A 138,476-nucleotide genomic window follows, 5' to 3' on the forward strand; every position below is an offset into this window, starting at 1 on the left:
GCGCCCCCTGCTGGTCACAGCGAACGCTGCCCCGGGACCCCCGGCTCAGGCCAGGCCCCACCGCCCTAGGAACCCTCTGGGTTTATAGAGGCCCTTTCTTCCAGCAAGCTCAAAGCACTTTCCCATCTGTGATCTCCCTGGCCAGGGCCCAGCCTCAGGAGTGTGGGAGGGCTCAGCATTTCTCTGCCCACTTTACAGAGACAGACCAAGGCCTGGAGACATATGGGGCGAGCCCCAGCGTGCTGCTGCAGATCCAGAGAAGAGCTCTTTTCTCCAACCTTCTCAGCTACAGATGAACAAACTGAGGCCCAGAGGGGAACAGGCTTACCCAAGTGATACCTGGGGCTAGAGCCCTGGGGTCCTAAATACTGTCCAGGGCTTTCCCACGACATCAAGATCTCTGCCTGCACCTCAGCTAGACTCGGCCAAGTCATTAAACGTAACGAGCCTCTGTTGTCCTGGGTGTAAAACCAACCCCGCTTCTCGCTCTGCCTGCCTCCCAGGGGACAGGGAGATGGGGGACAGTCATGACCGGCTGAGGTCTGGTGAGGTGAGAGAGAAGGCAGTGACCCCTCAGCGCACATTTCAGTAGGACCCCACGCCTGCCATAGACACAGCACAGGCCAGTGCGTGGATGTGCTGCCCATGTCCTGCCCCCACCGACTGCTCAGAGAATCAAGGGCGGGAGGGAGGAAGTGGTGACTGTCTCACCCTGCGTCTCAACTTCTGACCCTTGCGGTGCCCCTCCTCGCACGTCTCACCATTTGTCAATTTATTTATTCCAGTGACTTGTTCTTATCTGCCTTCTCTGCCAGACTCTAAACCAAGTGTCAGCAAACTTTTTCTGCAAAGGGCCAGGTAGCAAATATTTTTAGCTTTGAGAGCCATGGCATTTCTGCTGCAAGAACACAATCGTGCTGCTGTCAGGCAGGACGGCCATACACAAACAAATGAGCACAGATGTGTTTCCACAAAACTTTATTTTAAAACGATGGCCAAGGGCCAGATTTGGCCCATGGATCATAGTTTGCTGACACCTACTCTAAACTCCAAGACAGCTGGGACCTGTCTGATTACTCTCAACTGTATACCATTATCTGAGCAGACAGCACATTGCTGATGCTGATTTGATCAATATTTGACGAAGACATGAATAAGGAGGGACACAGGGAAGGCCTCTGCGGCTGAGACTCGAGGGATGGATACAGGGGACCTGAACTAATCGAGGGAAAAGCACAGTCTGTGCAAATGTCCAGAGGCGGGAATAGGGGCAGACTTCGGGACGGGCATGCCTGGAGTCTCCTGCCTGCCCCAGCACGGCCACAGCTCAGGCCCATCTTGTAAGGTTACTGGAAGGATTAGTTAAACAGGACAGGACTGGGAGGGTCTCAGTACAGCAGCTGGCATACGGGAAGGCCTCAGCTGCCATGAGTATCATTGTTGCTGTTATTAACCCAAACATACCCACCTGCCCCCCAAGCCCACACCAACGGCCCCCTGAAATCAGGAGGCTCTCCCACACTGGGGGTGTGCCTCTGATGCTCATGAGAACGGCCCCTGAAACAGCTGGGGGACGGCTGTCCTGATGCAGGAGACACCTCACCCCGCTGGTGCCTCCTCAGTGCCCCGAGCTGTAACTGATCCTCCTCCATCAGACTGGGGCCATATTCCCTGTCCCTCCCCCGTCTAGTCCCCCTGGTCGCCTGGAGGGACTCCGACCTGTCATCTCAGTCCAGCTGGAAGCCCCCCCAATCTCGAGCCTGGAGCTGAGAGTGCAAAACTCTGAGGTCAGCTTGCGGCCTTTCCTCTCACTTCCCTGAAAGGCTGGTCTCCAGGACCCCTAGGCAGGGCCTGACCTCCAGAGGAAGTCCCTGGCACCTGAAGCCTCCAGGTGGAGCAGGCAGTCCCTCCAGCTGCAGGGTTCCAGGCCCAGCTGTGCTCCTAAATGGCCTTGGTTGGCTTCCCAGGCCTCGGTGTCCACATCTGTACAGTGGGAATCAGGACCAGGTAACGTGAGCTCAGGAGTGTTGCTGGCCTAAATGAAGACTGTGTGCAAATCTGGTCAATGCAGCCTTGTATTCTGAGGCATGGAAGGGAGGTAACTTTGTGCTAATAAAAAGGCACCCTGGGACTTCCCTGGTGGTCCAGTGGCTGAGACTCTGTGCTCCCAATGCAGGGGGCCTGGGTTCGATCCCTGGTCAGGGAACTAGATTCCAAATGCCACAACTAAGACGTCACATGCTACAACTAAGACCCAGCAGAGCCAAAAAAAAAAAAAAAAGGGCAGCCCTTACTAGGGCAGACCCAGCCCGTGCCAGAGCCCAGGGCTTGCTGACCAGAGCACAGGCAGGGTTTCCGTGTCCTTCTGCTTGGCTGGGCCCCCTCGTGCAGAACACACCACGCACAACCTCACGCAGTGGGTGAGTCCGAGTCGCTAAGCTCCCGTACTTTCCAGGTAAATTGGCCTTGGAAGGTTAATGACAGCCGTGAAGAATGAGGCTGTCTCAGGCTGCCCCCTGGTGGTCAGATAGCGCATGACACACACGGCCCGGAGGCGCATCTCAGGGGGGCCTTAACCCGCCTTTGTCCCTGCAGGGGCCTCCTCCCGCCGGCAGAGTCAGGGTACCAGCCTCGGAGCCCTGAGAAACGGGTCCTGTCATGGAGCAGCTACTGTAGGCCAGGCCTGGGCCGGGCACTTTAGAGATGAGCTCAGTGAACCGCGCTCACTCACTGGGCCAGGGCCGGCCTCACCCGAGTATCACGGGCGCCCATCGCAGCAGCTCCTCTGCCACCTGGGAGCCCGGTGCGGACTTACCCTTTTCCGTCTTCCGGTCCCACCCAGTCATGAGGGAGGAGGCGGAGCTCTCACTAGGCACCCCACTCTGGCTGGAAGCCGCCTGCCCGACGCTGGATTGCAGAGCAGGCACCGTCTGAGGTCAGCTGTGGGCTTTTTGCCCAGGCGTCTCAGAAAGGCCCCCAGCCCTGGTCCTCAGGACGCCTGGGTCAGGCTGGGCCTCCAGAGAGACAAGGAGCTGTACTGGGGGCCTCATCCGGGCCTCGACAGCCCCCAGCCCGCGCCCAAGGGGTGACTGGAAGGGAGGCTGGCTTGCAGACGGAGAAGGAGGATGGGGCTTCCCAAGGCCCTCTGGATGAAGACGAGATCCCAGCACCTGGGGATCCGGGCCCACGGCCTGGCCAGCTCTGCCACCCCACCAGCTCACCCTCTGCGCGCCAGCCACACAGGCCTGGCAGGGAGGGAACGGTGCAGGGCAAGGGGAGCCACACGCAGAAATAGCTAGGTCAGGGAGGCCAGTGGCGCACAGCCGTTCCAGCTGAGCGTGGCGGGAGAAGAGCTGGAAGGCCAGCTCGCAGAAGAAGAAACAGACTCGTCCTGCTGAGAGTCGGACCCTTCCTCCCTTCTCCACACCATTGCCCACGCCGGTCTCTGCCAGGCCGGGTCCCACACACCTTCCATCTGTGCACTTATCACTGTCACCTCCGCTGGACGCTCCATCCACCTGAGAGACCAGATCAAGTCCTCTTCTTCCACCCTCTCAAGAGCTCTTGTCTAGAACCTTCCAGGGCGGTGGGTCTCAATTTGCCTGGGCCGTTATCAGGTTAATGCCAACCTCCCCCACCAATCTGTTCTCCCTCCCCAGGGAATGTGTCTCTATCACCACCCCACAGCTCCGGGTACATAGTAGGTCTCTGGGAGTATCTGTAGGATGAAGGAGAGTGAAATCAGACAGCCCTGGCTGCAACCGCTTTCTGGATGTGTGGCCTCGGAGAAGTCTCAGGTTCTGTCCTCTTTCCGCTTATCCAGCTCTGTCTTTCCTGAGAAAACCGGTGTTGAGGAGATGTCTGAGGCTGGGAGGTGGGCACCTCCAGTCTGAAGTCTCATCCTCCCCCACTGGACCCTGAGTGTCATAGATGCCAGTCCCTGTGGGCCCGTCAGCACCCTGCCTCCGAGTCTTTGTGGACATGGAGCCCTCCTTCATCTCTGCATGCCAACATCCCTCTTAACCTTCAAACTTCCACTGCGGGCTCACCCTTGCCTTGACACCGTCCTCCTGACCCTTGGCAGAAGCAGCTCTCCCCCAACCACCCCTCGCTGGCGTGGGGTGCCCCTTACTTATGCACATGGCTCCCCCGCACTGCGCCGTTCCCCCTCCTGGGACTGGGCGGGGACTGAGTCCGACTCATTCCTAACCTCCCGTTGGTTGACCTCTCTCCCACCAACGCCGCAGTGTCTCCTCTCCATGCTCCAGCGCCCGCCCAGGGCCAGGCACTGAGCATGGTGGATGTTCACTGTCCACCAGGAGCAGCGGGGCAGGCCACGCAGAGGGGTGCTGGCTGGACCCCCCAAACCATGTCGGGAGAGCACAGCTGGCATGCTCCTCTGGCCCCTCTCCCACCAGGAGCCCCCCTCCCCCATGCATGGCTGGGGGTGGGGGGTGGAAAGTCACCAGGCAGATAGGCTCTGGGCTGAGCCGGAAAAGGACAGCCTGCCCCGGGGGAAGGACAGCAACACATCTTGGCACTGTTGGGGAATCGTCCGCTTCAGCAGAATTCCAAGGACTGGGAAGGTGAATGTGGGTGTGCTGGGGGCAGCCCACCCCCTGAGGCCCAGTTTCAGCCGAGGGCCAGGGCTGGGCTGACAGGCAGCAGGCCTGCGTTCCAGTCCTCACTCGGCCACCAGCTGGCTGTGTGACCTTGGGCAGGCCCCTGCCCCTCTCTGAGCGTCCATCTGGACAAGGAGAGCAGCAGTCAGTGGAGAGCTGACCAGCGTAATGCTGAGGCTGGGCTGGCCAGAGCCCCACCCTGGACATGTCTCTGGCTGGGAGCAAGCGACCTGGGGTGGCACACTGCCCAGCCTCCCCGCGGGCCTCTGTCTCAGGCTGAAGGGGTGCCGTGGGCTCCCCAGGCACCCTCCCCCATGAGTCTGGCACCCCCGCTGCCCCCAGATCGGTGGGCCACCAGCAGGGAGCCTCCGAGGCTGTGACCCAGCGTCCTGCGTCAGGGTGAGTCACAGCCCTCCCTCCAGCCGGAGCCAGGTGCCCCATGCCGGGAGGAAGAGAAAGGACCCCCCCCCTCCCAGCCTGGGCCGCAGAGCACAGAAGGGGCCTGGCTGCAGGCGGAAGGGCGAGGGCACATGGCGCACGGCGGGTCACAGCTCCCCTCCAGAGCAGGCTCGGCGGCAGGCTGGGGGTCTGAGGCAGGCAAGGCATGGTGGCCCGGAGCAGCCCAGTCCAAGGGCCGTGCTGGGCTCCAGGACCAGCGTGTCTGTTGTGGTCACGCTGGCACCTTGTAGGTGCTTCGCACGCGTCCGCTGAATGGAGTTTCCTCAGCATTCCCACTGCGTGAGGAAATGCCGCACACCTGTGTTCACCATCACTGCTATTTTTAGCTCTAGGTACCTACTACGGCTTAGTCATTTTGCACACATTACCTCACGGATCCTTACAGCAATCCCGTGAGGTAAGACTTCTACCCCAGTTAACAAGCAAAAGCCCTGAGGCTCAGAGAAGGGAAGCAACGCAGTGGGTGTGAGCTGAGCCCACGTTCTCACCAGCGGTGGACACCCCTGGCTGGGGTCGCTCCCCACCAGGACTTTTCTCCGGAGAAGGCGCCAGGCCTGAGGAAAGAGGAGGCGGCAGTGCCCACCCCAGGCCCGGATCCTGCCTGGCTGCAGGCCCCGAGCCCCACCACACAGCCACCCCAGCTGCCTTCATCCCTCAGAGCCCTGCTGGGCGGGCACCAGGGCACCTGGCCTGCTCACTCATAAAAGGGGCACCGTGCCATCTGCCCTGCCCGGCGCACACGGAGGTGTCAGGATGGATGGAGATGGAAGGAGGCGACAGTGAGCGCTCGGTGCCTGAGGGCTGTGTGGGACCGCGGGCTGGGGAGCTGGGGTGTCTGAGCACGACTGCGTGTGGATGGAGTGTGTGGATGTGGGCGTGCGCGGTAGTGAGCGTGTGGGTGAAGCATATGTTCACACGTGCAACTGTACCCACGTGTATTCACGGGTGGGCATGTGAGAGGGTGAGTGTGAGTGACTAGAGGGGCCCCGGTCACCCGCCCTCACGCGGAGGGGAACGCAGGCCCTGACCCTGACCTACGGCTCACCATCCCCACGGTCTACAACCCCGGCCCCCACTGAGGGGCTGACGGGCAAAAGTCGCGGTCCCTCCCCGCGCAGGAGCCCTGGGCAAGGCGTGTGACCGCCTGTTTCTTCCCTGCAAAGCGGTTCACCGCCGGTCCTGCGCTCCGCCCGGCTGGCCGGACGCTGGAGCCTCCCCGCCCCCGCCGCCCGTCCCTGCCTTTCACCCCGCGCCGGCGGCGGCCGGAGGGCCCGGGTCCCCAGCGCAGCTCGGCCTCCGCGCTCAGCACCGCCCCGCCGCGCGGCCACAGGTGCGCGGCCGCCGGGGCTCGGCCCCGCCCGCGCTGACCGCGCCGGGGCGGTGCCAGGCTAGCGGGCGGCGCGATCCGGACGCCCGGGCGGCGGCGGGAGCCGCGGGCCCGACCCCTCCCCGCTCGTCCGCGCCGGCGCCGCGCGTGGGCCCCGCGCCCGCGGAGACATGAGCGCCCGGCGGCCCGGCCCCGCGGCCCCGTGATGGGCTCCTGCGTGTCGCGAGGTGAGGGGGCCGGGGCCGTGCCGGGGGAAGGGGCCCCGCGCCGGGGTCGCGCGCAGTCCCTCAGCCGCTCCGAGGGGCCTGGGCGGGGGTGGGGGAACCACCTGCCCTTCCCGGCGGCCGCACCCCACCGGCGCCCCGGGGACGCGGTGCCCCGCATGCATCCACACCCCAGCAGGCGGCGGGAGCCGGGTCTCTCTCTTCCCGGCGGCGCACACCCCTACCTGGGGCGGGGGACACGGAGCGTCTGAGCGCCCCTGGCCTCTCCGGAGGGACTCGGGGCACTCGCGGCGCAAGCCGACCCCCGTTCCCACGCCCCCCGAGACGCAGGGCCCACCGCTGTCCGTGAACCCCACTCCCTGTCTTCAGACTGCCTGAACACCCACGGCAGGGGTTAGTGGGATGAACAAGGTCTAAAGAAGGCCCCCTTCCCTCCTGCCGGCGCCTCACCCCACCCCCAGCCTGGTCCGGGGACAGGTGGGGACAGGCGGCCGGGCCCCCAGGAAGCTGCGGCCTGTGTCTCCACCCGGATCTCTGCTGCCCGCCGGTGCCTGACCCCTGGCTGTCCCCGGGGTGGAGCAGGGAGCCCCCGGAGCTGCCCTGGGGGGCGGTGGGGTGGGCAGGGAAGGGGTGGGCAGGTGTGGGAGGCTGCGCCTGGTCCCTTCACCCCGCAGCCCGAGCAGCTGGGCTGAGGGGAGGGGGCACAGACCCTGGCTCCCACTCTGCGGTATGAAGCCAAACCCAGTGACCCCAGGCACGGCCTTGGGGGACTGCCGCCTCATCACGCACCCCAGCCCTCCTCAGGTGTGGAGGGGTAACCAGGCATTGGGAAGGGGCTGGGCCGGCTCCAGGGGACCCGCCGTGGGAGGCGGTGGGGAAAGGGTGCCGCCTGGGCGCTCTGCTCACCAGGCCCCTGAGCTTCGGGTAAGCCGCTCAGGATGTCTCAGGAGGGTGGGATCGTGCGTGGGGGCCGGGCTGGGTGAGGTTCTTTGGTTCATTCATTAAACTGACGTCAGCCTGACACCTACTGTGTGCCAGCCACTGTGTACACGCTGGGTGCCGAGAGGCGGTGAGCCCAGCACAGCGTCTGCTCTGAGACCTCCAGCCTGGCCAGAGGGGAAGGTACTGTTTAGAGTGGAGAGTACTTAAGTTTCTTTAGAACCGGCAGGCTCTTGGTGTGTCTGCAGAAGCCCGGAAGGCTGGGCAGGCTCCTGGTGTTGGGGTCCTGGGGTTCCCTTTCCTGTGGCCCTCCCGCACACTCGGCCGTCCTGAGCCAGGTGCCGGAGGCCCGGCCCCAGGGGACTTGCCCATTAGCCGCAGACCAGGGTGGTGCTGTCAGGACTGGGGAGGGGGCTCGAGTCCTCTGACGCCCCTGTAGCTGGTGCTGGGACCCTCTGCAGTGCCCTCTGTGTGAGGTCACCCTGAGGTCTCCACCCTTCCTGCAGTGGCTTGGGCTCCTCGTTGTGTATCCTGACCTTGTACCCTCCTGAGGGGGTCTGCCCACTCCCAGTGCCAACATGCCTGCAGGCAAGTTGGATGCAGGTACAGAAAGTGTGAGCCCCCTTGAGCAGAGGACAACCATCGTCCCATTACTCTGGTTCTGGGGGTCTGAACCCCTGAGTGGAGGCCACCTGCCCCTCTAGCTCTCACTGCTCCTCCCAGAGTGCGCTTGGCTCACCAGGGAATGTTCCAGGCTCAACTCGCCAGTCCGGGGTCTGTACTAGCACAGCCCTCATTTTACAGACAGGGAAACAGAGTCTGGGGCTGCATGGTTAAGAAAGAGCAGAAGCGAGGCTTGAACGTGGTCATGCTGGCTTCGGAACCTGCGCCCTTGTTCTCTGTAATACACAGCCAGCCGTTGACCCAGGGCTGGCCTGGCCCGCTCCTCTCCAGCCCCCGGCCTCTGGCTTCCAAGAGCCTCTGAGTCTCCACGTGCTAAGTCACTCAGTCGTGTCTGACTCTGTGCAACCCTACTGGCTGTAGCCCTCCAGGCTCCTCTGTCCACGGGATTCTCCAGGCAGGAACACTGGAGTGGGTAGCCATGCCCTCCTCCAAGGGATCTTCCTGACCCAGGAATTGAACCCACATCTCTTAATGTCTCCTGCATTGGCAGGCGGGTTCTTTACCACTGGCGCCACCTGGGAAGCCCTGGGAGTCACCACACCCGCCCCCATTGCTAACAACAGCCCCCCGTACTCCACGTGCCAAACTCGCAGCCCGAAGCCAGGCCAGAGACTGCATCCTGCTGCTGCCCATAGACACCCAGAGCCCGCAGGCGACTGCCGCTGCCCAGCCAAAGCCCAGGCTTCGGGCCACAGCTGAGAGAGCCATGCCGCCCAGCCCTGGGCAGCAGTTAGCCCCCTCGAGCCAGGCCCGAGTGTGAACTTTGGAGCCGGCCAGCCTGCTCTGCCACCTCAGCAAGTTACTTAACCTGTGTATGTATCTCAGTGTTCTCATCTGTAAAATGGGAATAATACTGCTATGGATGTCTTAGGGGGACTGAAAGTGAAAGTGAGAGCCGCTCAGTCGTGTCCGACTCTTTGCGACCTCATGGACTGTAGCCCGCCAGGCTCTTCAGTCTGTGGAGTTCTCCAGGCAAGAATACTGGAGTGGGTTGCCATTCCCTTCTCCAGTGATCTTCCCAACCTAGGGATTGAACCCAGGTCTCCTGCATTACAGGAGATTCTTTATCAGCTGAACCACCAGGGATACTAGGAGGGGATTAAATGACTTAATTCATGTAAAGCACTCAGACCGCTATCTGGCATGTAGCCAGCCCTCTAAGTGTTAGCTGTCACTTTAGTTTTTAATTTTTATTATTACCCTTCTGTGCAGACAGCTAATCCAGATCCTCTTGGCTGGGACAGGGGAAGCTACAGGGGCTTTGAGCAGCATCCCGCTTTGTAGGAAAAGACACGCGTGAGAGGCTGAGGACGTGGGGAAAGTGATTGGGCCCAGATGGAGGCACCAAACGCCTTTCCTCAGAGCTGTTTTGTGTTGTCTTGAGTGCTTATCCTGAGCTGGCTGGGGCTTCACTCTCCTGACCTTGTTAGACCCCATTCAACCCCGAAAGGGGGGTGTCGGGCTCAGAGATGGGAAGGGTCTTGGCTGAGGTCACACAGGCAGGACCCAGAGAGGCAGGATTTGAATCCAGGACTGCCTGATCTTGGAGCCTGAGCAAAGCAGCCCTGCCTTTTGCTTTCTCGGGTCCCCACTTGAGAGGGTGCCGGGCAGGTGGCCCGTGCTTGAGGCAGTCAGCTCTGGAAAACGCCCATGTCGGCGTCTGCTTTGGCTTTGCTGCCACCCGCGGCGACGGTCTGTACCAAGCAATCTGTGTCTGCCTGCCTCGCTCCAGCTCCAGGTCTCTCCGGGCCCATCTCCTGCCCCTGGGGCTGAAACTCTCTGCCTGCCCCTGCCCACTGCTCCAGACCACCCGTCACCCTCCTGGCCCCACCCTGGGTCCAGTGCCCTGGGAGCTGTGAGTTGTGAGACCGGGGAGTTCCTTCTGGAAGGTCAAGCATCTGATGATGCCTGGGAGGGGCTGCAAGCTCTAAGGGGCGACCGGAGAACCCCCAGCACCCCCAGCGCTCTGACCCCTGACTGTGACCCCCCATCCCCCTACCCCCAGTGCTCTGACTCCTTCCTGACTGTGACCCCCATCCCCAGCACCCCAGGCCCATGAGCAGTCCCTCTGGGCACCGTGGGCACTGAGGAAGGGGTGGATGGCCCTGCCCTTAGAGGCTCACAGTCTGACGCGGAGACGCAGCCTTGTCCGTGCAGCTTTGTCTCGGGGGAGGCAGGACACACACACTGGGACAAACAGCCCGAGGAGCCGCTCAGGAGCTCAGCACTGGCCAGCAGGCACGGCACACGCTCTGGGGTCTGACTGGCCCAGGCTTCAGCCTCGTTTCTGCCACTTACGAGTAGGTGCCCTGAACCTCTCTGAGCCTCAGTTTCCCCATATGTAAAATGGGTGTGAGTGAGTGAGTGAGTGAAGCTGTGCAGTTGTGTTTGACTCTTTGTGACCCCATGGACTGTAGCCTGCCAGGCTCCTCTGTCCATGGAGATTCTCCAGGCAAGAATGCTGGAGTGGGGTGCCATTTCCTTCTCCAAGAGATATTCCTGACCCAGGAATCGAACCCGGGTCTCCTGCATTGTAGGCAGACGGTTTACTGTCTGAGCCACCAGGGAAGTAAATGGGTGTTCAGTTCAGTCGCTTAGTCGTGTCCAACTCTTTGCGACCCCATGAACCACAGCACGCCAGGCCTCTCTGTCCATCACCAACTCCTGGAATTCACTCAGACTCACGTCCATCGAGTCAGTGATGCCATCCAGCCATCTCATCCTCTGTCGTCCCCTTCTCCTCCTGCCCCCAATCCCTCCCAGCATCAGAGTCTTTTCCAATGAGTCAACTCTTCACATGAGGTGGCCAAAGTACTGGAGCTTCAGCTTTAGCATCATTCCTTCTAAAGAAATCCCAGGGCTGATCTCCTTCAGAATGCACTGGTTGGATCTCCTTGCAGTCCAAGGGACTCTCAAAAGTCTTCTCCAACACCACAGTTCAAAAGCATCAATTCTTCGGCGCTCAGCTTTCTTCACAGTCCAACTCTCACATCCATATATGACCACTGGAAAAATCATAGCCTTGACTAGATGGACCTTTGTTGGCAAAGTAATGTCTCTGCTTTTGAATATGCTATCTAGGTTGGTCATAACTTTCCTTCCAAGGGGTAAGTGTCTTTTAATTTCATGGCTGCAGTCACCATCTGCAGTGATTTTGGAGCCCAGAAAAATAAAGTCTGACACTGTTTCCACTGTTTCCACATCTATTTGCCATGAAGTGATGGGACCAGATGCCATGATCTTAGTTTTCTGAATGTTGAGCTTAAAGCCAACTTTTTCACTCTCCTTTTTCACTTTCATCAAGAGGCTTTTGAGTTCCTCTTCACTTTCTGCCATAAGGGTGGTGTCATCTGCATATCTGAGGTTATTGATATTTCTCCCAGCAATCTTGATTCCAGCTTGTGCTTCTTCCAGCCCAGCATTTCTCATGATGTACTCTGCATATAAGTTAAATAAGCAGGGTGACAATATATAGCCTTGACGTACTCCTTTTCCTATTTGGAACCAGTCTGTTGTTCCATGTCCAGTTCTAACTGTTGCTTCCTGACCTGCATACAGGTTTCTCAAGAGGCAGGTCAGGTGGTCTGGTATTCCCATCTCTTTCAGAATTTTCCACAGTTTATTGTGATCCACACAGTCAAAGGCTTTGGCATAGTCAATAAAGCAGAAATAGATGTTTTTCTGGAACTCTCTTGCTTTTTCGATGATCCAGCGGTTGTTGGCAATTTGATCTCTGGTTCCTCTGCCTTTTCTAAAACCAGCTTGAATCAGCTTGAAAATGGGCGTAATAGTGCCTAATTTGTAGAGCTGTTGTTTCCCTCTCTGACTCTCTTTTGGCCACCTGGCTTGCAGGATCTTAGTTCTCTGACCAGGGATTGAACCTGGGCCCCCAGCAGTGGAAGCACTGAGTCCTAACCTCTGGACTGTCAGGGAATTCCCTGACGGGTTGTTGTTAAGATAAAATGGGAGATAACGGATGGCAAGGCCTAGCAGAGGAAGTGTTCAGTCACCAGTGTAAGGAAATCACTGTACACCAGACTGCGTTGAGTAGGGCTGCTGGTTAGGTAACGGCCTGATGCAGCTGAGGCTGATCTAGGCAGGCTGCGTGGAGGAGGTGAGGCTAGAGCAGGGTGTTCAGAGAAGTTGGGCTCTTGTCGCGCAGGCACACCAGCCCAGGGAGTGAGGGGCCGGGATTCGTGCTCGGGGCAGGCCCCTGGGGGGAAGGCTGTGCCTGCCATGCTATCTCCAGGGCGGGGCTGGAGCCTGGCATGTCATGGCCGGCCGTGGCCGCGGTCCGCCCCGTGCGCTCAGCCCTGGGGCCCCGAGACGCATGGGGGAGGCCCGAGACGGCCCAGGGAAAGCGTCACAAGGGCCTTCGGGTTTGGTTGTGTCTCAGATCCTGTGTGTTTTCGAGAGGAGCCTCACCCTCTCTGGGCTGCTGAGCTGGAGCAGGGTGAAGCCTGGGACCAGTGTGCCCCCCAGGGCGTGGGACCCGGGCAGACGGCAGGCACTGACTGATGGGCAGGGGCGCCAAGGCCCAGCTCAGGGCCTGGAAGGCAGAGAGAGGAGTCTGGAGGGTTACGTGGCGGCCTCACCCCGGGCACGAGCGGAGAGGACCAGTGTGGGAACTTTGCCGCAAGAGGGTGAAGCATCGGGAGCAGCTGCCTGCGTGGCTGGACGTGGGCGGACTCAGGAGCCGGCGTGGGAAGGCAGGGGGCATCCTTGGCGTGCTGAGCAGCTCTGGTGGAGGCAGGGGGTGGGGGGGACGGAAGGAGAGGATGGCTCCACCCTGCAGGGCCAGAAGGCCCTGCTGCCACAGTGACCGGGGCCTGTTCTGCGCCTGGCCCGTGGTGGAAGGGCAGTCAGAGAAGGGACCTCAGACTCTGGGTTCAGGGGAGTGGGCTGTGCACTGGGAAAGAGCGGGTGCCCCACGGCTCCCGGGTGAGAGGAAGACACCCCAGGAGCGCAGGCTGGGGGTCTCCGCAGGCTGTCCCCCAGCCCCCGCCTGCATGAAACGCTGTGTTTTTCCAGTTGCCTGTGGTGACGTGGCCTCTGGTCCCAGCTGGGCGAAGAGCAGCCTGTGATTTCCCTCGGGGCTGGTTCATTACCTGACGTCTCCATGGCAACCAGCCTGTGCCATCACGGGGCCAGAGTCCTTGAGGGGAGAAGGCGGCTTTGGCAGAGGCGCCTGCACCCCTCCTGAGCTGGGGGTAGGAAAGCTAGGGAGGGGCTGGGAGCAGGGGTCCAGGACTGCACCACGTCGACAGATAGTCTTGTCCGAGTCCCATCTCCTCCAGGCTTCAGCATTACTTGCCATCTCCCCTCGTTTCCACTCTGTGGTCCCAGTTTCCAAGCAGCTTCTGGCAACGGGCAGGGGCCTGGAGGGAGCCCTGCACCCTCGGGAGTTCCCGGGGCGGCTGGTAGTCAGTGTCACCCGGCCTGAACATTGGAGGCCCCGGCTGGTGGGTGCAGGACCCTCAAAGGTCCTTTCAAACTTTTTTGACTGGACCCGTAAGAATAAATGTGCTTTGTATCATAACCCAGGACACACACACAGAAAATCCTCACTGTATACACACAGGTGTCTTTGCAATTCAAAAGAGGCTTCACGAAATAAGGCTTAGCCTGATTGTGCAGTGGGTTCTGATGTTTTTCTGTTCTACACCATTCTGTTTCATTCTTTTAAAATATGACCTAGGAAATTGCTTGCTTGACCCACTGAAGGTTTCCCCCTGCCCTCCGCCTGGTTTGAACACCAACTCTGAAGGGCCTGGAATGTGGCGTCTGTACACTGGAAAGTCTGAGGCCCAGTGAGGCACAAGATCTGCCCAGGGTCACACGGCCAGAGCTGAGGGTAAGGAGCACAGTGCGTTGCACGCCCCGGGGGCACACGGCCCCATGCTCATGGCCCCGCACTGCCCCACTGCTCCTAGTGCCCGGGTCACTGAGCTCTGGATCCAGGGCTGGAGCCTCACCTGACTCCACTCCCCTTTTCTCCGGCCCCTGCCCCAGACAGTCTCACTGAACCGCCCCGACCTACCAGCCCGTAACACCCTTTGGGCAGATCACAGAGCCCTCTCGCCCCTTCTGGACACAAGTCAGTCCATCCAGTTCGGATGACAGCTTTCCTCTCCCGTCCCATCTGACCCTCCCCTCATCCCCTGTGGCTGAGGCTTGTTGTTGTTCTGTTGCTAAGTTGTATCTGACTCTTTGCGACCCCATGGACTGCAGCACGCCAGGCTTCCCTGTCCTTCACCAACTCCCAGAGCTTGCTCAAACTCACGTCCATCAAGTCAGTGATGCCATCCAACCATCTCATCCTCTGTCATTCCCTTCTCCTCCCACCTTCAATCTTTCCCAACATCAGAGTGTTTTCCAGTGAGTCAGCTCTTTGCATCAGGTGGCCAAAGATTTGGAGTTTCAGCTTCAGCATCAGTCCTTCCAGTGAATATTCAAGACTGATTTCCTTTAGGATTGACTGGTTTGATCTTGTATTCCAAGGGACTCTCAAGCGTCTTCTCCAGCACCACAGTTTGAAAGCATCAATTCTTTGGCGCTTGGCTGGCTGTACCCAAGGGTCATGGTCTGCTCTTTGCTCTGCTGGCCCCTCTCTCCTTTGGGTCCCATTCTCCTGCGGCATGCTGGAGTCGGGCACAAAAAACTTGAGAAAAAATGGGGCAGAGACCATTTTGTATTTGTATCTATCTGGAGCTCGAACAGTCTCCCTCGGCTACCCCTGGCTCACTGGTGACTCCTCTGTGTGGTTGGCACCCAAATGTTCATTCCTTCCTTCTTTTTTTTTTTTAATTTAATTTTATTTTTAAACTTCACATAATTGTATTAGTTTTGCCAAATATCATAATGAATCTGCCACAGGTATACATGTGTTCCCCATCCTGAACCCTCCTCCCTCCTCCCTCCCCATACCATCCCTCTGGGTCGTCCCAGTGCACTAGCCCCAAGCATCCAGTATCGTGCATCGAACCTGGACTGGCATCTCGTTTCATACATGATATTTTACATGTTTCAATGCCATTCTCCCAAATCATCCCACCCTCTCCCTCTCCCACAGAGTCCATAAGACTGTTCTATTCATCAGTGTCTCTTTTGCTGTCTCGTACACAGGGTTATTGTTACCATCTTTCTAAATTCCACATATATGCGTTAGTATACTGTATTGGTGTTTTTCCTTCTGGCTTACTTCACTCTGTATAATAGGCTCCAGTTTCATCCACCTCATTAGGACTGATTCAAATGTATTCTTTTTAATGGCTGAGTAATACTCCATTGTGTATATGTACCATAGCTTTCTTATTCATTCATCTGCTGATGGACATCTAGGTTGCTTCCATGTCCTGGCTATTATAAACAGTGCTGCGATGAACATTGGGGTACACGTGTCTCTTTCCCTTCTGGTTTCCTCAGTGTGTATGCCCAGCAGTGGGATTGCTGGATCATAAGGCAGTTCTATTTCCAGTTTTTTAAGGAATCTCCACACTGTTCTCCATAGTGGCTGTACTAGTTTGCATTCCCACCAACAGTGTAAGAGGGTTCCCTTTTCTCCACACCCTCTCCAGCATTTATTACTTGTAGACTTTTGGATCGCAGCCATTCTGACTGGTGTGAAATGGTACCTCATAGGGGTTTTGATTTGCATTTCTCTGATAATGAGTGATGTTGAGCATCTTTTCATGTGTTTGTTAGCCATCTGTATGTCTTCTTTGGAGAAATGTCTATTTAGTTCTTTGGCCCATTTTTTGATTGGGTCATTTATTTTTCTGGAGTTGAGCTGTAGGAGTTGCTTGTATATTTTTGAGATTAGTTGTTTGTCAGTTGCTTCATTTGCTATTATTTTCTCCCATTCTGAAGGCTGTCTTAAAAATATGGAATGCTTCACGAATTTGCGTGTCATCCTTGCGCAGGGGCCATGCTAATCTTCTCTGTATCATTCCAATTTTAGTATATGTGCTGCCGAAGCGAGCACCATTCCTTCCTTCTTACATCGAATATTTAACGAGCACCTACAGTGTGCCAGGCCCTGGGCAGGTGCTAGGGCCATTGTGGCAAATAAAACAGACAGAGTCCCAGCCCTCCCAGAGTGCGTGTTTTAGGGGAATCCATGAACAAGGAAACAGACACACGCTTTGTGGAGTGATGGGTGTCAAACAGGATAAGGGGCTGGAGAGGCGTGGGTGTCCTGTTAAATGAGACAGTTGGGGAGGCCTCACTGAGGTTATAGCATCTGAGCAGAGACCTGGGCGGAGTGAGGCGTGAACCGTGTGCATGGGGAGAGAGTCCCAGGTGGAGGAAAGAGCGGCCGGCTCACAGGATCCGAGGCAGGAACACCTGGAGTGAGGGGGCAGAGGAGGGCTGGGGGTGGGTGGCGGCCAGGGTCTCCCAGGTTAGCACGGGAGATTCTCCAAGCCCATGGCAGTGGGAGAGGGTGGGCCCATCATGGGAGATCTGATCTGCTCTGACCTCTTCATCCCCCGTTCAACTCGCTTTTCTCCCTACAGTGGTCCACCTTCCATCCTCTTGGGGCTAGGGTCCCATTGCCTGCAAGCGGCCCTCTTAGGGGCACCAGCAAGACTCACACCTGGCCCCTCTCTCTGTGTCTGCCTGACCCGTGACAACACAAACCTTGCCTTACTGGAGGTGGGAGGGCAGGCTGCCCTGCCCCAGTCGTGGACATCCAAGCAGGAAGGGGTGAAGTGGGCAGGTGTGGTGGGCTCTCCTCTGCAGGCTTCCCAGATCTCTGCAAGTGAGTCCCTGACATCCCCTCATTCAGCCTGTGGGGAGAAATGGGTAGAGTCAGAAGACGCTTGCTCCTTGTGGTGGGGGGGGGGGCAGGAACTGTGACCAACCTACACAGCATATTCAAAAGCAGAGATAATCACTTTGCCGACAAAGGTCCATACAGTCAAAGCTATGGTTTTGCCAGTAGTCATGTATGGGTGTGATTTTCATTCTTTATGTGATTCTCCATAAAGAATGTGCAGTGCCAAAGAATTGATGCTTTCAAACTGTGGTGTTGAAGACTCCTGAGAGTCCCTTGGCAGCAAGGAGATCAAACCAGTCCATCCTAAAGGAAATCAGTCCTCAATATTCATTGGAAAGACTGATGCTGAAGCTGAAGCTCCAATGCTTTGGCCACCTGATGTGACGAGCTGACTCCTTGGAAAAGACTCTGATGCTGGGAAAGATTGAAGGCAGGAGGAGAAGGGGATGACAGAGGATGAGACAGTTGGGTGGCATCACCGACTCAATGGACATGAGTTTGAGCAAATTCTGGGAGACAGTGAAGGACAGGAAGCCTGGTGTGTTGCAGTCCATGGGGTCCGAAGGAGTTGGACACGACTGAGTGACTGAACAATAAGAGTCAGAAGGGGGTTGACGGCTGGGGCGGCAGAGCTGGTTTCAGCCGCTTTGAAGAGGGTGTTCGCTCCCCCCACTCCACGTCCACCCTCTTGAGTGGTTTTCTTCAAAAGCGGGGCCCTGAAAGCCTCCTGGGTCTCAGCTTTGGATCCTAGTAGACAATTCCTGAGGAACGAGAACCACCTCCCTCAGTTGCCCGTTTTACAGATACGGAAGTGGAGCCTAGGACAGGTGAAGTCACTTGTTCAGGGCTCACGGGAATAAAGGGATTTGAACTGGACAGTCTGGCACCAGAGCCTCAGCCAGCTGTCTTCAGGGCAGTTCCTCGGGAGCCGACCCTGAAACTGGGATTTGGGTGCGACTGGAATGTGAAGGGAACCTTCCAGAGGAAACCAGTGCAGAAGTGGAGAGAGCGGGGCGGAGGAGACGCAGCCAGGAGAGATGTCCGCCGTCTTGCAGGGGTGGTTTCAGCCTGATCCCACCGGGGACTCGGATGAGAGTGAAGCTCAGAGTTTTCCCACCCGAAATAAAGTACCTGGGGCCCCGCCCCTCCATTCACGGGCGAGGGCTGCTCCGCTGGGAGCAGCATCGCCTCTTGGCTGGTTTCAGCCCAGTTGCCCTTGGGCAACCGTCTAGGAAGAGCCTCAGGAGCTGCCTGGTGGAAGCGCAGCCCGCGGGGCGGGGACTGTGGGCGACAGAAGCAGACGGGGGTCCACGGGGCCTGGGGGGCTGGGTGGGGCGCCCGCAGCCTCCGCTGCCTGCTTTCCCTCCTCGTTAACCCCGAGCTCTGAGCCTCCAGTTCTGCCCACTCTCCTCCGCCCAGCCCTGCCTTTGGGGTTGCCTGGCGCCTCCCATCTCCAGCCTCAGACCCTCTCTGGCCTCCGCCTCCTCCGGGAAGCCGCATCTGTGTCCACGCCATCCTTTCGTCTGCTTCTGTCCAGGCGGCTCCCAGCCAGAAAGGGTGATGGGAGCAGTGCCCCGGGCAGGACGGTGGAGGCCGGGACGAGCGTCCTACAGGGGCTCCCCTCCCGGCATCGCCCCAGACGCTCCTTTCAGACTCAGTGGCTTGGCGCAAGCCCCGCCCGCCTCACCCCCCTCCCCTCCCCCTCCCCCCCCCCTCCCCACCTCACCCCTCCCCTCCCCCAATCCCTCCCTGCCCACCTCCCCCTCCCCGCCTCCCCTCCCTCCTCCCCCCCCCCCCTCCCCTCCTCACCCCCCTCCCCTCCCTCCTCACCCCCCTCCCCTCCCCACCATCCCTCCCCTCCCCACCATCCATCCCCGCCCGCCTCACCCCTCCCCTCCCCACCATCCATCCCCGCCCGCCTCACCCCTCCCCTCCCCACCATACCCCTCCCCATCATACCCCTCCCCTCCCCACCATCTCTGTGCCCACCCAAACCGTCCACCTCCAGACACCCCCTCCTGGCCAGCTGCCCCATCAGCGCTCCCATGCAGCCCCTAGTCCCCACCGAAAATCATCACAACTCCTGTGCTTTGTGAGAGGAGGAGCCTTGGCATTAGACCTGCAGGGTTCAGGTCCTGACTGCCCGTGCCGGGCTGTGTGCCTGGGGCTGTGACCACCCCCCCCCCCACCTGCCCTGGGTTTCCTCACTTGCCAGGCTGACCACGGAGCCCCTTCTCTAGGTCACAGTGAGGACTCTGCCGTCATGCCGGGACAGGAGGATGAAGAGAACAGCAGTCGGCGGGTGCTGGCGTTCCTGCCGCTCAGCCTTGGGTTTGAGTGAGGGGCTTTGCAGGGCTTCCTGCATGTAACTGTGAGCTCCCTGAGGGCAGGCACAGAGCTGGTCCCACCTCGGTCCCCAGGTGCCTGCACAGTGTAGACATCCAGGAGATGGGTGCTCAGTGGCTGAAGGAATAAATGGCTACATGGGCGAATGAATGAATAAGCAGTCTACAGCTCTTCATATAACTGGACTTTTCTGGATACCCAGACCTCAGCTCTGAGCAGCTCTCAGAGCTTGTGAGTTCTGGGTTAACTGTCTGTCTCATTTACTAGAATGTCAGCTCCACGAGGGCAGAGAAATCATCTCTGTCTTTTTTTTTTTTTTTGGATCATGCTGCACAACATACGGGATCTTAGTTTCCCAGCCAGGGATCAAACCCACGCCCCTTGCAGTGGAAGTGCAGTTTTAACCACCGGACACCAGTGAAAGAAAGTAAAAGTGAAGTCGCTCAGCCGTGTCCAACTCTTTGTGACCCCATGCACTGTAGCCCACCAGGCTCCTCAGTTCATGGAATTCTCCAGGCAAGAATACTGGAGTGGGTAGCCATTCCCTTTTCCAGGGGATCTTCCTGACCTCAGGACCGAGCCCAGGTCTCCCACACTGTGGGCAGATTCTTGGCCATCTGAGTCGCCGGGGAGGACTCAGAGCAGTGGTGCCGCATAGCAGTTGCTCAGCTAATACCGTTCAGTGAATAGAAGAGCAAGTAGCACATTAATCGGACAGAGTGTTCCCTGTCATCCTGGGGGACTGGAGGATTCCTCTTAGTTAGACCAAGGATTCAGTCCAGCAATTCTAGTTGCTTGGTTCAAGGTGTTCACTCCCTCAACAGCGACTGTGAACCTAGTATGTGGTAGGCCCTGATGATTCGTCAGTGGCGGGCTGATCCGGCCCTCCCACATGTAAGTACTTTTACCAGATGGTAGACGTCATCCCCCGGGTGTTTACAGAGCACCTACTAAATGCAGGTGCTGTGGACGCAGAGCCCCAAGCAGAGCCGCCATGGGCTCCACTCTCGCGGCGCTTACATTTGTTGTGGGGGGAGAGGCTGGACACTTAAATAAACACAAATATCGGGGTGATGACTGTGGGGGGTGACTGGTGGCTGACACGGGGACAGGGAGGTGGCCAGGGACGGCCTCTCTTGAGCTGAGCGCTGGATGATGAGGTTCCGGAGGATCTGGGGAACGAGTGTTCCAGGCACGGGGCGGACAGCAAGGATGAAGAGCAGGCCTGGCCATTTGAGGAGCAGCACGGAGCAGAGTGCCGAGGACAGTGAGCGGGGCGCGGGCCGGGGACTGCGGTCAGAGTGGGCCGGCTGGGGGCCCCCAGGCCGCGAGGCTGGGGCTGGCTCTGTCCCTAAAGGTGATGGAAGGGAGGGAGCCGGGCAGATGGAGACAGCCTGACCAGGGGTGTGACGTCCCGTGCTGCTGGTGGAGAATGGATGGCCCAGCAGGGGAGGGAGGAGGAAGGTGACAGCTCTTGCGGGGCAAAGCGAGAGCAGCTGTGCTGATGGAGAGGGCTAAATCTGGGGCGGAGGTCAGAGAGAGGGCCCGGGGACGTGCTGGTTGATGGCTGGGCTTGGTGGAAAGAGTTGGGGAAGCAGGACTCCAAGAAAGTGCCTGGGTTTTTCACTGGGACAGCTGGGTGGACCATTGCATCATTTTCTAAAGCTGGGGAAGGAAAGGAAGATGGACTGTGGTTCACAAATTCCGTTTTGCCTGTGTTTGCTTGAGATGCTTAGTCGGCAACCATGTAGGGAGCTGGAAATTCAGTCAGGAGCTCCAGCAAAGTCGGGGCTGGAGGCATAAATGTGGGTGTCAGCCGCAGGGGTGAGACCTCCTGGCAGAGGGGAGAAGGGAGGTGAGAAGGGGCCCGGGATGAGCGGTGGGTCGGCTCCTGGGTTGAGCAGAGGAGGAGGAAGAGGGGCAGCCGTGGGGGTGGGGGGTCAGGAGAGGGTGCGGCTGCAGGGGGGGCACCCTCGTGCCTGCTGGGGGGCCGCTGAGGACCGGCCGGAGGTTCCCTCTGAGCTTTCTGGCCACTTGCCAAGGGCTGTCTCAAGGAAGGCTGGTTGGAACCGGTGCAGGAGAACAGGAGAAGACGGGGAGTAGAGGCTGGAGACAGCTCTAAGTTGGGGTCAGAGGCGTAAGCAAGGAGCGGAGGGACAGGGGTTGGGAGAATGTCTTCCAAGGGTGGAGAGGCTTGGGTTGCCAGGACGGGAGAGGCTGGGGGCCAGCCCAGTGGTGGGGGGACCCCACGCAGTAGGAGACAGGAGAGGCGATGCCGGCAAGAGCCCTTGAGCCCAGAGGCAGCGCAGCCACACCGGTGGGCCAACTCTGGGGAGAGAGACTCGGACAACATGGGAAGAGAGAGCACGGGGCCCCAGAGGAGGGCAGGCACAAGACCCCAGTGGACGGGCTGGGCTTGGACTGGGCGGACGGTTCTTCCTTTGTCACAAGAGGGAAAGTGGACGGTGTGGCATGCGGGCGGGGCAGTGATTTGAGGCGGAGAGAATGGGTGATACCTGCCAAAGGCTCCTGGATTGCACTGAGAGCCGGAGAGGAGCCGGCAGTAGGGTGCAGGAACCCACAGGGGTGTCAGTGTGAAAGTTCGAGAAGGGAAGAGGAGCAAGTGGTCAGCCTCACAGGATGCAAACTCTCAGGAATCAGAGACATGTAGAGGGATCCCTGGGTAGACCGGTGGGCACCGATTTAACTTGACACCCGTGACTTTCCCTGGCAGCCAGCAGCTCTGAGGGTCCCCACAAAGCGGGCGGAGGGTTAGGCCAAAACAGGGTTAAGAGAGGCGAGTCAAGGACATCTGCAAAGGAGACCTTTAAGGATATGCCAAGGAGTCTAGGCTGGGCCTGGAGGGAAGCGGGGACATGAGTGTCTTACAAAAGACAGGCGAACAAACGGATTGGAGGTCTCCGTGAGGTCAAGGAGTCGCGGGAGTGTGAGGACTACAGGTAGTAAAAATGGAGTAACGAGGAGAGGTCGGGAAAATCCCACTGGTGGGATCTGGCTGGACTCCTCACCTGCTGTGGGCCTGAGTCTGTTTTCTTTTTCTTTTTTTAAAATTTTATTTATTTGGCTGTGTCGGGTCTTACTTGCGGCACGCAGGATCTTTCGCTGCACTGCGCCAGCTTAGTTACTCCAGGGTGTGTGGGATCTTAGTTCTGTTATCAGGGATTGAACCTACATCCCCTGCATGGCGAGGCAGATTCTTAACCACTGGACCACCAGGGAAGCCCCTGAGTCTGTTTTCGATGAAATGATGTAGTAATAAAGTAACGCCATCTCTCTGAACTGGCTTGAATGGGCTTCGTAATCAACAGAGCTGTGGGCTCGTGTCTTCCTTTTTTCCAGATTTGCTTACAAGTGCCCACAAGGACTGCCCCATGCCCCAGGGCATGGCCCCCCTGAACCCAGACTTGCCCTCCATCGTGGCTCCAGACCATGTCACTGGCAAGGTAACTGGTCATGCCTCATCCCCCTGGTTCCTGGGCTGTGCCCTGGAAGCAGAAACTGTTTCAGCCTCATTCTCTCCCCACTGGGCCTGGCTCCTTCCTGCAGGGTCAGGCCACCCAGGGTTGTATTCAGCTGATGAAGCTCTGAATGGAGCGGGGCATCCAGGCACTGAACCTGGTCTATATAGATAAGAGTCCCATCATGAAGGGCCTCCCACCCAGATTCACTCAGTCCTGCAGAAAAGATATTGTTACGAGCCCACGACTCCTTGGCCGCCTGCACTGCAGGCTGGGGAGTAAAGGAATGAGTCCTCAGTTCAGACAGATCAAGCCGAACTTGCTAGGGGCCTCAAATCTGGTGCACAATTTTGACCTTTGCCCCAGAAGCTGTGGCCTGAACGGACAAGTTGATATATATATCACAAATATATATATATGATACGTATATCATAAACAAGTGTGTATACACACACACACACACACACACACACGATTGCCAAGTGGCGCTAGTGGTAAAGAACCTGCTTGCCAATACAAGTAGACGTAAGAGACGCGGGTTTGATTCCTGGGTCTGGAAGATCCCCTGGAGAAGGGCCTGGCGACCCACTCCAGTACTCTTGCCTGAAGAATCCCACGGACAGTGGAGCCTGGTGGGCTACAGTCCATAGGGTCGCAAAGAGTCAGACGTGACTGAAGCTACTTAGCACGTACTTGTGTTGTTTAATCTGTAAGTCATATCTGACTCTCTTTGACACCATGGACCATAGCACTGGAGTGGGTTGCCATGCCCTCCTTCAAGGGACCTTCCTGACCCAGTGATCGAACCCGCATCTCCTGCACTGGCAGGCGGATTCTTTACCACTGAGCCACCTGGGAAGCTCAGTGGTAAAGAACTGGTGTGTGTGTGTACATATGTATACAGAGAGAGCCCACACACCACGTGCTCAGTGTTGTGCCGGCACTTTGCCTACATTATGGCGTTTATGCTTCCCCACAGCCTGGGGGATGAACGGCACTGTCCCAGCTTACAGAGGCGCAGAGTAAGGCTCTGGGATGTGAGGTGACTAGCCCAGGGATGTCCAGGAGAAGCGGCAGAGTCACAGTCTGAGCCCAGGCCTGCTCGGTCCCCCACGCCGCTGTCTCTCCTGCATAGTCATGGTCGCCCCGTACCCACCCGCTTCTCTCTGCGTGCCAGGGGACAGGAGGGCATGCCCCAGGAGCAGGCAGACCCCTGCTCAGTCAGGGAGCACTGCCCCCTGGGGCTGCAGGAGCTGTGCCCTCTGCCGGCACAGCGTGCCCGGCCCAGCCTGTTCCTTTTTCCCCCTCTTGTTGCAGGACAAACGGATGGATTTCTGTTGGGATCCTTGGCAGGTGAGTGCGCTCGCCCCTCCTGCAGTCTGGCTAGCCCCAGCTTGGGCACACAGCGCTGCCAGCCCTGGGGGGTCTGATGGACACAGGGCTGGGGAAGGTCCTGTGGGGGTCGGCAGGACTGCCCAGGGCCTGGGCAGGGTGGGTAGAGGGGTGGGAGGGGTGGGGAGCCATCCCGCCCGTCTACCCCCTCTCACCCCTCTCCCCTTCCAGACCACCAATGGCCACCTGCCCGACTCCAGGTCCTGCTCCAGCAACTACAGCGTGGCAGCCCTGGCCACCTCGTCCCTCGTGGGTGAGCTCCGGCTGCCCCCTCCTGCCCTGGGGATCTAACCCTAGCCACTGGCGGTGGGAAGGTCAGGGCAGAATGGCAGCTGGAGGGACTGCAGCCCTGTCGGACGCAAGAGTTTTCTAAGCGCCCGGCTCCGTGCGGGGCTCTGCAGGACTTGGGGGTTCCTGCCCCTCGGGGGGTTCAGTTGCTGGGTTCTCCTGAAGTTCTGGGTGTCTCCCCGGTGGTCTCCCTGCCTCTCTGCAGCACATGAAAGCAGCCAACTTGTGATGGGTTCCCTAGAAGCAGAGCCGAGAGGGGCACTGTGCCGGGGATTCACCGAGGGGTTGTTCTCGATGGAACCCTTCAGGGAGCGAGGGGGGCAGGGCAGGGGGGGGCTCGGGGCGGGGCTCTGCGGAGGGCTGCTTGTAGGTCTCTCCTCTCCCAGCCTGACCCACAGAACCCGCGGCTCTGAGGCCGTGGCTGATTTCACACTGCTCCTCCTTCCGTCAGTGTTGGCTGCCGCTCGGGAGGACTCCCAGCTTCCGGGCCTCTCTGGGTGAGGCCGTTCCCGTCAGCCAAAGGCAAGGCTCCCGAGGGTGCAGGTGTGAGCACAGGTGTGAGCACAGGTGTGCTCCCGTGGTGCCCGCAGCAGCAGGGGGTGGTCGCCCCGGCGCGGGGCCTTCGGGGCTCTGCTCAGCCGGCTCTGCTCACAGGCTGCTACATCCTCAGCCCCTCGCAGCCCCCCCGAAGTGCCCCCCATTTCCTCCACCCGAAATCCCTTCCCTCTGCCTCACCTGCCCCTCGGGGGCCACTGAACCACCCCCTCCAGAAACGTCCTCCGGTTGCCAGAGCTCCCCAACCTGGGGGCCTCCACCTTCTTTCCTACCTTCATCTTTCCAGTTCTCCCTGGGGGCCCCCACCTTCTTTCCTGCCTTCATCTCTCCCAGATGTTGTCACTTGGAGGAGCCTGAGAAACTCTCCCAGAGTTTTGTCTCAGCTTCCTTCATGGATGCCTGCCTTCCTTCCTTCCTTCCTTCCTTTTTCTAAAGCAAGTTAACATTAGCTTTTTTTGAATTATTATTTTTAATTATGTACCTATCTGTTTGGCTGTGCCAGTTCTTAGTTGGGTCGTGAGGAAGCTCAGCTGTTGCATGTGAGATCTAGTTCCCTTACTGGGGATTGAACCTGGACCCCCTGCATTGGGAACGTGGAGTCTTAGCCACTGGACCACCGGGGAAGTCGCCTTTCTTTCCTAAATACTGCTTTTCCTCATGTCCTGCTTTCTGGGACCAGTGATCCGCAGATCTGTGTTCTCAGCCTGGGTTCGAGGAGATACTGGGGATCGTCCTTGACAACATGTTGTCCATCAGCCTGCTCCCGAGAGCCCCCCAAGCCCTGCTCCCCATCTCCCCACTCTGTCCGGTCCCTCACTGACCCCCTTCGGTGGCCCCTAAGGCCCACCCTTGGCCCTAAGTCCTCCAGTGAGGACATTCTCCCTCAACAGTGGGTCCGCCCTGTGCTGCTCTCCTGCTGTCACCAAGCCGTTGCCGTAAGGACAGGGCTGGTCCGCCCCAGGCTGGACCGTGTTGAGCTTCCCAGGCTCTTGTGCCACCTGTTCCCATGTTGCCCTGTGGCTTGTCCCCCTGGTGGTCCCGGAACCACCCAGACTCCTCTATGCCTTTATCCTCTTCTCAGCTCTGAAATAGCCTCTAGCCTTGCCTCTTTTTATCCAACCCAAACTGCCTTCAAAGCCTGCCTCCAGCCCACCTCTTCCAGGAAGCCGGCCCTGCCTGCTGCAGGCCTCACCCTGGGACGAGCAGGCAGTGTCTAGGCACAGAAGATGCTGTCCCCTAGCTTGTTAACTGCTGGAGGAAGGGACAGCTGGTGGGTCTTGAAGGATCCACAAGTGAATCTCCTTGAGCAAACGGGTGTGAACTTGGTCAGAAGAGAGCAAGGGGTGTGGCAGGTCTGGAGAGGAAGGGCCAGGCGGGCGGGAACACTGCCTGGGAGCAGACCGCTGGGAGGACGTGGGGCCTGCAGGTGGGTGGGGAACGTCTGTGCAAGGGGACCTCGGGGTGTGGGAGGGTGTGGGCAGGCGGGGCGTGAGGAACGGGGAGGGTATGGGCCCTGCGGGTGGGACTCTGAGGACACGGCTCTGGAGGGACATGGGGTACAGGGCGCTGGACCGGCTGGAGGTTCTGGGAGGGCTGGGGCTGGCTCAGCCGCTCTCAATCTCCACAGGAGTGGTGCAGAGCATCAAGGACCACATCACAAAGCCCACGGCCATGGCCCGCGGCCGCGTGGCCCACCTCATCGAGTGGAAGCGCTGGAGCGCGCAGCGGGCGGGCTGGGAGCTGCCCCCGGCCGCCGCCGAGGAGCATTACTGCCGCCTCCCGGATGAGCTTCGGGAGGCCCGCTTTGCCGCAGGTCAGCAGGGGCGGGAGCTGGGGGACGGACTGGCCGGGTCTGGTCTTGAGAGGCCCCGGGGTACCCCCTGTGTGTTGTCGGGGCGTGCTCAGTTGCTTCAGTCATGTCCAGTTCTCTGGGACCCCATGGACTGTAGCCGGTCAGGCTCCTCTGTCCATGGGATTTTCCAGGCAAGAATACTGAGTGGGTTGCCATTTCCTTCTCCAGGGGATCTTTCGGACCCAGGGTTTGAACCTGCATCTCTTATGTCTCCTGCATTGGCAGGCGGGGTCTTTACCACTGGTCTGAGCAGGGAATTACAGTGCTGAGCGTGGGGGCATTGATGGGAACTCCGATCCCCCGGGCCATGGATGGGCAGCCTCGAGAGCCAGCATGTGGTGCCCACCCACCCGTACCCTCTGCGCCCCTGCTGAGCTGGGTCCATCCCCACAGGGGTTGCCGAGCAGTTTGCCATCACGGAGGCCACACTGAGCGTCTGGTCCTCGTTGGACGATGGAGAGCTGGGCCCGGAGAGCGGCCCCGCGGACATCCTGCAGCTCCAGGGTACGGCCTGGGGGCCGGGGTGGGATGCCGCGGAGCCGGCGTGCAGGCCTGCTCTGCTACCTGTGCCCTGGGGCCTCAGAGAAGCCCCCCGACCCTCAGCCTTAGGTTTTCTTCATCTGAAAAAGGGGGCTGGTGACCCTTGCCCTGCCCATTGCCCTGGAGCGCCATGAGCATAAAGGGGATGACAGATCGAGAGGCAGGCGATAGGTCAGATGAGGGACGGAGAGATGACAGTAAGTAGGCGGCAGACAACGTGCATCAGGTGCTCGCTGTGCCAGGCGCTTTACACGTGTTATTTCAATTTATCCTGTGATACTCTGAGAAGCAGGGCGGCTATTATCTCCATTTCACAAATAGGGGAAACTGAGGCATCAGGAGACTTGCCTCAGACACTTCCCTGGTGGTTAAAACTCTGCGTTTTCACTACAGGGGACACGGCTTTGACCCCTGGTCGGGAACTAAGGCCCTGCATGCTGCATGGCGTGGCCAAAAGGAGACTGGCCTCAGACTGTGCTGTGTGCTAATCGCTCAGTCGTGTCCGACTCTATGCGGCCCCATGGACTGTAGCCCTCCAGGCTCCTCTGTCCATGGGATTCTCTAGGCAAGATTACTGGAGTGGGTTGTCATGCCCTCCTCCAGGGCATCTTCCCAACCCAGGGATGGAACCCGGGTCTCCCACACTGCAGGCAGTTCTTTCCAGCTGAGACTCCAGGGAAGCCTCAGATTACACAAGCTGAAGGCATCAGGATCTGAACCTCAACCTCAGGCACCATCAGTCACCTTTGTAGATACCCCGTTACCCCTGAGGGCTTCAGGGAGCCTGGGTCCTGGGTGGAGCTGGCAGACCCACTGTGTGCTCCTCCTCCTGACATGAGTAAGGGGAGGGGCGGAGGCCTGGGGAGAGCACTGGTCAGCCCAGTTCTCAGAGCACAGAAGGATTTGAGGCCAGCAGGCAGGCTGCAGAGTCTGTTGTTAACCATGCTGCTCACTGCCACCACCACGCCATCACCCAGGGAGAAACAGGCTCAGAGGGTCAGTGACATGACCGAGGCCACACAGCTTGGTGCTGATAAAGCAGGATTCCGAGGCAGGTCCTCTGCCGCTGGCCCCCACCTCCTACCCCGGGGAGGGTGAGGGGCAGGGCCTTCCCAGCTCCATCCTCACCCCCACCCCCCGTTGCTTTTGCAGATCTGGGGAGCGTCTACCTCCAGGACAGCCTTCTGAGTGTCCGCTCGCAGGATGACAGTCTTCTGGCCTTCTCCTCCCCCGACGGCTGGCCCTCCCCTGACGAGCCCCCCAGCCCTGGATGGCAGCTCTGGCCGCGGCTCCCGGGGTCCCTGGGGCCTGAGGCGGGGGCCAGACCGCAGGGCCCCCTCCGCTCCGGGGACGGCGGCCTGCCCTCTGAGGAGGAGGACGAGGTGTTCTACAACTGAGGAGGGCCAGGCCGCTCCCGCTGTGGCCCGGCAGGCAGCCCGGAGCCATCAGGACCCCGGGCGCTGGGTGGGCGTTTTGTGACCCCTCGGGGCAGGCATGGGGTTGGGGTGGCACTCCTGTGGACACTCTGTGCCTCCCGGACCTCCCCCACCTCCCCCGTGGGAGCCGTGATCCCCTTCCCCCTCTCTACCTGGCTCAGGAGGGCGCCTTCCCTGAAGGGTGTCTGCCATGGGCAGGCTCGAGGACTCTCAGCAGACACCCGGGCAGACTGCCCAGAGGAGCCGACAGCCATGCAAGGGCGTGGGGACCCCGCTCAGCCCCAGGCTCAGCCCTCCACCCTCTGCCTGCGCTCCGGCCCCATCAGAGGCAGCGGCTCCTCGGGGTGCTGACCCCTGCTTCTCGGGGCGCTGACCCCTGCTGCTCAGCGCTCTTCACAGGACTCTGTCTCGGGGTGTTTGTCGGCCCCTCACTCTCCAGATCCACTCCCTGGGGCCCTGCTTCCCCTCCTCACACCCGCCTCCACCTCCAGGAAGGTTCTCAGCAGACATTAAAGTGGTGGATTCTCCATGGATGACCTTGGCCTGGTCTCTGCAGGGGATGGCACGTCCTTCGGCTCCCAGCTCACGGGAGAGGGCCCTGACCCCTCAACACAAAGACTGCTGGTCACCCTGCTGCTGGTGGCCAGGATGGTCCCCATGGAGGAGACTTAAGGCTCTGTGGACTCTGAGGAACCCCACCTGGGGACCCTGCTTTGTCAGCCCCGGCTCAGCCAAGGAGGAGGCTGAGGCTGGAGTGGAGGTAGCTGGGTCACAGGGTCACGTGTACCCATGAGGACAGGCATTGTAAGACCCAGTGGGAGCCCGCTCTCCCCCATAGCTCCCTGCCAGGAAGGGGGCACAAGGAGTGGGGGTCCAGGGTCCAGGCCTGGAATGCCCATGCAGCCACCTCGGGACCCCCGAGAGCTCACTCGGGGTTGGCGCAGGCGAGCCGCTAAGGCGGCGAGACACCTGGATGCTGAGATGAGCACGGAGCGCAGCTCTGGGAACCGGCTTTATTTGCCTTGGAAGCCTCCTGTTGGGAGTCACACAACTCCCAGAAGGCACCTGTGCCTGCCCTTGCTGACAGAGGACACCGGGCTCTTCATCTGTGAATCGGATGCTTTCCTGCAGTACCCGCCACAGGGCAGCTTTCTGCTGTCTCACATCCTGAGCTCCCAGGGTGGGGTTTGTCCTTCAGGACATGTGGCACTTGTCCCACGAGGATGGGACATGGGGACCGTGGTAGGTCAGTGATAGGTCAGCTGCCTGTTTCGCTGAGGAGTTGAGCTGGGCTGGAGGGGAGGGGTGTGCTGTCGTGGGGACACAGGCAGGGTCTTTGTGCTGCTTCCTTCACGGGGTAGCCGAGTGGCTCTGTTTCATCCTGCCAGGCTGGCTCACTTTGGGGCCGGAGGGTTTGTCAGCTTGGAAATCGCTTTCTCCAACTAGAACAGAGACCAGAGAGGGGGAGAGTGAAGAAGAGACTGAAGATGGAGGCTGCAGTATAGTCTGCCTCCCCTGAGGGCTGATTTTGGAGTGAGGTTTAGAGCCAGTGCCTCTCTACTGCATAGATGGGATCACTGAGGCCCGGAGGTAATGGCGGGGCTGGCCGGTGGCCACAAGGTAAGTAGGCGTAGCTGGGCCGAGTGGCCGGCTCAGCAGTCCCACGGGCCCCTCCCCATGTGGTGGCGGTTACTGGCCCCCCGCCCCCACCCCGGCTGCTCAAGCTTGGCTGCTGCCCTTTGTTTCACCCTCGGGGCCACGGTACCTCCACCCAAGACACGAAGCCCACAGCTCTGCCCTGAGATGTCACGAAGAGGGACTGAAGATTCAACAGCTCGAAGAGGTTGTGTGCCTGCAGGAGAGGGGTTAGGAAGCGCTGGAGGACCGGCTCCCACCTCAGTTTCTTCCCAGCCTGTGAGTCCTGCGCAGATGAAGGCCCTGGCCAGCCTCTGTCCGGGGTGCTGCCCCTGCTCCCCCTGCCCGCCCCGCTGCTTCTGAGCCGCTTCTGAGCTGTTTCTCAGCCTGGAGGGCTGGGCCTGCAATGTCCACTATGACCACCAGGGGTCCCCAGAGTCCACACAAGGGACCAGTGGGCCTCGCCACTCAGGATCATCCAGCATCAGCCGTGGACACAGGGGTTGGGCCTCCTTTAGGCCCCCAACCCACTCCGTCCCTCCATGGCCCCATGTGCTAGGCTCTGTGCTTGCAGCGGGGAGGGACCAGCAGTCAGAGTGATTAAGTAATTTGCCCAAGATCACACGGGCAGAATGTGGGAGACCTGGAATTGAAACCCACGTGTGCCTTGATGAAAGACAAACGTCTAACCACCATTTCTGTCCGTCCAGAGTCTTCAGCTTCCTAAGCTCTCCCTCTCCCCGCGTCTGTGTCCCAACAACCCTGGGACTGAGGGGTAGAGAGGCGGGGACTGCATGTGCCTTCCACGGCGGGGAGGTAGACGCAGGACGAGCAGAGCACACTGTGTGTCGAGGACCCGAAGCCGAGTCTCCCTCTCAGTTCCTCCCCTCCGTCCCAGGACCAGGTCTGCCCACAGCCGGAATTTTGCCCATTACCTGGTGCAGGGACGTCTCTGGGGACAGCTTCAGGGTCACTGGCTCCACGGGGCACCCCTCAGCCAAGATGTCCTGGAGGCACCGCTGAGGATGCGGGAAGGGTTATGGGGACCTGGGATAGGCCCCTCTCAAACCACAGGTGATCAGCTGGCCACTCTGAGAAAACCCTCCCGACTCCCCATCCCCTCCTGACACCTCACGAGAGCACTCACCTGCTGTCCTGGAGCCCAGGAGGGTGGCTCAGCTTGGAGGGCCTGCACCAGCTGTGCCCTTCGCACGGTGCCCACCAGGGTCTGGGACTCTGGACAGGCAGAGAGGGAGACGGAAAGAGTCATGTTATGAAAAGGAACTTCTGTTTCCTGGGCTTCCGTGATGTGCCAAGAACCGTGCTGGGTGTTCTCATGACTCTCAGGAACCTGCAGCAACCTGTGAGCCAGGAACTACCATCGCCCACTTTACAGAAGAGGAAACAGGCTCAGGGGCACAGAGAGGTTAGTTGTCTTGCCCAAGGTCACTCAGCTTCTGAGGGCAGCTGGGCAAGGATGCCAGGGGGCCAGGAGGTCACTTGCCCACCCTGAAATGCCCCATGTGGCGGGGCCTCAAGCAGGAGCAGGCCTGGGACACCTCCTGAGGACAGCTGTGCCCTGGGGCTGGGCTTTGCCTCTCATTTCCCAGTGAGGGCATGAGTCCAAAGGCCACCTTGTCTGTCCTCCCTACTTTCCAGCTGAGGCAACTACAGTTCATAGAGCGTAAGGGGTCTGTCTACGGTTCTGCTGCTCATAATCGCTTCACGCTTCTTGGGTTCGGGACGTGGATGGCACGTATGGCTGTGCAGGTTGCTCAGTGCCCGAGAAACCGGCTCACAGGACAAGCGGGGACCAACGTCCAGCCACGCTACGCTCACCAAGTGCGCACCTTTCCTCATTTACACAAAGGGGACGTACGAGCTGACAGAGGCCCTGAGTGGACACGGCTGTCCCCTCCCTAAGCCCTGCTTATCTTTCCCACTCACACTGTCCTTGTCCAAGAGGGAAACGATGTTCCAGCTAGGCCCTCCCTCAAGATTCAGCTTACGAGGCTTTTAACAAGGGCCCCCATCCATGTTTCCGTGAAAAGATCTTTCTGATGGTGCCAGAACTGAGGGAGGTAGTTCGGCTGGGGAACGCTGGGCGGGGAGGCTGAGGGAGGAGCCTCCTGGGAGGAAGGTGTGCTCCCATCACGCTACCCTCCTCCCCAAGCACAGCAGGCCTGTTCTAGGACTCGCACTGTGCCTTACCAGCCCCCTCTCACTCTCATTCAAATGTGTCGGGACGTCCCTGGTGGTCCAGTGGTTAAGATTTTGCCCCAATGCAGGGGGGTATGGGTTCAATCCCTGGTCAGGGAGCGAAGGTTACACATGGCCAAAACAAACAAACAAAACCCCGAAAAACAGAAGCAACTCTGGGACTTCCCTGGGGGCACAGTATACAAGAATCCACCTGCCAATGCAGGAGACAGGGGTCAGATCTCTGGTCCGGGAAGATCCCACATGCCGTGGTGCAACTAACCCCGAGAGCTACAGCCACTGAGCCCGAGTGCCCAAGACTGGGAGCCACAGCCACTGAGCCTGAGTGCCAGGGACCAGGAACCACAGCCACTGAGCCTGAGTGCCCGAGACCGGGAGCCACAGCCCCTGAGCCCGAGTGCCAGGGACCGGGAACCACAGCCACTGAGCCCGAGTGCCCAAGACCGGGAGCCACAGCCCCTGAGCTCGAGTGCCCGAGACCGGGAGCCACAGCCCCTGAGCCTGAGTGCCCGAGACCAGGAACCACAGCCCCTGAGCCTGAGTGCCCGAGACCAGGAACCACAGCCAATGAGCCTGAGCGCCCGAGACCAGGAGCCACAGCCCCTGAGCCTGAGTGCTGCAACTGCTGAAGCCCTTGAGCCCTAGGGCCCTTGCCAAAAATAAATAGATAATTTTTAAAAACCCAGAAGCAATATTGTAACAAATTCAATAAAGACTTTACATGAAAAAAAGAAAAAAAAGAACCTTTAAAAGAAAAGGACTGCAAGGTCAAAAAAAGATCAATAAATAAACATGTCGAGGACCGCAAGGTGGGATGGTTATTATCTCCATTTTACCAACGAGGAAGAAGGCTCAGAGAGCTGAAGTGACTTGCCCCAGGTCACACAGTTGCAGAGCCTGGGTCTGGATTCAGGTTCCTGACAGGTGCAAGGCTCTGCTCACCCTTTGCTGAGTCTGACTCTCCCAGGTGCGAGAGGGAGCAGATGGAAGCCCCTTCCCCATTCACACCCCGCTCCTGTTGGGCACCTGTGCTCGCCACCAGCGGATACTCGGCCATGTCTGTGGAGGTCACGACCTTGACCACCTCCTCCTGCGGTGTGTCCTTGGCCAGCGTAGTGATGGCTCGGTTCATGAAGTGCTCCACAGTCACCCTGTGAGAGCTGCAGGCAGAGGAGTGCTCCCATCAGGCCCTGGAGCAGTGTGTCCTCCAGATCCGGGGCAAGGCGGGGGCCCGGGTGAGTTCCGCTGGTTCTCCAGTGCAGGCCAGGACTAAGGGATTCCTAGGAGGAACAGTTCCTCACATCCCAGGTTGGGGAGGAGCCTGGGGAACGACTCACCTGTGGCCTGGCTCTGGATTCCCAGCCCCCCAACCTCTATCTCCCCAAGACCAGCTCCAGTTTCATCAGAAGCCATCCCTGGAGAATTTCATTTGAAGAAAAGCTTTATAGCATAAAGGGGGGAAAAAACTTCCAAGTTTGAAAATGACTGGAGTAACCACCCGCATTTAACAGATGGGGAAACTGAGTCTGGAGAAGGCGGCAGCTTGCTCATCTTTGAGTTGGGCCTTGGACCCAGGAGTTTCAGAGGCTCTTGGCCCTGCTTTGCTGGGGACAGAGGCTGCTCGACCCTGTGTGGTCGAGGGAGGACCTCAAAGCCTGTTTCCCATTCTAGTATTCCAGCCCCACCTCTAGCTCCCAAGGCCCCAGTGAGGACCGCAGAGCAGGAGCAGGGGGAGGGGTGGGACCTCCCCGAGCTGGTGCTGACTCGCTGTGTGACCTGGGTCAAGACACGGCACCTTTCTGAGCCCCAGCATCTGTCCTCCTGTTGTGAAGACAGACTGATGACCAGGAAGACACTGAGGCTCGGGAGGCCGAGCACTCATGTGAGGTCACACGGGGAGCTGGAGGGCATGCAGACTAGACAGCCGCGTGTGTCAGCCCCTCCCACACTCACCCGGGACCAGGTTCAGCCCACCCGGACTCCGTCGCCTCGGTCCAACCTGAGCGGGCGCCGCTCACCTGATTTTTCGGCCCCGGATCCACGGAAGGTATGGCAGCTTCTTGACGATGATCGTGCCGTCGTAGAAGGAGGGCTGGCAGCTCTGGGCGATGGCGTTGGCAGCCAGCACTGCCATCAGCACGGGCAGCGCGTGCACGATCTGACCAGTCAGCTCGAAGGCCAGCAGCGCAGTGGAGATGCTGTGCGTCACGGCCCCTGAGAACGCAGCAGCCCCTGCAAGCCGGGGAGGGCGTCACAGCCAGGGAGCGGGTTCAGGCTAGAGACAGCAGGCTGCTGTGAGGATGGCCGTGGGCTCGGCTGGGGACTGTCCAGAGGCTACGGCTGGCTACCGTTGGAAATGCCTCGGGCCTGGGCTTGGTGACAGAGAGAGCAGTAAGGGAGAGGGGGCATCAGGGCCCAGAGAGAAGCTAGAAAGAGTAGGGGGAGCTTAGAGGAGGGGTCCAGGGAGGGGTGGGGCTCAGGGGAGGCTACTGACCTCCCCATGCCCTGCAGAGCTGCTAGCTGGTTCTCCAGGTCCAGCCCAGACCCAAGATGTATGCCCACCCAGTAAGAACCTGGTCCACTCACCTGCCAGCGCGTACCCCCCAGGCATGATGGGGTTGGTGACCCCTCCGGCCACGATGCCCTCGGGGAAGGCCACAGAAAGGGCCTCTCCTAGGAGGCGCCCAATGGCAGCTCCTGGCCACAGACTTAGTGTGAGGATGGGGGCTAGGCTGACCTGCTTCCCAGAAGCCTTCCCACCTGGGGACCAGTCTCAGCACCATACTGGGGAGGCAGGTGGATGAGCAGCCATGGCCCTGTCCCGGCACCCTGAGCCTCAGACCCTTGACACCCAGACTCACCGAAGATAAATATGGGCATGAAGTACCCGGCAGGCATGGGGATCGTGGTGGCCAGAATCAGCATCCAGAACTGCGGGGAGAACAGGGTGGGGTCGTGGGGGCGGAGGTTAGAGGCGGCAGAGGAGGGACCAGCTGGGGCGGGGAGTCTCCCTGGAGGAGGAGGAGGCCCAGGCGCACACCGGTCAGCAGCCTCTGGTGTGAGTGGAGGTGTGAGCCCGGGAAGGACCTCCATGCTGGCAGCGTGCCTACTGTGTGCCTGGCACTGCACCAGAGCCTCTCGTTTCTTGCCTTCCAACCTTCTATGATGTAGGCCTGGTGATGACCCCACTTTAAAGATGAGGAAAGCAAGGCTCAGAGAGTTGAAGCAACTTGCCAGGGACCACACAGCGGGCAGAGGTCAGGGCAGGGGGTCTGGGGGAAGGTGCAGGCCCTGTGCTGCATGCATATCGTGGGGAGGCACCCCGGCCCACCCAGGCTCTGTGCACACCCCTGGGGGCCCACCTTCATAACGAGGAAGAAAGCGAGGGTCCCAAAGATGGTGAACTGTGGGTGGTACCATTCGAACCACAGGTTCTGGGGGTCGGGCTCCACGGGCCAGGGCGGGGACGCGTTCCGGGTCAGCAGCGCCCATGAGTTATGGTCGAGCAGGGAGTCCAGATACTCCCTCATGGACAGCTGGAGGGGAGGGGGGTCAGAGTTCTACCCAAGGGCCGGGCAGCAGTGCCCCCACCCTTCACGGCCTCAGACCCTCCTCTGTCACTTCCTGCTGGGGGGACTCCTTGGGAACGGCTCTGTCGCTGCAGGAGCTGCTATGTGCTCAGTCGCTCAGTCGTGTCCGACTCTTTGCGACCCCGTGGACTGCAGCCTGCCAGGCTCCTCTGTCCATGGGATACTCCAGGCATGAATACCCGAGTGGGTTGCCATGCCCTCCTCCAGGGGGTCTTCCTGACCCAGGGATCGAACCCAGGTGTCCCATACTGCAGGTGGAGTCTTTGCCATCTGAGCCCCCAGGGAACTGCCATGGCCTCCCATGAAAAGCGCCACACAGCCCTCCTCTTCTGGGTGTTGAGGGGACTCAGGGAGATGGTGGACACCCCCCAGCTCAGGCCCTTACCCGAGACGCCATGAAGCGGCCCGCGCCAGGCGGGTAGGTGACGGAGGCAAGGACCAAAGCCGCCAGTGCTGAGTACAGAGGCTTGCTGTGGGCGTGGGTGGGGGTCAGCGCCGGGCCGGCCATCGACTCCCCGCACCCCACCCGGGTGGGTGGGGGTCAGCGCCGGGCCGGCCATCGACTCCCCGCACCCCACCCGGGTGGGTGGGGGTCAGCGCCGGGCCGGCCATCGACTCCCCGCACCCCACCCCACGGGCAGGCCTGTCAGTCTGGGGGCGATGCTAAGGCAGGAATGGGGGGAGGGGGCAGGGCTCTGATTCGGGGGGCTGCCCCACACCACTGGGTGACCGGAGGCGGGAATATAGGAGGGTTCAGGACAGAGGCCACTGTCCGCCAGGCAGGAGGGACGGGAGTGGGACCGGCCTGGCGGAGGAGGGCTGAGTCTGAAACAGCAACGCCAGGGCTCAGACTAGGTTGGGGGAGCAGGGCTCAGTGAGGTCTTGGGCTTCGTAGGCAGTGGGGTGGCCGTTAGCAAGGGAGGGCTGGAATGTTGACGCTGGTGGCCGAGTAAGGGGGAGGCAGACCCTGCGGGGGCCTGCAGAGGGTGCTGGTGACCAGGGACAGAGGGTCTGGGGCATCACCCTGACGGGTCCCGGCCCCCACCCAGGGCACACCTGGTGGCCATCAGTTTGGAGAGGACTGGATTTGTTTTGACAAAGCCGAGAAACTTTCGCTGGCAGAAGAGGTAAGCGCAGCTCGCCACGCCGCAGATGGCCCTGCAGGGGCGGGTGTGAGTCCAGAGCCCGTCCTGGTCCCAGGGCAGCTGTGCAGGCCGGCGGCGCCCCCACTCACCCCAGCGCCACGAAAAAGAAGATCTCTGGCAGGTCGAAGGGAACTTCCACCCGGAAACTGGTCTTGTAGAGGGAGGTGATGGTCTCTGGGGAGACGGGGAGTGGGGTCAGGGCCCGGCCCAGCCGAAGGCTCAGAATCAGCGGGCAGGAGAGGAGGCCAGCAGGTGTGCCCCAGACGCCTTCTCCCGGCCGGCCTCCCTGACTGGCTTCACCCGCTTCTACCCTGGGGGCTCCCATCCTTCAGGCCCAACACAGGTCAGTTCCTTCCAAGCGCCTAGGAGCGGGGCAGCGGACGGGAGGAAGCGGAGAGGGAGGGGAAGAGATGGGAGGGGGGAGGGGCAGGGGGCAGGGGGCAGGGGGCAGGGGGCAGGGGGCAGGAGGGAGGGGGCGGTGTTGGGGGCAGGGCCAGGGGGCAGGGCCAGGGGGCAGGGGCAGAGTTAGGAGGCGCTCACCCTGCTCGCTGTTGAAGACTGCCAGCAGGCGGAACATGAAGGCCCCGCAGGTGGCCGCGAAGAAGCCCCTCCAGTAATCCCAGACCGAGAAGTGAGAAGCCACGACCTCGATGCAGAACAGGACGCCTGGGGGCGACGCGGGGCTGAGAGCCCGCCGTGCTGGGCCTCCCGCCGCCGCCGGGGCAGGGCCACCCGCTCCCGGTTCTGAGCTGAAGCTGAGGGCGGGCACGCGCGGCGGGACCCGGCGCCCCTATCCTGACCCCTGCGGTGGGGAGGGTGCCCGCCCCCATTTCACAGACGAGGAGTGAGGCTGAGAGCCGGGCTCAGCCGCTCCGGGACGCGCAGGGGGGCCGAGTTTAAAGCCCAAGTCTGTCCAGGGGACCGCCGCGCGTCTCGGCGCCCACCCGCGCCGCCCCGCCACCCTGGGGACGGTCAGCGCTCCCGGGAAGACGGCGGGAAGGACCGCGACCGCCCCATCTGCCCCCCAGGTCCCTGCGCCGGGCGGAGTGGCCGGGCTGCACCAGGGGCCGTGGGGGCCGGGCGTGGGAGCCCGGGAGCTGTGGGGGCCCGAAAGCTGTGGGGGCCCCGGGGGGTGTGGGGGGGGTCCTCGGGGGTGTGGGGCGCCCGGGGGTGTGGGGGTCCCCAGGGGTGTGGGGGCGCCCGGGGGGTGTGGGGGAGCCCGGGGGCGGGTGTGGGACTGGGGCCGGGCGGGGCCTCACCGCTGAAGGGCGCTGCGAACACCGTGGCCACGCCCACCGCCGCCCCGGCCACTAGCATTTCATTCCGCTTGCTCTTGTTCTGGAGGGATCCAGAGTCCCGGGCTGAGAGCCAGCCCGCGCCCACCCCTCCCTCTCATTCCTCCAGCGGAGGGGGTCTCCACGAGCCTCTTACCTCGGACTCCCCAGTGGCCTTGGCGCGCACGCGGCCCAGGTAGGCAGCGATCATCACAGACAGGTGCACGAAGGGGCCCTGCCAGGGAGGTGTGGGCACAGGGCGCGGGTCGGGCCTTGAGCCCCCACCCTGCTCCTCCCCTTCTACTCCCTCGGTCCCAGGGCCCCTGCTCATCCAGGGATGGCGTGCCCCCCACCCCTCCACCCCACCTCCCAGGTTCCAGAGTCACACTCTGGGGACCTGACCTTCCTCCACCTTCAGGTGGGCACTGGCCTCAGTGGGTGATGCAGAAAAGGCAGCGGGGGCTGGAGGGCAGCGGGGGGGAGGGGGGAGGCAGTGGTGCGCTCACGCCAGCCATACCACTTTGCCCAGGAAGATGGTGCTGCCGCTGGCCAGGGTACAGGTGAGGCCCACCGCCTTGGCCCCGAAGTTCTTGATGTCCAGGTAGTCCTCCAGGACCACGCCTGACAGGATGGTCTTCAGCTCCGGAATCCCAGAACCTTGGTGGGGTGGGTGGATGGGGGCAAGGGGAGGACCACCTTTAGATTAGCCCTCATCCCTTTACCCTGCACAGAGTTCCACGTTCGGGTCTTGTCGGGTCCCCTAAGCCCTGTCAGTGAGGAGCTGTAAATGCATTCTGCGGATGAGGGCTTCCCTGGTGGCTCAGACAGTAAAGAATCCACCTGCAACCAGGAGACCTGGGTTCAATCCCTGGGTCGGGAAGATCCCCTGGAGAAGAGACAGGCTACCCACTCCAGTATTCTTGCCTGGAAAATTCCATGGACAGAGGAGCCTGGCGGGCTACAGTCCATGGGGTCATAAACAGTCAAACGTGACTGAGTGACTAACACTTTTCACTTTCTGCGGATGAGAAAGCTGAGGGTCAGAGAGGGGATGCGAACATCCACCTTCCTCCAGCTGGGCCTGCTAGATGCTACTGCAGGATGGGGGGAACTAGGAGGGGCTCTCAGACCTCGCCCCCGGGACGCACCCCTGCACTCCCCTCTGCTGGCCGGGACCGGAGGCAGAGCTGCTAGGCCTGGCAGAGACATGCGTCTCCATGAGCCCCTCAAAGCAGAGTCAGCAGTGACCCGAGGCAGGCTCTGTCCTTTTCACTGTGTGACTTTGGGCAAGTGCCACGACTCTTCCAAGCCTGGCTTCTCTGCTGATAAGTGAGGTTACCGCTTCCTGCTGTCCCCCAGCAGGAGCCCGGCAGGACAGGAGTCTTTGGCCAGCAGTCACTGCCGGGCAAGGCACACAGGCAGATGGAGTGGCGACTGGGCTTACCTCCCGAGAAGGGCGTGATGCTCTGAGAGAAGCCTGAGGAGAAGGAGACCAGGGCCACGGGGTACACAGTCCAGGAGAGATACCGGAGGAGGTGGCTGTCCCCGATCTCCCGGTACAGCCACTTGTGTGCTGGGGACAGCGGGGCATCAGGGAGTCGTCCGCAGACTGCACAGCCCTCAGACACCTGCTTGCTGGCCGGAAAGTGCACGCCCAGAGGCCGCCCACAGAGAGGTGGCCAGGGCCGTCCCGTGACCGGCAGACCCCCAGGAGGAGGAGGAGCAGGACCCTGGATCCCTATCTCAGCGTTGCCACTCCTTAGCTGAGTGACATTTTGCAAGCTGTTCAACATCGCTGAGCCTCTGTTTTTCCCATCTGTCAAATGGGCTCTGATGGTAACTCCCTTACAGGGTGATTGTAAGAAAGCCAGACGTGGTCTAGTGCCCGGCAGGTCCTTGTAATGCCACCAGAGTAACTTCCTGTCCCTCGCTCCCCTTGCAGGGGGACCTCAGGTGGAGGGAGCCTGCAGAAGCATGGGGAGGGACTGTCCTGTGCCTGTGGTCTAGACGAGGGCCCTACCCAGGGTTACTGGGCTGAGACCAGGGCAGGGGGAGCAGGGGCAGTAGGCAGGGGTGGGCATAAAGCCCAGAGAAATGACGGTTTGGTCTCTCGTCACTGTGCAGACATGGAGTCTGAGGCCCAGGGAGGTGCCCAGGGTCACCCAGCATGCCAGGACCAGACCCAGCGCCCTCCCTGCCCCCTGCACCTGGCGGCCCCCTCCATCCCTGGCATCCCGAGAGCGTGCTCGGAGGCCTGGCTCCTGAGCGGGCGGGCGTGTCGGGGGTGGGGGGGTTACCTCGGACCACACGCCCAACAGTGAAGCTCATGGTGAAGCTGATCAAGGCCATGAGCACCCCGAGGACCGTCAGGAAGTACCAGTCCTCACCCACGCAGAACAGCTTCCGCTTCAGCCAGTCCAGGCCACCTGGGGCAGGGGCAGCGGGTCAGAGCCCGGTGCCGAGGAAGGCAGGGAGGGAAGGTGCTGTGTAGGGCTGGGGTCAGGTGGGCCAGTCCCGGGAGGCTGGGAGGGGGCTCTGCCTTACTTGAGGGAGGGCAGGATTTGTGGCAAGTGGAGGCGGTGGCACAGTGGGTACCAGGCTCCACCAGGAGGGTGCCTCTGATCATCTGCCCCCCGCACCCCTGCCCCTTCCTGAGGCTCTGATGGAGGAAGAGAGAGGCAGGGTGTGGGGGCCCCGGAGTGGTGCTCTCTCCAGCATCTCCGCAGGGTCCACAGCAGAGAGAACGCCGGTGTCTAAAGAGACTGCTCTGTCGTCCCAAGACCTGGGGACCGTGTTCCCAAAGAGCAGAGAGCCAGCCGCGAGCACGTCTGACCCACAGACAGGCGGACAGACCCCCTCCCTCCATCCTGTCACCCAGGAAACACTGGACCTGGGGAAGGAGGGGCTGCTCCCAGGCTCCAAGGAGAGTGGGGAGGCGGGCTGGGCAGGGTGCTGTCATGAGGGGACTCCCACCTTGTGATGGGGTCAGGGGTATGGAGCCCAGCTCTCACCTCGGATGCCTCGGCGGACGCGGGGACATGGGCCCCAGAGCTCCTGGAGAGTCACAGGGTTCCCCGAGGAGCCCTCACGAAGCCCCACCAGCTCCTCCATCGGGCCCCTGAGGGAGTAGACGGGCCCTGGTGGGCGGCTGCAAAGCCCTTCCCCTCCCTGGCACTGGGCCCTTCCCATCTCTGCTTCCCCAATAGGAAGGAAAGGAGACGTTTTCAGGAGCAGACACAGCTCTGATGTGCCTTCCTTCCTGAGGGGGTACCCCGAGGCTGCACGCGTTAACATTCGGGGTGGGGCTGGGGGTTTAGAGCGGCCCCTTCCATGTCTAGCAGCTGGTTGACCGAGGCCTGGCCCCCGGCTTTCTGGGAGCCGTTACTCCACCTTCCCAGGACGCTTGACTGTTAACGCTGCTCGGGGCAGCCTCCTCGCCCAGTGGAGTCACCGTCTCACTGTGGGGTCCATCAGTGAGCCCCCTGAGCCCCCTAAGCCCCCATCCCTGAGCCCCGCCGCCCCCGCAGCTGAGGCTTGAGTCAAGAAAACCCCAGGTCCAGAGGGAGAGCCCCTGAGGGTCAAAAGGCGGTGCTGGCTCCCTGTCCCCAGCCTCCCATTCCCGCCCTGCGCTGGCCCGGGCAGGTTTCGTCCGAGTCCATCCTGGCGCTGTACCCCGCGGCCTCTCACCTCGGTCAGTCTGCTCCGCTGTGGCCCCAGCCAGCACGCCTCTGACAGAGACTCCTTTGCTTGCAACTCAGGTGCACCTGGACAGGTGTGCATTCCACCAATCAACACCTGGCCCCCGTCCTCCCCGCCCCTCCCCGCCGGGGTTTACCGTGGCCATTAAGAATGTCCTTGACAAACCGACTGGAACTGCCCCGGCCCGCCGAGCAGTACAGGCCAGAGCCGCCAGGAGGGGCCAGGGCGGGGGCTCCCCAACCTGCCAGAGCCACGCAGAGGCAAGGGGCACCCACCTGAGCTACGGGCTGGTCAGAGGGCCTGCGAGGGGGATGCTCGTGATGCAACAGGACAGGTAGGGGTCATCTGCAGGGGCCGAAGGTCAGGGCTGCACACTCTCAGAGTTGGGCACGGGAGGGATTTGGAAGATCAGAGGAGAGAGTGGAAGGGTCCACTCAAATGGTGATGCTGGCCCTGCCCGACAGGGCTGCTGGGAGGAGGAGCTTGACGCACCCGCTCCCACGCTCGGTTGGGGCAGGTTAAAGTCTGTGGCCTTTGCCCGGAAGCCTCAAGCACAGCCACTGCCCCTGGGGTGCTATGGTGGGAGAGGCAGTTTCGCAGACTGGGGGGTCTGGACATGAAGATCTAGTCCAAGTTCCTCCTCCCGCCCCAACTCCCTGTTCCTGCTCCAGCCTGTCGGCCCCCTGCCCCAGCTCTGAGTGAAGGCAGGTCATCAAGGCAGGATCTTGGAGAGGTGTCCAGGCTTGGGAGCCAGGCAAACCAGGGTGGAACTTTGGGCTTTGTCCCTCGGCCTCTGTGACCCTGGGCAAGCACCCTCGCCTCTCCGAGGCTCCGTTTCTTTAAAATGGGCTGACACCTCTCACCTGCTTGGGTTTCCCTGAGCACTCACTGACTTGGAGGAGGGTTGAGCACAGTGCCTGGACACGGCAAAGATACAGTAACAATAAATGGAGCATTGGAGAGGGGCACTCACTCGTCTAAGATCACAAAGCAGATGCTGAACCCAGACTCAGATGCTATGGCTCTTCCTCTGCCCAGAGTCCTGCAGTTTCTGTGGCTTAGGCATTCAGGACGAGGGTTTAGGCATAGAGAGCAGAGGATCTCTGCCCGATACCACTTTTTGAAGACTTGGGCCAGAGATCTGGGACAACTCTTGCCCTCTTCCAGACAGCGCCCCTTTCTGAAAATCATGATGGACCTTCAGTGACTTAAACTCCTGAGACCCTGAGCCACCCTCTGCCCCTAGACGTCAGGCCAAGTCAATCCAAGCTAGGAGCGCGTGTGTGCTGTGAGGGGTGGGGTGGGGGCTCACTGCTCTGCACAGACTGGGGCCCACCGTTGCTCGGCTGCTCCAACCCGTGTATAGTGACAGTGTCACCGGCCGCCCTGTTGATACCCCAAACCTGCATCTCCGGTCTCAGGCAGCCTCAGCTGGCCAGCCAGCAGCAGACGGCCACACCTCATCCCCTAGCCCTGCGAGCATCGGGAACCTGGGGTGAGGGTGGCAGGTGGACACCGTGCCTGCGGCGAGTCCCCCCAGAGCCAATCCCTGCATTGCAGCTCCCCTCGTCTCCTGCTTCTGCATCAGGCCATGGGGGCGGAGGGCAGGCTTGATGCCAGGATAGCTCTCTCACCCCTAACTGGTCCTTCACCACTCGGGGCCTCGGTTTCCTCTTCTGTCCAGTGAGGGCTTCCCTGGGGGCTCAGACTATAAAGAATCCACCTGCAACGCAGGAAGCCCAGGTTCCATGCCTGGGTTGGGAAGATCCCCTGAGGAAATGGCAATCCACACACCAGTATTCTCGCCTGGAGAATCCCAGGGACAGAGGAGCCATGGAGCTACAATCCATGGGCTCACAAAGAGTGGGACACGACTGAGCGACTGACACTTCACTTCTTGCAATGAGGGGAGCGCGAGAGCCATGGGGCAGGGCCCTGTCTTTGCCTTGCTCATCACTGTCATGGGTACCCCAGAACCCAGACAATGCCTGGCACAGAGCAGCTGTTCAGCAGTTACCTGCTGAGCCGTGAGTTGTTTCCAAACATTGGCCTGTTGGCTGGTTGAGCAGGGAGCTGACGGGAGCAGTTGCCCATCAGAATCTCTGGGCATGTGGGAAGAGTCTGTGTTTGTTAAAAGTTCCTCCAGGAGGCTGAGGTGCCCTGGCAGGTCTGGGATTGAAGACGCTGCATCATCTCTGAAGCCCCTTCTGTCCCTAGGGTCTGAAGGGAGAGACAGGCGCAGAGACAGAGGAATGCCCTTAATGACCTTTCAGGGTCCCTCCTGGCCTCTGAAGCCAGTAGATCCAGTGCCTGTGTGGGTGATGCCTCGGGGACGGGGGAGGGGGAGGCACGGGGGGCGGGGGTGGGTAATGAGAGCTGACGTCCAGGAGCAGTGACTCAGGCCTCCACACCATGACTGTGTGTCTGCATTTAGCCACGGGCTCCTGTTTCCTGGCGGGCGGGCGGCAGGCCTCTGGGCCCCCCAGCCCCACCCCCACCGTCCCTCCGTCTCACCTCAGTGCTCGGGACTTCCTGGCAGCCCTGCTGGAAGCCCCTCTTTGGGGTGGGGTGACCCAGCCAGGCAGGAATCTCCACTGGAGAGACAGACCCCTCTGTTCCAGCCGCCACCCTGACCCCACTGCATGGACCACCAGCCCCAGTCATCACCCTGTAGCTGGACCCCCACCACACACACACCAAGGAGGAGGGTGTGCAGGAGCCAGACAAGAGAGGAATGGTATCCATGTTCAGGAGCCCCTGTTCTGATGGGGCAGACAGGCGAAGACCTGTCCCAGGGAGCTGCCAGTCTGAGAGGGGATGGGACACTGGAAGCCCGAGTCACACCCAGCGCCGGGGTGGGCAAGGCCAGCTGGTACAGCGGGCACCTGGGCAGGACCTCCTGTGTGGGCTGCAGCAGTCAGAGAGGCCGCCACAGGCGGGAGGAACCAGAGCTGGTCTGGGCAGGAGGGGAGCCAGCCTGGGGCCCCAGGCTCCCAGGTCAGCCTTCCCTGGCTTCACTCCCTGATGCCGCGTGACGTCAAGCCGGGCTCCGTGGACCTGTGGGTGGGCAGGGGCCTCTCGAGGGGTTCTGGGCCAGCCTATCTCCTTACACGGATGTTCAGGGTGCCCTGGCTTCCTGGGGGGTTTGGGTCAGATACCTCGTTTCAGATCCCGGCCCCGCCACTTCCCAGGTGCAAGCCCCAGGCTCTCTGTGAGGCTCCATTTCTCCATCTATATAATGGGAATACCCTCTCCTTGCAGGGATTGAATGAGGCCACGCTGGAAAGCTCGCAGCCAGGAGCCCTGGCCCAGCAGGCCCCTCAGAACTCAGAGCTAGAACGACCGTCTCGCCGAGCCTCCTTTACTCTGAATAAAACCTCGCCTGCTGCCTCCTTGGCCTCTCCTCTAAGCTGGAGGTCAGGCAAACACCTCCTGGGAACAGAACCTTCTATATCGTTAAGGACCATTCCTGAATCATCTGCTCTCCTCCCCTGAGTCCAGACCCAACCTACCCTGCCTCAGCTTTCTCCTCTGGGTCTTGAAATATTCCAGAGTCGGGGTGGTGGGAGGGGCAGGGGGCAGGGAGACAAGCCTGACATCTGGGTTCCCTGGGGGGCTGGGAGGGGAACAGCTGCAGGTTCTATATCCTCCTCCAGGGCCGTCTCAGGCCTCCCAAGAGATGGCCCTGAACGTTATCTGTTCTGGCTGGGGAAGCCCTTGCCTCACACAGGGATCCCGTGGGTGGGGGTCCCCCATGCACCCCTGACCTTGCATCTCCTGACCTCCCCAGATCCAGGGCCTTGGGCTTCTGCCCTGATACCTGGCACCAACGGCTGAGAGAGAAAACCCTCTGCAAGAGGTCTGCAGTCTGATGGGGGAGGCACAGTTCTTCGACTGCTGGGGGAAGACAGGCCCAGAGACAGGAACGCACAGGGTCCTGAGGTGGGCCAGGGTCTGAGCGGTGGGGGGGACAGTACAGGACCCCACGCGGTTGCCACGGCGGCTCTGGGGCTGGAGTTATCAGCCTGGAATGCTGGGCAGTGAGCTCAGCCTCGCGGCCTCCCGCACTGGACTGTCAGCAGGGCGGTCTCACTGGAGAAGCTCCCCAGCCCCTCTGGGCCACGGAGAGGACTAAATTTAGCCAGTAGACAAGGGGCTGGCCCTGTGCCCAGGGCGGCCGGGCCTTATAAAGCGGCGGTGGCCGGTCCCCGGCAGCTCCCCGAGCCTGCTGCCCCCGCGCTGCCTGTCTGCCCAGCCCGCCGGCCGGGGCCCGCTGCCGCCCCGTGGATGAGCCACAGGACATCCTCCACCTTCAGAGCGGAGCGGAGCTTCCATTCCTCCTCCTCCTCCTCCTCCTCGGCCTCCCACAGCCTCCCGGCCCAGGACCCACCCATGGAGAAGGCCTTGAGCATGTTCTCCGAGGATTTTGGCGGCTTCATGCGGCCCCACTCGGAGCCCCTGGCCTTTCCAGGCAAGCGCTCGGGGCCCCGTGGGGAGGGGGGCCACGTAGGGCGGGACCACCCGCTGCCACTGCGCCTCCAGCGACAGGTGCTACCGCTGCAGCCCCGTGCAGCCGCCGGGGCAGATGTGGCTGGACAGACAGATGTGGCCAGGACGGGCAGGCCTTCAGGAGACAGTGCTGGCCTGGGGTCAGCTCTGGTGCCGGGGTCCGCGGGGCCTGGGGCCAGGTCCTCTCTGGAGTTCTGAGAGCTGCGGGGCTCTGGGGAGGCACGCAGACCCCCTGCCGGCCTGGGGTGGGTCCCTGCAGAGTGTCCTACACGCACACCCCTCCCCCACAGCCTCTGCTGGGCAAGGCCCCGCCCCCTTGGTGCAGAAGGTGGGCTGCAAGAGATGAGGGGGACGGGCTGGTTAGACAGTCAGGCCTCGGGGTCTGCCCCTTCACCCCGCACCCGAGAGGGAGCCAGAAACCTGGCCCTGGGGACAAGCCTGCCCTGTGCTCTGCCCACCCAGCACTCCCCACGGCCCGTGCTGGGGGGCCGGGCAACATCAAGACCCTGGGAGACGCCTATGAGTTTGCTGTGGACGTGAGCGACTTCTCACCTGAGGACATCATCGTCACCACCTCCAACAACCACATCGAGGTGCGGGCTGAGAAGGTGAGCCCGTCCCCCCGCCCCAGTCCTGGGCTTCACACCCGTACCCTCTGCACAGGGGCCCTCTCCCAGGTCCCATCCTGGGACCCTGCACCCTGACCGCAGCCCTCAATGCCCAGGACAAACAGGAGGCCTTGCTCCTGCAGCTGGTGGGCCACAGGACCCCTGTCACTAACCCAGGCTCCCAGGTTCTTTCTTCAGGAGCCAAGGGAGCCACGGGGAGGGGCGAGGGGCAGAGGGGTGCAGGAGGGGGCCCCCGGGAGGTGAGAGAAAGGGAGCTGAGAGGAGGAGGATGGCCCTCTCTCTAAGCCTGTGGGTGGTGGGCACCCCATGCCCGGAGGCAGCCGGGGCAGGAGCTCTTGCCCCTGATGCCCCTCAAGGCCTCGTTTCTCCCAGACCCAGAGGCCCGGCTAGCATCTCATCTCGGGACCCCTGAACTGGGCTCAAGGCTGGGCAGAGCCCTGCAGGTCAGGGCCTCACACCCTCCAAACCCCACGCTGCCTCCACCCACAGGTCCTCAGGGTCAGGAGGCTTGCACCCTGGAGGAGGGGGTGGCTGTGGCTGAACGGGCAGGTGCCCCTTAGAGGAGAGGGGCTGCCCAGGGCCGCCTCTGATTCCCGCGGCCTGGCTTCCTCCTTTGAGCCTGGAGGGCCCCCATCAGGGAGCCAGGCCCTGCGGATGCCAGGACCAGTGGGCAGCACGTGCCCGCCCTGCCCCCACCAGTGACTCAGCGACCCCGGCTCTGCTGGACACTGTGCTGGCGGTGTCAGGGGGCGTGCTGCCAGCGGCTGATGGACACCCACGAGTGGGCATTCGAGCGCAGGGACCCGGAAACGCCCCCTCCTCCTTTGAGCTCCTCCACCAAGCTCCGCCCTCCCCCGGGCCTGCTGGGGTCCTTTGAGCTCCTCTGCACGCATCCACGCTCGGCGCTCAGCCTGTGGGCACCACTGCCCCAGGGCAGCTCCGATGCCAGGCTCTCGCGCCTGAGAGCAGGAGCTCAGGGCGCGTGGGGCCCAGCTGGGGTGGGAGCAGGGAGCAGGGGCTGGGGCTTGACGTGAGCAGGCGGGGCTGGGGGGGGTGCAGCTCGCCCTGACCCTTCGCCCCTTCCCCAGCTTGCAGCCGATGGCACCGTCATGAACACCTTCGCTCACAAGTGCCAGCTGCCTGAGGACGTGGACCCCACGTCGGTGACCTCGGCCCTGCGGGAGGACGGCAGCCTCACCATCCGGGCCCGGCGCCAGCCCCCCACGGAGCACGTGCAGCAGACCTTCCGGACGGAGATCAAGATCTGAGGCCGCCCCTGCCCCACCCCCAACTACCCCGTGTCCTGTTCTCCCCGCTGGCCAGCCGGAGTGGCTCTCCTGATCCCCTCGTGACAGCGCTGGGGACATCTCAGCCCAGGTTCTGGGCCCTGACACCCCACCCCACCCCAGACCCCAGGTGGGTCATCCCCACCCCCAAATGAGGGCTTCTGCTCTACCCAGGGCAGGTCGGGGACCCCCCGCCTCACTCGTGACCCCCAGATTGCAGATGCAGCCTTAATCCAGAAGAAAAGGTTTGGGATGGGAACAGGAGATCCAGAGAACCCGGTTTGGAGAAGGGGCTTGGGACAGGCAATCTGGGCAAATAATCTGCAGGACAGACAGACAGACATATTCTTTCATCTTTGGAGTCTCTGCAGGGCAGGGGAACTGGGCACCCGGGACCCCCTTGGCCAAGGGAAGCAGGAGAGCAGAGGGAGATCGCTGGCAGAGGTGCCCACAAAACCGAACTGCCCAGGCACAGAGAGGCCAGGAGACAGCCCTGATGGTCCGCTTCCCCGCGGCCGCTCTCCAAGCCCCGAGCCGGCTGCCAGGCTGCCCGCCCACAAGGTGCCCCATCCAGCCCGCTGCCCCCGGGCAGGGCCATGTTGTGTCTGTATATAGACGGGGTTTTTCCAATACAGCTGGTTCGTGATAAACTGTGTGAACCGTCTGTTACCTGCTCATGCCTCCAGGGAAGGCTGGGCCGAGGGGTGGGGCTGACCCTTCCTCCTCCCACCCGGACACCTGGGCTCCCAGGACTGTCTCTGCCGCAGACAAGTCACCCCACAAGAGGAAGTATGGATGGGGCTTGAGTCCTCAAGGTAGGACCCCAGCTTCCCGCCAACCTTCCCTTGTGGCCGTCCGCCTCCCCCATCCTCCCTATCTATGATCTGTGAAGTGATAGGCGTGGCATGTGTGTGTAGTACACACACACACACAGGTGCACACACACACATGCCCAGTTACGCTTGTCCTTCAAATACAAAGCGTTACCATTGATTGCAGCCAAATTCAGAACATTCTATTTTTATTTCTCAGTTTTTGGTCACACCCTGCAGCCTGTGGGGCCTTAATTCTCTAAGCAGAGATTGAACCCGCACCCACTGCGTGGGGAGGTGGAGCCTTAACCACCGCCACCAAGAAAGTCTCAGAGCACTCTAAAAGCAGGTTTACAATCTCCACTTTTATCAGTGGGGACAGAGTCTGAGCAGCTGAGCGGCCAGCTTGCCCACTGAAGGCTGGGTTTGAACCCAGGATGTCAGAAGCTGCTCTCCAACCAGCCGTGCTCCTCTGTGCAGAGGGGAAGAGCTCCCTGTTCTGCCTTTCAGCCCTGCACCCACCCCACAGCTTCCTGTTAGAGAGAGAATGCCCCACCCCTGTCCCTCCTCATCTCCAGGCCAGGACAAGGACCTCCTGCCAGCCTCCATTTTGGGGACCCCCAGCTGCCCCCCATGACCTGGTGCAGTCTCCCACATTCAGAGGCAGGGCTGAGGGGTTGCAGTAGGGGGCCCCAGCTCTGTGAGGTCGCCTCAGGGGACGACGGGGGTGGTGGGGTCCTGGCGTTGTATCCTGCACACACAATAAACAGCAGAATCACCAGCTTCTGGAGGTCACCCGCCTGAGGTTTTCAAGCTTGGGGTAGGGCAGGAATGGAAAGCTGGATAAACGGTGTCTTTCTTGAGACTGGGGAGTGGGGTGGTAGCTCAAGTAAAGGTCAAGACCACACAGAAAGGTGGGTTCCTTTGGCCTCCTGCCTTGGCTCCCAGGCCCACGTGGGGAGTCTTCTGGGAATGGTTTCCCTGAAACCCTGCGTCGCCTTCTCTTCCAACTGCCAGCCCCTGCTCCTACCTGCCAGGCGCTGTCCCAGGCATGGGGACGCCTACAGTTGGTCAGCTGCGCTGGGCGGCTTTTGAAGCCTGTCTTGTACCAGCCGGGTGCTGACGACCAGTGAGGCTAAGGGACTAACCTAGGGGCACACAGCCCCGGGCAGAGGCCGGCTGGGACCTGGCTGGGGAGCAGACCGGTTCAGAGTCTGAGCGCCCTTTGGAAGGACGCCCCACACGCACCACCAGGCGCTACTGAAATCGGAGTTCCAGGCAGCTCGGCGCAGTCTGGAGGAGGGGAGGGAAGGGAGGCAAGGGGCGCGGTATTTCCAGTCTTCGTGACTCACTGATTCCACCGGGCTATTTGCAGCCCCGACACTCATCGCTGAGGAGCTGGGGGGAGGAGGGACCAGCTCTCCCCCTTCTCCGACCCCACTTGGGGCCAGGCTCACCTTGGCGTCCCCAGCCCAGCGGCGTCCCTCCCTGGGCCAGGAAAGGGGGCAGCTCCCCGGTGGCCAATGGGGCCGAATGTTCCCACCCCGCGGGCCCCAGCGGCCCCTCCCCAGACTGCGCTTTTAGAGGCTGAGGGAGCTCTGGAGACTGAAGGCGCCCCACTGCCAAGGTGACCCGCGGAAGAGGAGGGCGGGGCTGGAGACAGCGGGCTCCGCGCGTTGGCTCCGCCCCCTGACATCCGGGCTGGCGGCCGCGCTTTGTCTCCGCTGGTCCCCCACGCTTTCCCGGCTAAAAATAGACTTGGCTGCGGGTCCTGGGCCCCGCCCCTACCACGTGAAAAATAATTATAGCAGCCCCATTCATTGAGCGCCTAGTGTGTGCCAGACACCTGCTCATGCCCACCATCCTGCGAGGTGGGCACCAAGGAAGACAGGAGGCTCAGAGAAGTCAAGTAACTGGCCCAAGGTCACACAGCTGGGAAGTGGCATGGCCAGAATGTGAATCACTGTGGCTCTAGAATGCCCTCTGCTGGGTCAGCTCAGATCATTCCCCCACTCCCTGCCCTCCTGTATAGAGAAGGGGAACCCTTACATCTTATAGCTTTAGCAGACGGTGTGGGCAGGAGGCAGGGGAGGTTGAAAGCATGCAACCTTCCAGGGCTGGAGATCTGTGAGCAAGTCCAGGTCCAGTACCTGATGGGTGTGGAGGACCTAGGAGGTGCCTTCACTTTCAAAGACCTACCCCAGACCAAAAGCCTTCTCTTCCTGGAAGTCCTCCAGAGTCACCAGCTCAGAGTCACAGAGCTCAAGGAACCCTAGGCCCAAAACCTGTGTTTCAAAGAAGCTCAGATTCAGATGAGATGAGCACATGCCTGGGGCTGAGGGCAGACCTGAGGCTTGGTTGGCTAGCCCCATATCCTCTGGGAGTCACTCCCAACTCCTCATGGTTTGATGGGGGGACCCAGGCCCCCGGAGGGGTAGGGCCTTGCCCTCAGTAACACAGCAAGTCAGTGGCAGAGATGGGGTGAAGACCAGGCCTCTGGAACTGCAGGCCAGAGCTTCTTTACCAGACCATCCCCTAGCCCCAGCCCACCCTTCCCTGACCCACCTCCCCGTTGCACGCCTCCATTGGCCCTCACCCCTTCTGTTTCCCATCTGCTTTGGATCCCAGGTCTGCGATGGCAGAAGATGCCTTATTCTGCCTTCTTGCTTCCAAGCCCAGCATGGGAAAGGAGCTAAGTAAATGCTTGTGGAATTTTTAAAAAAGCTCAGAAGGCTTAGTAAAGAGTGGAGGGTCCCTGGTGGCCCAGTGGAGAAGAATCCACCTGCCAATGCAGGGGATGTGGGCTCATCCCTGGTTCTGGGAGATTCCACATGCCGCGAAGCAAGCAAGCCCCTTTGCCTCAGCTACTGAGCCCGCGCGCTGCGCTGAAGCCTGCATGCCTAGAGCCTGTGCTCCACGGAGAAGCCCGTGCGCTGCAGCGAAGAGCAGCCTCCGCCGCCGCAACTAGAGAAAGCCAGGGCGCAGCGGCGAAGACCCAGCGCAGCCAAAAATACACAAAATCTAAAAACTTCCTTTTTAAAAAAAAAAGAGTGGGGGCTCAGGACCTCCCTGGTGGTCCAGTGATTTGGGTTTGACCCCTGGTCAGGGAACTAAGATCCCACATGCCGGGGCGGGGAGGAGGGCAGCTAAGCCGGAACGCCGCTCATATGCCGAGGGAGCTGGCGCGCCACAACCAGAGAGTCCGCGAAGCCTCAACTAGGCTCCTGTGCGCGGCAGCTGAGACGCGATGCGGACAAATAAGTCAAAAAGCGTAGTTCAAGCGGGGCCCTAGACATGGGCAGGTGACTAACGATCGAAATGATGTATGAAGCGAAGTGAACTGAAGTCGCTCAATCGTGTCCGACTCTTTGGGACCCCATGGACTGTAGCCTACCAGGCTCCTTAGTCCCCGGAATTTTCCAGGCAAGAGTACTGGAGTGGGTTGCCATTTCCTTCTCCAGGGGATCTTCCCAACCCAGGGATCGAACCTGGGTCTCCCACACTGCGGGCAGACGCTTTACTGTCTGAGCTACCAGGGAAGCACGTATAATGTATGCTGCTGCTACTGCTGCTGCTAAGTCGCTTCAGTCGTGGCCGACTCTGTGCGACCCCATAGACGGCAGCCCACCAGGCTCCCCCGTCCCTGGGATTCTCCAGGCAAGAACAGTGGAGTGGGTTGCCATTTCCTTCTCCAGTGAATGAAAGTGGAAAGTGAAAGGGAAGTCGCTCAGTTGTGTCCGACTCTAGTGACCCCATGGACTGCAGCCTAGCAGGCTCCCCTGTCCCTGGGATTCTCCAGGCAAGAGTACTGGAGTGGGTTGCCATTTCCTTATCCAATGCATGAAAGTGAAAAGTGAAAGAGAAGTCCCTCAGTCGTGTCCAACTCTTCACGACCCCATGGACTGCAGCCCACCAGGCTCCTCCGTCCATGGGATTCTCCAGGCAAGAGCATTGGAGTGGGGTGCCATTGTTTTCTCCCGTATGATGTATAGATTTCATTAAAAGAAAAGGAGTGGAGGATCAGTTGTAGACTCTGGAGCCACACCACCTGGGTTCAAATCTCGTCTCTGCTGCTTGTGAGCTCTGTGATCTTGAATAAGTAACTTATTTCTGTTGCACCATGGCAAGAACACACAGAAGAGCTGGACAAAAAAGATCTTCATGACCCAGATAACCACGATGGTGTGATCATTCCCCTAGAACCAGACATCCTGGAATGCGAGGTCAAGTGGGCCTTAGGAAGCATCACTATGAACAAACCTAGTGGAGGTGATGGAATTCCAGTGGAGCTACTTCAAATCCTAAAAGATGATGCTGTGAAAGTGCTGCACTCAATATGTCAGCAAATTTGGAAAACTCAGCAGTGGCCAGCAGGACTGGAAAAGGTCAGTTTTCATTCCAATCCCAAAGAAAGGCAATGCCAAAGAATACTCAAACTACCACACAATTGCACTCATCTCACACGGTAGTAAAGTAAGGCTCAAAATTCTCCAAGCCAGGCTTCAACAGTATGTGAACCGTGAACTTCCAGATGTTCAAGCTGGTTTTAGAAAAGGCAGAGGAACCAGAGATCAAATTGCCAACAACCGCTGGATCATCGAAAAAGCAAGAGAGTTCCAGATAAACATCTATTTCTGTTTTATTGACTATGCCAAAGCCCTTGACTGGGTGGATCACAATAAACTGTGGAAAATTCTTCAAGAGATGGGAATACCAGACCACCTGACCTGCCTCCTGAGAAATCTGTATGCAGATCAGGAAGCACTAGTTAGAACTGGACATGGAACAACAGACTGGTTCCAAATAGGAAAAGGAGTACATCAGGGCTGTATACTGTCACTCTGCTTATTTAACTTGTATGCAGAGTACATCACGAGAAACGCTGGGCTGGATGAAGCACAAGCTGGAATCAAGATTGCCGGGAGAAATCTCAATAACCTCAGGTATGCAGACAACATCACCCTTATGGCAGAGAGCAAAGAAGAATTAAAGAGCCTCTTTATGAAAGTGAAAGAGGAGAGTGAAAAAGTTGGCTTAAAACTCAACATTCAGAAAACGAAGATCGAGGCATCTGGTCCCATCACTTCATGGCAAATAGATGGGGAAACAGTGGAAACAGTGGCAGACTTTATTTTTTTGGGCTCCAAAATCACTGAAGATGATGATTACAGCCATGAAATTAAAAGACGCTTGTTCCTTGGAAGGAAAGTTATAAGCAACCTAGATAGCATATTAAAAAGCAGAGATGTTACTTTGCCAACAAAGGTCTGTCTACTCAAGGCTATGGTTTTTCCAGTGGTCATGTATGAATGTAAGAGTTGGACTGTGAAGAAAGCTGAGCACCAAATAATTGATGCTTTTGAACTGTGGTGTTGGAGAAGATTCTTGAGAGTCCCTCGGACTGCAAGGAGATCCAACCAGTCCATCCTAAAGGAGATCAGTCCTGAGTGTTCATTGGAAGGACTGATGCTGAAGCTGAAACTCCAATACTTTGTCCACCTGATGCGAAGAACTGACTCATTTGAAAAGCCCCTGATGCTGGGAAAGATTGAAGGTGGGAGGAGAAGGGGACTTCAGAGGATGAGATGGTTGGATGGCATCACCACCTCAATGTCATGGGTTTGAGTAAACTCTGGGAGTTTGTGATGGACAGGGAGGCCCGGTGTGCTGCAGTCCATGGGGTCGAAAAGAGTTGGACACGACTGAGCGACTGAACTGAACTGGACTGTTGCACCATGAAGCGGTGGCAGCAGGCTGCACCTGCCGTGGCTGCTCTGTGACGCACTCAGAGGGCTTGGTGCCTGACGGTTGGCTGTGGCTCACATATGCCATGTGCTGAAGACACCAGAGGGCTCAGTTAAATCCCCTAATCTCGTTTCTGTTTGGATCCTGACACTGTCTCTGGCTCCATTAAGATGAAGACTTGGACTGGAAGGGCAGAGGAGCTGCCTTGTACCTGGGGTCCCCTTTCTAGGAAAAGCAGGTGAAGCAGACGGGAAAGGTAGGTTCCTGGGACTTCCTGGTGGTATGGTGGATGAGAATCCACCTGCCAGTGCCGGGGACACGGGTCCAATCCCTGGTTCCAGAGGACTCCGCATGCCATGGAGCAACTACAGCCCTTGCACCGCAACCACTGAGTCTGAGCTCTAGAGGCACCTACTGAGCCTGGAACCCGTGCTCTGTGACAAGAGGAGCCGCCAAAACGAGAAGCCCCAGCGCCGCAAGGAGCAGCCCCCGCTCACCGGCCTAGAAAGCCCGAGCGCAGCAGCACAGACCCGGCGCCACCAAAAATAATTAATAATGATAAAGTGGTCAGTTCTGCAAGGCCCTCCTGGAAGACCTGTCTGGGCACTGGGGGTGGGGGAGGTGGGCCAGAGAAGCACTTGGAAGCCTTGGTTTCCTCTTCCACAAACAAAGATCAGGTCGCACCCTCCCAGGCCCGCTGTGACAGCCAGAGCCAGATGGTGTTTAGTGTAAGCTCGGGAAATGCTAAGGTCCTGTAAAATCTCTGTGCTTGTTTTCTGAATGAGGAAACCCAAGCTTCCACCCTCTGACTCTGCCCTCACCCGGGAGAGGGTCTTGAGGAGCAGGGAGGCTGGGGTCTGCCAGGCTGGGGCCCCAGGCAGGAGCCTCTGGGCGGCAGGATGGTGCTGTTTACAGTCAGCACAGCGCGCCTGGGCTCACCCCGAGTAGCCCCAGGCCTGTCCTGAGCTCTGGAGCCCTCCAGCGCCTGGACCCAGGGGCAGCTCTCCCTGGGGGTCTGAGGAATGCTGGCGGGGTGGGGGCCCTGGGGGGACTCCCTGAGGGGCATCAAGCCGGGCCGCTGGCCCCAGGGAGCCGGAGGGGAGAGAGCGGACCGAAAACCTGCCTCTCCCTCCCTGCTTCCCTCCCTCCTTTCTGCTTCTTCCTCCCTTTCTTCACTCACAATTCTTGAGCACGCACCACGCCCCAGTCCTGATAGGCATGGCTGCCAACTGTTGGTGGTTCAGGAAAGTCTTTCTTCTTTGTTGGTTCATTGTCTCAACAGCTTTTCGGTAAGTTTCTGTTATATGGTGGGTAGATAAAGCTCTGAGGATGCGCCGTCGCCACTTCAGCCCTGGCTCTGCCACTCGCTGTCTGCATGACCTTGGGCCAGTCACTCCTCCCAGCCGGGCCTCAGTTTCATCTGTACAATGGGATGGTCCCCACAGGACTGTGGGGAAGAGATGAGGTTTCCTCCTCCACCCGTGTGCCCAGCTCAGTGAGGGCCTCAGTCACTCGGTCAACCCTCAGATGCCCCTGCCCACTGCCAGGCCCTGGGGACTGCTCCTTGGGGACTGTTCCTTGGAGACTGCTCCTTGGGGAATGATCCCTGGGGACTGCTCCTTGGGGAATGGTCCCTGGGGACTGCTCATTCACTCCTTCCGCAAACTCGAGCAGAGCACCTGCAGCTCAGTACAGGCTTATGACGCTATAACTGCGCAGTCACTCTGCCTGGGGTTTGGACTTGGTGACCTGGCGTAAATCATTTCATCTCTCTGTGCCTCAGTGTCTTCACGGGTCCAGTGTGAGAGGAACTGGAGTGGCATGTGGTGTGTATAAAACCATCAATAGCGGCTATTCCAGAGGAAAGGGACACTGATTAGAGTGAAAGCGGGGCTTCTGAAAGCTCGGCCCTCCCCCAGCCCGGAAGGCGGGGCCGCCCAGTCTGATGCTGGGGCGACACCTGCTGGCAGGAAGCTAGGCCTGCAGCCCCACCCTCTTCTGAGGGCTCTCAGACTCCCTTCCAGCCCTGTCTCTGGGCTCTGCTAGTCCAGTGATTCTCAGCAAGGGGAGGACAGAGGAGGGGATGTAATCGGTCCAGACTCCTCTCTCACCACCTCTCTAGGACGGATAATTACTCCCTTTGCCTGGAGTAAGATGCAGCTTCCTCCCCTGCCTTCCTCTCCCAGCACAAGAGCTAAGGAATCTTTTTTTATAAGGCAGGTTGTGATTTCCAGCAGTCCCCACCTCAGAGTAAAATAGAGACCTCCTCGTGGCCTGCGAGGCCTCCTGTGAGAGGCCCCTGTCGCTTCCCTGGCCTCTCTGTTTTCAGTGTGTATGTGCATCCTCTCCCCCAGCTGGAGGACAAGCTCCTTGATGGCAAAGCCTTGTCTGTCTGTCACTGCTGCATCCCAGGGTCTAGCCCAGAGCCTAGCACACAGTAGGCACCCAACAAATACTTGGTGAATGAATGAATGGCTCCTCCAGCCAGACTGAACGACGGGCCCTTCTCCCTGGCGCACCCCCACCCTGCCCCTTGCCTTGGTATGACTCACTCACTGGTCAGCTTTTAGTTTAGATGCCACTTCCTGCACGAAGCCCTCCTTGATCTCCTCCCCTGAGTGGCCTGGGCGCCCTCCTCCAGCCCCAGTCTCATTCTGTGTGCCTTACCGCTGCACGTATCAGAAGTCACGACAACCAACGGTCGTCTTTCTCGCCTCCCCTACCAGGCTACGAGCTCCTTGAGGACAGGGTCTGCTTTCTCTAGGTCCCCTCTGTTTAGAAGAGACCCTGCCAGGAGGAGAGGCCATCTGCTGTAGGGCTGGTTTGGCTTCTAAGCCCAACTGCACCTGTCTATGGGCCTCGAGTACATTCCTCAACTTCTCTTTGCCATGGTTCTCTAAACTGTGAAATGGGTAAAAAAAAAAAAAAAAAAACAACAACAAAAAAATGGCGCTTCTCTGTACTGGCATTTGGAGGCTGTCATTTCCCTGGCACAGAGCAAATGGCCAATACACGTCAGCCACCAGCGTTGTGTGTGCATGCTGAGGCACTTCCGTCGTGTCCGACTCTTTGCATCTCTATGGACTGTAGCCCACTGGGATCCTCTGTCTGTGAGATTCTCTAGGCAAGAATACTGGAGTGGGTTGCCATGCCCTCCTCCAGGGAATCTTCTGGACCCAGGGATTGAAACTGTGTCTCATTTGTCTCCCACATTGGCAGGCAGGTTCTGTACCATGAGTGCCACCTGGGAAACTCACCCCTCCTCCAGGGAATCTTCAGGACCCAGGGATTGAAACTGTGTCTCATTTGTCTCCCACACTGGCAGGCAGGTTCTGTACCACGAGTGCCACCTGGGAAACTCACCCCTCCTCCAGGGAATCTTCAGGACCCAGGGATTGAAACTGTGTCTCATGTGTCTCCCACATTGGCAGGCAGGTTCTGTACCATGAGTGCCACCTGGGAAACTCACCAGTTTACTAGGTTTGTAGAAACCTAGTAAAGCATTAGTGAATAAATGAACATTCAGCAATTTTAATCCAAGAGGCTTGAGACCCTCTTTGTCAGCATCTCTTAGACCTCCCTCTCTCCTCACAGCAGCTCCTACTTCCTGCTGAGGACCAGGACTGCCCTGCAGGAGAAGCATAGAGCTCCCCCACCTACTTTTCTGTCCCTAGGAGCAGTGGAAGCCTGGCATGCAGTGGGTGCTCAGTAAATAATATCTCATTTTCATCTGTTCAAGCATGCTACTCCCTTCCCTTTCTGAGTACTTCCACCCCCTCCTGAGAAGCCAGTTCCCCTTATTTCCCACCCCACCTGGGTCCTTAAATCGCCATCCTGAGTCCCGTGCCCTCCCGGTGATTCCTGGTGACCTACAGCCTCGCACGTGGGCGAAGATGGCTGCAGTCACTTACCGCCCCTGCCCATTGTGCTGGGAGGTTCTGACTCCTGCTCTGGATGAGAAACCAACCAGGTGACCCTAGGGAGGGTAGTTCCCAGTGCTGTTCCACCATTTTCCATCCCACCACCTTGCTCAGTGTCTACACAGCATTCATTACACTGCTCGAATAGTCTTTATTCGGTTGTTTAACTTTTCTCCCCCACCCTCAAGCTTACAAACTCCAAGAAAGCTGCAGTGTCTTTTCCAGCGCCTTGCAGAGCTGGCAGTTTGGAGATGCTGTGTTAGAGTGTGCTGTGTGACTGAGTCAGCCTCATTCTACGTGGCGGCGCCTTATCCTGCTGCCGCTGAAAGGCTAGCAAAGATGCAGAGGAAGGAAGGAGGATACTTGGTGCTGTTTCAGATGTCCTTTAGGATCCAACTCTCCTTCCCTGGCTCAGGCACAAAAGCCTTCTGCTCAGCTGGGGAAGCGGGAGTGGACGCTGGGAATCGTGCATGGACCCCTGACCCTCTCCGCCACGGCCAGGCTCCTGCAGTCAATCCGCCTGTGCGCAGACGCAGGAGGAGAGGGCCTTGAGGGAGCCGATGACCGTTCCCCACGCGGAGGACCTCGAGGACACGGCCTTCACGGGGCTCCCCTTGGCTTCAGGAGCCTCCGCAAGGCCTTCGGGGCTGGCTGGGGGGGAAGCTGGGGCCGTAGTCCCTCTGCAAGGCCCCCCGGCCTGGGCAAGGCCCCCCGTACTTAGCGGAGCCTCCAGAGTCAGGTTGGAGGACCGCTTTTCTCCGCATAACAAGATGTAGGTCTTCATCGGAGGGACGGCAGGTCCCGGGTTGGGACCAGGGGTGCGGGGTGGCCCTGGGGGTGCTGCCAGGGAGATCTGCTTCCCTCGCGCACAGTCGATGACGAAGGTCAGGTGGGCTCCGGGGACGGCCTTCTGCCGGCGCGCCGGCCTTCCACTTGGAAGGGAGCAGAGGGCTGGAGGTTCGTGCTGGCGCAGCGCGGGGCCGGCTCCAGTGGTTCGTGTGTTCGTCCACTCAGCGGGGAGTTTTTCTGTTAATAAAATAAAAATAAATAATTTTTATTTTATATTGGGGTATAGTTGATTTGCGCTTCCCTGGTGGCTCAGGGTAAAGAATTCGCTTACCATGCAGGAGAAGGGGGTTGGATCCCTGGGTCGGGAAGATCCCCTGGAGAAGGAAATGGCTACCCACTCCAGTATTCTCGCCTGGAAGAATCCCATGGACAGAGGAGCCTGGGGGACTGCAGTCCGTGGGGTTGTAAAAGTCTTAGCAACCAAAGAACAGCAGTAGGTGATTTACCATGCTGAGTTAGTTCTAGGTGAACAGCACAGTGATCCAGTTATTTATATATCAAACATACATCCATTCTTTTTTAGATTCTTTTCCCATATCTGTAATTACAGAATTTTGTAAACAATATGTATTTACTTATTTATTTGGCTGCACAGGGTCTTAGCTGCAGAATGCCGGATTCTTTACCTTTGTGTCACGTGGGATCTTTTAGTTGAGACATATGGGATGTAGTTCCCCAACCAGAGATCAAACCCAAGCCCCCTGCATGGAGAGCACGAGGTCTTAGCCAGTGGACCAGGGAAATCCTGTTATCACAGAATACTAAATAGACTTCCCTCAGCAGGGGTTTAACTGTATGTTGTACGTGCTAAATTGCTTCAGTCGTGTCTGACTCTTTGAGACCCTATGGACTGTTACCCACCAGGCTTCTCTGTCCATGGGCATTCTCCAGGCAAGAATACTGGAGTGGGTAGTCTTTCCCTTCTCCAGGGGATCCTCCCAACCCAGGGATCCAACCCACATCTCTTACATCTCCTACACTGGCAGGTGGGCTCTTTACCACTGGTGCTACCTGGGAAGTTCTAACTGTAGGTTAGTTGACACACAAAAATGGGAAGCCGGTGGGGCTTAACAGCATGCATTTCAGCACTGGGGAGGCCTGAGTATGAATCTGTCTCCTCCCCACCCCCCCTCAGCCCTCTGCCTTCCGGGAGCGCAGAGCCCACCACATCAGAGCCTCTCAACCCCACCACGCCTCCAAGCTGCTTGGGCATCTTGTTATCATGCAGATTCTCAGGTGGCTCCATGGAAAAGAATCTGCCTGCAATGCGGGACACCTGGGTTCGATCCTTGGGTCGGGAAGATCCCCTGGAGAAGGGAATGGCTACCCATTCTAGTATTCCTGCCTGGAGAATTCCATGGACAGAGGGGCCTGGCAGGCTACAGTATATGGCTCTCAAAGAGTCAGACGTGACGGAGCGACTAACACTTTCACTTCATTTCTGGTACAGCAGGTCTGGGCCGGGGCCTGACGGTCTGCATTTCTGAGAGGCGCCCAGGGAATGCCGATGCTGCTGGCCCACGGACCACACTGTGCTGAGTAGCAGGAGGAAAGCCCGACCTCCTTTTACAGGTGAGGGAACTGAGGCTCAGCTGGTGCAGACGTCAGTGGCCCCAGGAAGCACCGCTGCTCCCCATCCCCCACCATACTCTTATCCACCTGTCCCCTCGGGCCCCGGGGATCCTTGCTCCGTCTTTCCCCACCAAACAGGGGGCAGCCGTGAGCCAACCCAGGGGCTTATCAATGAGCCAACCTGGGGATTTATCAATGAAGCAAGTGCCAGAGCAGGTCTCTCTGAATCCAAAGCCTTTGCTCTTTGAAAAAAACGTTTCAAGTTGCCCAAATGATAAACAAAGCCATCCTCTTGACTACGTGCTCGTCGCCACGACCCAGCTCAGAAGGAAGCTTCTCTTCTGCTAAGTTAGTTAATGCAGGAAATGTGGCTGATCCTTGAACAATGCCAGTTTGAACTGTGGGTCCACTTACATGTGGATTTGTTTTCAATAAATACCCATTCCTACACAATCCGTAGTAGGTTGAGTCTGTGGATGTGGACTCTCAAATACAAAGGGATGATTGTAGTTATAGCCTGATTGTCCACTGCTCGGAGGATCAGCGCCCCAGCCCCCAAGCTGTTCAAGGGTCAACTGTAAATGAAGCTCACCCGTGGCTTGAGAATCTTGGCAGCCCTGGAGGGAGGCTGTCTGTCCTTTCCTGCCACCCCCACTCCACGGCCTCCCCAGTCCCTCTCAGCTGCAGGGCTGAGGCCCCCTCTGCACCTCTTACCTGAGCTGGTCTCCAGGTTCGCCTCAAGGCCCCCAGGGCGGGCACTCGGGTCTCTGGTGTCTTCTGAGGGGGCCGTGACTGCTGCCATGGCACCTGGCTCAGCACTGGCAGAGGAAGCTGTTTTCAGCAGCCTTGTTCAGAATGCGGGTCCGCACCCAAGGACCAGACCTTTTATATTTACCAGATCCGGATCTGCTGAGTGAATTCCACCAGGAGCCACAGGAACTGGCCTGGAGCAGTTGGGGGATTGCTTTGATCAACGGGTTTATGTCAACAGGATTGCAGTCCAGTGGCTGGGAGGCAGGCCTTCTACCAAACACACAGTTTCTTCCAAGCTCAGCAGCTTCCTCCCCTGGGACGAGGCTGGGAACCATCTCTTCCAGGTCTCAGTTTCCCGAACCTTAGTCATTGCCTGGCTGCATTCCCAGTTGTTAGCTGTTTTATTTATTTATTTTTGGTCCCACCTAAGAGAAGGGACTGGCAGAGGATGAGATGGTTAGAGAGCATCACTGACTCAATGGACATAAATTTCAGCAAACTCCAGGAGACGGTGGTGGACGGAGTTCTGGATGGTGGAAAGTCCAAGATCAAGATGCTTATCGATTCTGGTGCTTTGTGAGCACCTGCCTACTAGTTCATAAATAGCTATCTTTTTGCTGTGTCTTCACCTCACAGAAAGTGCAAGAAAGGTCTCTGGGATCTCTTTTTATAAAGGCACTAACCCCATCATAAGGGGTTACCCTTATGACCTAATTACCCCTCCCCGAAGACCCCACCTCTTCAGTTCAGTTCAGTCACTCAGTCGTGTCCGACTCTTTGCGACCCCAAGGACTGCAGCACACCAGGCTTCCCTGTCCATCACAAACTCCCAGAGCTTGCTCAAACTCATGTGCATCGAGTCCGTCAGCCCATCCAACCATCTCATCCTCTGTTGTCCCCTTCTCCTCCCACCTTCAATCTTTCCCAACATCAGGGTCTTTTCCAATGAGTCAGTTTTTTGCATCAGGTGGCCAAACTATTGGAACTTCAGCTTCAGCATCAGTCCTTCTAATGAATATTCAGGAGTGATTTCCTTTAGGGTAGACTGGTTGGATCTTCTTGCTGTCCAAGGGACTTTCAAGAGTCTTCTCCAACACCACAGTTCAAAAGCAGCAATTCTTCGGCACTCAGCTTTCTTTATAAGTCCAACTCTCACATCCATACATGAATACTGGAAAAACCATAGCCTTAATTAGACAGACCTTTGTTGGCAAAGTAATGTCTCTGCTTTTTAATATGCTGTCTAGGTTGGTCATAACTTTTCTTCCAAGAAGCAAGCGTCTTTTAATTTCATGGCTGCAGTCACCATCTGCAGTGATTTTGGAGCCCCCAAAATAAAGTCTCTCACTGTTTCCATTGTTTCTCGATCTATTTGCCATGAAGTCATGGGACCAGATGCCATGATCTTAGTTTTCTGAATGTTGAGTTTTAAGCCACCTTTTTCACTCTCCCCTTTCAGTTTCATCAAGATGCTTTTGAGTTCCTCTTCACTTTCTGCCATAAGGGTGGTGTCATCTGCATATCTGAGGGTATTGAGATTTCTCCCGGCAATCTTGATTCCAGCTTGTGCTTCATCCAGCCCAGCATTTCTCATGATGTCCTCTGCATATAAGTTAAATAAGCAGGTGGCAACATACAGCCTTGACGTACTCCTTTCCTGATTTGGAACCAATCTGTTGTTCCATGTCCAGTTCTAACTGTTGCTTCTTGTCCTGCATACAGATTTCTCAGGAGACAGGTCAGATGGTCTGGTATTCCTGTCTCTTTCAGAATTTTCCAGTTTTTTTGTGATCCACACAATCAGAGGCTTTGACATACATAGTCAGTAAAGCAGAAGCAGATGTTGTTCCGGAACTCTTTTGCTTTTCGATGATCCAGCGGATGTTGGTGATTTGATGTCTGGTTCCTCTGCCTTTACTAGGTTTCAGAATATGAATTTTGGGAAGATGTGTTCTATCTACAGCATCTTTTAGGTCAATCAAATTTTAAGTCAATTTTTTTTCTTTTACTGAAAAAGAGAAATACTTGTCTACTGAAAAAAAATGTACAGCCTAAAGTTCAGAGTCACGTTTTTTCAGTGAATTTACTGAGGGCTTAAGTCCAAGAGAAAACCTGATCAAAAGAGTTAAGTGTAGAGCCAGGATATATAGGAGTTCAAAACAAAACAAAACAAACCAGGTCGTGGACACATGAAAAGATCGCTGTCAGGGACGTGTCTGGTGGTCTAGAGGTTAAGACTCCCATGAACAGATCGCTGTCAGGGACGTCTCTGGTGGTCTAGAGGTTAAGACTCCCAGCCTCCAACACAGGGGGCTCAGGTTCGATCCCGGGTCAGGGACTGAAGATCCCACGTGCTATGCAGCGTGGCCAAAAAATAAAAAAAGAAAAGAAAAAGATTACTGTTAATTAAAGAAAATCAGACATCTCACGTTAGTGAATTTAGTGCTTTTACACGTACGGGAAGCTGCATGAGTTTGGGCTTATTGGAATTATTCCTTTAATGTGCACCTTGACTATCCTGTTTTTCTCCCTCCTGAGCCCCGTCAGGTGCACCGTTGGGGTGGCTGCAGTGGCGGCTGGCCTGTCGGTTGCAATATTGTTTGCTTACTGACAAGGCAGGTGACATTCTTTGTAGTAGTACTTCTATAAATGAATATTTATGGTAGAAGATGCTGCCCCAAAGAAGAGCATGCCCTAATCCCCAGAACCTGTGAAAATGTTACCTTACACAGCAAAAGAAACGTTTGCAGGTGTTATTCAGGGTATTCCAGTCTGATGCCAATTCTGATGTGTGCTTTTTTCCACATTACCAAGCAGTTAATGTTTTTCTGACACTGCCTACCTGGAGGTTGCTTCAGATTTCACAGATTAAGAGGTCAGTCCTACAAGACTGCCCCTGGCACAGATATCAATCACACGTCCTGGTGGTCAGATGGGTTTCTGACCTACAAATGGGAGGGTCCCAAAACACACTCCTTGGATTCAATTAGTTTGCTAGAGCAGTTCACAGAACTCAGAGAAGTGTTTTGCTTATTAGATTGCCAGTTTCTTATAAAAGGATATAACCCAGGGGACTTCCCTGTGGTCCAGTGGCTAAGACTCCACACTCCCAATGCAGGGGGCCTAGGTTCAATCCCTGGTCAGGGAACATAGATCCCACATGCCACAACTAAGCATCTGAATGCCACAACTTAAGTTCCTGTGTGCTGCAGGGAAGATGAAAGATCCCACATGCCCCAACTGAAAATCCTGTAAGTCTCAGTGAAAATCAAAGAGCCCACGAACTGCACCTAAGACCTGGGCAGCCTGAATAAATAAATAAATGTGTATATATTTAAAAGAATGTAACTCAGGAAGAGCCAGATGGCAGAGATGCACAGGCAAGCTGTGTGGGAAGGGCCAGGAGCGTCCACCGCCTCTGAGAACGCCGCTCTTCCCCAGTCTCCACGAGTTCACCAACCCAGAAGCTCTCAAAACCCTATTCCTTAGAGTTTTAATGGAGACTTCAGTGCATAATCATGATTGAGTAAACCATTGGCCATTTTGGCCACGGATCTCCAGTCCCTCACTTTCTGAAGGTTGGGCGGTGGGCGGGACGTCCGGCCCTCTAACCAAGGGCTTGGTCCTGCTTCCATCCTCGGGTGATGTTGTCGTTTAGTGTCTGACTCTCTGCGACCCCACGGACCGCAGCACACCAGGCTCCTCTGTCCTCCGCTATCTATCTCCCAGAGTTTGCTCAGATTCATGTTCCTGGAGTTGGTGAGGCTATCTAACCATCTCATCCTCTGCTGCCCCCTTCTCCTTTTGCCTTCAATCTTTCCCAGCATCAGGGACTTCTCCAGTGTGTGAGTTATTCACATCAGGTGGATGTAGGGCCGTTCTAAGAGTCAGCTCATTACGATAACAAAAGCCACCGTTTTCCCTCTTCTCAACTGGGAAATTCCAAGGCTGGTAGGAGCTCTGCGCCAGGAACCAGTAGGAAGACCAAATATATATTTACTTAACAGATCTGGGTTCAATCCATGCTTCAGGAAGACCCCCTGGAGGAGGGCATGGCAGTTCACTCCAGGATTCTTGCCTGGAGAATCCCCTGGACAGAGGAGCCTGGTGGGCCACGGTCTATAGGGTTGAAAAGAGTCAGACACGACTGAAGCTACTTGGCATGCATGCATCTATCAGAGGCATGGACTTTGATGCAGGGATGTTGGGTGGATTTTCTAAGTGAATACACCGTAATGACACCAGTCCTTAAAATGGGACTGTTTTCCAAGCTCGGTTAGAGAGATATGACAATGGGACAAGGCCAGAGTGAAGCGAAGCGAGAGACTCGGTCTGCCACTGCTGGTGTTAAAAAAACAAACCAGGATGCGGTAAACATTGTAAGAGTTTCTTTGAATAAAAATCGACTTCAATCAGGTAGCATCTAATCTAGAAGACAGAAAGGACCCCTGAGCAGTGGTACAAAGGCAGAAAGGAGCAGAATTGGAAGTTACACTAGGCAAGAAAGCGGGCTGGTTATCGCAAGGTTACTTTCTCTCTGGAGACAGCAGGGTTCCATCAGGCACCTAACTGGTGTCCATCAGGTGGTTCCTGATTGACTGGTTTAAGATTCTACTTCTGGAAGAGCCAAAACCTTCATGAAGTTAACTCTTTGTCTGCTGATGTGAGGCTTAGTATAAGCAGCTCCATTTGGGGCTTGTTGTATTGTTTGGGGTTTTTTCATTAGCTTTTTAAATTGAAGGACAGTGTGTTTACAGCATTGTGTTAGTTTCAGGCGTACAGCTTTGTTGCTGATTAGTCACTGAGTCGTGTCCAACTCTTTTGCGACCCCATGGACTGTAGCCTGCCAGGCTCCTCTGTCCGTGGAATATTCTAGGAAAGAATAGGGGTTTTCCTGACCCAGGGATTGAACCCGTGTCTTCTGCATTGGCAGGCAGATTCTTTACCACTGAGACACCAGGAAGCCCAGCAGATGTAAAGCATCGTTCCTCAGAACTCATAACCCTGGTCTAATCATGAGAAAAACACCGGCAAGATCCAAACTGAAGGACATTCTGCAAAATACCCACTTAGTGCTCCTCACAGTGTCAAGATCGTGAAAAACAAGGCGGGACTGAGAAAAAGTCACAGACCAGAGGAGGCGGAAGGGACGTGATGACTGCATGCCGCGTGGAGTCCTGGGCCGGCTCCTGGAAGAGAGGAAGGGTGTTAACAGGAAACCTGGGGAGATCCAACAAAGCCTGGAATTTAGTGAGTGGCCACGTACCAGTGTTGTTTAAGCAAATGCTCCCTGGTCACGTCGGATGTTAACAATGGGGAAAGTGGGCGTGCGCTGAACGGACTCTCCTACTGACTTTGCATCTTCTCAGTACGCCTGCAGTTATTCAAAAATTTAACAAGTATCTTTAGAAAGTTAGTGGGGAAGACTCTCATTGGACACTAGGGCAGGTAACCGGGGCACCTTCTCATTTCTCTGATAATTCAAAGGAAATGAACGTCAGGAAGACAGTGCGAGCGGGGGTCTGGAGAATTCGGACTCCTCTTAGATTACTAGTGGGATTGCTAAGTGTTTCAGGCACTCTGAGTGGGGGGAATAAATTAGGAATTTGGGATGAACAGATACACACCACTATAGATAATGTGTTAACAGTGAGGACCTACTGTCTAGCACAGGGGACTATGTTCAGCGCCTTGTGACAATCTATAATAGAAAAGAGTCTTAAAAATAGCGTATATATGTCTGTGCGATTGAACCACCGAGACACTGGAAACCAGTTGTGATTCAGTTTCTAAGAATGGTGCCGTCATCTTGGAAAATAATTTGGCAGTTCCTCAAAATGTTAAAGATCGAGTCATCATGGGCTTCCCTGGTGGCTCAGTGGTAAAGAATCCGCCTGCGAATGCAGAAGACATGGGTTTGATCCCTGATCCGGGACGATCCCGCATGCGGCAGAGCAGCTAAGCCCGTGCGCCACAGCACTTCGCTCCTGAGCCCCGGTGCTGAGACCACTGAAGCGGCACGCCCCGGAGCCCCGCTCCACAGAGATGCCGCCACAGTGAGAAGCCCCAGTGCCGCAGTCAAGAGCAGCCCCCCAGTAACCCGGCGCAGCCAAAGGAAACAAGTTTGCAGAAAGACCCACAAAAAATCCTGTAATATGGAGCTTATGTTCCAGTATGATGAGTCAAAAAATAAAGAACACAGTGCTTAAAAAAGTTGTCATAAGACCCAGCAATTCAGTCAATGCGTGTACCCGAGTGAAACACGTCCACACAAAACTGTTCACAAATGTTCACGGCATCATTATCCACAACAGCTTCCCTTGTGGCTCAGCTGGTAAAGAATGCACCTGCCATGTGGGAGACCTGGGTTCAATGCCTGGGTTGGGGAGATCCCCTGGAGGAGGGCATGGCAACCCACTCCAGTACGCTTGCCTGGAGAATCCCAGGGACAGAGGAACCTGGCGGGCTACAGTCCATGGGGTCGAAAAGAGTCGGACACGACTGAGCAAGCAAGCACAAAGTGCAAAAGACGCCACTGTCCATCAGCTGTTGAACAGATAAACCAAACGTTGTATATTTATGCAACAGGATGTTATGTGACCATAAAAAAGAGTGAAGTGCTGATCCATGTTACAATGTGGATGAAGCTTAAAATCTGAGTGAAAGAAGCCAGTCATTAAAGACCGCATTTGATTCCATTTTATATAATGTCCGGAATAGGCAAAGCCGTGAAGACCAAAAGTAGATTAGTGGCTGTCAGAAGTTGAGGGAAGGAAGAAGTGAGGTTTGGTAGAGTGATGAAATGTTCTGAAATTAGATAGCCGTGTTGGCTGTGCAATTGTTAATATACTAATAACCAGTGAATTTTATACTTCCAAATGGTGGATTGTGTGGTATGTTTATAATCTCAATAGAGCTGTTATCTTTAAAAAAATGAGCGCTATCCTATCTTCCCTAATGAACTGTTTTTCTGGAAAATCACGTGGCCCTGGATGAGGGAAAGCTCTTGTTTACAGAATTTCAGCTAATAAACGTGGAAAGAACGATAGGATCAGAAATGCATCATTTTACAACCTCTAATGAAGTTACTGACTCAGACAAGCATCTTCAAAGGAAGAAAGTACTGGGGAAGGTTGATGAGAAACTTTCCAAAGAATCAGGCTGCTGCCACTCAAACCACCCAGACCACCCACTTTATCATCACTAAAGGATCGGGAAAATCCCCTGGAGGAGGGCGTGACAACCCCCTCCAGTATTCTTGCCTGGAAAATTCCATGGATAGAGAAGCCTTCTGGGCTACAGGTCATGGGTCTCAAAAGAGTCAGACGCAGCTGAACACACTCAGCACACACGGCGCTCACAGCACCTAGGAGGCCTTCTTACAGAACGCGGATCTGAATCTACTCTATAGCTATTTTACAGGAAACGGGGCTAATCGCAAGACAGCATAAGGAAGGACATAGAAAAATCCACATGTTTAGATCGAAACTGGGGAAATTAGGGATATCTTATTTAAAGTCTGAGCACAGATAATAAAGCACTGTCAAAGAAAAAAAAAAAAGAAAAATCCAGAATGTGGGTCATTCTACAGGACAAGTGACCCCAGTTCTGCAATAAAGCAATGAAATGGCAAAGAAGCAAACAAACAAAAAGGTTAAAAAAAAAACAAAAAACAAAAAATGAGACAAGGAGAAATGATTACTTTGGAACAAAAGTGACTCAAAAGCCAAAACTAACTTGACTAAAAAAGATGCACAGCATGAGAGCTGTGAGTTAAGTTGTATTTGAGGCAAACGAGGGCCGCAGCCCGGGAGGCAGTGCCTCAGACGCTCCGAGAGACCGCTGCTAAGCGCCAGACACGACTGAGCGACCGGACTGAACTGATATTAGTTCAAGTCCCAGTCTAAGGTAATCAGTTTCAGTTCCACTGCAGGAGGCTCGGGTTCCATCCCTGGTGGGGAAGGGGTGGGGTGGGGGGAAGAAGGGTATCTTAAGTACACTTAGCAAAAGTTAACTGTTGAATCTGGGTGATAACCCCACAGAAAATATTTCACTGCTTTCACTACTCTGTGTTCTTTACAAAGTCTTCTTTTCTTTTAACAATTTATTTATTTACTTATTACTTTCGGCTCACTGAATCTTTGTTGCTGCGGCTGGGCCTCCCTAGCTGCGGTGAGTTGGGGGCAGCTACTCTTCAGTTGTGCTGTTCGGGCTGCTCATAGCAGCGGCTTCCCTTGCTGCAGAGCACAGGGCTCGTTGGCTGTGGGCATGCACGGGCTTAGTTGCCCATGTCTTGGACCAGGGGCTTAACCAGGGTCCCGTGCTTTGGCAGGTGGATTCTTTACCACTGGACCACCAAGGGAATCCTACAAAATTTTCAAAATGAAAAGGAGTTTAAAAGTGAATGTCAAGGGTTTATGCCGAGGATGTCCGTGGAGAGTAAAGAAAAGCATTGCATGACAAGTGAGCAGAGAAAACATAAAAGTAGCATTTATAAGTTAAAACACTGTTATATAATTCCTGATTGCAACATGTTTGTAGTCAGCGTGATAAACTAAATTGTGTAAATAGACATTTGTCGGTTTATCTACAGCATTTTAGGTTTATATCCTCAGGCTGGTCAACCACACAAAAAAATTCTACTTCTTTGGAAAATGCAAGGTAGCCCACGTATAAATAGTGACCGAGCTTTGGGAAGACTTTGGAGGGGCTGAGTTTTAGGCTGGACACTCTGGGGATGGTGAAGGGCCCTGTGCGTCACTCTGAGGGGAGAGGGTGCTGGCGGGGAGAAGCCACGGTGAGGGAGCTGGTTAGGAACTCACACGAGCACTAGCCCTTGGTGAGAAGGCAGGCGAGTCAGCCCTTCACTCAGTCAACCCGTGCGTGTGTACTTACTCCGGCCCTGTCCCAGCCGCCCACCCCAGGGTTCTGGATTCCTTCTTCTCTAGTTCTCTAAAGAGTTCTGGCATCTCAGTGTCATTTAATGAAGACCACTAGTGAGTCCAGATTTTATTCAACCAACTGTGCTGTTAGAACCATTCTCAGCTTAATCATTAAAACACCCAAATCTCTGTGACGTGCATTTATATAGCGATACGTTCTGCCAAGCCTAATGTAAGCTCCCTTCCTCCTGCACCTACCACCTTCAGAATCCAGTTACACCCATATTCCCCGGTTTCAGCTCATTTATTAGTTGAGACTGCTGTCTCTTCCTCTTTGTCCTTCCTTCCTTTCCTTTCTTTCTTGTTGGTAAGCCACCTCCAAGATCAGACTGGGCATTTTGGAATTAGACTTTCTGTAGATCTGGAGATGAAAGAAGCGTGGTGGAGTGAGAGGTCTCTGAGAGGAACCAGTGTCTCCTTGCAAAATAACTTCCTTGCTGTTTGTTGTTCAGTTGCTAAGTTATGTCCAGCATTTTGCGACCCTATGCACTGTAGCACATCAGGCAACTCTGCCCTCCACTAACTCCTGGAGTTTGCCCAGATTCAAGGCCATTCATGTCATTTCACATGCTAGCAAAGTTATGTTCAAAACCCTTCAAGCTAGGCTTTAGCAGCACGTGAACCCGGAACTTCCAGATGTACAAGCTGGGTTTTGAAGAGGCAGAGGAACCAGAGATCAAATTGTCAACATTTGTTGGATCATGGACAAAACAAACAAGTTTCAGAGGAACATCTGCTTTACTAACCACGCTAAAGCCTTTGATTGTATGGAACACAACCAAATAACTTCCTAATTGGGCTTCTCTGATAGCTCAGTTAGTAAAGAATCCACCTGCAATGCAGGAGACCCTGGTTCAATTCCTGGGTTGGGAAGATCCACTGGAAAAGAGATGATCTACCTGCTCCAGTATTCTTGGGCTTCCTTTGTGGCTCAGCTGGTAAATCTGCCTGCAATGTGGGAGACCTCGGTTCCATCCCTGGGTTGGGAAGATCTCTTGAAGAAGGGAAAGGCTACCCACTCCAGTATTCTGGCCTGGAGAAGTCCATGGACTGTATAGTCCACGGAGTCTCCAAGAGTTGGACACTGAGGACTCTCATTTTCACATGAGGCTGTTACATGCCCTCCAGGGAAAGCAGTTTGGCCTCCTGCCATGGGGGGAGGGGCTGCCTCTGCCCGCAAGGGCGTTTCCTTGAATTTTGGATTTCGGGAATCAGGGGAACTCATCGTCTGCCTCCACCCAAACATCCCCATTTCAATTCCTAAGTGCACCTTGTTCCCGTTCAATGTATCTGGCCAGGTGAAGTTATATTGCAATTATATTACAGTTTAGCAACCGACTGATCGATTCTGTTGAATTTTTGACTACACAAGCCCTGTGGCTACAAGAGATAAGTAAACATAGAATAGTCAGGAATGGCCTAGTTCTCTGGCTCTGTCTTGAAATTTTAAATCCTAACTATTTCTTTTTTGAACATCTTCAGTGTAATCATCACAGTTGTATTAATTCACAGCTCACCCCACACTTCTTACAGCCTTCACTCCCATCATAACACTCAGCTACAGCAGCTGCAACTAAAGAGCCTCTTGATGAAAGTGAAAGAGAGTGAAGAAGCTGGCTTAAAACTCAACATTCAGAAAACTAAGATCATGGCATCCAGTCCCATCACTTCATGGCAAATAGATGGGGAAACAGTGGAAACAGTGACACACTTTATTTTTCTGGGCTCCAAAATCACTGCAGATGGTGACTGCAGCCATGAAATTAAAAGATGCTTACTCCTTGGAAGAAAAGCTGTGATCAACCTAGACAGCATATTAAAAAGCAGAGACATTACTTTGCTGACAAAGGTTTGTCTAGTCAAAGCTATGGTTTTTCTAGTAGTCATGTCTGGACGTGAGAGTTGGACTATAAAGAAAGCTGAGCACCAAAGAATTGATGCTTTTGAACTGAGGTGCTGGAGAAGACTCTTGAGAGTCCCTTGGATGGCAAGGAGATCCAACCAGTCCATCCTAAAGGAGATCAGTCCTGAATATTCATTGGAAGGAGTGATACTGAAGCTGAAACTCTAATACTTTGGTCATCTGATGAGAGGAACTGACTCTTTGGAAAAGACCCTGATGCTGGGAAAGATTGAGGGCAGGAGGAGAAGGGGACGACAGAGGATGAGATGGTTGGATGGCATCACCGACTCAATGGCCATGAGTTAGAGCAAGCTCCTATAGTTGATGATGGACACGGAAGCCTGGCATGCTGCAATCCATGGGGTGGCAAAGAGTTGGACACAACTGAGCGACTGAACTGAACTGAACAGCAACTGCTCCATCCACCAAAGCTTCATCTTCAGTAGACACTTTCCTCTAGGCAACAATACTTATTGCACTATTTTTTTCCCCTGAATGAAATAGACTACATCTGAATTACCTTCAAATTTAATCCCTGATTTCCATATTTGAAGGTCCGTTTCCTGCAGAAATAGAAATCTCACTGGGCTTTCTCTTTAATTAAACCTTTTATTTTGACTTTTTAAAATTTTGAATATTTTTTGGCTGCACTATGGGGCATGTGGGATCCTAGTTCCCCAGTTAGGGATTGAATGTGTCCCTCCTGCATTGGAAGTGTGTAGTCTTAACCACTGAACTGACTGCCAAGGAAGGCCCAAATTTTTTCTTTTTGAAATAATTGTAGGTTCACATGGAATTGTAAGAAACGATACATAACAATTCCATCCCCTTCCCTATCCTTTATGGGCTTCCCAGGTGGCTGAGTGGTAAAAGAATCCATCTGCCAATGCAGGAGACACAACTTCAATCCCTGGGTCTGGAACATCCCCTGGAGGAGGAAATGGCAACTTACTCCAGTATTCTTGCCAGGAAAATCCCATGGACAGAGGAGCCTGGTGGGCTACAGTCCATGTGGTCACAAAGAATCGGACTTAGCAACTAACAAAATGATCGCCTTAGGAAAGACAAAGAGCTGCATCCCAGCGGCGGCCCTTTAACTTCACCTGCTTGTCTGGCAGGTATCAACTGTGGGCCCCACCCAAGGGCACCTGTGAGGTGGGGAACGTCGTGACCCACATGAAATGTGCAGGGTCACTGTGTTTCTACTGTGGTGCTCACGGGCCAGTCAGGGGTTGCAGTCCACGGGGACACAGCCGAGGAAGGTTCTGGTGCGGTACTAGAGCAGCTTAGGTGAGGAAGGTGGGACCTCGAGCCCCGTGGCCTTGACACTGCAGACAGGAGTGTGTGCAGGTGTGCAGTGGTTCGTGAGGGTGCCTTTCACTCCGGTGGTGTCTCTGCAGGATCAGATCAAGAGAGAGCCTCGTGGGCTGCCAGCAGAAGCGTGTTAGGTGCAGGTAATGTGAGATGCTGACTTTAGTTCATGAAGAGACAAAGCAGACTGGGTCTTGTGGAGTCTATCCCAAGACCGTGGGTGGGAGGCCTTGCACCAAGGCCCAGAGGCAGAGCCCAGAAACAAGGTCGTCTGCAGAACTGACTGAGCCCCTTCGTGACCCTTGCTGGAAGCCCCCGGAGCACCACCAGCAGGCCTCCTGACTCCACACTGGGCAAAACCGCCCGACCCGGCGCTCACCCTGTTGCTGAGCTGTTCATGCGCTCAGTCGAGTCTGACTGTTTTGCATCCCTATGGGCTCTAGCCCACCAGGCTCCGCTGTCCATGGCATTTCCCAGGCAAGAACACTGGAGTGGGTTGCCACTTCCTTCTCCAGGGGATCTTCCCGACCCAGGGATCGATCCCTGGTCTCCTGTATTTGTGTCCCCTCGGCTCTCCCTGGCCTGTCGGGAGGCCGGGCCACTGTGCTTACAGCACCTTCCTTATCTTTGCTCCTTGCTCTTAATAAACTCACTCCCTTCGAAAATGCTCCGTGTCTGAAAATTCTTTCCCAACCTGCGATCAGACTGCCATGACAGGTCTGCTCCCTAAGACTCACAAGGTTCTTATGAACGTGACCCTGGCCTGTGGATGTTAAGGTCATCCTTGCCCTTTGGGATGTGGACCAGGCACTTGAAGGTCAACTCAGCTGCTTTAGATTCTTGGGCCACGAGGGATGGTGGTTCTCAGGGCGAAGCTCAGAAGCGTTCCAAGCAAACGGAGCAGAGACACGGTGTGGAAAGCTGTTTTCACACTGGCATTCTTGCAGCTTGGAATAAACTACAAATGTTCTCTGCACATGTGCAGATCAATCGGCAGCTTCGAGGGGCCCTGGAGGTCATTCCAGCAGAAGGCACTGGGTGCTGGCGCTGCTGCACCTCTGCCCCTGTGCCCACTTCTTCCTAGCGGCAAGGAAAACACTGGTGGGCACCATGGGGCAGAAACAGGTATTTCTGTGTCAGCGGCACAGCTGGGCACTGATGCTTGGGGTCCAGGACTCATCCCCACCAGAGCCAGTCCCCCATGAAGTCCCAAAGCTCTCCCAGCACACCTGCCCCATGCCCCCCTCCTCAGAAGCCCCAGAACCTGAATCAGGAAGAATTCTGAGCACATGTGGGCTTCCCTGGGGGCTCAGATGGTAAAGAATCCGCCTGCAATGCAGGAGACCCAGCTTCGATCCCTGGATTGGGAAGATCCCCCGGAGAAAGAAATGGCAACCCACTCCAGTGTTCTTGCCTGGAGAATCCTATGGACAGAGGAGTCTGGTGGGCTACAGTCCATGGGGCCACAAAGAGTTGGACACGGCTGAGCGAGTGACACCTTCTAAGCACTTGTGGGAGCCGCCCGCTGAGTCCTGGTCTCCTCGTGGAGGTGATGGGCTCTGGTGTCTCAGAAAGGCTCCTCCCCTGAGGGCCGTGCGGTGAGCGCAGCCCCGGCTTTGCCAAGAGGCACATCCCCGAGGAAACGCTGTGACCCTAACTGCAGGCTGCCAGCTCTCCCTGTTGACAAGCTTATGCTGAGAAAAAGTGAAAGTCACTCAGTGGTGTCCAACTCTGTGGCCCCATGGACTGTAGCCTGCCAGGCTGCTCTGCCCATGGAAGTCTCCAGGCAAGAATACTAGAGTGGGTATGCATTCCCTTCTCCTGGGGATCTTCCCAACCCAGGGATGGAATCTGGGTCTCCTGCATTGCAGGCAGGTTCTTTACCGTCAGAGCCACCACTTGTCCTGAGACTTGTCCATCTTTGAAGGTTCTCGTTCAGTTAGCACCATTGTTTTTTAAAAACTCTTGCACTCAGTGAGAAAAAGGAAAACAAGTTATACTTACTTGTTGGCACTCCCTTCATTACTGTCCATTAGGTTCTTTCACATCAGAGCTATTTTTGGGAATGGGCAGCGTTTACACACTTAAGACCAAGTCTGGAAGTGCTCTGTGAGTGCCCCTGGTGGCTCTAAACAGAGGGGCTGACCTCTGAGCGCTCAGACTTCTCTCTAGGGGTGACTCTGCGTGCCCACTGTCTCCGCGGGAGCATTCAGTCCAGGGGACGATTGTGCCCGTGGTCGGGAAGTCACCGCCTTAGGCGCCCCTGTTGGTGCCCTTCACGAGGCTCTGGGAGGCACGCTTGTTGGTTTGTTGGCTTCACTTGGGTGGGATTTCTGCCTCCTAGATGTGGGTTCCAAGGGGCAAGACATGGCTGTGCTTGGCACTGTGTTGGCTCCCCCAAGTCAGCCCTTGGCCAGTAAAGCAGGAGGTGATGGGGCTGGGGGGCAGGGTCTCTGTGCACTAAGGGAATGGCAGGCTGGAAGGCCTGCTGATGTGGGCAGGTTGGTGGCCAGTAGTGGGACAGTGAGCCCCGAGTTTTGCCCATGTACTCAGGATATAGCAGGTGAGAGTTAAAAACCCAAGTCTGTAGCATGAATACCTGCTTTTGCAGATGTGGTGTTTTTTGTAACTTGCAATGCAAACCTAGGAAAATAGAGTAATATGTAATCCAAGGATAAAACAACATTCAGTAAATGTTCAGATTTTCAGGGGAGAGAAAATGCCTGTTGTGGGGCAGAGCTGGGCGTGGAGGCTGAGTCGCTGGCGGGACCAACGGACAGCCCTGGGATGCCTACGGGCCCTGCCGGTGCTCCTCCGGGCTGGGGCCAGGGGCTCTATGGTCCCTGAGCCCTCAGTGAACTCGGGCCTGTAGTCCTTTTAGGGTTCAAGCAGTTTGTTGGACTGTAGCCCACCAGGCACCTGTGTCCGTGGAAGTCTCCAGGCAAGAATACTGGAGTGAGTTGCCATGCCTTCCTCTAGGGGATCTTCCGAACCCGGTGATCAAACCCAGGTCTCCTGCACTGCAGGCAGATTCTTTACCATCTGAGCCACCAGGGAAGCATTAGAGGGTTTAATTTTGGTTTTCTATCCACAAGCAGGAGTCGGGTTGAGGGTGGAGAGGATCCCACGGCAGCAAGTGTGGCCAAGGAGCAGCTATCTGACGTGGCCCGGCCTGTGCGTAGAGGCAGACAGACCCACCTGGCAGGGCGCGCACCTCCCTCCCCCCAGGGGACTGTCAGCCACAGGGCAGGAAATCTGGGTTCACCTGACCCTCCCTGGACATGTAGGAGGTGTCTGTCCTTTGGATGACTCTCCGGCGGGTGTCCTTGACTATGAGACGGTCCACCTGCTTCAAGTGTGTGGTCCACGGGCACCCAGCGGACTGAAGAACAGTCTCACCCCGGGAAGCCCCTTCACCTGCTGGCCCCTCCCTGCCTGAGCTCTGCCTCTTTCTGATCCACGGTCCTACAACATGGGAACTTAGGAGGCGGCTTCTGCCTAACCTCCGAGGTTTGTCCACGATGCAGTGAGTCTTCAGGTGTCCTTTTTTAAGTGTAAATTCACCGTCCCTCCCACAAACTTGACCTTAATTTTCTTTTTCTTTCCCTTTACCTTGGAGTCCTTTGGAATACAGAGCAACTTCAAACTTGGGGTTCCGTGTGGGGCCCAAGTATAGCTCCTTGGTCAAGTTGGAGGGGCTTCCAGATTTTTTCCATTTTCTGCCAGAATTAGTTTTCATACCTGAACTTCCTTTTAGGGCTCCCAGCGTCAACTGAGCAGACTCTGGGGCTGAGCCCTCCACCTTACTTGGAGCACCTTTGGGGAAAGATAAGTCGTTTTATTCTATTCCCTCTGGGGTTTAGATTGATTTTTTTTTAAAAAACTATTTGTTTATTCATTTTCATCTTCTCTTTTAGGCCTTTGATTAATTTCTGTAACTGGGTAATTTTTGTTGTCATGGGGTAAAAGGTAAAGATAAGTGTGATGTCCATGCCTCGGGGTAACTAAGCTCGTGCATCATGGCTGTCAAGCCTGTGCTGTAGAGTCCGGAAGCCGCACTACGGGGGGCCGCGAGCCCTGGAGCCTGGCCGCCCAACCAGAGAAGCCGCCTCAGTGAGAAGCTCGAGTACCACTGCAGAGAGCAGGCCCTGCTTGCCGCAATGAGAGAAAGCCCAGCAGCCATGGAGACCCAGCAGAGCCAAATAAATGCATACAAGTAAACATTAAAAAAGAAACGTGATTTCTAAGACTTGAAAAAGCAAACACATCACCACAGCGAGTGTCCATGGATCTAGATTTGGGACTAGACGCTGGTTCCCAGGCACCAGAACGCTGAGTTTGGCGGCCCCCATTTCACAGATGCTTCTGAACACTCAGGAAGCTGCAGACAGGCCACAATGCACTGCACGCTGCAGCTGCTGCTAAGTCGCTTCAGTCGTGTCCGACTCTGTGCGACCCATAGACGGCAGCCCGCCAGGCTCCGCCATCACTCTGCAGCACCCCACATTTGCATGACCTTTCTTGCCAGCAAAAATCGGCTAACATCAGCAGGCCAATGGCTTCCGAATCTTACCTACTGGCAGAACCTACCTGTACCTGGGATTCCAACTGCTACTGAGTCTGGGAAGTAAAAATTTTAACTTTTTAGATTCTGAAAGGAATGGATGGCAAGTCTCAACTGACTACCTCCAACACAGATGGACTCAGAAGTAGAGACTTCCATGTTTAGTATTGAGGAGACAAGAGGTGTCCTGTCAGATTTGCTATTGTTAATATTTTCCTGTAAAAGAAAGGGTGACATCAACTGTTGCTGAGCGTTTTAGTTTCTCTAGCTACTGTGAAGAGAGGAGCAGTGAACTGGCCGACTGGCGTCTGTTGCAGCGCCTCTTAGGCTGGCAGTCATGAGTGTGTAGAGAACAGCCTGTCGCACTGGGTACTTTCTCCAGTTGTGCTTGGCTCTTTAGGTGTCGGCAAAGGGAAAAGGAGCAGAGGGATTGATCCAGGGTTGAAACTCTTACAAAATCCACATGAAAAAACACAAGAGAGCAAAGGAGATCAGGGTTTTTGCAAGGGTGTTGTTAAAACTATGGATCATGAAAATAAACAGGGTCAAAAATGAAGAAAGGAGAACTCTTAGGAACTATTCAGTTCAGTTCAGTTGCTCAGTCGTGTCCGACTCTTTGCGACCCCATGAATCGCAGCCCGCCAGGCCTCCCTGTCCATCACCAACTCCTGGAGTTCACTCAGACTCACGTCCATCGAGTCAGTGATGCCATCCAGCCATCTCATCCTCTGTCATCCCCTTCTCCTCCTGCCCCCAATCCCTCCCAGCATCAGAGTCTTTTCTAATGAGTCAACTCTTCGTATGAGGTGGCCAAAGTACTGGAGTTTCAGCTTTAGCATCATTCCTTCCAAGGAAATCCCAGGGCTGATCTCCTTCAGAATGGACTGGTTGGATCTCCTTGCAGTCCAAGGGACTCTCAAGAGTCTTCTCCGACACCACAGTTCAAAAGCATCAATTCTTTGGCACTCAGCCTTCTTCACAGTCCAACTCTCACATCCATGCATGACCACTGGAAAAACCATGGCCTTAACTAGACGGCCTTTGTTGGCAAAGTAGTGTCTCTGCTTTTCAATAGAAAAGTCAATGGCCTGGTGGTGCTGAAAAGTTGGAAAGACACCACAGAGGCGCTGGTGAAGTCTGCAAGCTGACTTTTGTTTTCAGGCACCCTCATTGACACAGAGGTTAACCCTGGACATCCCCTAAACAGGCAAAGGGGCAATGTTTAGCTCAGAAGATAGGAAAACGTAACTGTGGTTCTACAGCTTTGAAGCCACAACTAGGTTCACATCTCTGCTTCACCGCTTGTAAGATGAGTGACAGCGGGCAATTCATTTACCCTGAAACTCCGTTTTCCCTTCTGCAAAGTGGAAGAAAAACATCGTATGATGGTGAGAGGACGAGACAGTGCTCGTAAAGCGGCTGACACTGCGCCTGGCACACAGGGAGCGCTGAACACGCACAAGCTGTTACTTTTATGTTTGAAGCGTAGGAACCCTTCCTAACCCAAGGAAGGGTTACAATGAGAGCAATTCTAACTCGAAGAACTGATGGGTTTGCAGAAGACTCTTGAGAATCCCCTGGACTGCAAGGAGATCCAACCAGTCCATCCTACAGGAGCTCAGTCCTGGGTGTTCATTGGAAGGCCCGATGTTGAAGCTGAAACTCCAATACCTTGGCCACCTGCTGCGAAGAGTTGACTCATTTGAGAAGACCCTGATGGGGAAAGACTGAGGGCAGGAGGAGAAGGGGACGACAGAGGATGAGATGGTTGGATGGCGTCACCGACTCAATGGACGTGGGTTTGGGTAGACTCTAGCAGTTGGTGATGAATAGGGACGCCTGGCGTGCTGCGGTTCATGGGGTCGCAAAGAATCGGACACGACTGAGCGACTGAACTGAACTGAACTGAACAAACTGCAGAGTCTATTTTACAGACCGTCTGGATTACTAGGCGCATGCGCGTGTCCGCGAGCTACGCCTAGGGCGGGCGCTGCGCATGCGCCGGGAGTTGCGCCGGGAAGCCAGCGCGGTCCGTGTCGCCCGACTCTAACCTGGCGGCGCCGTCTGTCTGCCCTGAAGTGCCGTCCCGCCTTCTCGCGGCCGTGACGCCCTCCGCTGCCGGGGGCTCCGGGACACGGCTGGTGAGGGTCAGCAAGCACCGGGGCCGGGGGGTCCCAGGAGTCGGGCGGAGGCGGCGGAGGATGCGGCGCGGCGGGCCGCCGGGGACGTTTGTGTGTGGGAGGGGAGGGCAGCGGACTGGGACCGGACCCGGGGCTGAGGGGACCCCGCACAACGCGAGGGTGCGGGGCGCTGCCCGCCGAGCGGGGCCGAGGACACAGGCCTGCGAGGCCCTGGAGGAGCTGGTCGTGGTGGAGACCGATGCTGCGCGTGTGGGATCACTTCATTCTTTCGTTCGCTCCGCCAGCGGTGGCTCAGCTCCTCGTGGATTCTGAGGGTGGAGCGAGTGACCCAGACCGGCGTCGCGGTTACAAAGTGTAGGCTGTGGAGCCAAGCAGCCGGGTTTGAATCCTGTCTCGGTGCTTGCCAGCTGTGTTCTTAGGTACGTTGGTCCATCGCCTCCTGCCTCAGTTTCCGCATCCTTAAAGAGAGCTGAGAACGAAATCTGCCTCCTAAAATGATTATAAAGGTTAAATGAGATAACAGGTGTGAAGTGCTGAGAAGGCTTGCTGGCACAAAGTAAATGCTGTGTGTGCTTGTTGCTGTTATTTTTTGTATCATCATCATCATCATCACCACCCAGAGCTCAGAACCTCACGTGGGAGACCTCCAGAAGTGTAGGCAATTCTGATATGATGGGAGAAAAGTAGAAAAGTTCGTGCTTTGGAAACACTGAGCAGAGGCACCTCACTTAGTTTAGGCGGATCCAGGAAGGCTTCTGTTCCCCAGGAAACAATTGAAGGATGCTTGGGGAGTGTAGGCAGAAAAGCGGAAGAGTATTCTCCGCTGAAGATGGAATGTGAGACATTCTCTGTGCCTGGGGACAGAGATGAAAGAGACTAGTCTGTGGTCTGGTCCTCAGGGGTCTTGTTTTCGGGAGGGGAAGCAGGCATGGGGCATGCGGTGTCCTTACTTCCCCAACCACGGATCCTGTAGTGGAATCTCCCCTAGGGAGGCTTTTAAACCTAGCTGTGGACTTGCAATTTGGGGTTAATGAGGACACATTTAAGAATCAAATTTGTGGATTACAAAGATCACTCTAGTGAAGACTAGATTAAAGGGAATGGGCCTGGAGGCTCATTAAGAGGCTATTAGAACTGTGGAGGTAAGAGATGACCATGGCCTTGAGTTAGATTAGAGGCAGAAGGGGGGGAGAGATGACCAAAGCTGGTGATGACTTAGATGGGGGATTTAGAGGCTGGGGGAGAGGTCAGGGTTGGCTCCGAGTTTTTGACTGGTGGATGTGATGCTGCTCAGTGAGATAGGGAACAGGATGGGGAGGGGGTTTAAGGAGGGAAGATACATTTTGTTTTGAGCATGTCTGTAGTAAATGCCTGTAAAACATTCAGATGGAGCTGTACCGTGGTGATCTGGCGTCCATCAGAGGTCTCTACAGTTGTGGGAAGGGATGTGTCACCTGGGTGAGGGGCTGGAGTGAGAAGCACGGGGTCTGGGACATCCCAGAGGATGCTAGGGCCGCAAGACTACTTGGGCACAGCCTTGTTGCTTTTGCTTATCAACCTTGTGCTGTCGTTGGTCAGCAGGCTTTCCTGAGCGTAGGGGGCGGGACTGGGTGTATCCATCTTTGTGTCCCAGCTGCCCAGCACAGGGCCTGGTGTGCAGCAGCCCAGTCACAATCCACTGTGACGTTTATTGAGCACTGACTTTGTTGTGCCAGGCTCTGCGCTCAGTGCTCTGCATTTGCCTGTGTTTGGTGAACACAGAGCAGCTCTTAGAATCCTACAGGTTCTCATCAGATTTTCCACTTGGTCTTTGATTCAGGTAGTGAGCTGGAGGAGGAGAGCCAAGCTGGAGTTTCCCTGGACAAGCTGTCAGAACAGAGTAGCCTGGGCTTCTTGGAAATCTGAGGTATGTCTCTTAAGACTCACAGATGAAACAAACCAGGAGGTCAGTTTGTTTGCCCTCTTCTCGGGCGCAGCGCGCTCCAACCCACCTTTTCAAGAGAACCTTTCTTTAAAAGTGCACAGTGATGACAGAACCCGAGGTAGTGTGGTTAGGAGAATGTTGATGAAGTTGTCGTTTTGCTGACAGAGATCTTGCTAGGTTAATCCTTGGGCAGAATTCACACCTAAAATGCTCCAAAATACAGTGACTGAAAGGAAATAGAAATTTATTCCTGTCCCTTAACAGTCTGGAAGTAGGCAGTCCAGAACTGGTCAGGGCAGCTCACTCTGTTCTGTGAAGTCATCCAGAGGCAAGGTTCCATTGATCATGTAGCTGTCCCTGTTCAAACCCAGGCTTCTGTGTCATGGACCGAGCAGGCTGCTCTGGCTCCTGCCATTGTGTATGCACTGCGTATGGCAGAGAGAGGAGGAGTAGGGAGCACATACCCTTTCCTTTTAAGGTTCTAATGTTTGAAGATACGTATTTTTGTGCAGTGTGTCCCCAACCCCCCGCCTCTGGCGTACAACCAAAGGAGGAGTCATGACTGTTCCACTGCTGGAGGGAAAGCTGGCTGAGAGAAGCCGTTCTGTCCCCAGTGCAACTGGACTGCTGACTCTGACGGTAGGCCTGAGGGAAGTCCACTGGCTGGTGAAACAGGGTGGGGTGTGTCCCGGGCCTCTGGGCCCCGAAGGCAGGTCCCTCTGGCTCTGGGTTGTCCGTGTTGCTTGGCCCAGCGACCCCAGGCTTGCTCACACAATGCTTTCTGTGCCTGGCGTGTCAGACACTGCACTGGGGCTCAGGCTGTGGAGGTGAGGGAGCTGGGTCCTGGGGTCAAGGCGCCCTTAGCCACATGGTAATCACGGTATGGGCTTCCCAGGCGGCTCAGTGGTAAAAAAAAAAAAATCCAGCTGCCAACGCAGGAGACGCAGGAGTGGCCCTGGAGGAGGAGATGGCACCCCACTCCCTTATCTCGCCTGGGAAATCCCATGGACAGAGGAGCCTGGCGGATTACAGTCCATGGGGTCACGAAAAGTCGGACACGGCTGAGCACGTGCACACTCACAGTGCAGCAGGAAACGCCAGAGGCCTGTTCAGAAGCGTGTGGAGCACAGGAGGATGCCTGATGTTGCACGGCTCTGTGAGGTGAAGAGCCACGGTACACCACGTGCTTCGGAGTGCGTTAGAAAGGCCCCCGCAGATCGAGCCGCGAGGACTCCGGGGTCAGATGTGTATCTCTGCTTCCTGGGTTAGAGGCTGTCTGTCCTGAGGGCCAGTCACTCCCTTGTCGCTCCTCAGTTTCCTCATCTGTGAAACAGCGGCCACGTCGTTGACTCCAGAGAATTGTCTTGAGAATGCTGGGAAATCAAGCATGCAGTTCACAGGGCCTGCTGTGCGTGTGTCGGTGTCCTCCTGCCGCACCGTGTGGGATGGTTCTAAGCCAGAGAGACTGGTTCGCACTGCAGTCACAGAAGGCCCAACCTCTGGGGAGGCCAGGCTGTGGTCTGTCTGTCTTGAGGCTGGTTGTCCAGGTTGGACTCAGAGGATCAGGGACTGCTCTGCACACCCCCTGTTTTTCTCAGGAGTTCCATCAAGCTTTCTAATTGAAGTGATCCGTCCGGATTCTCAGAGGCTGTCCTCTGAAAGGGCTGCTGAGGGGTCCTTTGGGAAGGAAAGGATTCCCTCTGCCTGGTTAACTCCTTCAAGCGCAAATGCTTCTGGGAAACTTTCTCCCAGTCCTACCCACCCTTCCCAACCCCTCCTCAGCTGACTTTGAGCTCCTCCTCTGTGACTTCCTGGCATCCTTCTACGATCTAGCAGTGCGTTCTTACCCGCTGTGATGTTACGGGTCTCCTTGCCTGTCCTCCTGTGAGGCCGCGAGCAGCTCACGTGCAGGCACAGGGCCTTGTCTCAGGTACTCCCTCTGTGTGGGTCGTTTCCTGGCACGGAGCTGGTGCTCAGTAAACACTGTGGAATGGGTGGATGCTTAGCCAGTGGGCCCAGAGAGACCTCCAGTGTGATGAGGGTTTGGCATGCTGTTGATGAAGAGAGGACTCATGATGCTTTCCTTGGTATCTGTGTGAAATATGGCGTGCGAACATGCTGAACTATGACCTAAAGTACGAAAGTGTGGGTCAGAGACCGTTTCTCTGTCTTTCTGTCCTTTTCCAGTAGAGCAGTTTCTCAGCTCTGACGTGCTGCCGTTCGGGGCTTGGTGAGTCTTCGTCGTGGGGCTGTCTCGTGCACTTCAGGGTGCTGAGCAGCACCCTGGGCCTCTGCCCACAGGTGCCAGCAGCCCCCGTCTACCTCCAGCTGTGACAAATGGAAACGTCTCCAGAGGAGGCCATGTGTCTCTGGAGCAGAATTGCCCTCAACTAAGAACCTCTGAGGGCTTCCCAGATGGCTCAGTGGTAAAGAATCCACCTGCCAGTGCAGGAGAAGTGGGATCGATCCCTGGATCAGGAAGATCCTCTGGAGAAGGAAATGGTAACCCACTCCAGTATTCTTGCCTGGAGAATCCCAAGGACAGAGGAGCTTGGTGGGCTACAGTCCATGGGGTTGCAGAGTGGGACACAGCGGAGCAACTAGACGACAAAAACCAACAGAGAATCTCTGGGGTGCTGGTTAGAAGCATGAACTTCTAAGTCAAAGACACTTGAGCCGAACATACCTGGTCCTTGTACTTACTAGCTGTGTGGCTTTGGACAAAGTACTTGACCTCTCTAAGCCTCCGTTTCCTCGGGTGTGTAGTGGGAATAATGATGACCTCACGCTAGCTTTATTGGGTGGAATTATTAATGAGGTAAGGCGTGTAAAATGCTTTATCTAGTCTTTGAGTCCACAGTTGGTATCGAGTGTTACCACGTGTTAGTTAGGAGAGGGTGATCTGACAACAGCCTCTGAGGGTCAGGAGAACACGCATGCAGAGTTGAGGAGGAAAAGTGCTCAGGGTGGGGACGTGCGTGGCCCTTTCGGGTCTGACCCGGTTCCTGTCCCAGATGACTGTTAATGGCGTCTGTGTGTCCTTGTGCCCGGGCCCTTCTGTGCACGTGTGTGTCTGTTTGTGTGTATAGGGGAGACACTTTGAAAAGTGTCACGTGGCTTGATTTTGTCGCACATGAACTGAGCCTTCAGTCTAGAATGCCGAAAGGGCAGCCTCTGTGGGCAGAGCTGCAGCTGGAACAGTTTGCCACAAAAAAGACCCAGGTGTCCCACTCTGTACCGGCCTGGAATTCCCTCGAGGACGGTGCCACACGGGTGGCAGAGGTTCTCAGACCTGGTGTCTGGCTGGGTGGCGGACACCACCAGAGGAAGGGACCCCAACCTCACAGGAAATGAAAACCTCCAAGCACATTTAGTGCACAGAGCATATCGTCCCAGAGACCGTAATTTACCACAGTCTACTTTGGCCAGCCGCATTTTTAAATGATTGAAATAATAGAGGTCACAAGAGTAGGCATTTTAGCAGCGAGTGATTTTAGCATTTGCTCCAGGTGTCTGGCACTCTGGGAGGTCCTCGTGGGTATCAGTAGCTTAACAGTCTGCGGGCGCCTACCTTGACCTCAATGATGCAGTCACAGATGCGACAGAAAGCCCAGCGTGGGCTCTTAACGTTCACACCCGCTTGTTAGGAGAGATCAGCCTTGAGCTTCAAAGGAAGGACGCGGAGGGCAGGGTTAGAGTTGAGAGTTGCCCACTCGATTCTGAAGAGCAGCGTGCAGAGGCTCAGAGGTGGCAGTTCCCGCTGGGAGTCTGCCGAAAGCAGCCCTGGTGGTTCGTTGTTATAGCAGAAATGTACTCAGCTTCTGGTCTTCAAAGGTCTGGCAGTAGAACTTGTTCCCCCTACCCCACCCACCCCACTTCCTCTACTGACCCGATTCATCTAAGCACTGCCTTTCCTGTCCTGAGTGGAAGGCTCCAGGGCCCAGTGGGAAGTTGTCTGCAGCTCAGGAGCCTGGCTGGTGAAACATGTCTCATCTCTGTAGTCTCAGGGCTGGGTGGGCCCCTGTCAGGGACTTGCCTGGTTGAGTGTAACTCAGTCAGCTGCCCAAGTTAATGCTTCAAATCATGGCTTAAAGTCAGGAATAACACTGGTTAATTTTGTAAGCTGTCTTGTTAAATATTGAGTAGATACAGAAGAATATATGCCACCTGAAGGATAAGCATTCAAGGAACACCCACAGTCACCAAGGTTACGCAGAAGAATGCTGCCATTACCTCGAAGTGCCCTCCCTGACCCCGCCCCACTCCCACCCCACGTAAGCGCTGAATCTGCTTTTACTGTTTCTGTGCTTTTCTTTTTCCTTTACTGCTTTTCTGGCCCCATGGCTGGTGGGATCTTAGTCCCCTGACCAGAGACTGAATCCAGGCCACGACACTGCAAGTGCCTCGTCTTAACCGCTGGATCTCTAGGCAGTTCCTGTCTTTTGCTTTTCTTTAGTTTTACCACATGTGTTTGTGTTGCTGAACAATGTTATTTTATTTAATTTTGCATGTTTTTGAACTCAGTACATCATCTTATTTTTTTCAAGGTCTAAATTTTTTGCTTAACATGTGTTCTTGAGATTAATCCATGTTGCATATCGTTTTTACTGATTTGTGTTCTGTTGTGTGAGAATTTACGTACCCTTTCTGTTGTTGACAGGCGTTTGTTTCCAGTATTTTGCTGAGACAGCCAGTGATACTGTGGCCATTCCTGGGGCGTGCGTGTGCAGCCTGTCAGGGCGCACCCCAGGGAGCAGGACTGGATCCTGGGGTGTGCGCACCTTCAGTTTGACTAAATGGAGCTGCACCAGGTCGTTTCCAGGGTGGTTTCCCCAGTTTACAGTTCAAGTGACGATCTGCCCGCTTCACATCCTCTGAACAGCGGTGTTGTCAGATTTAAGCTTTTTACTAATCTGTTGGAAGCTCAGTGACACCTCACATTCTTCATGGTTATTAGTGGGTTGAGCATCTTTTCATGCACTAATGGATCGTTCAGCTTTCAGCTTCTCTGAAACAGCTGCTTAAGTCTTTTCCCTCATTGTTTTATTGAATTGTCTTTTTATTATACAGAGACCCCCCCCCCCCGAAACTATCCACTTCCCGTCTGTGGCTTGTCTTTTCGCTCTAGTGTTTTTTTAATGTACAGAAATTCTTAATTTTAATGTCATTTATTAACTTTTTCTTAATAGTTAGCACTTCTTATTTAAAAACTTCCTCCCTACTTAAAGTTTATAAAGGTATTTCCTCATATATTGTCTTCCAAACATTTTATGATTTTTACCTTTTACACTAAGGTCTTTAGTTTGTTCATAATAATTTTGTATATGGTTTGAGATGGGAGGTAATTTTGTTCCTTTTTTTAATAAGCACGTCACATTAAGCCAGCACTATGTACTGAAAAATACATTCGTTTCCCGTGGATCATTAAAGTCATCAGTGACCATTACTGTGCATCAGGTGTCCACAAGTGAATGGGTCTGTTTCTGGGCTCTTTACTGTCTGTCTCTGTCTGTGTGCCAACATCCCACCGACTAACACTCCCTGCTTTTATCCCACAGGTGTGTGGTTCAGCTCTTTAACTGTGGAGACGCCGTTAGTCCTGTGTCTGTTCAGGCTCACGTGTCTCTTACTTGCTGGTTTCGTTTTCTGGCTGTGTGGGGCCTGCACCGCTGCTGGGCTCTCTCTGCTTAGGGTGAGCCGGGGCTGCCCTTCCTTGCGGTGGCCGGCGGCTTCTCTGTTGCTGAGCGCAGGCGCGAGGCGCAGGGGCTTCAGTAGCTGTAGCTCGTGAGCTGCGTATTTGTGGCGCCCTGGCTCAGTTGCTGTGTGGCGTGAGGGATCTGCCCAGACCAGGGATCGAAGCGATGACTCTTGCGCCGTGAGGCGGATTCTTAACTGCTGGCCCCCTGGGGAAGCCCCTAGATATGCTTGTTTCTTACTGACTGCTGTAGTTGGTCCTTGCTCCTCCTTGCACTGGGCCCTCTCATGTGGGATTTCTCTTTATCTGCCTGAAGTGTGTGTTGTACAGTGTGCGACTCTGGGCTGCAGTCCCTGGGGGCCGCCTAGTGGTTACAGATTCTCCCAGAGGGATTGTGCCCCTCTCCATGTGGTGCCGGGATTTGATATGGGCTGCTTTCTGTGCCATCTTCTTTCCACTGAGATATAACCCTCTGGGACCCGGCTGTATTCTGGAGGGCCCTCCCTAGAGACCTCGAGCTTGCTGAGTTCTGCAGATGCCCTCGCTGCCCACTCTCAAAGCTTCACTTGCTGTCTGAATTCCGGCCTTTGCTTGAGTTGGTTTGACCTGCAGGTATTCCTTGCTGACTCGCCGGTCCTTTGACGCATCTGAAAGGCGTCATACAGTGTTTCTCCAGCACTGGGGGCCTGCGTGGTGAGTCAGCCGCGCGCCTGGGCTGCCGTGTTGTTGTTGTTTAGTCACTAATTTGTGTCTGACTCTTTGCGACCCCGTGGACTGTAGCCTACCAGGCTCCTCTGTCCATGGGATTTCCCAGGCAAGAAGACTGGAGTGGATTGCCATTTTCCTTCTCCGGGGGATCTTCTTTCTCCAGGGATCAAGCCCAGGGATCAAGCCCAGGTCTCCTGCATAGGCAGGTGGATTCTTTACCACTGAGCCATCAGGGAAGCCCCTACCTCCTGTGCCATGCTTTCAGAAATTAAGATGCTTCAGAGTTTCAATTGTATCTTTCCTTTGGCAGTTGCAGACTCTGAGCATCAGAACTAAGACTTAATATTGCTCATTTTTGGCTTTTTTTAATATATATATATATATATATAACATGTTTTGTAACACTGATTAGTATAAGGAGAGGGAGTTGCCAACTAACGACAGAGAACTTGCCCTTTTGGGACAGACTGAGGATCCAGTGAGTCAAGAATTCTGTGTCTGTCCACAGCAGCCTTGCCCCTGTTTAAAGTGAAAAGAGCACACCTCACGGAGTGTGGACTTTGGCCTCGGATCCTGGCAAGTCATTGAGACCTGGGTGGAATGACAACCTCTCTAAGCTGTCGTTTGCTCATCTGCACAGCGAGGGGGACCATATACCTGCCCTCCCGGAGAATCAGTGTGGGCGTTTGGTGAGGCTGCGTGTAAGGAGGGCACACTGCAGGCAGGTTGCCCAGCAGCTGTTCCGGTTTCTCCCTCGTGGCCGCTGTTGGACTTGTGCGCCCCACTTGCTGCTCCCTTGGGAAACGGCGAGCCTGCTGTTCCTCCTGCCGGTAGCCTCCCCACGTGCCCAGCATAGGGGGGACTAATCGTTAGCGCGGCTCTGTTTTCTCTGGTCACAGGCCCACAGGCCCAGCCACAGACCTTTCCCAGGACTCACTGTTTCCTTACAGCTGGGTAACACTCCATCAGGCCAGGAAACCGTGGCTGTGGCACGGTGGGCTCTCTGGTCAGTTAGTCACATGCAGGCGTTTTCCCTTTGTGCCTGGCCAGTGAGTGCACTTAGCCTCTGCAGAGGCGTTGCAGGCCGCAGTCTGGCGCAGTGAGCCACTCTCTGCTGCTGCTCGCTGGGCACGCTGGCCCACAGTGGGAGCTCAGTGTTTTCCATCTCTGCCACCTTGAAACCGGAAGTGCTAACTTGTGCTTATTCATGTTTGTGTGATTATTAGTGAGATTGAACATCTTTTTTCTGTATTGAGTGTATTGACCACATGCATATTTTTTCATTTGTGAATTGCCTGTTCATTTCTTTGGCTCATTTTTCTGTTGGAAGATTTTTTTGTTGCTTTTTAATTTTTAATAACAGCTTTATTGAGACAGTCACATACCATATAATTCACCTATTTTAAGTGCTCAATTCAGTGGCTTGTAGTTTATTCACAGAGTTGTGCAGTTGTCACCACAAGAACATTTTCATCATCCCCAGGAGAAGCCTGCCACTCGTTAGCAGTTGTTCTCCGTTCACCTCTGTCGCCCCAGCCCGAGGCAACCATTTTCCATCATGATGGATTTGTCTAGGCGTTGTGTATAAATGGAATATTGCAGGTTAGGGTTTTGTGGCTGGCTCCTTTCACAGAGCATGTTGTTTTCAATCTTTGATTCAGACTGTAGCACGTATCATTACTTAATTATTGTCACATAATTCTCTGCATACCACATTTTCAAGCTGTGTTCTGCATACCACATTTTCAAGATGTTCAAGCTGGTTTTAGAAAAGGCAGAGGAACCAGAGATCAAATTGCCAACATCCGCTGGATCATCGAAAAAGCAAGAGAGTTCCAGAAAAACATCTATTTCTGCTTTATTGCCTATGCCAAAGCCTTTGACTGTGGACCACAACAAACTGTAGAAAATTCTTAAAGAGTTGGGAATACCAGACCACCTGACCTGCCTCTTGAGAAATCTTTATGCAGGTCAGGAAGCAACTGTTAGAACTGGACACAGAACAACAGACTGGTTCCAAATCTGTGAAGGAGTACATCAAGGCTGTATATTGTCACCCTGCTTATTTAACTTATATGCAGAGTACATCATGAGAAACGCTGGGCTGGATGAAGCACAAGCTGGAATCAAGATTGCTGGGAGAAATATCAATAACCTCAGATATGCTGATGATGCCACCCTATGGCAGAAAGCAAAGAGGAAGAGAGCCTCTTGATGAAAGTGAAAGAGGAGAGTGAAAAAGTTGGCTTAAAACTCGACATTCAGAAAACTAAGATCATGGCATCTGGTCCCATCACTTCATGGCAAATAGATTGGGAAACAATGAAAACATGAGAGACTTTATTTTTTGGGGATCCAAAATCACTGCAGATGGTGACCACAGCCATGGAATTAAAAAGATGCTTACCCCTTGGGAGAAAAGTTATGACCAGATTAAAAAGCAGAGACATTACTTTGCCAAAAAGGTCCGTCTAGTCAAGGCTACGGTTTTTCCTGTGATCATGTATGGATGTGAGAGTTGGAAAGCTGAGCACTGAAGAATTTATGCTTTTGAACTGTAGTATTGGAGAAGACTCTTGAGAGTCCCTTGCACTGCAAGGAGATCAAATCAGTCCATCCTAAAGGAGATCAGTCCTGAATATTCATTGGAATGACTGATGTCGAAGCTGAAACTCCAATACTTTGGCCACCTGATGCTGGGGAAGATTGAAGGTGGGAGGAGAAGGGGATGACAGAGGATGAGATGGTTGGATGGCATCACCGACTCAATGGACATGAGTTTGAGTAAACTCCGGGAGTTGGTGATGGACAGGGAGGCCTGGCGTGCCGCGCTTCATCATGGGGTCACAAAGAGTCGGACATGACTGAGCGACTGAACTGAACTGATGTATATCCTGGGACAGATGCTGACTCCCCACTCAAAAACTCGAGTTTTTGGGAAAGCTGTTGCTTTGGAGATGAATGGCTTGGTAATAGCCGCCCTCCCCACTGGGAGTCAGGTGGTCCCAACTACAGAACTAGACTGGAACTACAACATGGCTAAAGGAAGATGGGATCAGAGTCATTTTGTCAGATGTGCTCTTGAAGGACTCAGGCAAGCGCGTGCTAAGACTCTAAACTCTGCCAAGTTGGCAAACACAGAACAGGAGGAGAAGGAAGCTCCTGGTAAATTCCTAGATAGACTGAGGGAAGCCCTTCACAGATTCACTAGGATTGATCCCGAAAGTGAAGAGGGGAGACTGATAGATAGATAGGTTAAAAGATAGATTTCTCAGTCAGCTCCAGATATCTGCCATAAGCTATTAAAACAGGCATATGGACCAAAGCAGTCTTTAGATAATCTGTTGCATCTGGCTTGAACAGTCAGTTACATTAGGGAATGTGAGGAAGGAAAGGCAGAGAAAGATAAGGGAACAGGCGGAAGCCCTTGTTATGTCTGTCAGAACCGTTCTTAAACAGCCTGAGAAAAATTTCTGGAGGGACACAGGTGAAAAGGGATGGGTTTGCTATTAGTGTGGAAAGGAGGGGCACCTCAAGCACCTCAAGCGGGATTGCCCTCGGGTGTCTAACCGCCCCTGGCGCAACGTCCAGTCTGCCAGGGACCACACTAGAGGAAAGACTGCCCCCAGAGGCATAGGTTTCAGGGACCTAGGTTTCAAGAAAACCAGGACTGAAGGTGCTTGGGGGTCCCCACACAAGCTCCCATCCTAATTACATCTAAGGAACCCTGGGTATTAATAACTGTGGGGGCAAATCCATGGATTTCCTTTTGGACACTGGGGCAGCTTACTTTGTGCTCACCGAAGCCCCTGGCTCACTTTCTTCTCGATCCGCTTCCATAGTGGGACTATCAGGACAAGCCAAACGTTATTATTTCAGTCGTCCTCTAAGCTGCAACTGGGACTCTGTGCTATTTTCACACGAGTTTCTGATCGTGCCAGAGTCTCCCTCACCCCTTTTGGGGAGGGATATACTGAGCAAGGTCCATGCCTCTGTTTTCATGAATATGGAGCCCTCCCTTTCTCTCCCATTAATTGAATAAACTATAAATCCTAGAATGTGGGCTCATGGAAAATCTGTGGGTCGAGCACAAAACGCTATTCCTGTAGTTGTTAAGTTCAAAGACCTGCACTTATTTCCACATCGAAAGCAGTATCCACTGAAACCTGAGGTTAAGGAAGGGTTAAAACCCATCACCAAGAATTTAAAGGAGCAGGGACTACTAATTCCCTGTAACAGTTCATGCAACACTCCTATTTTGGGTATAAAGAAGTCAAATGATAAGTGGAGACTAGTTCAAGATTTACAAATAATAAATGAGGCTGCAGCTCCTTTACACCCCATGGTGCCTAATCCTTGTACTCTATTGTCTGAAATCCCTAAACGAGCCAAATATTTTTCAATATGCTTTCTAGAATTAAACCTATACTAAGTCATCCCCTACCTATGACTTTAAGACAATTTAGAGGCTTTTTGGGAATCACAGGCTACTGTCAAATTTGGATCCCGGGTTATGGGGAACTTGCCTGGCCTTTATATGAACTTATAACTGAAACTCAACAGGCCCAAACCAACAAACTGGTTTGGTCTCCAGATACAAGGCTTTTAAGGCTCTTCAGACTGCTCTCCTGCAAGCTCCTGTTGAGTTCACCCACAGGGTCAGACTTTAATTTGTTTGACACTGAAAGAAAAGGTAGGGCCTTGGGAGTTTTGACGCAACCCTGAGGGCCTCAGCAGCAGCCTGTGGGAGTAGAATCTTAAACTCTGAAGTTAATATTTGGGTGACAGACAGTTGGCTTCTTAAATATCACTCACTGTTAGAAGGACCAATCAGATCAGATCAATCGCTCAGTCGTGTCCGACTCTTTGCGACCCCGTGAATGACAGCATGCCAGGCCTCCCTGTCCATCACCAACTCCTGGAGTTCACTCAGACTCACGTCCATCGAGTCAGTGATGCCATCCAGCCATCTCATCCTCTGTCATCCCCTTCTCCTCCTGCCCCCAATCCCTCCCAGCATCAGAGTCTTTTCCAATGAGTCAACTCTTCGCATGAGGTGGCCAAAGTACTGGAGTTTCAGCTTTAGCATCATTCCTTCCAAAGAAATCCCAGGGCTGATCTCCTTCAGAATGGACTGGTTGGATCTCCTTGCAGTCCAAGGGACTCTCAAGAGTCTTATCCAACACCACAGTTCCAAATCATCAATTCTTCGGTGCTCAGCCTTCTTCACAGTCCAACTCTCTCATCCATACATGACCACAGGAAAAACCATAGCCTTGACTAGACGAACCTTTGTTGGCAAAGTAATGTCTCTGCTTTTGAATATGCTATCTAGGTTGGACATAACTTTCCTTCCAAGCTTAAAGTTTCTGGGAACTTAAATCCTGCCACTTTTCTTCCTGAGAAGGAAAATGAGACACCTGATCACTACTGGGGACAATCTCAATGTCTAACTTTAAACTGTGCAGCTTGGGAAGATGCATTAGACAATCCTGATATGAAAATATTTACAGATGGCAGTTCTTTGGTTTGGGATGGGAAGCCGGTTATGCCATGGGGACAGCGAAACAGGTTTTAGAAGCAAAATCTCTCCCCCAGCGAATGAGTGCTCAGTTAGCAGAGCTTGTGGCTCTGACCCGAGGTCTAGAGTTAAGCAAAGAGCACCAAGTAAATATCTACACTGATTCTAAGTATGCGTGTTTGACTGTACATGCTCATGGTGCAATATGGAAAGGAAGACAGTTTAAAATGGCAACAGGAGAACCTATTAAGCATTTCAGAGAGATTGAGAGACTTTTAACTGCTATATATTGTCCTAAAGAAGTAGCTGTTATGCAAAGGGCACAGCAGGGCTGGGAGTAAAGTGGCCGAAGGTAATCAGTTGGCTGACTGTCGAGCCAGAAAAGCAGCACTTTAGGAAGCCCCTTCACTGCAGGCGCCTTTGATCTGGACAGGTCCTGTGGAACAGGAAAAACCACAATATACTGAGGAAGAATTAGAAAGATATGAGAAAAGAGGAGCCAAGATTACCGATAAAGGATGGTTACAGTCTGAGGATGGACGATTAATAATTCCTGAAAATGCTCAATGGAAAATTCTGAGGGTTTACACCAGAGTTTTCATTTAGGTGTTGAAAGTACTTACCAGATGGCTTCTCATTTGTTTGAAGGTAAAAATATAACGAAAACTTTAAAGAGCATTATCAAAAGATGTGAGGTTTGTCAGAAAAATTACCCAAAGACTGGAAAGCTAACAAAATCTGGGTTACAACGAAGTGGAAAATACCCTGGAGAGGAAAATACCCTGGGAAATTGATTTTACTCATATGCCAAAAGCTAATGGGTATTCTTGCTTACAAGTGTGGATGGATACTTTTACTGGATGGATTGAGGCTTTTCCCTGTCGTAGTGAACAGGCTAAGGAGGTTATAAGCATTTTAATCCTTGAAATTATCCCCAGGTTTGGGCTGCCACAGAGCCTTCAGAGTGACAATGGCTCCAACTTTAAAGCTGCTGTAACTCAGGGGTTGTCAAAAGCTCTAGGAATAGAATATCACTTACCCTGTTCCTGGAGGCCCCAATCCTCAGGAAAGGTTGAAAAAGCTAATGACATTATTAAGAGACCTCTGCGCAAATCAACTCGAGAGACTCAGGACAATTGGCTTAAAGTTCTACCCTTAGCTTTAATGAGGGCTTGAACTGCCCCCAAAAGGAGGGACTGTCCCCCTTTGAATGTCTTTATGGAAGGCCTTTCTTATGCACAGACATTGTTATAGACCCTGAAGCCTTGGAATTAACTAATTATGTAACTTAGCTCTCAGCTTTTCAACAGGCATTAAAGGAACTCCGGGAGGTGACTTCTGACCCAGCCTCTGAGTCAAGCAAGCCTCTGTTTGAGCCAGGAACTGAGGTCCTGATAAAAACATTGGGATCTGGGGGCCCATCCCTCGAGCCCCTCTGGGAAGGCCCTTACCAGGTTATTCTTTCTTCTCCCACAGCTGTCAAAGTGCCAGGAATTGATTCGTGGGTACATCACACTCGAGTTAAGAGGTGGCACCCTGACCAAGACTAAGTGACATCATTTTATGTCTTTACTTTCTATGCTCTGACTTTGTACTTTTCAGATGGGCCTGATAATCTATGTGAGCCTACTTCTGCTGACTCCAAAAGTCCTGAGTCTGCCGTTTGATCCTCAACACAATGCCTTCCTGTCCTGCGCTCACTCCTACGCTGCATTCCACAATTGGTCTAAATGCTGGGTCTGCGGAGCGCTCCCCTCTTCATCAGTGGAAGGCTTCCCGTGGTGGATGTCTCCACTTCAAGGAAAAGACTTTCTCCAAGTCTGCGAACACCTTCGACGTCAACAATCATATGTGATGCCTCTTCTTCATCTGATGACATCTAACAATCCTAAAGTGGACTGGTGCAACACTTTGTACCCTAACTATGGACATAATGTGACTTTTAGCGTTGCTGATTGTTCTGTTCTGCTGTTTGCTCCCCGCGTCTGTAACTGTGTAGCTGGATTTGTTTGTAGGCGCATGAAAGCTTGTAAGTTACACGTGGTTGCTCAAACTCCTGCCACTGTAGCAGCTTCCTCCAGCTACTCCTCCAACTACTACTTGGTGTCCCTGGATCAGAGACCCTTGATATGAGGGTTAGGAGAATATGTTGCCTCACCAATTTAGAGACGATGCTCCTTTGCTTAGGCAACATGATCCTCCTGAAGGAAAAGAGGGGAACGAGAGGGTAACAGGCAGGAAGGCCAGGGGTCTCCAAAGAGGAGGAGGAGGAGATAGGCTGCACTGGTCAGACACTATTTAGCTCTCAAGCGGCAGGAGGAGACAAACTACAAGTGTCAGATGTTTGGCTTCCCTGACAGCTCAGCTGGTAAAGAATCCCCCTGCAATGTGGGAGACCCCGGTTCAATCCCTGGGTTGGGAAGATCCCCTGGAGAAGGGAAAGGCTACCCACTCCAGTACTCTGGCCTGGAGAATTCCATGGACTATACAGTCCATGGGGTCACAAAGAATCGGACGCGACTGAGTGACTTTAAATATAAATGTAAAATACAAATTTAAAAAGAGGTTTCTTTTATAATCTGTGTTGCCATGACGACACCTGGTTCCACCTGAACTTAACTTTCCTCAAACCTTGAGCTAACCGATGCGTTTTTCTTATGGAAATGTTTTTCTAAGCTCTGCTAATGAACTATGTATTTACCCTAGGCTGTGTCTTTAAGTCAGTTCCACCTAAGACTCAGAACTGACTTGACAAACCAGTGCGTTTTACTCTTGCAAATGTTCTCTCAAGCCCTGTTAGTGAGACTGTGTTTTTGCTTGGAAACCTGTCTTTCTTCAAGATTCATGTTGATCGTTTATGGCCCGGGATGACCGCCTGGTGCCAGTGTTAGCTCAGTGCATGTTGTGGGTGAGGGGCCTGGTGCCAGTCTCTGAGTTTTGAGACATTTCCTTTCTCTAATCAGCAGCCTGCTAGTAGCTGTGTATCACCTGGCTAAAGACTAGCAGGGGGGCACTCTTTCTGCCCCTCTCTGATGTCTGTGTCAGAAGCTTTCTCTCTTTCTTTTGTACTTTAAAAAAATATATTACACAGAAGCTCTGAGTGATCAAGCCTCGTCACTGGCCCAGGATTGAATTCCTCTCTGGAGGCCAAGAATCTGGCGTCATTCATAGCTCAGCAACAACCTTTCATCTACCTTTGGGCTATTGTGAATAATGTTGCTAGGAATAGTTGTGTACCGGTTGTTTGAACAGCTGTTTTCAGTTATTGACATGTATATCCAAGAGTAGAGCTGGTGAAATAAACAGTGTATTTTTATCTTTCTGAGGAAATGCCAAACTATTGTACATATAGTCTACTATTTTCCACATCCACAAGCAAAGTGTATGGTTTCTGATTTTCTACATTGCTGTTAATACTTGATCTTGATTCTAACTGTTTAGTGAATGTGAACAGATATTGCATTGTGACTTTAATCTGTATTTCCATCATTACAGAAAGGGAATATACCCAAGACAACTTTTAACTCAAACGTCAGCATCCTGCTTAGTAGCCATAGCTATTGCATTACCCAAAGCTACTAACAGTTACCCTATATATTAAAAAAAATTAATCCCCAAAATCACTCATCAAAATTCATTAGGATAACACAAACAATTCTACCATGTTAATAAATCCAAACCTACTACAAATTTATGAAGATTTTGGAAAAGACCTTATAAAACTGTCACGCTAGTGTATGTTCCTTGGCTCTTTGTCTCGTCACAACAAAGATTTGGAGTGATGGACATTAAAGCCCCCTCGGCGTGTCACAGCTCTCGGGTCTTGGATAGACCGTGTTATAGCTCTCAGGTCTCAAAAGGACCATGTTAAAGCTCTTAGACAAATCAGTGTTACAGCTCAGTGTTACAGCTCTATTTTATTTAGAAGATAGCAGGAAAATCCATCTTCAAGGTGTGAGGGCATGTCGATCCAAAGACACAAGATATTGTTTGTTTTACTTGAGGTCCTCACTCGGGTCCTCGGACCTTCCTTTGTTCTATTTTCGCGGGCTTTTCCCTTCCTTGTCTTTTAGCCACCGCCATTTTGGACTCCTTTTCCCTATTCTACGTACCTAACAAAACTAACAATACAATGAATGTCATCAGTATTCTTATTTGGAATTGAAACATGGCAATGAAAGGAAAAGTCATTGTATTTTGACTGTAAGAACAGTAATGATGAACATTTGAAAATTCAAGATGTTAATCATAATTGTTAACAGTGCATTTACTGATCTGCCGTCCCCATCAAATATCATAACGAAATCCCCTTGTTTGCTTTGTATTTGTTTACTTTTTCAAATAAAATCACAACAGATGTATTTCCAGCAATACGCTGTACATGAAGTGCACGTCACATGTACCAATATGTAAACAGTCCATAGATTGTTTGTTTCTCACATGGGAACGGAGGTTCTGTGTTCGTTCTTTCTTTTACTCACGTAGCAAGAAGCCTGCCATGTGAACTTTACACGGTATTAGAATTGTGAACGTTAGAATCACCTTACTGTTCTTTAATAGCCACAGCGCTTACATATTACCTGTTGCAATGAGTCTAAATGTCCTTTTGAGGAGAAACAGGTTTGTCAAGCTTTATTTTAGCCATTCCTCCCATTGGCACTGGGTAATTCAAAAGAATCAGAGGAGGATTCTGGTCCTCATTTGATTCTTTGCCTTCCACTTTATCCTCCCATTTTTTAAAAATTGCAGTTTTAGCAGTTGATTACTAATCTTTCATGAAACAGAGTCTAGTAATCCAACAGGAATCTCATCCAGTTCTAGCAAAATCTCATTTCATCCAAACTACAAAGTTGAGGATCCCTGGGTTGCTTTGTTCTTATTAATAGTCTTAATAATTCTAATAGTATTCTCATCTGACCCTCTAGGAGATCCAGAAAATTATACGCTAACTCCTTCAACACTCCACCTTCACATCAAACTGAAATAATGCTTGTAATTTGCATGTGCTGTTCTGTGGTCTGTTCACACTAAGTGGGTGTATTATCCCTAATGCTCCCAAATGTCATTTGGCAGTCGTCCCAGTAGTCTGTATGTCAGAACAATAAAGTACGACATTGATGCCCCTCAGCTCATGTTTTTTTGATTCCCAGTAGTGGACCTATTAACAGACGTGAATTGGAAGAGATTCCATTGATTCCATTGATAATGATATATTATCATTGGAGAACTAGCTGCTGCTGCTGCTGCTGCATCGCTTCAGTCGTGTCCGACTCTGTGCGACCCCAAAGACGGCAGCCCACCAGGCTCCCCCGTCCCTGGGATTCTCCAGGCAAGAACGCTGGAGTGGGTTGCCATTTCCTTCTCCAATGCATGAAAGGGAAAAGTCAAAGTGAAGTCGCTCAGTCGTGTCCGACCCCCAGCGACCCCATGGACTGCAGCCCACCAGGCTCCCCCATCCATGGGACCCTCCAGGCAAGAGTACTGGAGTAGGGTGCCACTGCCCTCTCTGGTTATAGCACTAATAAGCATTATTAAAAGTAACCTGCTAAAGTGTAAGAGTCTTTGTCAGAAATGGAGAGTAATATATCTCCTTAAGACTCAGGGAAGGTGCTCTAGCTCTCCCATCAGCACAGGAAGTTGAAATTCAGCTTAAGCTATTTCCCGAACAATTTGCTTACAGTACATAAACACTATCATTAAGTGGCACACAAGCATTCAAAATTGATGCTATAAAAGCAAACAGTACTATTTGCTTGGAGAATTATATGCCCCTCTACATATGTAAGTACAGTACTATGGTTTATGTACTAACCATGTACTATACATACCCTAACCATGGTAATTTTTATTTAAATATTCATTACATGATACATAAAATCATGAATTATCTGATGTGTATAAGCATGTATATCAGCCAGTTGATATTACAGAACACATTAAACAGTTCAATCCACTTTAGATTCCAGTTGGTATTCATTTTTACAGGGGTCACTGAAGTCATTAATGGTACACGATAGCTATGTGTATTTATCATATATAACGTGTTAAGTCAAATCATCTGTGGTCAACATGCTTATCATTGCTGATAATCAGAGCTTAATTACGAAGATGTGAAAAGTCCACATCCATTTGCCCTAAAATATGCCTCTTAATTTCTGGCCCGTGCTCCATGTGGATTTCCGTAAATGAACTGTATGTGATATCTGGTCCTTACTTCAGGGCCATCTCATGTAAAATCATCTACTTTCCCCCTTAAATAAGACATCACGATGAGCTTAGGCCTAACCCACCATGCTCACAAGTAAGTGGTTTCATGCATTTGCTATTTTTTAATTTTGGGGAGATTTGGGAGTCAGCTATGGATACTTTGGCCACCTGATGCAAATAACTGACTCATTTGAAAAGACCCTGATGCTGGGAAAGGTTGAAGGTGGGAAGAGAAGGGGGATGACAGAATGAGATGGTTGGATGGCATCACCGATTCAATGGACATGAGTCTGAGTAAACTCCAGGAGTTGGTGATGGACAGGGAGGCCTGGCGTGCTGCAGTCCACGGGGTCGCAAAGAGCCGGACATGACTGAGCGACTGGACTGAACTGAACTATGGGTGTCAGCATCCTTAACACAGTCAAGCAGCTTTTAGCGGAAATTGAATATTGTATACAAAGATCACGAACCACTGTATGCTACTGGTTGAATGGTCACAGGACAGAGAGCGATGATGTTCATAGGTACACATGCCCATTCCAGATAAGTAGTCTGTTTAATCAAACCCTCGGGAAGGAAAGAGTAGAGTGCTAAGTCATGTCCCACTCTTGCGACCCTATGGACTGTAGCCTGCCAGGCTCCTCTGTCCATGGCATTCTCTAGGTAGGAATACTGGAGTGGGTTGCCATTTTCTTCTCCAGGGATCTTTCCGACCCAGAAATTGAACCCAGGTCTCCAGCATCGCAAGCAGATTCTTGCACATTTCAGATAAATAGTCTGTTTCTGTGTTTCCATGCACGGACAGCCACATACACACAGAGGACTATTCCTGAGCCGTGAAGTAGGATGAAGTGATGCCTCGTGCAGCCACATGGAGATGGACTGAGAGATGGTCATGAAGTGAAGTCAGAGAATGACATGTGTCAATGGTATCGGTTGTATGTGGAATGAACGTTAAAAACATGGTATTAATGAACTTATTTATGAAGCGGAGGTAGACTCACAAAAATAGGAAACAAATGTGTGGTCACCAAAGGGAAAAGGTAGGGATTAATTAGGAGTTTGGGATTCGTAACAGATACACACTGCTCCACGTGAAAGAAACCACCAGGACCCACCGCATAGTGTGGTGGTGGCAGTTTAGTCGTGAAGTTGTGTCCGACTCTTGTGACCCCATGGACTGTAGCCTGCCAGGCTCCTCATTTCATGGGATTCTCCAGGCAAGAATACTGAAGTGGGTTGCTATTTCCTTCTCTAGGGAATCTTCCCGACCCAGGAATCCAACCCAGGTCTCCTGCATTGCAGGCAGATTCTTTACCGACTGAGTTATGAGGGAAGCCCACTGTATAGTATAGGAAACTATATTAATACCTTGTGATGATGTATAATGGAACAGAGTCTCAAAAGAAATATATGAAAAAGACATGAGAAAGTAACCATTGTGGCAACACTAATAGCTATTGTAACACTACTCAGCACATGTTTACACATGCCACTAAAATGTTCACATCAGTAAGTATGTTGTCACTGATGACTTACATGTGGTTCCTTATTCTCCACAACGGGTCCAGCATTTATTTGTAGACTTTTTATTGATGGCCATTCTGACAGCTGTGAGGTGGTTTTGCTAACATTTATATTTTATTTTCTTCCAAGTAAATGTCAAAACTATGGACTGTCTGTCTCTATGAGCCTTACGTATTTAAGTATTTGATTAGTATATTTAAAGAGCCTTACGTATTTAAGTATTTGATTAGTATATTTAAAAAGCTAGGTCGTAGTTCTAATAATTTGTGTTAGAAAAATAAGGGCAATATGCCGGGGTCCTGCCCCGGCTGATCCAGGGTATTCGAAGCGGGGACAGCGTCGGCGACCTATTTATTTAAATATTTTATCAAAGATATAAAGAGTAATAGGATGAGGATAGCTCAGTAGGAAAATTCAGTGGAGAAAAGAGGCTGAGTGGCTTGGTTTACTCGGGAGACCAATAAAACTTCAAGACAAGAAGTTTGCACCACTTACGTAGGCCGCAGGCGTCCTTCCGTTCTCCCGAAGGAGAGGAGACACTGAGGCCTCCCCGGTCGGATCTTAGAAGCCCAGGCATAATTAGTAAGCATGGTGGGTTCCGCGCTCCAGATGGAGACTCAGCCAGAGTGAGAGAGAGAGCGACATGGGGAGACCAGTATTTCGAGAAACTGATCCCAATTCTTTATTTTCCAGAGTCTGTTTTTATACACTGAGATGTTATACAAAAGTCACGTGGGGACAGCAGTCCTGACTTTTATTAAAGTCAGGTGCTTCACACAAATGTATACAGAGGTCTTAGGGGTGTTACATCATCTTCTGGCCAGGGGGCCTGCTGACAATTTACGACCCTCTCCTTGTGATAGCGGTCAGTCAGTCAGGACACTTATTTCTCCAGGGCTGATTAGTCTCAAAACAGACGCCACCCAAATAAAGTTACATTCCTACAGGGTGAGGGTGTAGTGGGTTTTAGTTAAGGAAAGAATTTACTTAGCCTAAGGTCTAACATGATTAATATCAAAGGTTAATACTTATTCCTTCTATATATTCATTAATGTGTGTAAGGGCAGGGGATATGGAGACTTAGCAACAAACGTTGGCTCAACAAATGAAAAACCCTTCACCAACACAATTTCTAATTAGCCCACTATACTTATAGTTTTCTAACTTCTCTAAAGAACCTGTTTTTAGAGGGTTTAAAGCATCTCGTGCCTCTCACGGTTGGGAGGCTGTGAGCAATCACATGTGGCCCGACGAGCCTGTCAGGCAGGCTAGAGAACCTTCAGAGGAGTTTGTAGGTTAAAACACTCTTGTCACACCCAAGAGTTTTTATTGACTGGAGCTCTAGGTTAACTCCTTCTCCTAAAGAGGTGGTGGGGGACAGCCCCCCGTAAAGTCAGAGGTGTAGGTAAGAGCACAAAGTAGTAAAGTAGGCAGGCTCTGGTTATGGGGGTAGATGCTCGAGGAGTTCCAGGGGGACTCCTGAGGCTCGATCCCGCCTTTGCATATGTCGAGCCTCCTTCCTCATGACCTTTGTCACGGGCGGAGTACCTCACTCTGGCCCCCAACAGCAATATATTAGTTTTTTTTAATAAAAGAACTCCCTATGCTGCTTTGCATACTTCCTGTGCATATTTGCATACCGACAAGAAGGAAAGGAGGGTTTATTTTCTCTAAGCCCTCTGAGGGACTTTGTCTCAATAGATCTTAGTGTTTCGGAGCAGTGAAGGTGATTCCCTGTGGTGGGTGTGATTGGCCTCGTTTTAGGAGGTAGTCACGTGGAGTGTGTTTCCACCTGCTCTTGGACTTTGGACAGTGTGAGTACAACGTGCCTCTTGAAACTGGGCCCTGCTTTGAATTCTTTTTTTGATGATTTTCCTAGGGACATTACTTGAAAGGCAGGTGTCATTTACAGCCTCTCAGGCCTTTTGAATAAAATTAGGCTTCCCTAGTGGCTTAGTTGGTAAAGAATCTGCCTGCTACACAGGAGACCTGGCTTCGATCCCTGGGTCGGGAAGTTACTGTGGAGAAGGAAATGGCAACCCACTCCAGTATTCTTGCCTGGAAAACCCCATGGACAGAAGAGCCTGGTGGGCTACAGTCCATGGGGTCACAAGAGTTGGACATGACTGAACCACTAAACCACCACAGGCCTTTTGAATATTGAGACTCCCGGAGAACTGGTTTCAAAGTGGTTCTACTGGATGTGGCCACAAGGTGGCAGCAGTTCTTCATGCTCGACTCTGGTTCCAGGGCCAAGCAGAGCCTCAGGGAAAACCCAGTATGTGGATTGTCCATCAGAGTGAAATACTCTGGCCACCTGATGCGAAGAACTGACTCATTGGAAAAGGCCCTGATGCTGGGAAAGCTTGAAGGCAGCAGAAGGGGACGACAGAGGATGAGATGGTTGGATGGCATCACCGACTCGATGGCCATGAGTGTGAGCAAGCTCCGGAGTTGGTGATGGACAGGGAGGCCAGGTGCGCTGCAGTCCATGGGGTCGCAAAGAGTCAGACACAACAGCAACTGAACCGAACTGAACTGGGCCAGGAGAAACACCAAACACCGAAAGGTTTGGCGTTCCCCCTTACGCTTGATCCACAGGACACGTCCTAACTCCTCTTCCCTGGGTTGGCAAGATCCCCTGGAGAAGGAAACGGGAAACCCCATTGACAGAGTAGCCTGTCGGACCACAGTCCATGGGGTCACAAAGGGTGAACAAGCCAGGGCACACACGCACTACGGGACACAAACCTGGTTCGGCAACACACGCAGTCAGATCACTAAAAGTCGCAACGTCTGTGAATTCCTAATACGCAGCCCAGTGCGTGACAAATGCAGAGAAAATGCTCCTGTTTCTCACGCAAGCTGCAAAGCTCAGTGGAAGGCTTTGCTGCCCACACTGAGAGGCAGTCTGGACGCTCACCTTGGTGTGTAAATACATAAAGCCCAGGTGAGTCCATGGTAAATGTTATATTGTTGAGGTATTAACTTTTATTATTTACTTTATGGTTCTAGTAACTATTTGCTCCAGGAAAAACATAAACAATTCTGAATAATTGAACATTAGGTTTCTGATCAGCTATATCTTCTAAAATTCAGTTTCTCTGATGGCTCCATGTGGCTTCTGAAGGGAGAAAATTGTGAGCACACCAAGAACCACTCCGACTCGCATCCTAGTGAACAGGCAAAGCAAGTGAGAGTGTAAACGAAAAAACAGAGTGTAAAGGAGACAACAGACCACTGCAGGTCCTGGAGATGGGCCAGTCCTCCTCCCGCCCCCAGCAGCATGTTAAAGGGCACAATTCAAGGCTGAGGTTAAGGGTTCCATCTCCCGTCTGTCTCCTTGGAAGCAGGAAATCAGTCTCTCCTGTGAAAGGTACACTCTGGGAGCTGAGGCCCGAGGGTGGAGGGCTGCAGGCCCAAACATCAAAGTGATTAACCAAGTTAATGCAATGATTTCAGCACTTGAGTTGGATATTTCGAGTATGCTATCTGTCGTCTGTGTGGTATAATGTTGATTGTTCTGTTATGTCTCTGTTTGATCACGGTCAACTTAAACAGGTCTACCCGAACGTGGAGCATCGTCCAGCGAGAAATCTCCAGCATAAAACTTCACAAACTACTTTGGACACATTGAAACAGTGTGGGCTCCGGGGACGCCTGGACCCCAAAAACTGGAAGAGGCAGGAAGGAGCCTGGGCTGGAGCCTCTGGAGGGAGCGTGGCGCTGGGACACCCTGACCTCAGATGTCTGGTCTCCAGGATTGAGGGAGGGCAGGCTTCTGTTCAGAGCGTCCGTGTGGTCGTTTGTCACCACCGCCTCAGGAAGCTCATGCAGCTGGTGGGCAGCTCCCTGTCCTGATCTGAAGCCTCCCTCCCATTAGGGGCAGCCCCCTGCACCTATGCTGTCTGCACCAACCATGAGGCTCATGCTGAGCGCTGGCGCTCCTGCTCGGTACTGGCGCTTTGGAGGGTGCGGGCAGACAGCACCGCGTGACCAGCCCCCAGCCGGGTGCCAAGTCTCTAGTGCGCTTCCCTGAGGGGACGGGGTCGGGGTGACTGTCAGGGTTCCGCCCTCCATCGCTGGGGGAAGAGACACCCAGACACCCTCGAGGGACGAGGGGCGGGAAGGTGGTGAGTGACCGGCTCAGGGCCCCTGCCCAGGGCAGCCCCACTGCGCCCTGAGGTGCGCCTCAGCTGTGAGCACCCAGCCTGTGCTGAGCCTGGAGCCTTGCGGCAGGTCCCGAGGTGAGGCGGCCCCTCAGACCCCGCCCTTTCCTCCCGGTCTAGTAGGGGGACACCCCTTCTTGCCACTGCAGGAGCGGTTCTGGAGCTGATCTGTGAGTGGTTCTGGGGTTTGCAGGCAGAGCCCGTTGCTGTGCCCCTCCTCCCCACGCGAGCCTCTAGAACAAGCTGTCTGCGCTGCGGCCTGAAGCCCCCCTGCCCAGCAGTGTTCTCAGGAACGGGTCGGGGGTACCCAGCAGCATCTGAAACCTCCTTTAATAGAGGTATCTTTGTTCCCAACCCTTTAACCTTGTTCACACCTTTAGCAGGATGTAACAAAAGTCTAGAGAGAAGAGAGGAAGCCACGAGCAAAACCAGATGGAGCCAGCTGGGACCACGATGGCGGGGAACTGACCTCCAGCGACCCCGAGTCTCACTGTGTGGCGATTTTAGTGTGTTATTGAGGTAGGGGATAGATGGGCTCCAGATTAGACATTTATAACTGGCCTCCTGTTTGCATTTCATGGGACATGAAGCAGTGGGCTTCAGGCTGGATGCTTACAACTGTTAGCCCTTCTGAGACAAGGGAGAGGTGGGCTTCAGTCTAGGTATTTACGGTCAGCCTCCTGTTTGCCCTCTGAAGTGGAAGTAACAACAGAGAGTAATAGCCAGTGTTCGTCTCTTATAAACACCATAAGGTAATAGTCACGCCAAGGATGAAGAGAGGGCAGAAGCCGGCATGAGTGATGATTCAGGGATCTCTGCGCCCAGACTTCTGGGACACGGGAGGCACTGCACATGCACAGAAAAGCTTCTAGGGTCAGAACTCAAGAGAGAATGCCAGGCCATAGGGTCTTGCTCCTCCCAGAAGCCTTCACTTCGCGATCCATCCTGCCTGAGGGGTGAGTGTGCACCCAGGGGAGGGTCCCAGGGTCGGTCAGGCATGGGATAAGAAACCAGGTAATTGGCCTGAGGGAAGACAAAGACCCGGAAGATCTGCCCTAAATGACTGGTATAAATGACTGCCTCTTTGCTGCCCTAAATGACTGGTATCCGCCTCACTGGGGGACACCCACACCCTCCCCCTGCCTTGCTTAACAAACCATTTCTCTGTGTGCTCTCCCACTTGTTATGCTGTGTCCCTAATAATAAATTTTATACCTGCATTTACAGTTTCTGCCTCCATGGTAAAAACATTTTTCACTGGGGGCAAAGATCTGGGGAAAAATAACTTCTGGCCTCTAGCCCTTGCTGGTGCGGTGGCTAGGATTCCTGGTTCGCATCCAGGCTTCCCAGGCTCCATTCCTGGGCAGGGAATTAAGATCTCACTTCAGGTCACTGCTCGCTGCTAACTTGATCATTATATTAAGTGATACACCAACCATTGGCCATGACCGAACACGAAGAACCAAAACAAGGTAAAAAGGAGGTGGCACCCCACTAAGTTGGAAAGCCCTGCCCTTCCCATAGACGCACCTGTCCCCCAGCATTAGCCTCACTCCTTCCCCCTTTGTCTTTACTTTTAAAATCAAACCACTCTCTCCAGGTGGGTGAGAAGTTGAGCTGTGAACTTGGTTCCCACTTCTCCGTTCTTTGGCCTCTGAACAAAGCCTGTGCTGTGTTGGCCTCAGCTTTGGTTTCATAATCGCCCACTTGAACCCGAATGGAAGAAGTAAACCTTCCCTGTTGAGGCAGAGCCCCGGCCAGGCTAGGGCCCGAGCAGGGTCCATGGACCGACTTGGTGACAGTCTGTGGGGTACGGTGGTCTGCCTGGGGGGCGGGGAGGGCGGACCTACAGCCACAGTACCGGCAGGGACGGCGCGGCCCCCCTGGGGCCTGGCCTATGCTCTCGTCCCCACGCCCAGACGCCACCCGACAGTCGGCCTTGGTGATGCGGGCTGCCGGGCGTGTGGTCAGGAGGGACCCAGAAGCAGCAGCTGGAGCCAGGTCAGCTGTGCCTCCTCACGGGCGGCGGGTGTCCTGGATGTCAGGACTTGGCGTGCAGAAAACAAGCAGAGCCGTAGAAGCTCATATGCGCTGTGGGCTTGAAACCCCTGTGCAGGGCAAGAGCTTCCACTGGACCCTGCTCAGAAGCTTGTGCACATGTGATGGCCACACCAGTGCTTCCTCACCAAGTGCTCCAGGCCTCCCTGGTGGGCACAGCTGGACCCACACCCCACGGGCTCCCCGACCCGGAGCCTGAAGGGCCAATGCTGGCAGGGCCTGGGGACGGGAGTGGTCACTCCACCAACCACCAGACCCAGCCCGTCCCCGGCTCTGCTGCAAGTCTGCTCTCCGGGTCCTGCAGACAGGCCTGCAAGAAACGGGCTGTGAGTGCCGTCCTGATGGTGTTCTGTGGAATTTCCATGAGGCCCCTTTCTGCACTGTTCTGAGCAAATGACTGATCAGTCTGTGCTACCGTCAGCCCACAAGCAGGCTGCGAGGCTGAGGCTCTGAGAAGCCAAGTGACCCGTCCAGAAGGACAGATGCGCAGCCATGGAGTGGGGTGTGTGCCCCCCTCCCAGGGTTAGTGCCCACTCACAGCAGGTTCTCGTCTGCCCCTTCACCCCCTCCCGGGGCAGCTCCAGAGCCTCCTCTTAGGGGAACTCACTCACCATCTTTTACCAGGACTCCTGCTCACATCCTGTGTCTGGGATCACCCAGAAGGCTTGTCCCTCTGAGGCGGATTCAGTCTCCCGTCAGCAGGGCCGCTTTCCTGGGTCACACTCACTGCCTGCTTGCCCACTCCCCCTCAGACCACAAAAGCCCCCTCGGGCCCCACGCCCCCTGGCTCTGCCTGGGCAATCACCCCGCTCTGGCCTGGCCGTTCCCTCTCAGGGCCCCTGCAGGGCCTCCAGGAGCTCCCACCGCCCGGGGCAGGCTGTCTGCTGGCCTGGGGAGGCCCCGTGGTGTCAGGTTCCTGTGGGGCCTCCCACTCGGCACAGTGGCCAGCACCCGCCTCCCCCCCTTCTCACTCTGGATGGGCCCAGGCAGGTTCAGGGCCCCACTGTGTGCTGGTTCTCATCTCCTCCTGGCGCTGCCTGTGGGCGAGTCGCCAAGCTACTCTGTGCCTGCTGCACAGAGGGGGCGCTTGTTCACACACCCCTCCCTGGAGCACAGGGTTCTGCTGGGCAGGCTCCTTCAAGGGTACGGGGCTCACCTGGGCAGGTACCCGCAGGGCTCGGCACCCAGGAACCGAGTACAGGGCCCTCATTGCAGAGCACTCCCAGTCCACCTGTTGGTCAGGTCTGACTCTGAGCCCCTCAGAGCAGGACCTGAGCTAACAAACAGCTGCTCCTGGACAGGGCAGTGACCCTGGGCTTCACTACACAGCCTCCCTCCACCGAGTCTTCCAGAGACTTCCACTGCACCCGGGCGCTGGGCCCTGTCTCCACACCCCACCCTTCCTCTCCCTGACTTGTGGTTCCCCTCATTAGGAGAGGGTCTTCTTGAAATTACCTCCCACTCATGGGCCAGATAAAATGATTAGAAAACAAGCCAGAGCTCCAGCCCCATGTCCGTCCTGACCCTCAGGACCCAACCCTGTTCCTTGCACCTGGCAGGCACAACCAGGCCCCTTTCTGCAACTGTGAGCCCCGATGGGGGAGGTTTGGCTGGCCTGACCCCCGGCCAGCCCTTCCAGGTGAGCCTGGGCTGTGGTCTCTGTAAGCGGGTGTCAGAGCGCCTGCAGGTAGACTCGACGCATACTCTGCGGGGCGTGTGGGCTGGGCTGGCAAGACGGCCTTGCGGTTGCTGTTTGTGATCAGGTCGTCTCTAGACCAGGTAAGGAAGTGGCCTGTCACCTGTGCCTGCTGTTGGACGTCTCCCCAGGCGGGGGCGGGGGTGAGGAAGCAAGAGAAAAGGCAGTAGAGCAGGACTGGAGAGGCAACTCAGGGAGGGGACGGAAAGCTTCCAGAAGAGCCCCAGCCAGGACCATGGCAAGTGTGCTGTTGCTGGGGCAGCCCCAAGCCCTTCCCTCCAGCCTGTGAGGTCTTTGCTCATATTCGGGTGTTTTACCTGGGAATGGTGGATGAGGTTCAGGAGCAGCTAGCCTGGGGCTCAGCCAAGGTTTACTTAAGAGAGGCCTCCGATGGGTCCCCCAACTTCCCACTGAGGATGCTCCTTGGGGGGTGGGGTGGAGGAGGGGGTGGGGTAAGGGATGGTGAAGGGCTGCATGTGAGTCCCCACCCCTGACCATCTTCAGAATTGATCATCAGTGTGGCAAGTATCCTAACTGGGTTTTCACCTGTGTAACTGGTGAAATTAACAGAGTCCTCAGTCAGGACTGAGATGCTACACCACCTGTTCAGGTGTAAGAACCTGGGGAGGCGTGTGCAGCCCTAGGGACAGGTTTCAGACTCGACCCCTCAACATTCTGGGGTCCCAGTGCTGACTCCAGGGGTTCCGTAAAGCACCCTGATCTGCCTTTACTGAGACCCACACTTCTAGGATCCTACAGAGCAGGGTCTGTGTGGCTGCTCTGTGGCCCAACAAATGATCACAAGCCGGGTGGTTTAAAACAACAGGAGTTCATCCTCCCCCAGTCCTGGAGACCAGACACCTGAGATCAAGGTGGCGCAGGGCTGAGGTCCCTCCAGAGGCTCCAGGATAGGGTCCTTCCTGCCTTTTCCAGCTTCAGGGGCTCCAGGGGTTCCTGGGCTTGCGGCCCCTCCCGCCCGTCTCTGCCTTCATCTTCACGCGGCTTGTCCTCTGTGTCTGTCCCCCTTCTTTTGTCCCCTACAAGGAACGTTCTAGTTAGGCTGAGGGCCACCCACACCCAATGTGACCCCACCTCGACATCTGTAACTGAATCTACAAAGACCCTTTTCCCAGATACGGTCTTGTTCACATGTTCTGGGGGCACACACCATCTGGGACCACCGTTCACCCCATTATCTGTGTGAAAAATCACCCTCATTTTAGCAGATTACCAAGGCCCCATAGAGACAGGCACAGATGGCAGCCATGTGGGTGGGGGGCTGGGGAGAATGAGGAGCATGGAATCACCTGGAGAGGATCAAGGTCTGGCTTCATCAGAAAGTGAGCTCTTCCACCACGGGGCCCGTGAAAGCAGTCACTCCATCCTGTCTGTGGAAAGGGGCCCGGTGTCAAGTCCAGAAGTGTCTGCCTTGCCAAGCTGGCTCTGCTGGATGTCATCATCACTACCATCATGTGACCAGTGACAACGGGCTTAGGTGCAGAGGGGAACTAGAGTGGGACTGGCTGTGGGCTCTGGCGGAGGAGCTGACAGTCACCGGGCCACAAGGAAGCGGGAGCCTGGGAGGCCCTGTGTTACTGAACCAAACCTGGGCCCACACGCCTGAGTGCAATAAAGCCAATCTACAACGCCAGGTTGTGGTGAAGGAATGGGAAGTGATGCTTACAAAAGCACCGCTACATGGAGGACAGCTAACTCGTGCTCCAAACTCCGGACTCCCTGAGGGGCTTCAGCAAAGCAGCTTACAGGCCGCCTGAGGGAGGGGGTCACAGAGTTTGTGATCCGCTGGTGCACGGTTCTCTGGTTGGTGAGGGAACAGGCGGCTAACCTCACAAATCCTCAGGCACTGGATGTTGGGGTCCTTTAATGGACCGGGACCTGGTGGTCCGGAGGCGATGATAAGAAAGTGAAAGAGAGAAAGAAGCTGATACTCTCTGGTTTATGCAGAAAACCAATAAAGTCCTTGATAGAGGACTTGCATCTCTCATGAAGGCACCTGGCGCCTTCTCGAGAGAGTCTTAGAAGCCCGGGCAGCAGAGTGAGCAAGACGGGTCTCTGCGCTCCAAGGAATCAGCCTAAGAGAGAGAGAGAAAGAGAATGAGAGAAAGAACGAGAGAAAGAAAGACACGGGGACCCAAGCTCTGATGGAGCAGAGGTGCTTTAATGAATTTTCTGTGAGTATATATAAGCTGTGGTACAAGAAGTTTCTTATGACTATGATAAAGATCAGAAAACCAAGTGTATAACAACCGTAACCAAGGGAACAAGGGATTAAAAATTGCCACAAGGTCAGAAGAACATCCATATCTCAGGAAAGGGAATTGAGATTAAGCAGTTTTGTCGTAAAGAGAATGTTTACTGAAGGAGACTCAGGCCTGTCTCACACGATGACCCTGGTTCCTGGGAACAGCATGCCGCTCTGCTTGAAAAGAAACAGAGGACCTGTGAGAAACAGCGTGTAGGAATCTTCCTGCTAAACACTCCCTGACAACTGGACGCTCTGGGGTGACGTTCATGCTCATCTAGTAGGTAACTTCTTCCACTCAGTGGGGCTTTTAGTGCCTGTAAAACAATGCCCGGAGTGCACATCAGGTGCTGTTACCCCAAACTTCAGAGAGGAGCTGCAGCAGAGGATACAGGATGGGGTCTGTCCTGGGAGGGCCCACAGGCTTCTGCTTGGTCACACCAGGTGTCTGAGCTCAGCACCTGGAGAAGGAAGGTGGGGCTGCCTCCTGGGCATGGGGAGCAGCAGGAGTGCAGTCCTCGAGGGGCCCGTTAGTCCCCAGGGTGACATGAGCGGGAGTGGATGGACAGACGCATCTGGGCTGGGCGAGGGGACCAGCCAGGAAACGTCACTGGAATTGTCACCGGGAGGAAGAGGAAAGGCAGGAGGGGGCAGGTGGCTCATGGTTGACCCCACGCAGGTGATGGTGGTCTTTTGGAAACAACTCAGAGCTGGAAGGACACTGTCAGGAGGTCAGCTTCATTCTCCTGTTCCTCTGTAAAACATGGTGTCAGAGTTTGAGACACCCTCAGGAGACTTCTGAGCCCATTGCTGCTGTGGCTTCATCAAAGTGGCTCAGGCCCTGCCCACGTCCCCACTGGGGATGAAGGCCATCAGGGCACTGGGGCCCACAGACTTCAGGGAACACCTAACCTCAGGGCTGATCTCCCTTCTTCCCACCAGCTGCTGGTCAGAGGCCACATTCTCCCATCCTGACTGCACCCCAGAGCCCAGGGGTGAACTGTATAGATGTGTATAGAGTCCAGTGTATAGACGGAACACTCGGTCTTCACGTTGCTGTCGTTATAGATGTGTATAGAGTCCAGTGTATAGACGGAACACTCAGTCTTCACGTTGCTGTCGTTGGACATTTTGGTGGACTCTGTCTTGGCTGTTGTAAATAGTGCTTCTCTGAAAACAGGGGTGCACGTATCATTTCAAATCGTGATGTTCTCCAGGTCTGAGCCCGGAAGTGGGGTCGCTGGGTCCCGTGGCTCCTCTGTCTCCTCAGGACCCTCCATGCGGTTTTCCATCGGGGCCGCACCCTGTTGCACCCCACTCAGAGTGCGGGAGGGTTCCATTTTCCCTACGCCCTCTGCAGCATTTATTCTTTGGAGAGCTTTCTGACGATGGCCCTTCTGACTGGTGGGAGGGGATTCGTCAGTGTAGATTTGATCACCATTGATTTAATAATGAGTGGGTCTTCCCTGGTGCGGCTCAGCAGCAAAGAATCTGCCTGCAGTGCAGGAGATGCAAGAGATTCAGAATTGATCCCTGAGCCGGGAAGATGCCCTAGAGAAGGAAAGGGGAACCCAACCAGAATTCTTTCCTGGAAAATTTCATGGACAGCAGAGACTAGCAGGCTGCAGTCCGTGGGGTTGCGAAAAGCCGGACACAACTGAGCAACTGAGCACAGAAATGAGTGAGGGGGGATGTCTTTCCAGGTGCTTGATTCATGTATAGCTAGACATATATATGTTCTTTTTCAGGTTCTCTTCCCATATAAGTTATTACGGAGTGTTGAGGAGGGTTCCATGTGCTGTGCAGTGGGTCCTTGTGGATGATTTTATAAAGAGTAGTGTGTGTACGTCAATCTGAACCAGCTCATTTCTCCCTGCCCTCGTCTTTTCCTCCTGGGGAACCGTAAGTTTCTTCTAGGGAACCATATGTTTGTGAGGCCATTTCTCTTTGGTAAAGAAGTTCGCGCGTCTCCATTTTTAGATTCCACCTAGAAGTGATGCCATACGATTCTTGTCTTTCCCTGTCTCCCCTACTTCACTTAGAATGATCACTTCTACTTTCCTCCCTGTGGCTGGAAATGTTGTTACTTGATCCTTTTAATGGCTGGATAATACTGGATTATGTCTAGGTACCCTCTTCTGTATCCATTCATCTGTGTCCTGCTCTTAGATTGCTGCCGTGTCCTGTTGATGGTCCTAGTGCAGCTGTGACCACAGGGCTGCAGGCGTCTTTTCAAATTTTGGTTTTCTCTGTACCTGGCAATGGCACCCCACTCCAGTGCTCTTGCCTGGAGAATCCCATGGACGGAGGAGCCTGGTGGGCTGCAGTCCATGGGGTCCCTAAGAGTCGGACACGACTGAACGACTTCACTTTGACTTTTCACTTTCATGCATTGGAGGAGGAAATGGAAACCCACTCCAGTTGTCTTGCCTGGAGAATCCCAGGGACAGGGGAGCCTGGTGGGCTGCCGTCTATGGGGTCGCACCGAGTCGGACACGACTGAAGCGACTTAGCAGCAGCACACCCAGGTGTGGGACTGCTGGATCCTATGGTACTTGTATTGAAGGAGGTTACAGAAACGGCTCTATCTTGAAAGCAGGACTCCATCTTGGGCCAGACTATGGACTTTGAGCCCAGTATCTATGGAAACAACACACCAGCTGGAAAACCAGGCTCCCAGAAGGAAGAGCCTCAGGGCTTGGATCTAGACTCTCCATGCCTAAAAGATTCCCCTAATTATCTGTGTGACTGAAGAGAACCACACGTTCTATTACGCTTATTTTGGTGTGACCGCAGCCTGTTGATAATTGTCCACTGTTAATTACCTAGGCTTAAGGCATATGAAGCATGGCTTAACTTTGTATCTTTCTTTTTCCTTTGTTGAGATTAGTTTCAGGGAACCTTATACACTTAGGGTATACAATGTTTTCACAAAAACTGGTCGGCGTCCTTGGCTAACAGGAGACTCTGCCTTGGGCCCGCCGGTGTAATAAACTGCACTCCACTATCTGCATTGTCCTTCTGCATGAGTTTGTTTCCCAGAACGTGGGGCTACAACACTATGTTTAGTATTTTAAAAGAAACTTCATACTCTTTGCCTAATGGATAGACCGATTTACATTCCCACCAAGAGTGCAGGGGAGTTCCCTTCTCTCCACACCCTCTGCAACATGTATTGCTGGGGATTCTCTGAGATGGCCATTCTGACTGGGGTGAGGTGATAGCTCACTGGACTTTTGAATGGTCTTCCTCTAACCATGAGTGATGCTGAACACCTTTTCAAGTGCTTAATGGCCATGTGTGTGCCTTCTTCATGAAATGTCCATTGAGATCTTTGTCCCATTTCCTATTGGGTATTTTTGTTTTTTGATATTGAGCTGCTTGAGCTGTCTGTATGTTTTGGAGACGAATTCTTTGTGGGGATAATTGTTTTGAAATATATATATTTTCTATTCTGAGTGTTGTCTTTTCCTTTAATTTAGGGTTTCCTTTGCTGTGAAAACGCTGCTAAGATTAATCATCTCACTTTGGCCTACTTTTATTTTATTTAGTTACTCTTAAGATGTGGATCCAAAAAGAACTTGCTGTGATTTACAACAAAGCATTTTCTGCCTATATTTTCCTCAAGGGTTTTAGAGTGTCCATCCTCACATTGAGGTCTGTAAATTATTTAGAGTTTATTTTTGTGTATGGTATTAGGGAGTGAGAAATGGACTATTTCCTGCTGTATAAGTAAACAGGGATGTCATTCAGTTCAGTTCAGTTCAGTCTCTCAGTCGTGTCCGACTCTTTGCGACCCCATTTATTGCAGCACGCCAGGCCTCCCTGTCCATCACCAACTCCTGGAGTTCACTCAGACTCACGTCCATCGAGTCAGTGATGCCATCCAGCCATCTCATCCTCTGTCATCCCCTTCTCCTCCTGCCCCCAATCCCTCCCAGCATCAGAGTCTTTTCCAATGAGTCAACTCTTCGCATGAGGTGGCCAAAGTACTGGAGTTTCAGCTTTAGCATCATTCCTTCCAAAGAACACCTAGGGCTGATATCCTTCAGAATGGACTGGTTGGATCTCCTTGCAGTCCAAGGGACTCTCAAGAGTCTTCTCCAACACCACAGTTCAAAAGCATCAATTCTTTGGCGCTCAGCTTTCTTCACAGTCCAACTCTCACATCCATACTTGACCACAGGAAAAACCATAGCCTTGACTAGACGGACCTTTGTTGGCAAAGTAATGTCTCTGCTTTTGAATATGCGTCTAGGTTGGTCATAACTTTCCTTCCAAGGAGTAAGCGTCTTTTAATTTCATGGCTGCAGTCACCATCTGCAGTGATTTTGGAGCCCAAAAAAATAAAGTCTGACACTGTTTCCACTGTTTCCCCATCTATTTCCCATGAAGTGGTGGGACCAGATGCCATGATCTTCGTTTTCTGAATGTTGAGCTTTAAGCCAACTTTTTCACTCTCCTCTTTCACTTTCATCAAGAGGCTTTTTAGTTCCTATTCACTTTCTGCCATAAGAGTGGTGTCATCTGCATATCTGAGGTTATTGATATTTCTCCCAGCAATACTGATTCCAGCTTGTGTTCCTTCCAGCCCAGCGTTTCTCATGATGTACTCTGCATATAAGTTAAATAAGCAGGGTGACAATATACAGCCTTGACATACTCCTTTTCCTATTTGGAACCAGTCTGTTGTTCCATGTCCAGTTCTAACTGTTGCTTCCTGACCTGCATACAGGTTTCTCAAGAGGCAGGTCAGGTGGTCTGGTATTCCCATCTCTTTCAGAATTTTCCACAGTTTATTGTGATCCACACAGTCAAAGGCTTTGGCATAGTCAATAAAGCAGAAATAGATGTTTTTCTGGAACTCTCTTGCTTTTTCAGTCATCAGCAATTGCAGCCCTTCAGTGTGAGCCCGTGAGCGCTCAGGGAACTCAGGAAGGAGAAGAATATCTGCTCTCTCAGTTCAGTCGCTCAATCGTGTCCGACTCTTTGTGACCCCATGAACCGCAGCACGCCAGGCCTCCCTGTCCATAACCAACTCCCAGAGTCCACCCAAACCCATGTCCATTGAGTCGGGGATGCCATCCAAGCATCTCATCCTCTGTCGTCCCCTTCTTCTCCTGCCCTCAATCTTTTCCAGCATCAGGGTCTTTTCTAATGAGTCAGCTCTTCACATCATGTGCCCAAAGTACTGGAGTTTCAGCTTCAGCATCAGTCCTTCCAATGAACACCCAGGACCAATCTCTTTTAGAATGGACTGGTTGGATCTCCTTGCAGTCCAAGGGACTCTCAAGAGTCTTCTCCAACACCACAGTTCAAAAGCATCAATTCTTTGGCACTGAGCTCTTTAGTTTAGTCCACACATAGTCCAACTCTCACATCCATACATGAATACTGGAAAAACCATAACCTTGACTAATGGACCTTTGTTGGCAAAGTAATGTCTCTGCTTTTGAATACACTGTCTAGGTTGGTCATAACTTTTCTTCCAAGGAATAAGCATCTTTTAATTTCATGGCTGCAATCACCATCTGGGGTGATTTTGGAGCCCCCCAAAATAAAGTCTGCCACTGTTTCCACTCTTACTCCATATATCTGCCATAAAGTGATGGGACCTGATGCCATGATCTTACTTTTCTGAATGTTGAGATCTAAGCCAACTTTTTCACTCTCCTCTTTCACTTTCATCAAGAGGCTCTTTTGTTCTTCTTCACTTTCTGCCATAAGGGTGGTGTCATCTGCATATCTGAGGTTATTGATATTTCTCCCGGCAATCTTGATTCCAGTTTGTGCTTCATCCAGTCAAGCATTTCACATGATGTACTCTGCATATAAGTTAAATAAGCAGGGTGACTATATACAGCCTTGACATACTCCTTTCCCAATTTGGAAACCAGTCTGTTGTTCCATGTCCAGTTCTAACTGTTGCTTCCTGACCTGCATAAAGATTTCTCTGGAGGCAGGTCAGGTGGTCTAGTATTCCCATCTCTTGCAGAATTTTCCACAGTGTATTGTGATCCACACAGTCAAAGGCTTTGGCACAGTCAATAAAGCGGAAATAGATGTTTTTGGGGAACTCTCTTGCTTTTTTGATGATCCAGCAGACGTTGGCAAGTTGATCTCTGGTTCCTCTGCCTTTTCTAAAAAGTAGCTTGAACATCTGGAAGTTTACGGTTCACATTTTGTTGAAGCCTGGCTCGGAGAAATTTGAGCAAACATTGAGCTTTTTCCTAACTCTCCCTGGACACAGAGCAGTTGATGATGCTAGTGTCCCATTGCACCCCACTCCACCACACTGTCTCAGACAGGACCAGGTACTCTCATCCTGTGTATGACACAGAGATTACTCAGTGGCACATGCAAGCAGTCTGTGCTCCTTCAGGGATGGCTCCATTTCCTTCCTATAGAGCTGGCTTAGAGACCAGCTTTGCCGCCTCCGCCTCTCACTAAGGGCTTCCACATTGTTCTCCTAGTATAACCCTCAGTGCTCTCCTCTGGAGATATGTTGGAGCTCACGGCCATTGCACCACCTCAGGCCAAGGTGCCTGTGGAAGAAGATGATGCTGAGATAACCCAGACCTCTGTCCAGAGCCAGGTCTCTCTTCCTTGGGTGTAGTATCCAGGGCAGGAAGGTGTGGGGCAAGTCAGGGTGGGGGTATTGGTGGGATGAACGGGATGACCAGCTATCACAGACCAGCCTAATGTGAACTAGATTTGGCTTCTTTGATCCCCCTACAATTCGTCCCCTCTGAGGAAAGGCAGTGGGAGAGTCGTGTCTGTGGGTGATAGAGGGAGTCTGGAGGAGACCTGGAAGCCCCTAACTGCTGGACTGGGGTCAGGCTGAAATCGGGGCTCTGTTCCAGTGCAGGAGAGGGAAGATTTCTCCAAAAAGCATTTTGGGGATCTCTGCCTGGGTACTCTGCGAAAATCAGCGAATAACATGCGTTCCATGTCTAAGGGACAAGTCCCTCAGCTGGAGGAGATCTGGGTCACATGGGCTGAAGGAACTGGGGTTCCTCAGAAAGAGTGGATTGGGGGGATCATTTGGCTGATGTAGACTGTACAGGTTGAGAGAACGTGGGATCTTTGAGGCTAAGGAAATTAGGTGGGGGGCGTCTCATTAAGGGGCTTTAGGTTTCCAACATGCAGGACAGTTGGGATCTTGAGAAGCATGGGATTAAGAGTTCACAGGCTGAGGTATTTAGGGCATCTGAAGATAAGGAAATTTGGTGTCTCTGCAGGTGTTATTTTTAGGGTGCCTCAGGATGAAGGCAACGGCACCCCACTCCAGTACTCTTGCCTAGAAAATCCCATGGATGGAGGAGCCTGGTAGGCTGCAGTCCATGGCATCGCTGAGGGTTGGACACGACTGAGCGACTTCACTTTCACTTTTCACTTTCATGCATTGGAGAAGGAAATGGCAACCCACTCCAGTGTTCTTGACTGGAGAATCCCAGGGACGGGGGAGCCTGGTGGGCTGCCATCTATGGAGTCGCACAGAGTCGGACACGACTGAAGTGACTTACCAGTTAGCAGGATGAAGGGAACTGGGGTTCCTCTAGGTATCTGGGGATCTCAGCATTAGGGTATTCGGTGTTTCTGTGGGTAAAGGGACTTGTAGTCCCTAAACTAACTATACACGAGCTCCCTTCGGGTAGGACCCGGGTTCCTCAATGTTGCTGGGACGTGGGGATTTCCAGTCTGGAATGTGAAGCTGTCAGGCTAAGGGTTTATGAGGGTTTTGCAGGGCACATTCCCATCAGTCTCCCCGCTGTCCTCTGGCGATCGGAGCTGGGCGGGCTCTAGCTGTGCCTCAACCCAACCTCCCCGGCTGAGGCAAACAAGGACGAGCAGCTGGTTTCTACAGACCTGGAAGGCACAAGCCTCCAAGCAGCCTTGCAGTTGAAGCAGTCCAAGCAATAGGCACCTGGAGAGTTAGGAGCCCTCAGAAGGCCTGACCAAACTGCTCAGAAATTGGCTGCTCTGCATTCCCTGCTTGTCTGTCAAAAGGCTTCCAGAGCAAAGGCACATCCTGGCTATTTTGCTTGCTTGGGTTCAAGCTTCACGTTCTAGTCCTGGAGACTCAAGTGGACAGTGGGTCCTGAGACAGGATGTTTCCTTACAGTTTCCTTAACTAGACTCTGGGCTCCCAAAGACTTTTTAAGTAGTCTTTTACGCTGCTGAGGGTGCCTTCGAGGGGGAGCTGGGGGAGGGGCAGCGGCCGCCGTCGGGGCTGACCCCACAGACCCCGGGCAGCCTGCAGGAGACGCCAGCGGCAGAGCTCCTGGGCCGGAGGAGTCCCCGGGGGACACAGAGGTCGAAGGGATGAGCTTAGAGCAGTGGAGACGCCTGCAAGAACACAGCCGACCGAAGGCGGCCTTGGAGCTGCGGAAGGTCCCGTCTGCCCTGCCTGCCGGCGCAGTCGTGATTCACCAGTCCAAACACGGAGGAGGGAGAAACCGCACGCCGCCCCAACAGGAGCACGAGCGGCTCGACCGTCCCAGCACGGACACCCCGCCTCCGGGGCCGAGGAACGTCGGCAACGGCCCTTGTGCCAGCGGGAGGGCCAGAGCCACCAAGGGGAAGAACAAGAAGCCGCGGCCGTCTCTGGGGCTGTGGCGGTAGGTCGGCTCTGACGCACATGCGTGCAGACGCCCAGGCACACGCTGTGTGGGGCACGCCCTGTGTGACGCACCAAGAGTTCCGACGCGGAGCGAGTTCCTCTCGGCCGTGTGCGTGATGCAGCCTCCTGGGAAAAAGCGGGGCCTGGAGTGTGCCCGGGGTCTCGGTGTTCACTTGGGACGGGCTCGTGCCTGAGCGGCTGAGCTCTGGAGGGCTGGCTCTGCTGGGAAGTCGCTGGAGAGGATGGGGTGATGGGGTGCATGAGCGGGCCTGGGCACGGTCCGAGGGCCTCCCACTTCTGCGAGGGTGGGAGAGTCCTCTCGGGATGGGACTTTGGGTGTGGGTTTGCCTTTCGTGCCCCGTCTCCGTTCCCTGGCCGCACCGCTGGCCTCGGGTGAGTGACGCGGCCTGGAGACGCCTCACAGAGCGCTCACAGCCAGCCGAGCAAGGAGAAGATCTCGGAGCCCTTCGGGGGGCAGGGAAGAGCGGGTGCAGGTCCATGAACCGTCTCCTTCCGGCCGGTCAGGCTCTCGAAAATGCCCCAGACGTCGAGAGGCGTCCGGGGAGAAGACGGGCAAGCAGCCTTTATGGGTGTCTGTCCTTGGGAGGCCTCGTGCTACTTGGCGGAGGGTCCGGCAGGAATGAGGCGGGGATGCGCGCGTCCCCGGCACGACGCTCGTCCGCAAAGATCCCTGGGGCTCCATGTCCGGTGCAAGGAGTACGCTGGAGAAGCTCCAAGTGCCAAACAGGAGAAGCGATCCACAAGGCCATGAGCACCGCCACCAGCACCACCAGCACCCACACGAAGGCCAAGGGGAGAAAGGCAACCCAACCAGTCCCAAAGAAACTTCTCCACCAGCATCGCACTGGTGCATAAGTGCAGATATGTCGTGCCACGTTCATTTCTGAAAGCAAAGGTCCTCCCCGCACTGAGGAAAGACCCGAGCCTACCCTAGATTGTGATAGCAAGACAACTGGACTTCCGACTCTGCCCGTCCTGTCTGGCAGTCTCGTCCAGCTGGGCCCCGGGCAAACGCCTCTGGACGCGAGGAGATGCGGCCGGCCTCCAAAGTGCCTGGGGCGGTGGGGAAGCTGTCCTCCCCTAGCTGCTTTCTCGACTGCCTCATGGGCCCGTGACCCGCTGGAGGGGCACCTGAGGCCCCTTATCGACCACCGCTTGCGTTTTCTTTCTTTGGCTTGGCTGATGGCTTCAAACCCCAAACCCTCCATCAAACGGGAATTTGCGATGGAACATCTCCGACCTCGAGGGCCAACTCTGGCTCCTGACTGCGCTAGTCGGCGTGGCAAGGAACAGAGAACGTTCCGATGGCTTGTTTCCCCCGCATGGCTACCTACGCCGCACCATGCCCTTCCTCTGCCCCATCGTCTCAAATGGACTTACTGCTTGCCCCATCCACACCCTCTGAAGAAGGAGGAGGAGGAGGAGGAGAAGAATGTCGACTGGAGCGGCGTGGCAGAGGGAATGGGAAGGTGGCCTTATGCTGGGGGAAATCCGTGCAAATGAGAGAAAACTGCTGGCTGGTCTCGCTTCTCTGTGCCATGGGAAGGAGGTAAGAGGACAGCAAGGGTGTGAGCACTTGGATCATAAAGCACAAAGCGGTAGGCTCCTAGGATGGGATGGGGGAGCGGGAGGTGGGAGGGGTGCAATAGGCTAAGGAAGGAAACGGGGTCAGGGCCCTTCTTTCCTAGTAAGGACCAACGGAATCAACACTCCAGCTATGGTAAACCCGTGGACGGTCAAACCCCCATAGTCCTGGAAGGCAAGCATAACGTCCAGGACGGGAGAGCAAACAAACATACATGTCACACACCGAGAGGAAAGCAACAGTCACCCTCCTCCAGGAAAACCTTTTATACCTTGAGTTATACCGCATTTTGAGCCCAAAGACGACTGTATGAGTCAACTAGTGTATATAAAAGAGAGAGAATAAAAGCAACAAAAAATTAACAAAATGAACAGTTTAAAAATAAATGGAAAAAAAAAACCTCAAAAAACCCTAAAACACCAAGCAGGAAAAAAAAAAAAAAAGTAAATGATAAAGGAAGAAGGAAAGGAAGAAAAAGGGCAGCGGAGAGGGAGCTGCAGAAATGAATCCAAAGTTGCAGGAAGCCTATGCCTTTCTAAATGAGCTCGCTTTGGGTCTTGAGCAACGGCCCTGAAGGGAGAAAAGCATATGTGGCACTCTGCTGGCATCTTTTGGTGCTAGGACCCTGAACGCTAGAAGAGTGTCCAGTGAGAACGCATAGAAATTGGGGAGGACCTCGCTGGAGCGCAAAGTTGAGGCAAGGGTTTATTGTTGTCCGGGGTTGTCCTCAGGCAGGGGTCTGGGGTCGGGAGACCCCTAAAGGGGAGAGGTTCGGTGGGCAGACATATGTTTCCACACGTGTGTTAGGATGTGAATGGTGAGCCCACGGAAGTCCTGTGCAGCCGGCATTTGTGTGCTGAACTTGGAAGCCCCGCAGTGAAATCTCTAGCGGGCAAGGCTGGAAGGCCCAATGCCCCCGAATCATTTGCATCCTGAGCCCTTTGGTCCAGGGGTCAGGTCGGAAGTGCGTGTGGGGCCTCGTCAAGGGAATTCCCGAGAAAAGTGTGGGTGGCTGGATGGCGCGGGCCGCCTCAGCAAAGCCCCCAAGGCCCGAGGGGCGGGGCCCAGGCCCTTTTCTGGAGCCGGACCGTCTGAGGGAAGGAGGCGTCGGCGTGCAGCTGCAGGTAGGAGATGGAAACCCTCGTGGGCCTTGTGTGCAGAGCCCCGGGGCTGCTTCTGAGCACGGGGGAGGTGTGTGTCCGTCTCCCTTCGACGTCTTCCCCGGAGGGCAAGGTTGTGGGCCCAGCGCCGCTGGTGCGGATGCCCTTCGGGGACCCTCTGTCCCTGAGGGGCCGTCGCCGGCGCTTGGGCGTCCCCAGCGGGGTGACTTGGCTCCTGGGTCAGCAGGGCTGACGCCTGGCCAGAAAGGCGCCCTGAGTTGGAAGGGGCCGTGGGGGTGGGGGCTGGGCTTCAGAACCTGGGGAACACCTGCTACGTGAATGCGGCGCTGCAGTGTCTGAGCCACACGCCGCCCCTGGCCAGCTGGATGGTGTCCCAGCAGCACGCCACCCTCTGTGCGGCCCGCAGCGCCTGCACGCTCTGTGCCATGCGAGCTCACGTGACCCGAGCCCTCCTTCACGCGGGAGAGGTGATCCGGCCCCGCAAGGACCTGCTGGCGGGCTTCCACAGACACCAGCACGAAGATGCCCACGAGTTTCTGATGTTCACTCTGAATGCCATGCAGCAAGGGTGCTTGAGTGCATCCCAGCCGTCGGGCCATGCCTCCGAGGACACCACCGTCATCCGTCAGATCTTCGGCGGGACCTGGAGGTCTCAGATCCAGTGTCTCCGCTGCCTCGGTGTCTCGGACACGTTCGACCCTTATCTGGACATCAGCCTGGATATCACGGCGGCTCAGAGTGTGGAGCAAGCTCTGAGAGAGCTGGTGAAGCCCGAGAAGCTGGACGCGGACAATGCCTATGACTGTGGCGTCTGTCTCCGGAAGGTGCCTGCCACCAAGAGGTTGACTTTGCACAGCACCTCCCAGGTCCTGGTGCTGGTGCTGAAGCGGTTCACACCGGTGAGCGGCCAAAAGGGCTCAGGAGGTGCGCTATCCCCAGTGCCTGGACCTGCAGCCCTACACGTCCGAGCGGAAGGCAGGGCCACGGGGCTACGTGCTCTATGCCGTGCTGGTGCACTCCGGGTGGAGCTGTGAGCGAGGACACTACTTCTGTTACGTCCGAGCGGGCAACGGCCAATGGTATAAGATGGACGATGCCAAGGTGACCGCCTGTGACGAGACCGCTGCCCTGAGCCAGAGCGCCTACGTCCTGTTCTACGCCCGGGAGGGTGCCTTCGAAGGGGGGGCTGGGGGTGGGGCAGCGGCCGCCGTCGGGGCTGACCCCACAGACCCCGGGCAGCCTGCAGGAGACGCCAGCGGCAGAGCTCCTGGGCCGGAGGAGTCCCCGGGGGACACAGAGGTCGAAGGGATGAGCTTAGAGCAGTGGAGACGCCTGCAAGAACACAGCCGACCGAAGGCGGCCTTGGAGCTGCGGAAGGTCCCGTCTGCCCTGCCTGCCGGCGCAGTCGTGATTCACCAGTCCAAACACGGAGGAGGGAGAAACCGCACGCCGCCCCAACAGGAGCACGAGCGGCTCGACCGTCCCAGCACGGACACCCCGCCTCCGGGGCCGAGGAACGTCGGCAACGGCCCTTGTGCCAGCGGGAGGGCCAGAGCCACCAAGGGGAAGAACAAGAAGCCGCGGCCGTCTCTGGGGCTGTGGCGGTAGGTCGGCTCTGACGCACATGCGTGCAGACGCCCAGGCACACGCTGTGTGGGGCACGCCCTGTGTGACGCACCAAGAGTTCCGACGCGGAGCGAGTTCCTCTCGGCCGTGTGCGTGATGCAGCCTCCTGGGAAAAAGCGGGGCCTGGAGTGTGCCCGGGGTCTCGGTGTTCACTTGGGACGGGCTCGTGCCTGAGCGGCTGAGCTCTGGAGGGCTGGCTCTGCTGGGAAGTCGCTGGAGAGGATGGGGTGATGGGGTGCATGAGCGGGCCTGGGCACGGTCCGAGGGCCTCCCACTTCTGCGAGGGTGGGAGAGTCCTCTCGGGATGGGACTTTGGGTGTGGGTTTGCCTTTCGTGCCCCGTCTCCGTTCCCTGGCCGCACCGCTGGCCTCGGGTGAGTGACGCGGCCTGGAGACGCCTCACAGAGCGCTCACAGCCAGCCGAGCAAGGAGAAGATCTCGGGAGCCCTTCGGGGGGCAGGGAAGAGCGGGTGCAGGTCCATGAACCGTCTCCTTCCGGCCGGTCAGGCTCTCGAAAATGCCCCAGACGTCGAGAGGCGTCCGGGGAGAAGACGGGCAAGCAGCCTTTATGGGTGTCTGTCCTTGGGAGGCCTCGTGCTACTTGGCGGAGGGTCCGGCAGGAATGAGGCGGGGATGCGCGCGTCCCCGGCACGACGCTCGTCCGCAAAGATCCCTGGGGCTCCATGTCCGGTGCAAGGAGTACGCTGGAGAAGCTCCAAGTGCCAAACAGGAGAAGCGATCCACAAGGCCATGAGCACCGCCACCAGCACCACCAGCACCCACACGAAGGCCAAGGGGAGAAAGGCAACCCAACCAGTCCCAAAGAAACTTCTCCACCAGCATCGCACTGGTGCATAAGTGCAGATATGTCGTGCCACGTTCATTTCTGAAAGCAAAGGTCCTCCCCGCACTGAGGAAAGACCCGAGCCTACCCTAGATTGTGATAGCAAGACAACTGGACTTCCGACTCTGCCCGTCCTGTCTGGCAGTCTCGTCCAGCTGGGCCCCGGGCAAACGCCTCTGGACGCGAGGAGATGCGGCCGGCCTCCAAAGTGCCTGGGGCGGTGGGGAAGCTGTCCTCCCCTAGCTGCTTTCTCGACTGCCTCATGGGCCCGTGACCCGCTGGAGGGGCACCTGAGGCCCCTTATCGACCACCGCTTGCGTTTTCTTTCTTTGGCTTGGCTGATGGCTTCAAACCCCAAACCCTCCATCAAACGGGAATTTGCGATGGAACATCTCCGACCTCGAGGGCCAACTCTGGCTCCTGACTGCGCTAGTCGGCGTGGCAAGGAACAGAGAACGTTCCGATGGCTTGTTTCCCCCGCATGGCTACCTACGCCGCACCATGCCCTTCCTCTGCCCCATCGTCTCAAATGGACTTACTGCTTGCCCCATCCACACCCTCTGAAGAAGGAGGAGGAGGAGGAGGAGAAGAATGTCGACTGGAGCGGCGTGGCAGAGGGAATGGGAAGGTGGCCTTATGCTGGGGGAAATCCGTGCAAATGAGAGAAAACTGCTGGCTGGTCTCGCTTCTCTGTGCCATGGGAAGGAGGTAAGAGGACAGCAAGGGTGTGAGCACTTGGATCATAAAGCACAAAGCGGTAGGCTCCTAGGATGGGATGGGGGAGCGGGAGGTGGGAGGGGTGCAATAGGCTAAGGAAGGAAACGGGGTCAGGGCCCTTCTTTCCTAGTAAGGACCAACGGAATCAACACTCCAGCTATGGTAAACCCGTGGACGGTCAAACCCCCATAGTCCTGGAAGGCAAGCATAACGTCCAGGACGGGAGAGCAAACAAACATACATGTCACACACCGAGAGGAAAGCAACAGTCACCCTCCTCCAGGAGGGAAATTCATTCATTTCATTTCAGTTCAGTCAGTAACTCGTATTCCTCTCTTTGCAACCCCATGTACTGCAACTTGCCAGGATTCCATATCCATTGCGTAGTCTCCAAATTTAGTGTGTCTCATATCCTTTGTGTTGGTGGTACCATCCTCCCATCTCATCCTGTGTTGTCTCCTTCTTTTCCTGCCTTCAATTTTTCTCAACATCAGGGTCTTTTCAAATGAGTCAGTTGTTTTCATCAGATGTCCAACTTAGTGGAGTTTCACCTTCAGTATCAGTGCTTCCAGTGAACATTCAGGACTGATCTTCTTTATGAAGGAGTCGTTTGATCTCTTTGCAGCCAAGGTGCTCTCAATAGTCTTCTCCAACACCACAGTTCACAAGCATCAGATCTTCTGCGCTCAGCTTTCTTTATAGTCCATTTCTCTCTTTCATACATGTCTATTGGGAAACCATAGCCTTAACTAAAAGTACCTTTGTTGGCAAAGTATTGTCTTTGCTTTTTCATATGCTGAGTTGATTAGTCATACCTCTTTTTCCAAGGAGCAAGCATCTTGTAATTTCATGGCTACAGTCACCATCTGCAATGATTTTGAAACCCCAAAATAATATAAGCTGAGTTCTCCACCACAGCAGCAAAGAGACTTTGAGGCAGAAACGCCCACATAAGCCATTTCTAGCTCACAGACTGTGAAGAGTTTAATAGGCAAAGTTTATTAGTGCAGTCTTGGAGTAATGCTGCCAGAGAGGAACAGAAAGCACCGTCTACCAGGAACCAGGAACTGACCCCCCACCCACCACCATCTCCTACCAGCCTCCCTCCAGAGGCAACGCTCACATTCCTAGCCTCACCTGGGCAGCTCACTTCTGCCTTCATGTTTCTGTGTAAGGGCTGCCTGCTCTCAGACGTGCTTCTCCTAGAATTGTGCAGGCCCAGCTCCTTCCTTCATCCTGGTCACCACAGCAAGGCCTTTTAGACCCTCTTGACCAGTGACTCCAAGCCCTCCCTCACAACACCCTTTTTTATTTTCAGTAGAGCACTTCTTCTTTTCCTTCCCCTGTCTGGCTTCCATACTTTTCTCTTTCTTCACTCCAGACCGAGAGCTCCTTGAAAGGTAGGGGCCGCTGGTCATTTTAGCACTGTCCTGGGTACCACTGAGTCACCTGGCATAGAGCGAGTACTCACAGCCTGGGTGCTGAGTAAATAAACGGGAAGATCCTGGGGCTCCCCTTCCTCTTCTGTCCAGGTCAGTCTCTTGAGATGATCACTCTTACTAGGAAGCTCACACTGTTTCTGAGGTGGGAGCATGGCCAGAATGACCTCCTCAACCTCTCTCCAGTTGCTCCAGCAAAGCTCAGCCAGCAACCCCGACCCGGTGCCTCCTGGTGGCCTGCGCTAGCATTGCAGGACTAACCCGAACCTTCTTTCAGGTCTTCAAGGCAGAGGCTCTCCAGAGTTCCCGAGGTGAAAGTGTACTTCAGGCAGGCTTTGGAAAGACCCAGGAATCTCCTCATTTTTCATTTCCTCTCCTCTCTTTGGGATTTAGTTCGTTCATGTTGCATCCTCGGCTCAGACAGGGCAATAATTTCCTCCTACTTTCAAATTAGAACCTCTGGAATCCGGTTAGGCTGGTCTTCTTTCTGGAACCCTGACTCTGGGTCCACAACTGTGCCCTCTCCTGCTCACCACAAGCCCTTGTTCCTTCAGCTCCTCTCTCCTCTGAGGGGCCTCTGTGAGTGGAAAGCATTTTTCCAAGCTCTCAGACACAGGGGTCAATGGTGGAGAACCAAGGTCGACAGATTTCCCAAGCATACTGAGTGAACGCTTGGGGGGCCCAACAGCAAGCACACAATGTTTAGGAAAGGAAAGCAAGTCCCTCTGTCCTGTAGCACCGTCTATACTGGGGAATGGCGTGTGTGCTCAGCCTGGTTTTAACAGCCCAGAAAAGTGGACTGTGGGACTGAGACCGTGTTCACTGGAGAACACTGAGGAGAGGGCCCACACCCAGGCAGAACTCAGGGAACGTGGAGAATCCCCCTCACGCTTTGGACTTCTGAACGCAGTGCCCGTTGCCAGGAGCGGGGTGTGGAGGCCCCTGCTCCATGGCGGAGCTGCCTCCAGCCCTTCCTGCTCTCCCAGCCCTGACACGGTGTGTTCTCTCCCTTTACCATCTCACATCGTCCCCACTGTGGACCCTATTTCTGTTTGTGCCTGCTTGTGTGAGCATGAAAATGCAGAGAGAATAATGGCCCAAGTGGGGCCAGGTTGGTAGAGTTCACCAGGAACTTAGGGTCTCACTTCCAAACCAAGCATGATGGATAGGACTGCGAACTGGCTTAGGGAGCTGGGGTCCTCACTTTCCTACTGGCTTCTGCTCACATACTGTGTTCCAGACAAGTCTGCCTCTTTCTAGGCTTTAGTTTCAAATTATACCAGGAGGGCTTGGATAAAAAGCGGCATAAGCGCATGCACAGGCAAACGTGTTCTCTGACTCCAGCAACAATAGATGGGTTGTTGGCATGGGTGGTCTCAGGAGGCCTGTGCTCCTGATGTGGGCAGAGCCAGGCGAGCTTGTAGCGGGAGTGGCCAGGACACCTGTCCTGTCCCAGCACCAGCCAGAGGGCATGTGCAGGGAAGGGACAGTGGGCGCACCTGTCCCCGCCTCCCTGCACAGTCACCGACACTGGACCAAGGGCTCCGCTCCGAAGGGGAGTTGTTTCTGGTGCCCCACCTGCAGCCTCTGAAAGGCCCGAATTGTCTGGAGCCCTAAGGACAGATAATTCACATGGAAACGGTTCCCAGCAAGTAAATGCAGTGTGGAAGGGATATTTTTCGTAAATACACTCAGGCTATGAAAAGACCCCCCGTAATGTGCCACACATTTCCCCTTTACAATGGAGTGAAATAAGCCCAAGGAACATGCCTGCATTTGAAAGCACATGTTGATGATGGAAAATCCACAAATTAAAGGTTGCTGAGTCCCAGAATCTCTGACTGGAGGAAAATCAACAAGAAGAATCGCTTGCTATTGGAAAGTCATTTTTATTTTATTTGTATTGGGCTGTTAATGAAGAGAGCTTGCCAGGTGGCGCTAATGGTAACAACTGAGCGTGTTAGCAGCCTCGGTAGGAAGGCCAGAGGTCCCAAAGCAGCAGGAAGAAACGAACTGCAAGTGGCAGACTCCTTTCCCTTCTCTGTTGAGGATACCTGGTTCCCTCTGAACTTGACTTTTCTCAAACCTTGAGCTAACCAATGCGTTTTTCTTATGGAAATGTTTGGCGGCTGCGACCGACCGGCGCACTAAGCGCGGCTGTGAGGAGCTACCCCGCATCCGAGGTCAGGGGCAGAAGCCGGGAGGATCCCATGCCCGAAGGGCGGCGGCCAAGAGGAATTACCCCATGTCCGAGGTCAGGGGCAGCGGCCGGGAGGAGCTACCCCACGCCCCCACGCCTGAGGCCAGGGGCAGCGGCCGGGAGGAGCAACCCCACGTCCAAGGAGCCGTGGCTGCGCGGGCGCAGGAGGGCCTAGAGGAGCTATCCCACGTTGAAGGTCAGGAAGGGCGGCGGTGAGGAGATACCCCTCGTCCAAGGTAAGAGAAACCCAAGTAAGACGGTAGGTGTTGCAAGAGGGCATCAGAAGGCAGACACACTGAAACCATACTCACAGAAAACTAGTCAATCTAATCACACTAGGACCACAGCCTTGTCTAACTCAATGAAACTAAGCCATGCCTGTGGGGCAACCCAAGATGGGCGGGTCATGGTGGAGAGATCTGACAGAATGTGGTCCACTGGAGAAGGGAATGGCAAACCACTTCAGTATTCTTGCCTTGAGAACCCCATGAACAGTATGAAAAGGCAAAATGATAGGATACTGAAAGAAACTCCCCAGGTCAGTAGATGCCCAATATGCTACTGGAGATCAGTGGAGAAATAACTCCAGAAAGAATGAAGGGATGGAGCCAAAGCAAAAAGAATACCCAGCTGTGGATGTGACTGGTGATAGAAGCAAGGTCCGATGCTGTAAAGAGCAATATTGCATAGGAACCTGGAATGTCAGGTCCACGAATCAAGGCAAATTGGAAGTGGTCAAATAGGAAATGGCAAGAGTGAGTGTCAACATTCTAGGAATCAGCGAACTGAAATGGACTGGAATGGGTGAATTTAACTCAGATGACCATTATATCTACTACTGTGGGCAGGAATCCCTTAGAACAAATGGAGTGGCCATCGTGGTCAACAAAAGAGTCTGAAATGCAGTACTTGGATGCAATCTCAAAAATGACAGAATGATCTCTGTTCATTTCCAAGGCAAACCATTCAGTATCACAGTAATCCAAGTCTATGCCCCAACCAGTAATGCTGAAGAAGCTGAAGTTGAACGGTTTTATGAAGACCTACAAGACCTTTTAGAACTAACACCCAAAAAAGATGTCCTTTCATTATAGGGGACTGGAATGCAAAAGTAGGAAGTCAAGAAACACCTGGAGTAACAGGCAAATTTGGCCTTGGAATACGGAATGAAGCAGGGCAAAGACTAATAGAGTTTTGCCAAGAAAATGCACTGGTCATAACAAACACCCTCTTCCAACAACACAAGAGAAGACTCTATACATGGACATCACCAGATGGTCAACACCGAAATCAGATTGATTATATTCTTTGCAGCCAAAGATGGAGAAGCTCTATACAGTCAGCAAAAACAAGACCGGGAGCTGACTGTGGCTCAGATCATGAACTCCTTTTTGCCAAGTTCAGACTTAAATTGAAGAAAGTAGGGAAAACCACTAGACCATTCAGGCATGACCTAAATCAAATCCCTTATGATTATACAGTGGAAGTGAGAAATAGATTTAAGGGCCTAGATCTGATAGAGTGCCTGATGAAATATGGAATGAGGTTCATGACATTGTACAGGAGACAGGGATCAAAACCATCCCCATGGAAAAGAAATGCAAAAAAGCAAAATGGCTGTCTGGGGAGGCCTTACAAATAGCTGTGAAAAGAAGAGAAGTGAAAAGCAAAGGAGAAAAGGAAAGATATAAGCATCTGAATGCAGAGTTCCAAAGAATAGCAAGAAGAGATAAGAAAGCCTTCTTCAGCAATCAATGCAAAGAAATAGAGGAAAACAACAGAATGGGAAAGACTAGAGATCTCTTCAAGAAAATTAGAGATACCATCCAACCATCTCATCCTCTGTCATCCCCTCCTGCCCTCAATCTTTCCTAGCATCAGGGTCTTTTCAAATGACTCAGCTCTTCCCATCAGGTGGCTAAAGTATTGGAGTTTCAGCTTCAGCATCAGACCTTCCAATGGATATTCAGGACTGATTTCCTTTAGGATGGACTGGTCGGATCTCCTTGCAGTCCAAGGGACTCTCAATAGTCTTCTCTCTCAGGACTATGTGCCTGGTAGCCATGGGGATAAGATGCCTTTGGCCGAACTGGCCTCCCAGACTGACAAACATGAGATTCCATACCAAGATTTCCCATTGCCAAAAGGCTTGTAATAATCCTCTATATAGTCAGTCACCTTTGTAAGCTTTATGGCACCCATTGGTGTAGGCTACAATGCCTAACCAGCTGACTCTTCTGATTATGAGACATGACTGTAACCTGACTGTATCTCCCTTTAACACTTTCCAGGCTAGGTTGAAGGAATTTGGGGATGAGTACACTTGCAACCCACTCCACTATTCTTGCCTGGAAAATCCTATGGACGGAGGAGCCTGGGGGGCTACAGTCCACGTGGTCACAAAGAGTCGGACACGACTGAGCGACTTCACTCACTCACACTTAAGGTATATAAGGTTTTCAAAAAAGTCAGTTGGGGTCCTTGGCTAAGAGGAGACTCTGCCTTGGGCCTGCCGGTATAATAAACTGCACTCCACTATCTGCATGCCAAAGCCTTGGACTGTGTGAATCACAATAAACTGTGGAAAATTCTGAAGGAGATGGGAATTCCAGACCACCTGCCCTGCCCTTGAGAAACCTGTATGCAGGTCAGGAATCAACAGTTAGAACTGGACATGGAGCAACAGACTGGTTCCAAATAGGAAAAGGAGTATGTCAAGGCTGTATATTGTCACTCACCCTGCTTATTTAACTTATATGCAGACTATATCATGAGAAACGCTGGACTGGAAGAAACAAGCTGGAATCAAGATTGCCGGGAGAAATATCAATAACCTCAGATATGCAGATGACACCACCCTTATGGCAGAAAGTGATGAAGAACTAAAGAGCCTCTTGATGAAACTGCAAGAGGAGAGTAGAAAAGTTGGCTTAAAGCTCAACATTCAGAAAACTAAGATCATGGCATCCTGTCCCATCACTTCATGGGAAATAGATGGGGAAATAGTGAAAACAGTGTCAGACTTTATTTTTTGGGCTCCAAAATCACTACAGATGGTGATTGCAGCCATGAAATTAAAAGATGCTTACTCCTTGGAAGGAAAGTTATGACTAACCTAGACAGCATTATTAAAAAGCAGAAACATTACTTAATCAACAAAGATCCATCTAGTCAAGGCTATGGTTTTTCCAGTATTCATGTATGGAGGTGAGAGTTGGACTATAAAGAAAGCTGAGAGCTGAAGAATTGATGCTTTTGAACTGTGGTGTTGGAGAAGGCTCTTGAGAGTCCCTTGGACTGCAAGGAGATCCAACCAGTCCATCCTAAAGGAGATCAGTCCTGGGTGCTCATTGGAAGGACTGATGTTGACGCTGAAACTCCAGTACTTCGGCCACCTGATGCGAAGAGGTGAGTCATTTGAAAAGACCCTGATGCTGGGAAAGATTGAGGGCAGGACGAAAAGGGAACGACAGAGGATGAGATGGTTGGATGGCATCACTGACTCAATGGACATGGGTTTGGGTAGACTCGGGAGTTGGTTATGGACAGGGAGGCCTGATGTGCTGTGGTTCATGGGGTCACAAAGAGTCAGACACGACTGAGCGACTGAACTGAACTGAGTATCTGCATTGTCCTTCTGAGTGAGTTTGTTTCCCAGAACGCATGGCTACAACAGATTTGCTAAATGAGGGAAAAGCACAGTTTGATTCCCTACCTGATAAGCTCCAAGTTATGCCGGCTGTATCCCATTGCTTCAGATAGCTATTGATTCCTTGGAATTAACTCTGGACTCCTATTCTGAAATGGCGAGAAGTCCATAGATTTTCCATTTCCATCTTCTGTTTCAGTTATTTGTGATTGTGATCAAGGCTGGATAGTAGTTTAGAAAATTTTATCCCAAGCAGAGCAGCTGTCCTCTGTGTCTAATGGGTTAAACATCCAGTGGAGAATCTGATGGTGGATATTGGGGGCTCTTTTTAGGAATTGAAATGGATGTGGTCACTGTGGCACAGAATAGAGGCATTCCCTCCCCCCATCCCCCGCCCCAGAAGACCCAAAAGCCAGATGACACTCTTATTCTTCTAGTATGGCTCCAAGGAGTCGGGCACACCCTAGGCATGAGAGCAGGCATGGCTGGATCAGAGCATCACAAGTGCCATCTACAGATAGGCCGAACACTGAGATTTTCCATGACTTAGCATTCATAGGAAAAAAATATGACACTGAAAACCCCCTCAGGTAGGTGGGAGTCCAGTGTGCTACTGGAGAAGAGTGGAGAAATAGCTCCAGAAAGAATGAAGAGGCTGCGCCAAAGTGGAACCGGCACCCAGTTGTGGAGGTGTCTCGTGGTGAAAGTAAAGTCGGGTGCTGTAAAGAACGATATTGCTTAGGAACCTGTAATGTTAGGTCCATGAATCAAGGTACATTGGAAGTGGTCAAACAGGAGATGGCAAGAGTGAACATCGACATTTTAATCAGTGAACTAAAATGGATGGGAATGGACGAATTTAATTCAGATGACCATTATATTTATTACCATGGGCAAGAATCCCTTAGAAGAAATGGAGTAGTCCTCAAAGTCAACAAAAGAGTCTGAAATGCAGTACTTGGGTGCAATCTCAAAAATGACAGAAAGATCTCGGTTCATTTCCAAGGCAAACCATTCAGCATCAAAATAATTCAAGTCTATGCTCCAACCACTAATGCCAGAGAACAAGACCTTCTAGAATTAACACACACACACACACACACAAAACGTTCTTTTCATCATAGGGGTTGTTGTTCAGTCGCTCAGTCGTGTCTGACTCTTTTGTGACCCTATGGACTGAAGTACAGACTCTCTGTCCTTCGACACCTCCCAAAGTTTGCTCAAACTTATGTCCATTGAGTTGGTGATGCCATCCAACTGTCTCATCCTCCGTCATCCCCTTCTCCTCCTGCCCTCAGTCTTTCCCAGCATCAAGGTCTTTTCTAATGAGTCAGCTCTTTGCATCAGGTGGCCAAAGCATTGGAGGTTCAATTTTAGCATCAGTCCTTCCAGTAAATATTCCGGGTTGATTTCCTGTCAGATTGACTGGTTTTATGTCCTTGCTGTCCAGGAGACTCTCAAGAGTCTCCTCCAGCCCAACAGTTCGAAGGCATCAATTCTTTTGTGCTCAGTCTTTTTTATTGTCCAACTCTCACATCCATACATGACTACTGGGAAAACCACAGTTTTGACTATATGGACCTTTGTAAGCAAAATTTCTCTGCTTTTTAATATGCTGTCTAGGTTCATCCTAGCTTTTCTTCTAAGGAGCAAGCATCTGGTAATTTCATGGCTGCAGTCAACAAACTACAGTGATTTTGGAAACCAAGAAAATAAAGTCTGTTACTGTGTTTGTTTTCCATTCTATTTGCCATGAAGTGAAGATGCCATGATCTTCATTTTTTTTTTTTTTTAATGTTGAGCTTTAAGCCAGATTTTCCACTCTCCTCTTTTACCTTCATCAAGAGACTCTTTTGTTCCTCTTTGCTTTCTGCCATAAGGGTGGTGTCATCTGCACATCTGAGGTTGTTGATATTTCTCCCGGCAATCTTGATTCCAGCTTGTGATTCGTCCAGCCCAGCATTTTGCATGATGTACTCTGCATATAAGTTAAATAAGCAGAGTGACAATATACAGCCTTGACATACTCCTTTCCCAATTTTGAACCAGTCAGTTGGTTCCATTTCATGTTCTAACTATTGCTTCTTGACCTGCATACAGGTTTCTCAGGAGGCAGGTAATGTGATCTGGTATTCCCATATCTTGAAGAATTTTCCACAGTTTGTTGTGATCCACACAGTCTAAACCTTTAGCATAGTCAAGAAAGCAGAAGTAGATGTCTTTCTGGAACTCTCTTGCTTTTTCTATGATCCAACAGATGTTGGGAATTTGATCTCTGGTTTCTCTGCCTTTTCTAAATCCAGCTTGAATATCTGGAAGTTCTTGATTCACATACTGTTGAGCCTGGCTTGGAGAATTTTGAGCATTACTTTGCTAGCATGTGAAATAAGTGCCATTGTGCAGTAGTTTGAACATTCTTTGGCATTGCCCTTCTTTGGGATTGGAATGAAAACTGACTTTTTCTAGTCCTGTGGCCACGTTGAGTTTTCCAAATTTGTGGAGCATATTAAGTGCAGCACTTTCACAGCATCATCTTTTAGGATTTGCAATAGCTCAGTTGGAGTTCAATCACCTCCACTAGATTTGTTTGTAGTGACTGGAATGCAAAAGTAGGAAGTCAAGAGATACCTGGAGTAACAGGCAGGTTTGGTCTTGGAATACAAAATGAAGCAGGGCAAAGGCTAACAGAGTTTTGCCAAGAGAACATACTGGTCATAGCAAACACCCTCTTCCAACAACTCAAGAGATGACTACATATGGACATCATCAGATGGTCAATACCAAAATCAGATTGGTTATATTCTTTGCATCCAAAGATGGAAAAGCTCTATACAGTCAGCAAAAACAAGACCAGGAGTTAACTATGGCTCAGATAATGAGCTCATTATTGCAAAATGCAAACTTAAATTGAAGAAAGTAGGGAAAATCATTAGGACATTCAAGTATGATGTAATCAAATCACTATGGTTATACAGTGGAGGTGACAAATAAATTCAAGGGATTTAGGTCTGATAGAGTGTCTAAAGAACTATGGATGGAAGTTCATAAAATTTTACAGGAGGCAGTGACCAAAATCATCCCCCAAAGAAAGAAATGGTTGTCAGAGGAGGCCGTACAAAGAGCTGAGAAAAGAAGAGAAGTGAAAGCAAAAGAGAAAAGGAAAGATTTACCCATCTGAATGCAGAGTTCCAAAGAATAGAAAGGAGATATATGAAAAGCTTCTTAACTGAACAATGCAAAGAAATAGAGGAAAGCAACGGAATGGGAAAGACTAGAGAGCTCATTGAGAAAGCTGGAGATACACACGATGTGATAGTTGCCAAGCTACATTTTATTTGGGGAAAATGAGGACTGAGCCCAGGAGACAGCACCTCAGATAACTCTGAGAGACTGCTCCAAAGAGGCAGTGGGGGGAGGTCAATATATAGGATTTTGGTGAATGGGGAGTTCAATGCAATCAAGC

At 54.2% G+C, this 138,476-nt stretch overlaps 5 protein-coding genes, 2 long non-coding RNA genes and 1 other non-coding gene across 11 annotated transcripts; 4 read left to right on the plus strand and 4 right to left on the minus strand.

Moving 5' to 3' along the window:
• Window positions 1-6,509: 6,509 nt before the first annotated feature.
• On the plus strand, window positions 6,510-29,455 carry FAM131C (family with sequence similarity 131 member C). The gene is made up of 8 exons (XM_061395724.1): window positions 6,510-6,635; window positions 22,741-22,844; window positions 24,177-24,212; window positions 24,266-24,270; window positions 24,416-24,504; window positions 26,722-26,907; window positions 27,340-27,450; window positions 28,639-29,455. The coding sequence occupies exons 1-8, from the start codon at window positions 6,614-6,616 to the stop codon at window positions 28,881-28,883; spliced, it is 798 nt and encodes a 265-aa protein (XP_061251708.1). The 5' UTR covers window positions 6,510-6,613; the 3' UTR covers window positions 28,884-29,455.
• LOC133236393 (U6 spliceosomal RNA) lies at window positions 16,133-16,239 on the minus strand. The gene has a single exon (XR_009732868.1). It is a non-coding gene; the product is annotated as a U6 spliceosomal RNA (small nuclear RNA).
• A 466-nt stretch (window positions 29,456-29,921) lies between the features above and the next one.
• LOC133234974 (chloride channel protein ClC-Ka) lies at window positions 29,922-42,581 on the minus strand. Of its 3 annotated transcripts, XM_061395683.1 has the most exons (20): window positions 42,474-42,581; window positions 41,798-41,904; window positions 41,084-41,212; window positions 40,231-40,359; window positions 39,304-39,443; window positions 38,944-39,021; window positions 38,772-38,850; window positions 38,053-38,178; window positions 37,602-37,686; window positions 37,424-37,525; window positions 36,753-36,837; window positions 36,140-36,313; window positions 35,639-35,708; window positions 35,364-35,474; window positions 34,796-35,009; window positions 33,804-33,937; window positions 31,705-31,793; window positions 31,493-31,576; window positions 30,688-30,774; window positions 29,922-30,364 (listed from the first exon to the last, which is right to left on the minus strand). In XM_061395683.1, exons 2-20 carry the CDS (start codon window positions 41,895-41,897, stop codon window positions 30,317-30,319), a joined length of 2,064 nt encoding a protein of 687 aa, XP_061251667.1. In that variant the 5' UTR covers window positions 41,898-41,904; window positions 42,474-42,581; the 3' UTR covers window positions 29,922-30,316. The 3 variants fall into 3 exon arrangements, with proteins under 3 accessions (XP_061251667.1, XP_061251674.1, XP_061251683.1); XM_061395690.1 differs by lacking the exon at window positions 37,424-37,525; XM_061395699.1 differs by lacking the exon at window positions 35,364-35,474.
• A 4,102-nt stretch (window positions 42,582-46,683) lies between these two features.
• Window positions 46,684-50,504, plus strand: HSPB7 (heat shock protein family B (small) member 7). The gene is made up of 3 exons (XM_061395712.1): window positions 46,684-46,956; window positions 47,457-47,602; window positions 48,712-50,504. The coding sequence occupies exons 1-3, from the start codon at window positions 46,773-46,775 to the stop codon at window positions 48,889-48,891; spliced, it is 510 nt and encodes a 169-aa protein (XP_061251696.1). The 5' UTR covers window positions 46,684-46,772; the 3' UTR covers window positions 48,892-50,504.
• Window positions 50,505-59,517: 9,013 nt separating this feature from the next.
• On the minus strand, window positions 59,518-62,736 carry SRARP (steroid receptor associated and regulated protein). The gene is made up of 2 exons (XM_061395732.1): window positions 62,522-62,736; window positions 59,518-60,412 (listed from the first exon to the last, which is right to left on the minus strand). Exons 1-2 carry the CDS (start codon window positions 62,607-62,609, stop codon window positions 59,898-59,900), a joined length of 603 nt encoding a protein of 200 aa, XP_061251716.1. The 5' UTR covers window positions 62,610-62,736; the 3' UTR covers window positions 59,518-59,897.
• Window positions 62,737-81,270: 18,534 nt separating this feature from the next.
• LOC133235005 (uncharacterized) lies at window positions 81,271-100,396 on the plus strand. 2 transcript variants are annotated; one of them, XR_009732400.1, is made up of 4 exons: window positions 81,271-81,421; window positions 81,706-81,840; window positions 83,241-83,327; window positions 96,872-100,396. It is a non-coding gene; the product is annotated as an uncharacterized LOC133235005 (long non-coding RNA). The 2 variants fall into 2 exon arrangements; XR_009732398.1 differs by having other exon boundaries at window positions 81,274-81,840.
• An 11,005-nt stretch (window positions 100,397-111,401) lies between these two features.
• On the minus strand, window positions 111,402-114,108 carry LOC133235012 (uncharacterized). Its single transcript, XR_009732402.1, has 2 exons — window positions 112,234-114,108; window positions 111,402-111,963 (listed from the first exon to the last, which is right to left on the minus strand). It is a non-coding gene; the product is annotated as an uncharacterized LOC133235012 (long non-coding RNA).
• Window positions 114,109-124,434: 10,326 nt separating this feature from the next.
• LOC133256470 (ubiquitin carboxyl-terminal hydrolase 17-like protein 6) lies at window positions 124,435-126,147 on the plus strand. The gene is given in 3 exon segments (XM_061431313.1): window positions 124,435-124,542; window positions 124,746-125,452; window positions 125,454-126,147. Coding segments are annotated over 3 exon segments (1,509 nt in total).
• The last annotated feature ends 12,329 nt before the right edge of the window (window positions 126,148-138,476 follow it).

This window comes from Bos javanicus, chromosome 2 (assembly GCF_032452875.1).
Source record: "Bos javanicus breed banteng chromosome 2, ARS-OSU_banteng_1.0, whole genome shotgun sequence".
In the NCBI taxonomy this organism is placed as follows: domain Eukaryota; kingdom Metazoa; phylum Chordata; class Mammalia; order Artiodactyla; family Bovidae; genus Bos; species Bos javanicus.

What these genes read in the sequence shown, in the direction of transcription:
- HSPB7 (XM_061395712.1), top strand. Translation starts at nt 46,773, where the DNA reads ATGAGCCACAGGACATCCTCCACCTTCAGAGCGGAGCGGAGCTTCCAT. An exon ending in GGAGCCCCTGGCCTTTCCAG is followed by an intron (nt 46,957 to 47,456) that starts GCAAGCGCTCGG and finishes CTGCCCACCCAG; the next exon opens with CACTCCCCACGGCCCGTGCT. An exon ending in TCGAGGTGCGGGCTGAGAAG is followed by an intron (nt 47,603 to 48,711) that starts GTGAGCCCGTCC and finishes CCCCTTCCCCAG; the next exon opens with CTTGCAGCCGATGGCACCGT.
- SRARP (XM_061395732.1), bottom strand. Translation starts at nt 62,609, where the DNA reads ATGGCAGCAGTCACGGCCCCCTCAGAAGACACCAGAGACCCGAGTGCC. An exon ending in GAACCTGGAGACCAGCTCAG is followed by an intron (nt 60,413 to 62,521) that starts GTAAGAGGTGCA and finishes TTTTATTAACAG; the next exon opens with AAAAACTCCCCGCTGAGTGG.
- FAM131C (XM_061395724.1), top strand. Translation starts at nt 6,614, where the DNA reads ATGGGCTCCTGCGTGTCGCGAG. An exon ending in GGGCTCCTGCGTGTCGCGAG is followed by an intron (nt 6,636 to 22,740) that starts GTGAGGGGGCCG and finishes CCTTTTTTCCAG; the next exon opens with ATTTGCTTACAAGTGCCCAC. An exon ending in GGACATCCTGCAGCTCCAGG is followed by an intron (nt 27,451 to 28,638) that starts GTACGGCCTGGG and finishes TTGCTTTTGCAG; the next exon opens with ATCTGGGGAGCGTCTACCTC.
- LOC133234974 (XM_061395683.1), bottom strand. Translation starts at nt 41,897, where the DNA reads ATGGAGGAGCTGGTGGGGCTTCGTGAGGGCTCCTCGGGGAACCCTGTG. An exon ending in GTTCGCAGCGCCCTTCAGCG is followed by an intron (nt 38,179 to 38,771) that starts GTGAGGCCCCGC and finishes CGTCGCCCCCAG; the next exon opens with GCGTCCTGTTCTGCATCGAG. An exon ending in CATGCCCATATTTATCTTCG is followed by an intron (nt 35,475 to 35,638) that starts GTGAGTCTGGGT and finishes GTCTGTGGCCAG; the next exon opens with GAGCTGCCATTGGGCGCCTC.